Genomic DNA, 138,646 nt, shown 5'->3' with positions numbered 1-138,646 from the left:
GCTGGGGTACTGGAGGTTAGGACTCCAAAATACAAATGGGGAGGTGGGGGGACACAATTCAACCCACAGCATGGCTCTTCTCTTGCAACAGTTGTTCTCATACTTGGGGGAGGATCAGAATCACCATCAAAGAACAGAGAGGCTCAAGTTTGTTGACACAGGATGGGGACCAGGTGATTGTGATAGTACCAAGTGTGCCAACTCCTCTCCTGGAGCAATTTTAACTGGACCTCAGGTGCAGAGGGCTGAGCTGGTTACACATCTCCCACCACCCCACAGTCAACAGTCCAGGCAAGGCTCATTTCTTATCAGCTTGGCCCTCTGTTCCCTGCCTGCTCCTTCCCCTCCTCCATCAGTGCCCATTCCAATGTGCCACGTAGATATTAATTATACATTAATATATTAAGGTAGGCTTGAAAGTTATATCGTGCTGTTTCATCTATGCAAGTGTTTTAAAATTATATATGTGAATGTGTTCTGTGGATCTTGCCTTTTTCTGCGTCTATTCTTTTAGGCTTTTAAGGCCAGTCCACACGAGAGTTTCTCTGGGAGTTGCATTTCTAGGTCATCAGATTTACACATAACTTAGTTTCGCTGCTTTGCCGGATGGCTTTCCCCAATGGCTGTGCCCATGTTTACTCCCATCAGTTCCCTTGTCTCCACAGACCTGTCTTTGGATGGGTGCCAAGTTACCAGTGAACATCTTTGAAAATGCTTGCTAGCCATTTAACTTCCATAATATTTGCCTATTTTTCTTTGGGTGGCTTGTCTTTTAAAAATTGATTTGAGGGAATTTATTGGATGTGAATCCCTTGTCAATTTCAGATATTGCAAATATGTCCAGCTGGACACCCATATCTTAATTGTCTCTGCAGTGCCCTTTGTTGAACAGAAAAAAAAAATTTTCTTTCCCTTATATGGTTTGTGTTTTGGAGCTCCAGTTCAAAAAGTCTTCCCCTATACAAAAATCTTGAAGATACTCTCCTGCATAATCTTCTGTTAGTTTTGTAATTTTATTTTCCACATTTAGGTCTGGGCCTATTGGGAGTTCACCTCTCTATATGGTGAGTCAGGGGTCTGTAGTAGTTTCCCATTGCTGCTGTAACAAATTACTACAAATCTAGTGACTTAAAAACCACACAAACATGGTGGAGTAGGAGGATGCGGAGTTCACATCTTCTCACAAGTAGGGCACCTACCAGGCACTGGTGGGGGACCTCGGACACATAAAGGGATGGGCAGAACACTCACGTGACCAGGTAGGATGTGGGGGGGGGAGGAGAAGTGGAGGCCAGATGGGACCAGTGCCCCTGAGGGGTGGCTGGGGGAAGGGAAGTGTTCCCACGCTGGGAGAGGCCCATTCACCATGAGGGGATCAGTGGGGATGGGGATAGACCTTCGGGGGATTGAAGGATCAGAGGGGAATGCAGCCAGTGTTTCCCCTGCCCGCTCCGTCCCCAGGGTCAGCCTGCTGGGGTCCCAGGCCTAACCCTCCGCCCTCCAAGGCCCCCTCCAGCCGTGCTGAACCTAAGCCCCTCCCCTCCCCCTCCCCCACATATTCCAACCGCTGGTCCTGAGCCTAGGCCCTGCCCCTGCCTAAGCCCCGCCCCCTACAGCCAAGGCCTTTTCTGGACCTTTTCTTTTCTTTTTTTTTTGCTGTTGTGGTTCTGTTTTGCCTTGTTGTTGTTGTTTCATTTATATTTTTATTTTTTCTAATATATTTTTTACTTTTCTAATATTATTTTATTTTTTTATTCTTTGTTATTGTCCTGCTCTTCTTCTTTTATTTTTTTTTTGCCATGCCACACAGCTTGCGGAATCTTGGTTCCCAGGCTGGGTATCAGGCCTGAGCTCCTGCGGTGGGAGCACTGAGTCCAAACTGCTGGACTAACAGAGAACCTCAGACCCCAGGGAATACTAATTGGAGTGAGGTCTCCCAGGGGTCCTCATCTCAGCACCAAGACCTGGTTCTACCCACTGCCTGCAAACTCCTGGATACCTCAGGCCAAACAACCAGTAAGACAGGAACACAGCCCCACCCATCAAAAAAAAAAATGAGACGACAAAAAATATGTTACAGACGAAGGAGCAAGGTAAAAACTTACAAGACCAAATAAATGAAGAGGAAATAAGCAACCTACCTGAAACAGAACTCAGAGTAATGATAGTAAAGATGATCCAAAATGTCAGAAACAGATGGAGGTATGGATTGAGAAAATACAAGAAATGTTTAACAAGGACCTAGAAGAACTAAAGAATAAACAAACAGTGATGAGCAACACAATAACTGAAATGAAAAATACACTAGAAGGGGGCTTCCCTGGTGGCACAGTGGATGAGAGTCCGCCTGCCAATGCAGGGGACACAGGTTCATGCCCGGTCCAGGAGGATCCCACATGCTGCGGAGCGGCTGGGCCCATGAGCCATGGCTGCTGGGCATGTGCGTCTGGAGCCTGTGCTCTGCAGCTGGAGAAGCCGCAGCGGTGAGAGGCCCGTGTACTGCAAAAAACAAACAAACAAACAAACACTAGAAGGAATCAATAGCAGAATAACTGAAGCAGAAGAACGAATAAGTGAGCTGGAAGATAGAATGGTAGAAATAACTGCCTAGGAGCAGAATGAAGAAAAGAGAATGAAAAGAATTGAGGACAGTCTCAGAGATCTCCGGGACAACATTAAACACACCAACATTCAAATTATAGGGGTCCCAGAAGAAGAAGAGAAAGAGAAAGGGTCTGAGAAAATATTTGAAGAGATTATAGTCGAAAACTTCCCTAACATGGGAAAGGAAATAGCCACCCAAGTCCAGGAAGCACAGAGTCCCATACAGGATAAACCCAAGGAGAAACACACCAAGACACATATTAATCAAAATAACAAAAAGTAAATACAAAGAAAAGATATTAAAAACAGCAAGGGAAAAGCAACAAAAAACATACAAGGGAATCCCCATAAGGTTATCAGCTGAGTTTTCACCAGAAACTCTGCAGGCCAGAAGGGAGTGGCAGGACATATTTAAAGTGATGAAAGGGTAAAACCCACAACCAAGATTACTCTACCCAGCAAGGGTCTCATTCAGATTTGATGGGGAAATCAAAAGCTTTACAGACAAGCAAAAGCTAAGAGAATTCAGCACCACCAAAACAGCTCTACAACAAATGCTAAAGGAACTTCTCTAAGTGGGAAACACAAGAGAAGAAAAAGACCCACACAAACAAACCCAAAACAATTAAGAAAATGGTAATAGGAACATACATATCAATAATTACCTTGAATGTAAATGGATTAAATGCTCCAACCAAAAGACACAGACTGGCTGAATGGATACAAAAACAAGACTCATATATATGCTGTCTACAAGAGACCCACTTCAGACCTAAGGACACATACAGACTGAAAATGAGGGGATGGAAAAATATATTCCATGCAAATGGAAATCAAAAGAAAGATGAAGGGGACTTCCCAGGTGGCACAGTGGTTAAGAATTCACCTGCCAATGCAGGGGGCACGGGTTTGATCCCTGGTCCGGGAAGATCCCACATGCCACAGAGCAACTAAGCCTGTGTGCCACAGCTACTGAGCCCGCATGTCACAACTACTAAGCCCATGCACCACAACTACTGAGCCTGCACTCTAGAGTCCATGAGACACAACTACTGAGCACATGTGCCACAACTACTGAAGCCCACATGTCTAGAGCCCATGCTCCACAACAAGAGAAGCCACCACAATGAGAAGCAATTGCACTGCAACAAAGAGTAGCCCCTGCTCACTGCAACTAGAGAAAGCCTGTGTGCAGCAACGAAGACCCAACACAGCCAAAAATAAATAAATATAATAAAATAAATAAATTAAAAAAATAGAAAACTGGAGTAGCAAAACTCATAGCAGATAAAACAGACTTTAAAATAAAGACTGTTATAAGAGATAAGGAAGGACACCACATAATGATCAAGGGATCAATCCAAGAAGAAGATATAACAATTATAAATATTTATGCACCCAACATAGGAGCACCTCAATACATAAGGCAAATGCTAACAGCCATAAAAGGGGAACTCGACAGTAACACAATAATAGTGGGGGACTTTAACACCCCACTTACACCAATGGGCAGATCATCCAGACAGAATAGAAATAAGGAAACACGAGCTTTAAATGACACAATAGACCAGATAGATTTAAATGATATTTATAGGCCATTCCACAAGAAGGAGGCAGAATACACTTTCTTCTCAAGTACACATGGGACATTCTCCAGGATAGATCACATCTTGGTTCAGAAATCAAGCCTCAGAAAATTGAAATCATGTCTAGCATCTTTTCTGACCACAATGCTATGAGATTGGAAATCAATCACAGGAAAAAAACTGTAAAAAACAAACTCATGGAGGCTAAGCATTGCACTGCTAAATAACCAAGAGATCACTGAAGAAATCAAAGAGGAAATTAAAAAATACATAGAAACAAATGACAATGAAAACACGATGACCCAAAACCTATGGGACACAGCAAAAGCAGTTCTAAGAGAGAAGTTTATAGCAATACAATCCTACCTCAAGAAACAAGAAAAATTTCAAATGAACAATCTAACCTTACACCTAAAGCAACTAAAGAAAGAAGAACAAAAAACCCCAAAGTTAGTAGAAGGAAAGAAATCATAAAGATCAGAGCAGAAATAAATTAAATAGAAATGAAGAAAACAATAGCGAAAATCAATAAAACTAAAAGCTGGTTCTTTGAGAAGATAAACAAAATTGATAAAGCTTTAGCCAGACTCATGAAGAAGAAAAGGGAGAGGACTCACACCAATAAAATTAGAAATGAAAAAGGAGAAATTACAACTGACACTGCAGAAATACAAAGGATCATAAGAGACTACTACAAACAGCTATATGACAATAAAATGGACAACCTGGAAGAAATGGACAAATCCTTGGAAAGGTACAACTTTCCAAGACTGAACCAGGAAAAATTAGAAAATATAAACAGACCAATCACAAGTAATGAAATTGAAACTGTAGTTAAAAATCTTCCAACAAACAAAAGTCCAGAACCAGATGGCTTCACAGGTGAATTCTGTCAAATATTTAGAGAAGAGCTAACACGGATCCTTCTTGAACTCTTCCAAAAAATTACAGAGAGAGGAACACTCCCAAACTCATTCTATGAGGTCACCATCACCCTGATACCAAAACCAGACAAAGATACTACAAAAAAAGAAAATTACATACCAATATCATTGATAAACGTAGACTCAAAAATCTCAACAAAATACTAGCAAACAGAATCCAGTAACACATTAAAAGGATCATACACCACGATCAAGTGGGATTTATTCCCGGGATGCAAGGATTCTTCAGTATACACAAATCAATCAATGTGATACAGCATATTAACAAATTAAAGAATAAAAACCATGCGATCATCTCAATAGATGCAGAAAAAGCTTCTGACAAAATTCAACACTCTCTACAAAGTGGGCACAGATGGAACCTACCCCAACATAATAAAGGCCATTTATGACTAACCCACAGCAAACATCATTCCCAATGGTGAAAAACTGGAAGCATTTCCTCTAAGATCAGGAACAAGACAAGGATGTCCAATCTCACCGCTATTATTCAACACAGTTTTGGAAGTCCTAGCCACAGCAATAGAAGAAGAAGATAAAGAAAAGGAATACAAATTGGAAAAGAAGAAGTAAAACTGTCACTGTTTGCAGATGACATGATATTATACATAGAAAATCCTAAAGATGCCACCAGAAAACTACTAGAGCTAATCAATAAATTTGGTAAAGTTTCAGGATACAAAATTAATGCACAGAAATCTCTTGTATTCCCATACACTAACAACAAAAGATTACAAAGAGAAATTAAGGAAACAATCCCATTTACCATCACAGCAAAAAGAATAGAATACCTAGGAATGAACCTGCCTAAGGAGGCAAAAGATCTGTACCCAGAAAATTATAAAACACTGATGAAAGAAATCAAAGATGACACAAACAGATGGAGAGATATACCATGTTCTTGGATGGGAAGAATCAATATTGTGAAAATGACTATACTACCCAAAGCAATTTACAGATTCAATGCAATCCCTATCAAATTACCAATGGCATTTTTCACAGAATTAGAATAAAAGATTTTACAATTTGTTTGGAAACACATAAGACCATGAATAGCCAAAGCAATCTTGAGAAAGAAAAACAGAGCTGAAGGAATCAGGCTCCCCAACTTCAGACTATACTACAAAGCTACAGTAATCAAGACAGTATGGTATTGGCACAAAAACAGAAATATAGATCAATAGTACAGGATATAAAGCCCAGAGATAGATCCATGCACCTATGGTCACCTAATCTATGTAAGGAGGCAAGAACATACAATGGAGAAAAGACAGTCTCTTCAGTAAGTGGTGCTAGGAAAACTGGACAGCTACATGTAAAAGAATGAAATTAGAACACCACCTAACACCATACACAAAAATAAACTCAAAATGGGTTAAAGACCTAAATGTAAGACCTGACACTATAAAACTTTTAGAGGAAAAACTCTCTTTGACATAAATCACAGCTAGATCTTTTTTGACCCACCTCCTAGAGTAATGAGAATAAAAACAAAAATAAACAAATGGGACATAATTAAACTTAAAAGCTTTTGCACAGCAAAGGAAGCCATAAACTAGACAAAAAGACAATCCTCAGAATGGGAGAAAATATTTGCAAACAAAGCAACGGACAAAGGATTAATCTCCAAAATATACAAACAGCTCATGCAGCTCAATATCAAAAACACAAACAACCCAATCCAAAAATGGGCAGAAGACCTAAATAGACATTTCTCCAAAGAAAACATACAGATGGTCAAGAGGCACATGAGAAGATGCTCACCATCACTAATTATTAGAGAAATGCAAATCAAAACTACAATGAGGTATCACTTCACATTGCTCAGAATGGCCATCATCAAAAAATCTACAAACAATAAATGCTGGAGAGGATGTGGAGAAAAGGGAACCCTCTTACACTGTTGGTAGGAATGTAAATTGATACAGCCACTATGGAGAACAATATGGAGGTTCCTTAAAAAACTAAAAATAAAACTACCATGTGACCCAGCAATCCCACTACTGGGGATATACCCTGAGAAAACCATAATTCAAAAAGACATATGTACCCCAATGTTCATTGCAACACTATTTACAATAGCCAGGACATGGAAACAACCGAAGTGTCTACTGACAGATGAATGGACAAAGAAGGTGTGGTACAGATATACGATGGAATATTACTCAGCCATAAAATGAATGAAACTGAGTCATTTGTAGGGATGTGGATGAACCTAGAGTCTGTCATATAGAGTGAAGTAAGCCAGAAAGAGAAAAACAAATATCGTATATTAACACATGTATGTGGAATCTAGAAAAATGGTACAGGTGAACATAGTTCCAGGGCAGGAATAGAGACATAGATGTAGAGAATGGACGTGTGGACACAGCAGGGGAAGGGGAGGGTGGGATGATTTGGGAGATTAGGTTTGACATAAATACACTACCATGTGTAAAATAGATAGCTAGTGGGAACCTGCTGTACAGCACAGGGAGCTCAGCTCTGTGCTCTGTGATGACCTAGATGGGGTGGGATGGGGGGGAGGGAGGTCCAAGAGGGGGGAGATATATGTATACATATAGCTGATTCACTTCGTTGTACAGCAGAAACTAACACAACATTGTAAAGCAATTATACTCCAATTTAAAAAATGCAAATTTATTATTTTACAGTTCTGGAGGTCAGAAGTCCAAAATGAGTTTTGTGGGGCTAAAGCCTAGGTGTTAGCAGGCCTGTTCTCTTCTGGAGGTTCTAGGGAGAATCTATTTCCTTGCATTTTCCAATTTCTAATGGCCACCTGCATTCTTTGGCCTGTGGCTCCTTCCTTGATTAAAAAAAAAAAAAATGATGTGATGCTTCTCTCCCTCTGACCACAGATAAGGTTTTCCACTTTGAAGGATTTATGTGATTAGATTGGACCTACCTGGATAATTCAAGATAATCTCCCCCTTTTGCAACCTCTACTTAATCACCTCTACAAAATCCCATTTGCCATGTAAAGTAACATACTCACAGGTTCTGCAGATTAGGATGTGGACATCTTTGGGGTACCGTTGTTCAGCTGAGCATAGAAACCAACTTGAGGGCTTCCCTGGTGGCGCAGTGGTTGAGAGTCCGCCTGCTGATGCAGGAGACGCGGGTTCGTGCCCCGGTCTGGGAAGATCCCGCATGCCGCGGAGCGGCTGGGCCCGTGGGCCATGGCCGCTGGGCCTGCGCGTCCGGAGCCTGTGCTCCGCGACGGGAGAGGCCACAACAGTGAGAGGCCCACGTACCGCAAAAAAAAAAAAAAAAGAAACCAACTTGATTTTTGCTCCGTATGGTGAGACCGTGTTCCCAGCAGCATCTACCAACAGGTCATTTTCCCCTATCAATTTGTGGTGGTACCTCTTCCATATGCCAGGTAGCTGCATTCACACAGATCTGATTCTGAGCTCTCACTTCTGTTCCATAGTCTCATTTATCTGTGCCAGCACAAGTATCAGTGTGGTTTTGGTGTTTTTGTTTTTGTTTTGTTTTATTACTTTGGTTTTATAAAATATTTTTTAAACTAGTAGAGTGAGTCCTCCTTTTCAACATTTTCTTAACTATGTAAGGACTTTATTCTGCCATATAAATTTAGGATTGCGTTTAATAGATTAGTTTGGGGAGAACTGTCATCTTTGCAGTGCTAAGTCATCATATCCATGATGACAGTATATTCCACCTTTTATTCGGGACTTTTTAAAAGTCTCTCAAGGGGGTTTAAACTTTTTCTCTGTAAGGGGGTAAGTGTTCTGATCATCAACATCCTATGTGTGTGTGTTGGGTTTTCCCCACATCAACAACCAATTCTTTGACACCAACTGTGTGTCTTACTATTCAACTCAATTTTGACACTGTCTACCTGAAGACAGCGTCAGATTCCGCAGGTAAAGGGGTCAGTCCTACAAGACTGCCCTGCACTTCAGATGCCAATCCCAAGTCCAGGCTGCTATCTATATTTGTGATCAACAGGCTATAAATCAGAGGTTCCCATGACCTCCTCCTTAGGTTCAATTAATTTGCTAGAGTGGCTCACGGAACCCAGAAAACTTATTTACTCAATAGATTACCAGTTTATTACAAAGAATATTAAACCATATGAATCAATAGCCAAATGAAGAGATATGTAGGGCATGTTCCCAAACCAAGGAGCTCCTGTCCCCATGCAGTTTGATGCTGGCACAGCAGCACGTGGAAGAGTTCTGGTTCACCAACCTGGAAGCTCCCCAAACCATGTCCTTTGGGATTTTTATGGAGGCTCCATTACACAGGCATAATTGATTAAATCACTGGCCATGGACAGGTGATTCAACCTCCAGCCCCTTTCCCCTCCCTGGAGGTCAGGGGGGTCCACTGAAAGTTCCAACCCTTTAACCACCTGGTTGGTTCTCCAGGCAACCAGTCCCAAATCTTAGGTGGGGTCCAAAAGTCGTCTCATTAACCTAACAAGACACCTTTAAGGCTCTCATCACTTAGGAAATTCCAAGGATTTTAGGAGCTCTGTGCCAGGAACTGTGGATGAAGATCCAATTTCTTATTCTAAATCACAACATCACAAGAAGTCACATTGATTCCACTGATGGGAACAAGCATTCCCCAATGCTCGTGTTTCCACCAGGTATTTCTCCTGGATCTTACCTCCTTCCTACACTTGGAATGGTGAGTGACAGTTATTTGTCTAAATCTCTTGAATGGTTGTGCCAACCATTAAAAGGCTTTAAACATTGGGATTTACGACTCTTTTGCTTCTCCCTTCTGCCCTGGGCAGTGTGAGGGAACGGTCAGTCGTGAGTAAGTGCCTCTGATGTTTAGGGTCAGGAGGATAGGAGAACCCAGAGAAGGCGTGGGCAGGGAGGTAGGAAGAAAGCCAGGAGAGCCGGGAGACCAACACGCCAGGAGGAAAGAGTTTCAAGGAGGGTGGATCTCCTCTGCCAGACGCAGAGTAAGAGGAGCACAGATGAGGCGAAGATCGTTGGTGACCTTGACCAGGGCCGCTTCCCGGGGAGTGTTGAGAACAAAAGCCCAATTATAGTCAGTTCAAGAGAAAAAGGAAAACAAGACAGGAATGATAGGGCGTGTGAAGTCAGGCAGGGGACTGGTTTTCTTTCGTTTTAAGACTGGAAATATGCTAAAGGAGGATCCAGGGTAGAGAAGACAGGTGATGCTGCAGGAGAGAGGCAAATGCAGAAAGCCACGTCCTTGACTAATTGGCAGGGGGTGAAACCCATCAGTGCCAGGCTGAGCCAGATTGAAGCCTGAGGCCAAGGGAAAAAATCAGTAGTACTGATCCTGTCTTGACTTAAAATTCTGATATTTTGTTCATTATGTATTTTTGTATTAATTATAATTATTAAAATGTCATTTATGTTGATTAATGGAATTTTTGTTGTTCCTTTAGATTCTGCACCTGAGACCCTGTGGAGGAGAATCTTTGAGAGAGATATTCTAGTATAAGAGGGAGGTTGCAGGAAGGGCGTGTATAAGAATAAAGGGGCACAGGGCCTCTGATGATTGGCAAGGGTGGCCCACAGGCTGACAGGCACCCCCAAAGCCCAGAAACAAGGAGAGGTTGTTTGTACCCACCGCTTGGCAATGGACCATGTCCCAGTACATAGTCCGCTTCAGCAGGGATAGAGCTCCCCCTGGTGGGCCTGGCTGGGAAAGACAGCTCAGAACGGACGGGGCGGAGAGTCTAGGGCTTGCTTGGGCTGAAAGCTGCAGAGGATGGGAAGCCCGCTGACTTGGAGGGAAGTGGTCCCAGAAGAAGGAGGAGGAGCAGCCGAGGGAGGAGCAAGTTTTGAGGAAGGAGTGATCAACAGTTTGAGTTGCCAGAGAGGCGTCCATTAATTTCGGCCTGATTATTTACATAGGTGCCGCAAGAAGTGTACGTGTGTCAACCTCTTCAAGCATAGGGTATTACGCAAACTAAGATGAGAAATTTACCTTTTATTTGGAAATTTTCTAAAGGAATCTTCGTTTGGACCTTTAAAATCTCTATTATTTGCTCTTTTCTCCTGAGTCTAGGATCAAGACCAAAAAAGTCCCTTTAAGGGGGCTTCCCTGGTGGCTCAGTGGTTGGGAGTCCGCCTGCCGATGCAGGGGACACGGGTTCGTGCCCCGGTCCAGGAGGATCCCACATGCCACTGAGCGGCTGGACCCGTGAGCCATGGCCGCTGAGCCTGTGAGTCCGGAGCCAGTGCTCCGCAACGGGAGAGGCCACAACAGTGAGAGGCCCGCGTGCCGCAAAAAAAAAAAAAAAAAAAAAAAAAAAAAAAGTCCCTTCACACACGTCACGTGCAGTGCCTGTAAGTGGAAGTGAAGTTCTGTCTCAGAGAATTCCCAACACTTTATAAGGTTCTTACTATCAAGGAGTGGTCCTCCTTACCACTGAGAGGCGGGGACCTTAAAAAAAGATTTAAAAAATGTCAGCGAAGTCAAGGAATGTAAAAGGTAAAAGGAACCCACTATCAACCTGGGTTGCAAGGCAGATTTTGCTGTCACTGGGCATCTGATCCTGGGGTCTTTTGTGCTGGGCAACGAGGGCTGGCTGATCAGTGACCAGATGGATTTTGAGTGACTCAGAGCAACTTCAGTTGCTATAAGACTGACTGAATCCCAGACTCCCACCAACAAGAAAATCACAACTGAGCTGGCAGCTTTACATACAGAAGGTGAGCAGGAATTTAGAGACTGCAACCAGACTTGCCTGGACAGCTGGAGGTATGATTCCACTGGAGCAAGAGATAAGTTTCAGTCATGCTTCTCAGCGAAAGTGGACACTTTCAGCCTAATGGGTTTAGGATACAAAGAGACCTAAAGTAGACATCCAGCCCACGTTGTCGGCTCCACTGGATGGCAGGAACACAAATGCCAGGGCCCCAGGCTGGGTCTGGCTCTATAATTTTACTTTTAAGTGACTATTATCCAATAATTTCATCTTAAATTATTTTGCAGCATAACTACATCCAGAATGTAATGGTTCTTTTTAATGATACTTGTCTGGGATGTAAATATGCTAAGTATCCTGTGAGACTCGCATGTTGGTTTCCTCTGGAAAACTGAGGGAACCCAGCAGAAAGTAAAAGCCTGGGGAGATGTGAGTATAGCTGAACCCCAGATGTTTCCCCCAGCCCACACACAGGTCACACACAGGTCACTTGGCAGAGGGTGGAGCCCTTAAGGGCTCCAGGTATTTGGGCACAACCTTTGCCCAAATCATTGACTGACAAACAACTAAGCTAATCAGACATGGGGAGATTCCCAAAGTCAGACTAAAAAATAAGAAGAGAAAAACCAAGTGGAGATGTCAGTGACCTCACACCATGGAGAAACGAAATCCACAGCTTAAGGCGAGTCTAGTTACTAAACAGCAGCATCAGCAACAACCCTCAGCACCAAATACTCCAAGATTCGCTGGAGAAGCAGGAAAGTGTGACCCATACTCGGGAGAAGAGTAGTCAACAGGAACTGGTCTAAGCAGGCCCAGAGGTTGCATGTAGCAGACGGATACTTCAAAGTAGCTATTAAGAATATTTGCAAAGAATTAAAGGGAAATATGATGACCATGACCCCCTAAATCTTAGTAGATTAAAAGAGAGAGAGAGAGAAACAAACGGAAATTCTGTGGTTGAAAAGTAAAATAACTGGAATGAAAAATTCATCGGAAGGGCTCAAGTGCAAATTTGGGACAGCAGAAGAAAGACTCAGGTAACTCGAAGATAGATGAATAAAAATCCAATCCAAGGAATAGAGAGAAAAAGAAGTGAAGAAGAATGAAAAGAGCCTCAGAGACTGTGGGACAATGTCAAGCACAGCAATGTACATATAATGCAGAACCCGGAAGATGGAGAGAGAGAGAACGAGGCAGGAAAAAAATATTCTTCAAAAATGAACACGAGGGAGGGAGGAAGATGGCGGAAGAGTAAGACGCGGAGATCACCTTCCTCCCCACAGATACATCAGAAATTCATCTACACGTGGAACAACTCCAACAGAACACCTACTGAACGCTGACAGAAGACCTCAGACCCCCCAAAAGGCAAGAAACTCCCCACATACCTGGGTAGGTCAAAAGAAAAAAAGAATAAACAGAGACAATAGGATATGGACGGGACCTGCACCAGTGGGAGGGAGCCGTGAAGGAGGGAAGGTTTCTACACACTACAAGCCCCTTCGAGGGCGGAGACTGCAGGTGGCGGAGGGGGAAAGCTTCGGAGTAGCGGAGGAGAGCACAGCAACAGGGGTGTGGAGGGCAAAGCAGAGAGATTTTGGCACAGAGGATCGGTGCCCTCAGGCACACACCAGCCCGAGAGACTTGTCTGCTCGGCCGCCAGGGCGGGCGGGGCTGGGAGCTGAGGCTCGGGTATCGGCTTTCAGTCGGAGCGCAGGGAGAGGACTGGGGCTGGCGGCAGGAAGAGAGCCTGAAGGGGTTAGTGCTAGCCCGGAGGGAGTCCGGGGAAAGGGTCTGGAGCTACCGGAGAGGCAAGAGACTTTTTTCCCTTTTGTTGCCTGGTGCGCGAGGAGAGGGCATTCCCCTCCCTCCCCTCTGCCTGAGTGAGCCAGAGCCCCCGAATCAGCGGCTCCTTTAAACCCGTCCTGTCTGAGCGAAGAACGGACGCCCTCCGGCGACCTACGCGCAGAGGCGGGGCCAGGTCCAAGGCTGAGACCCGGGAGCTGTGAGAGCAGAGACAGGGAAATCTCTCTGTGCAGCCTCCGAGGCAGCGGATTAAAGCTCCACGGTCCATTTGATGTGCCCTGCGTCTGTGGAGTGCATGAATGGACAGCGAATCATCCCAAATTGAGGAAGTGGACCTTGAGGACAAGATTTAAGACTTCCCCCCCCCTTTTTTTTTCCTCTTTTTACAACGAATTATCTCAAATTAAGGAGGTGGACTTAGCAAGATTTCAGACTTTTCGCCCTTTTCCTCTTTTTACAACGAATTATCCCAAATCGAGGAGGTGGACTTGGAGAGCAAGATTTTTGATTTTTCCCCCTGCTCTCTTTTTGTGAATGTGTATGTGTAATCTTCTGTGTAAGATTCTCTCTGTATAGCTTTGCTTCCACCATATGTCCCAGGGTTCTTTCGGTCCGTGTTTTTTTTCAATAATTGCTTTTTAATTTTAATAACTACTATATTTCATACTTTATTCTATTTTACTTTACCTGCTCTTTCTTTTTTTCTCCCTTCCCTTCCTCCCTCCCTCCCTCCGCTCCTCCTTTCCTTCTTTCTTTTTCTTTCCTCCATCCCTCCCTCCCTCCCACCCTTCTTCTTTCCACTTTCTTTTTCTTTCCTTCCTCCCTCCCTCCCTCCCTCCTGTCTTTCTTTCTTTCTTTCCTTCCTCCCTCCCTCCCTCTCTTCTTCCATTCACTCTTCCTTTTGCTTTCATTCCTCCCTCCCTCCCTCCTTTCTTTCCTTTCTTTCCATCCTTCCTCCCTCCCTCCTTTCTTTCTTTCTTACTTCCTTCCTTCCTTACTTCCCTTCTTCCTTTCTTTCAATCTCTCTTTCTTTCTTCTACTAATTATTTCTTTCTACTTTTTCTCACTGTTATTCTGAGCCGGGTGGATGAAAGGCTCTTGGTGCTGCAGCCAGGAGTTAGTGCTGTGCCTCTGAAGTGGGAGAGCCAACTTCAGGACACGGGTCCACAAGAGACCTCCCAGCTCCACATAATATCAAGCAGCGAAAATCTCCCAGGGATCTCCATCTCAACACCAGCACCCAGCTTCAGTCAACGACCAGCAAGCTACAGGGCTGGTCACCCTATGCCAAGCAACTAGCAAGGCAGGAACACAACCCCACCCATTAGCAGAGAGGATACCTAAAAACATAATAAGGCCACAGGCACCCCAAAACACACCACCAGACGTGGACCTGTCCACCAGAAAGACAAGATCGAGCTTCAACCACCAGAACACAGGCATTAGTCCCCCCCACCAGGAAGCCTACACAACCTACTGAAACAACCTTAGCCACGGGGGACAGACACCAAAAACAACGGGAACTACGAATCTGCAGCCTGCAAAAAGGAGACCCCAAACACAGTAACATAAGCAAAATGAGAAAGCAGAAAAACACACAGCAGGTGAAGGAGCAAGATAAAAACCTACCAGACCTAACAAATGAAGAGGTAATAGGCAGTCTACCTGAAAAAGAATTCAGAATAATGATAGTAAAGCTGATCCAAGATTCTATTTCCCAGATCCAAAATCTTGGAAATAGAATAGACAATATGCAAGAAACAGTTAACAAGGACCTAGAAGAACTAAAGATGAATCAAGCATCGATTAAAAACACAATAAATGAAATGAAAAATACTCTAGATGGGATCAATAGCAGAATAACTGAGGCAGAAGAACGGATAAGTGAGGTGGAAGATAAAATAGTGGAAATAACTGATGCAGAGAAAAATAAAGAAAAAAGAATGAAAAGAACAGAGGACAGTCTCAGAGACCTCTGGGACAACATTAAACGCACCAACATTCGAATTATAGGGGTTCCAGAAGAAGAAGAGAAAAAGAAAGGGACTGAGAAAATATTTGAAGAGATTATAGTTGAAAACTTCCCTAATATGGGAAAGGAAATAGTTAATCAAGTCCAGGAGGCACAGAGAGTCCCATACAGAATAAATCCAAGAAGAAATACGCCAAGACACATATTAATCAAACTGTCAAAAATTAAACACAAAGAAATCATATTAAAAGCAGCAAGGGAAAAACAACAAATAACACACAAGGGAATCCCCATCAGGTTAACAGCTGATCTCTCAGCAGAAACTCTACAAGCCAGAAGGGAGTGGCAGGACATAATTAAAGTGATGAAGGAGAGAAACCTGCAACCAAGATTACTCTACCCAGCAAGGATCTCATTCAGATTTGATGGAGAAATTAAAACCTTTACAGACAAGCAAAAGCTGAGAGAGTTCAGCACCACCAAACCAGCTTTACAACAAATGCTAAAGGAACTTCTCTAGGCAAGAAACACAACAGAAGGACTATACCTACAATAACGAACCCAAAGCCATTAAGGAAATGGGAATAGGAACATACATATCAATAATTACCTTAAATGTAAATGGACTAAATGCTCCCACCAAAAGACACAGAGTGGCTGAATGGATACAAAAACAAGACCCATATATATGCTGTCTACAAGAGACCCACTTCAGACCTAGAGACACATACAGATTGAAAGTAAGGGGATGGAAAAAGATATTCCATGCAAATGGAAATCAAAAGAAAGCTGGAGTAGCAATTCTTATATCAGACAAAATAGACTTTAAAATAAAGACTATTAGAAGAGACAAAGAAGGACACTACATAACAATAAAGGGATCGATCCAAGAAGAAGATATAACAATTGTAAATATTTATGCACCCAACATAGGAGCACCTCAATACATAAGGCAAATACTAACAGCCATAAAAGGGGAAATCGACAGTAACACAATCATAGTAGGGGACTTTAACACCCCACTTTCACCAATGGACAGATCATCCAAAATGAAAATAAATAAGGAAACACAAGCTTTAAATGATACATTAAACAAGATGGACTTAGTTGATATTTATAGGACATTCCATCCAAAAACAACACAATACACATTTTTCTCAAGTGCTCATGGAACATTCTCCAGGATAGATCATATCTTGGGTCACAAATCAAGCCTTGGTAAATTTAAGAAAATTGAAATTGTATCAAGTATCTTTTCCGACCACAATGCTATGAGACTAGACATCAATTACAGGAAAAGATCTGTAAAAAATACAAACACATGGAGGCTAAACAATACACTACTCAATAACGAAGTGATCACTGAAGAAATCAAAGAGGAAATTAAAAAATACCTAGAAACAAATGACAATGGAGACACGACGACCCAAAACCTATGGGACGCAGCAAAAGCAGTTCTAAGGGGGAAGTTTATAGCAATACAATCCCACCTTAAGAAACAGGAAACATCTCGAGTAAACAACCTGACCCTGCACCTAAAGCAATTAGAGAAAGAAGAACAAAAAACCCCCAAAGTTAGCAGAAGGAAAGAAATCATAAAGATCAGATCAGAAATAAATGAAAAAGAAATGAAGGAAACGATAGCAAAGATCAACCAAACTAAAAGCTGGTTCTTTGAGAAGATAAACAAAATTGACAAACCATTAGCCAGACTCATCAAGAAAAGAAGGGAGAAGACTCAAATCAGTAGAATTAGAAATGAAAAAGGAGAAGTAACAACTGACACTGCAGAAATACAAAAGATCATGAGAGATTACTATAAGCAACTCTATGCCAATAAAATGGACAACCTGGAAGAAATGGACAAATTCTTAGAAATGCACAACCTACCAAGACTGACTCAGGAAGAAATAGAAAATATGAATAGACCAATCACAAGCACTGAAATTGAAACTGTGATTAAAAATCTTCCATCAAACAAAAGCCCAGGACCAGATGGCTTCACAGGCGAATTCTATCAAACATTTAGAGAAGAGCTAACACCCATCCTTCTCAAACTCTTCCAAACAATATCAGAGGAAGGAACACTCCCAAACTCATTCTACGAGGCCACCATCACCTTGATACCAAAACCAGGCAAGGATGTCACAAAGAAAGAAAACTACAGGCCAATATCACTGATGAACATAGATGCAAAAATCCTCAACAAAATACTAGCAAACAGAATCCAACAGCACATTAAAAGGATCATACACCATGATCAAGTGGGGTTTATTCCAGGAATGCAAGGATTCTTCAATATACGCAAATCAATCAATGTGATACACCATATTAACAAGTTGAAGGAGAAAAACCATATGATCATCTCAATAGATGCAGAGAAAGCTTTCGACAAAATTCAACACCCATTTATGATAAAAACCCTGCAGAAAGTAGGCATAGAGGGAACTTTCCTCAACATAATAAAGGCCATATATGACAAACCCACAGCCAACATTGTCCTCAATGGTGAAAAACTGAAACCATTTCCACTAAGATCAGGAACAAGACAAGGCTGCCCACTCTCACCACTCTTATTCAACATAGTTTTGGAAGTTTTAGCCACAGCAATCAGAGAAGAAAAGGAAATAAAAGGAATCCAAATTGGAAAAGAAGAAGTAAAGCTGTCACTGTTTGCAGATGACATGATACTATACATAGAGAATCCTAAAGATGCTACCGAAAAACTACTAGAGCTAATCAATGAATTTGGTAAAGTAGCAGGATACAAAATTAATGCACAGAAATCTCTGGCATTCCTGTACACTAATGATGAAAAATCTGAAAATGAAATCAAGAAAACACTCCCATTTACCATTGCAACAAAAAGAATAAAATATCTAGGAATAAACCTACCTAAGGAGACAAAAGACCTGTATGCAGAAAATTATAAGACACTGATGAAAGAAATTAAAGATGATATAAATAGATGGAGAGATATACCATGCTCCTGGATTGGAAGAATCAATATTGTGAAAATGACTCTACTACCCAAAGCAATCTACAGATTCAATGCAATCCCTATCAAACTACCACTGGCATTTTTCACAGAAGTAGAACAAAAAATTTCAAAATTTGTTTGGAAAAACAAAAGACCCCGAATAGCCAAAGCAATCTTGAGAACGAAAAACGGAGCTGGAGGAATCAGGCTGCCTGACTTCAGACTATACTACAAAGCTACAGTAATTAAGACAGTGTGGTACTGGCATAAAAACAGAAAGATAGATCAATGGATCAGGATAGAAAGCCCAGAGATAAACCCACGCACATATGGCCAACTTATCTTTGATAAAGGAGGCAGGAATGTACAGTGGAGAAAGGACAGCCTCTTCAATAAGTGGTGCTGGGAAAACTGGACAGGGACATGTAAAAGTATGAGATTAGATCATTCCCTAACACCATACACAAAAATAAGCTCAAAATGGATTAAAGACCTAAATGTAAGGCCAGAAACTATCAAACTCTTAGAGGAAAACATAGGTAGAACACTCTATGACATAAATCACAGCAAGATCCTTTTGCACCCACCTCCTAGAGAAGTGGAAATAAAAACAAAGATAAACAAATGGGACCTAATGAAACTTCAAAGCTTTTGCACAGCAAAGGAAACCATAAACAAGACCAAAAGACAACCCTCAGAATGGGAGAAAATATTTGCAAATGAAGCAACTGACAAAGGATTAATCTCCAAAATTTATAAACAGCTCATGCAGCTCAATAGCAAAAAAACAAACAACCCAATCCAAAAATGGGCAGAAGACTTAAATAGGCATTTCTCCAAAGAAGATATACAGACTGCCAACAAACACATGAAAGAATGCTCAACATCATTAATCATTAGAGAAATGCAAATCAAAACTACAATGAGATATCATCTCACACCAGTCAGAATGGCCATCATCAAGAAATCTAGAAACAATAAATGCTGGAGAGGGTGTGGAGAAAAGGGAACACTCTTGCACTGCTGGTGGGAATGTGAATTGGTACAGCCACTATGGAGAACAGTATGGAGGTTCCTTAAAAAACTAAAAATAGAACTACCATATGACCCAGCAATCCCACTACTAGGCATATACCCTGAGAAAACCATAATTCAAAAAGAGACATGTACCAAAATGTTCATTGCAGCTCTATTCACAATAGCCCGGAGCTGGAAACAACCTAAGTGTCCATCATCGGATGAATGGATAAAGAAGATGTGGCACATATATACAATGGAATATTACTCAGCCATAAAAAGAAACGAAACTGAGCTATTTGTAATGAGGTGGATAGACCTAGAGTCTGTCATACAGAGTGAAGTAAGTCAGAAAGAGAAAGACAAATACCGTATGCTAACACATATATATGGAATTTAAAAAAAAAAAAATGTCATGAAGAACCTAGGGGTAAAACGGGAATAAAGACACAGACCTACTTGAGAATGGACTTGAGGATATGGGGAAGGGGAAGGGTAAGCTGTGACAAAGGGAAAGAGAGACATGGACATATATACACTACCAAACGTAAGGTAGATAGATAGTGGGAAGCAGCCGCAGAGCACAGGGAGATCAGCTCGGTGCTTTGTGACCGCCTGGAGGGGTGGGATGGGGAGGGTGGGAGGGAGGGAGATGCATGAGGGAGGGGATGTGGGAACAGATGTATATGTATGACTGATTCACTTTGTTATAAAGCAGAAACTAAAAAAAAAAAAAAAAAATGAACACGAGGGCTTCCCTGGGGGTGCAGTGGTTGAGAGTCCGCCTGCCGATGCAGGGGATCCGGGTTCGTGCCCCGGTCCGGGAGGATCCCACATGCTGCGGAGCGGCTGGGCCCGTGAGCCATGGCCGCTGAGCCTGCGCGTCCGGAGCCTGTGCTCCACAACGGGAGAGGCCACAACAGTGAGAGGCCCGCGTACCGCAAAAAAAAAAAAAAAAAGAGCACGAATCCTCCTACACTGTCGGTGGGAATGTAAATTGGTACAGCCACTATGGAGAACAGTATGGAGGTTCCTTAAAAACTAAAAATAGAACTACCATATGACCCAGCAATCCCACTCCTGGGCATATATCCAGAGAAAACCATAATTCGAAAAGATACATGCACCCCAATGTTCATTGCAACACTATTAACAATAGCCAGGACATGGAAGCAACCTAAATGCCCATCGACAGAGGAATGGATGAAGAGGATGTGGCACATATATACAATGGAATACTACTCAGCCATAAAAAACTACAATATAATGCCATTTGTAGCAAAGCGGATGGACCTAGAGATTGTTGTACTGAGTGAAGCAAGTCAGACAGAGAAAGACAAATATGATGTGATATCGCTTATATGTGGAATCTTAAAAAGGGGTACAAATGAACTTATCTACAAAACAGAAATAGAGTTACAGATGTAGAAAACAAACTTATGGTTACCAGGGGGTTTGGGGGGAGGGGCAAAATGGGAGATTGGGATTGACATATACATGCTACTATATATAAAATAGATAACTGATAAGGACCGACTGTAGAGCACAGGGAACTCTACTCAGTACTCTGTAATGGTCTATATGGGAATAGAATCTAAAAAAGAGTGGATATATGTATACGTAAAACTGATTCACTTTGCTGTACAGCAGAAACTAACACAACATTGTAAAGCAACTATACTCCCCCCAGAAAATGAACACGACTTCTTCAGCCACTTCTGGCACTGCTTGTGGGCCCATTTGGTGGGGCTCTGGTATCTCTTTTGTAAAAGCAGAAGCTAAGGAGACGTCATTACTACTGGCTATGATGGTCCAGCTCGAGAACAGTGTTGATGTTAATGTGAAGGTAGTTGAAGACTGAGGCATATACCACTTAGTAGACTAATGAAAGCCTTTTTTTTTTTTTTCCGTACGCGGGCCTCTCACTGTTGTGGCCTCTCCCGTTGTGGAGCACAGGCTCCGGACACGCAGGCTCAGCGGCCATGGCTCACGGGCCTAGCCGCTCCACGGCATGTGGGATCTTCCCGGACCGGGGCACGAACCCGTGTCCCCTGCATCGGCAGGCGGACTCTCAACCACTGCGCCACCAGGGAATCCCTGAAAGCCTATTTTGAATGACAAGGTGGGTCAGTGAGGCAGATCAGATTCTGATCTGATGGGCAGCCAACCAATGAAACAGACACTCCTGCATAGTTGAAACTGGAGGGCAAAGATACAATTGACGGCTTCCTAGAGCAGACGGGAAGTACCCATTAAAAAGAGAACCTGCCACTTTGGTCCAGAATTCTGTTTCCACAAGCCAGCAACGTGTTCTCAGTTGGAAAACTGTCATTTCGCCCCACGACATCCTGAATAATTTTTTCTATTCTTTCATTTTTCCCTCCCCATTCCTTCATTGTATATGAAATGACTGGGACATGTGCACAAGCCTCTTGCTTTTTTTTTTTTTTTAGCTAAATGGTCAATGATGTATTTTCATCAACATCAAATGGAGGTGAAGTCAGGAAAAATACCGTTTCTGTGAAAATACCTCCTTTCTTTGTTAGGAACAGGCTCATTAACGCCCATCTTCTTATTCCAAAAAGTTATTAGCTCTTGCTGTTTAACAAAAAACAGTAACAACAACAAAATAAATCCTTCATATCTTGTTTGGCGAATTTCAATGTTTTTCATTTGTCATTATAAAATCTAGGGCAATTTTGAAACTTTTTTTTTTTTTAGTATGTAGCTGTTACTTGTATGGTAATATGTCTTTAAGTAGTGATACGTTACTTTTAAGGAAAGGTAGTTTTCTCTTTGAGTCAAGCACATTGTTTAAATAAATTTCTTATTTTAAAAAAAATTTAAATTAAAGCCAAAATATAAGACATTCCCAGATAAATACAAACAGAGATTGTTGCTAGCCGAACTATTTTACAGAACGAAGTCCTTCACATTGAAAAGGAAGGACCCCAAATGGTAGGTTTAAGTCGCAGGAAGGAAGAATATGGGAAATGGTAAACTTGTGGGTAAATACAAAACACTGATCTGTATCTTTCCTTCCCTTAATGTCTTTTAAAAATGAAATTGTTTAAACAATTATTATAAGGCTGTATTGTTGGGTTTTTAACATATGTAGATATAATAGATTTGACAAAAATAGAATAAAGAAGGGGAGGAAATAGAGCTATGTGGCTATATTTTATTGGATTTAAGTCAATATTAACCTGAAATAGTTTCTCATAAGTTAAAGATGCGTATTATAGTCCCTAGAGCAATCACTAAGAAATGAGTTTTAAAACATAGAAACAGTGGAATTAATGTAATACAAATATTTTTAACACAAGATAAGGCAATAAAGAAGGAACAGAGTTTCTTTGTATTTACGGGACAGTTCTGTATCTTGATTATGGTGGTGGTCGCATGGTGGTCATACATGTGATAAAATTGCATAGAACTATACAAAACACACACACACACTTGAGTGCATGTAAAAACTGGTGAAATCTGAATAAGGTCTGTAGTTGAGTTCACAGTATTGTGCCAATGTCAATTCCCTTATTTTTATATTGTACTACTGTATAACATGATTATGTTGGTAATTACTTGACTATATACATTGTCAAAACTCATTGAGCTCTACATTTATTATTTTTAAAATAAATTTATTTATTTTGTTTATTATTTTTGGCTGCATTGGGTCTTCATTGCAGCACACGGGCTTTCTCTAGTTGCGGCGAGCAGGGGCTGCTCTTCGTTGCGGTGCGTGGGCTTCTCATTGCAGTGGCTTCTCTTGTTGTGGAGCACGGGCTGTAGGCATGCGGGCTTCAGTAGTTGTGGCATGTGGGCTCAGTAGTTGTGGCTTGTGGGCTCTAGAGCGCAGGCTCAGTAGTTGTGGCACATGGGCTTAGTTGCTCTGCAGCATGTGGGATCTTCCCGGATTAGGGCTCGAACCCGTGTTCCCTGCATTGGCGGGCGGATTCTTAACCACTGCACCACCAGGGAAGCCCAGCAGGTGGATTCTTAACCACTGCGCCACCAGGGAAGCCCAGCTCTACATTTAAATTGGTGATTTTCATTGCATGTAAATTATACCTCAGAAAGCTAATTTCAAAATATAAAACAATTTCAAAAATAAACAAAATAAAATATAAAACAATAAATACTACAGTCATCTAAAGAGGAATGAAGGGAGGGAAGGAGGGAGGAAGGAAACCATAACTTGGAGGTAACAGATATCGTGCAAGATGAAGAAAACTCACACACACACACACACACCACCACCACCACCACCAACAACAACAATAACAACACTATCGTTTATATCCTCAGAGAGGTAAGAAGATACTGGTACAAATAGGGTACAAAAAAAAAGGAACTCATAAATTAACATTGGGACAGCAGATTTGAAAAAACACAAGGATTGAAAGTTCAAGTTGAGAAATCTCCCAGAAAGCAGTACAAAAAGAGAAAGAAATGAAAAATAAGAGAAAAGATAAAATCAGAGGACCATCCAGGAGAGGCAAGCTCTGAATGATGGAAGTTCCAGACAGGGAAACAGAGAAAACGGAGGGGGAGAGAATCAACAAAATACTTTAGGAGCATTTCCCAGTCCTGAAAGGCACATCGACAAGTAGACAAAAAGTATGTGCATAGTATAAATACAATATGTCAAATATGTACAAATATATATATATATACATATATATATAGAATTGTGTAAAACATACTCATGTGGACAGAGACCAAAGGAAATACACATAGGAAAAAAGTTATTTTGTTACAATGATGATGAGTGTTTCAAACTTTATTTTAAATTATGCTTATTTGTATAAATTAAGATTAAATACCTTTGCTTGCCCCCCACCCCCAAGTACCTGCACAACAAAGTCCAAACTTGCCTAATAAATATTCTATAATGGCTCCCCGTTACCTTAAGGCCTTACAGGATTCTCAACAGGAAATTTTGAAGTTTGTTCTGCCTGCCCGTTCCCATCTCCTGCCACTTCCCTCCACCTGCCTGCACTCCAGCGGTATCAGAACACCCAGCAGGAGGGGCATCTTGAGGAACCCCCAGCATCTGGCAGGAACTCCTCCTCCTCCCCGGGTCTCCATGGTAACACTTACCACTTGGTTGTAGCTGAGTTATCCCTTGCCTTGGAAGCCTGTTCTCAGGGAGGAGAAACTGCCTCCCTGGGGCCTGCCACACTGTAGGCACTTTAAGCAGTTGTTCAATGTTTGGGGAGGCGGGGTAGGGCAGGCATTGTGATGCCACCCCTTTCATGTGGCCTTTCTGATTCCCACACCACCACAACACCACCATTCCAGGAGAAATCAGACTTTCCCTCTGTGTTGCTGTAGCACTTTATGTGACCTTGGGTGATTTATTCTCTCTATAACTCAGTTTCCTCATCTATAAAATGGGGCAAGAATGGTACCTATCTTACGACATTACTGTGAGGATTAAATCAGGTTATGTTTACAGCACCCCATGCCAAGCTCATGGTAAATGCCCAGGAAAAGGAAGCCACTGTGATGATTACTTTGACATCTTAATATGACATTTGTCTGTTTCCTATGGCAACGTGTACAGATCTCACCTCTCCTATGTGATTATAAACTGCCCGTGGGTGGGGAACCTATCTTGTTGATCTTTGTCTATTGTACAGCACATGGCATGCTGTCTGACTGCAGTAGGCATCCAGAAAATCATCCTTGGATACGCATAGACAAACATACACGGAGCCTTACACATGCGCAGATGTGTGCACACACTTAGAGACACACATGTGCCAATACATTTTTCTGTGCTCATCTTGGCTGACCGTCGGGTCTGCAGCATTCAACTGCGCTGACCACCTCCTCCTTCTGGAAGTACAGCATTCTCCACCCCTGGCTCCTGGGACCTACTCTTGCTTGGATTTCAATCTATCTCTCTGGAAGTACCTCTCAGCCTCCATCACGCCTCAGCTCTTCCCCAACTTGCTCTTAAATGTCTATGTTTCACATAGTGCCATCTCGGCCCTGCTCTTCTCACCTTGGACACTGTTGGGTGACTTCATCAAAACCAAAGATACACTGCAAAACTCTAGAAAAGTCATAAGCCTGGTTATCAGCAGCCAAGCTCTCCGTCCTGACCTCCAGACCTGCAGAACCTGAAGGACTTCCTACCCTCCTTCCGGCACCTCCCTCCACAGGGACAGACACAAGACCCACGGCTTCTTTCACCTGTAGCAGCTGCTCACACGTGAGGCTCCCATCCTCCACTCTCCTCTCTGCCCCTAGTGGCGCTGTGCCAGCTCAGACCCCTCCACTTTTCACCTGGACCCATGGTCAGGCCCCCCCCCCTCTATTCTCTTGGCCGCTGCCAGAGTGAGCTCTCACCGGTTCTGTTTCCTCCAGAAATCCCATCACTGTGGATAAAGGGATGCATACATGGGTAGCTGTGTGACGAATCAACTACAGCAAGATGTTAACTGTAGAATCTAAGGGGTAGGTACAGGAGTGTTCGTTCCAATCCTCTCAACTCCTTTGTGCTTCAAATTTTTCAGAAGATGTTGGGGGAAATACCCTTCAATGGTTTCTTTTGGCTTTTTGGATAAAACTCAGACCCCTTCATGTAGAACATAAGGCCCTCTGTGATCTGGCCGTTGCCTCTCCCTCTGTAACCTCATCTGCTACCACTCACATGTCCCTTTCCCACAAACCATCCTGAATTACTTGGATCCCCCCAGCAGAGTCGTGGTATTTCATTCCTCTGAGCCCTCGGACTTGCTGTTCCCGGTTCCTAGAATGCCTTTCCCTGCGTTCTTCTCAGGTGATTCCTAACCCCCATGCACTCTTCTGACTCATCTCAAGCGACACCTCCTCCAGGAAGCCTTTGCTGACTCCTCAGTTCGAGGCCCCTTATCTGGTTCCCACAGCCCCTCCCATATCTCAGCAGAGATTTATAGTACGAAGGGCCTCACCTAAGACTGGATTGGCAGATATGCAGCAGCACTGGAGCCCTGGCCTGAGGACGGGGCTCTAGTTACCCTACGTCTCCGAATCACCTGTGATCTCTAATTTCTTCCCTCAGAGGACGCATCCTCAGGCATCTGCCCTGCCTTTGCGACAAACACACTTAGCAGGCTGAGCGAATCCTCAGGCTCAAACTGACAAGCCAACCTCGGCAACTCCAGCCGCCAAAGCTGTCCTGGCCCCCGGAGCCCTGGAGCCTGCTGGCGGGGGCTGTGCCCTGCTGGTGGAGGAGGCCCCCGAGGAAGAGCTCCAGGCAGGGTAGGGAGGAAGGCGGGGCCTGCGGCTGTACAAGTCGGTGTCCCGGGCCTGGGACGGAAGTTGCAGAAGTACAATTAGTTTCAGTTTTGTTTCTCTTTCAGGAGCCCAGCAACAGCAGCGCCAGGGCCTCGGGGGGCCCCCACTCCGGGTCCTGGAGCCCCGGCTAGGTAAGGAGAGGGGCTTGGAGGGCAGTTGAAGGGACAGCTGAACTGGAGGGGGAGGGGGTGGGGGAAGGGGGAGAGCGGGAGGAAGGGGAAGGGAGTGGGGAGAGGGACCCAGAAGGCGGGAGGAGAGGGGAGGAGAGGGGAGGCTTCCCCCGCGGGGCCAGAGATCTGAGACTTCCTGGGGAAGACACCCTCCCACTCTCTGAGCTCTCCTCCCAGCCCCTGCTTTCTGGAAGCTTGGGGGAAATCCCCCAAGTTTCTTTATCAAGTATTTCACAGCCATTGTGCAGGGAGCTGGGGGCACTCACAGCTGATCCTCATGTGACTCCTACCCTCCAGAGGCTTCTAGGAAAGCAGGAGGCCTCTTGCAGCAGGAAAGGCTGAAAGAAAAGGGCTGGAGGAGATGGGGCAAAGGCTACGCGGTGACCCTGAGTTTGAGGAACTGGAAGGAAAAGAGCGAGGCAGCGCCTTCCTCTCGGGCATCCTTCTGCCTGTTCATTTCAGGACAGTCGAGGCAGGAAGAGGGGCCCTCACAACCCGTGATGCCGCTGCCAGGGCCTAGGAGGCAGGTGTACGAGGCTGTGGGAATTGGGGTCCCGGGAATTGGGGCCCCAGGAATTGGGGCCCCTCATACTCCTCCACCCTCCAGGAGTCAAGGCACGACTGCCCACCCACACCCTCAGCTGGTCCTCTCTGCCCTCCCCTCACCTGGCAACCCACCCCCAGCAGGACCCCCAGGATCTATTCACACCAGACTCTCACCCCATGTGCCACAAGGCCTGTCAGTCGGGGGCACCCATCATTACACCAGCAGGTCTCTAAGGCTGTGCTTCTTGGTGTTGTCATATCTCGCAGGGCCTGACATGCAAAAGCGGCCTTTACTTTTTCACATTTGCTGAATGTCTGCAGGGAGGAGGGAGGCGGCTCTTTATCTCAAGAGACCAGAAGAAAATTCCTGGCCATTCAGGTGAGACTCCAGACCTGGTGGGGCTTGAGGATGGGGTAGAGTCGAGAGGGCAGGTGGGGGCCACCGCGGAGGTGCCCTCTGTCCTCTGACCCCGACCCCTCGCTTGCAGAATGGTTTCCCAGGGCTCCTCGCCCTCCCTGCTGGAGGCCCTGAGCAGCGACTTCCTAGCCTGTAAAATCTGCCTGGAGCAGCTTCGGGTGCCCAAAACGTTGCCCTGCCTGCATACCTACTGCCAGGACTGCCTGGCCCAGTTGGCCGAGGGCAGCCACCTCCGATGCCCTGAGTGCCGCGAGTCCGTGCCTGTGCCGCCCACGGGCGTGGCTGCCTTCAAGACCAACTTCTTTGTCAACGGGCTCCTAGATTTGGTGAAGGCCCGAGCCGGTGGAGACCTGCGCGCAGGGAAGCCGGCCTGTGCACTGTGCCCGCTGATGGGGGGCGCCAGCGCTGGGGGGCCAGCCACAGCCCGGTGCCTGGACTGCGCCGACGACTTGTGCCAGGCCTGTGCCGATGGGCACCGCTGCACTCGGCAGACCCACAGCCACCGAGTGGTGGACCTGGTGGGCTACAGGGCAGGGTGGTACGACGAGGAGGCCCGGGAGCGCCAGGCGGCCCAGTGTCCCCAGCACCCGGGGGAGTCCCTGCGCTTCCTTTGCCAGCCCTGCTCCCAGCTGCTGTGCCGGGAGTGTCGCCTGGACCCCCACCTGGACCACCCCTGCCTGCCCCTGGCCGAGGCTGTGCGTGCCCGGAGGCCAGGCCTCGAGGGGCTACTGGCGGGCATGGACAACAACCTGGCCAAGCTGGAAGCCACCCGGCTGGCGGAAGAGGAAGCCTTGGCCTGTCTGCGGGAGCAGGCAGCCAAGGTGGGCACGCAGGTGGAAGAGGCAGCCGAGGGGGTCCTCCGGGCCCTCCTGGCCCAGAAGCAGGAGGTGCTGGGGCAGCTACGGGCCCACGTGGAGGCTGCCGAAGAGGCTGCTCGGGAGAGGCTGGGGGAGCTGGCGAGCCGTGCACAGGTGGCCAGGGAGGCGGCCGCCTTTGCCCGTCGCGTGCTCAGCCTGGGTCGGGAGGCCGAGATACTCTCGCTGGAGGGGGCGATTGCCCAAAGGCTTCAGCAGCTGCAGCGTTGTCCCTGGATGCCTGGGTCAGCCCCCTGTCTGCTGCCCCAGCTGGAGCTCCATCCTGGACTCCTGGACAAGAACCGCCAGCTGCTAAGACTCTCCTTTGAGGAGCAGCAGCCCCAGAAGGACAGCGGGAAAGACGGAGTGAGAAGCCAGGGAGGCGATGAAACCCAGCCCCAGAGCAGGGATGGAGCCCAGACCCCAAAGCAGGACAGCGTGCAGACACCCCAAGAAGATGGAGCCCAGACCCTAAAGGCGGAGAGAGCCGAGACTCCCCAAGAAGATGGAGCCCAGACCCCGAAAGAGGGCAGAGCCCAGACACCCCAGGAAGATGGAGGAGCCCAGTCCCCAAGGGGTGGCAGATCCAACAAGAAGAGGAAATTCAAAGGCAGGCTCAAGTCCATTTCTCGGGAGCCCAGCCCAGCACCTGGGCCAAACCTGGAAGGCTCTGGCCTCCTCCCCAGGCCCATCTTTTTCTGCAGCTTCCCCACGCGGATGCCGGGGGACAAGCGGTCTCCCCGGATCACTGGGCTCTGTCCCTTTGGCTCCCGGGAGATCCTGGTGGCAGATGAGCAGAACAGGGCCCTGAAGCGCTTCTCCCTCAATGGCGACTACAAGGGCGCGGTGCCCGTCCCTGAGGGCTGCTCCCCATGCAGCGTGGCCACCCTGCAGGACGCCGTCGCCTTCTCGGCTGGTGCTCGGCTCTATCTCATCCGCCCCAACGGCGAGGTGCAGTGGCGCCGGGCACTGAGCCTCTGCCAGGCCAGCCACGCCGTGGCCGCCATGCCGAGCGGGGACCGGGTGGCTGTCAGCGTGTCAGGCCATGTGGAGGTGTACAACATGGAAGGCAGCCTGGCCACCCGGTTTATCCCTGGGGGCAAGGCCAGCCGGGGCCTGCGGGCACTGGTGTTCCTGACCACAAGCCCCCAGGGCAGTTTCGTGGGGTCAGACTGGCAGCAGAATAGCTTGGTGGTCTGTGACGGGCTGGGCCAGGTGATTGGGGAGTACCGGGGGCCAGGCCTGCACGGCTGCCAGCCGGGCTCCGTGTCCGTAGATAAGAAGGGCTACATCTTTCTGACCCTTCGAGAGGTCAACAAGGTGGTGATCCTCGATCCGAAGGGGTCGCTGCTCGGTGACTTCCTGACGGCCTATCACGGCCTGGAAAAGCCCCGGGTGACCACCATGGTGGATGGCAGGTACCTGGTTGTGTCCCTCAGTAATGGGACCATCCATGTCTTTCGGGTCCGCCCTCCTGACAGTTAAAGGGCTGGGGCTGGGGAGACACTTCGGGGTGGGGGGACTGGGGGGGTAGAGAGAAGGGAAGCAGGGTGGCCTGAGGGATGTGGTGGCCGAGGGCATTTTCCCAGAGAGCAGGGGTTGGCAACTTTTCAAGGTGAAGTGCGAAACCGCTCTTCAGGTGCGCAGGAATAGGGACCAAGGGGGGGTGGCATGGCCCTAACCCTCAGAAGCAGAGGAGGAGGGGTTGGACGGGTGCTGGGCGTTAATGCTTCTTGCTTTTGCTGGGGGTGACTGCCGCTGCCGCCACCGTAGAGTCTAGGTTTCCAAGATGTGTAAGCTAGTCCTGATTTGAGTTCTTCTTTAAAACCATTCCTGATGGGGTAGCCCAGGGAGAGTCTTGGGGAAGTGGGTAGAAATAGTCCTTTAAGCCCAGGGCTTGAAGGGTGTGTCAGGTATGTACTTTTTGGAAGAGCTGAGAACCCTCTCCCCTCCGACTTGAACGGGACGCACCAAGTCAGAAGAGGTCTGGGATTTTGAACCTGGCCATAAATGGCATCTTCCACCAGCCTCGGCTGGGAAGTTGAGGCTCCTCTGATAATGGCGTCCCCCAGTGAAGTGCGGGGTGGACCTCATGGGGGACCAATTATAGGCACGAGCCGAGGCCAACAGGCATTTACCTTGAAGTCCGTGAAGAGAATGTGCTACTAGAAAATGGAACCCGGCAGGATTGGAGTCTAAAACACAGGGTTCTGAGTGTGAGACAAGGGGAGACCCTGGGTCTTACCCCCCGACTTCCACCACCCCTCACCTCCAAGCCAACCTGAGGCCAGAAGACCTATGTAGGATATAAAACCTTTTCTTTTTTGAGGTCTTTATACTTCCTGGAGTTTATTTTTAGCCCCCTCTTAGTTTTCTGGCACAATTCCCTTTGAGAAATTTTGGCTGAACTAAGGGGTTGAAGGCATTTGTCCATATTGCCATTATGGGTGAGGAAAAAACCTAAGCCTAGAGGCCAGGTGTGGGACTCAGGGGCCAAACGGGTTGGAAGACCTGGAAAGTCGGTAGTGGGGCTGGGATGGGTGGAGGGGTGAAAATCTCATGGAGGGATCCCATCAGAGGTGAGCCATGACCACCGGCCTTTTGCATAGGCTGTGGCAGCGGTGGAACTGAGGTGGGCATGCTTAGCCAGGGGCTGTTGAGAGGTGACCAAAGGGAATAATATGTAAGGATCATGGGCAACGAGTGTTCATGGGAACCAGAGAGATTTTGGACAAGTCCAGATGGAAAGTGCAGGACATTAGGTGTAGGGAAAAGAAAATCTTTTTCCAGGGAGGGAAGTCATTGATTGTTTAATGAAGTGAAAGGGGAAATCATCAATGTCAGGTGGACAAATTCAATTATATAAAATTTTGAAATGTATGCACGGGAAAGAAGAACGAAGATTAAAGGAAAATCAATGCGATGAGGAAATTATGGAGCATTGATCTGAGGAGTCTCCAGTATATGCAGTGACTAAACAGATCTACTTGGTCAAAGAACCAAATAAGCCCTATACCCAAGAGGAACGCACACAGGCCAGGACACATAAAATGAAAAATAAAATCGACCACTTGCATTCGTCAAAAATACATTTTAAAAAATATGTCGTGGGGAAATAGACCCCTGGCACTATAAATGATGCTTCCTGGTGAACAGTTTGGCAGTTCTTGACAAGAGTCAAAGAAGTGATTATAAGACGAAGTTATCTCACTTTGGGGAGTACATTCTGGGAAAAGGATTCAAAAGGAAAAAAAGTATCTGCACGCAGATATTTGTGGCCACCCTATATATTACAGTCTTTGACAGGAAACAGCTCAGCTTAGCTAGCCAATTCTGGCTAGACCAGAATCTAGCCAAGTAGATTGTGGTCTCTACCGGGACAATGAGCTGCTGCCTTCATGTATGACAATTATGAGAACTATTTAGAAGAATATGATGTTATATGATGCAATCGTAAGCCAAAAAAAAAAAAGATTTTGGCTTTCTGTTCACGTAATGATAGCAACAAGGTAAAAAAAAAAAAAGCATGTCTGAATAGTTACCGAGTGGAAATAGGTTCAAAATGTGTAAATAGTCAGTGATTGGGGAGATTGGGTTCTTTTTATTTCATGCTGTTATTCATATATGCACATTTCTACTTCAGTTATTACTGTCCGTTAAATAACATATATGCTTGACTACTTCAGAAAAATACTCTCAAGAATAACTACTGGATTTGTGAATGAATGTGTCAGAACAAGTGAGACTGTTCTGTCAGGGGTAGGGGTGGGGGGCTAGGCAGGAGTCAGGAGGAGAATCCCAGCCAGTCAGGACCCAGCAGGGAGGAAGGGTCGTCAGAGCAGGGTCCTGTCTGGTGACTGACCAAGGAATCTGCCCTGGGAAGTTTGCAGAGGTCAGGTGGTCCCTGTGGGTGGTCCCCGTGGGTGATCGGTCATTGTGGAGTGTCCAGAGGCAGGGGAAGGTCTTATTGAGTTCACCAACTAATTCAGACCAACTGGAAACCAAGTGGCGGTTCTGCGGAACGAGCTGGTTTAAGATGAGCTGCACGCGTGGGGTGCCGTGTCTGTCTTCGTTGCAGCTCTCTACAGAGTCAGCACAGTGACGGCTCCTAGTAGGTGCTCTGTAAACGCCTGTGGAGTGAATTGATGTCTAGAAAACGTCAGGTTGTCCAAAACTTTGGCTTGTGGGAGATCTCCAGTAGGGGGCACTGTGGACACAGCCTATCATAAGCCTCCAGGAGACTGGCTCAGCTCTAAGTCACAAAAGAGGTGAAATTTGGGTGTCCTTCTTATATGTCCTGGGCGGGGGTGGGGGGGTGGGGTCCTGGCCTCTAGGGGATAAATACCTTCAGGTTGGAATCACAGGTTTGCAGAGCCGCATGGGAACCACGTGCAGAGGGCCTGGCTGGTGGAATGGCTGCAGCCAAGTGGCTCACCCCTGAGACAGGAATAGAGAACTTCCGGAGGGAAATATCACCTGGATTCAGGAAGAGAATCCCACAGATGCTCTGAAGATGAAGGAGGCACAGGGCTTTCCAGGACACTGTAAGAAGCCTGGGGAGTCGGGCACTGGACGATTGACAGACATACTGAATTTTCCTTGTGAAGGGGTAGGGGTGGGAAGGCACAGAACATGGCAAACTGTGAAACGGATGAGAAGTACAGCACTGAGCATAATTTGGAGGTAAAATCCCCAGCGCCCCAACTGTCACCCGGGAACCCTAACAAAGCCCGGCACCGAAAGCACTGCTCAGTGCGGAGAGAGAGTTCTTGGCTCAACTACAGATGTTAAGTAATAGGAACATTGTGAAAGATCCAACATCTGCACCCTGCGTTGGACTCTGACAATGATCGATCATTCCTTGTGGTGTTTGGAACTTTCCAGATCGTGTAGGAAAGGAGAATGACGTTCGGGTAGAGAGAAAGGGAGTAGAGAACCTTGTTCATATTCTTTGTGCTTAAAAAAGGAAGGTGAGGGCTTCCCTGGTGGCGCAGTGGTTGAGAATCCGCCTGCCAATGCAGGGGACACGGGTTCGAGCCCTGGTCTGGGAAGATCGCACATGCCGCGGAGCAACTGGGCCTGTGAGCCACAATTACTGAGCCTGCGCGGCTGGAGCCTGTGCTCCACAACGAGAGGCCGCGATAGTGAGAGGCCCGCGCACCGCGATGAAGAGTGGCCCCCGCTTGCCACAACTAGAGAAAGCCCTTGCACAGAAACGAATACCCAACACAGCCATAAATAAATAAATAAATAAATTTAAATGATAAATCATATCTTTAAAAAAAGAAAAAAAAGGAAGGTGAATGAGGCAGCGGAGACCTGGGTTGAGTGCTGGCTCTTCCAACTAAATAGCTGTGTGATGTTGGTCTAGCTCCCTAAACTCTCTGAACCTCAGTTTCTACGTCAGTAAAATAGCGATAATAATATCCACCATGCCCTCCTCACAGGGTGGTGGTGAGGACTGGCTGAGAGGCATAGAGAAGGATTTTGTACCCCATAAAGCTCAAATCTGCAGTCTTGGTTAGAAAAATTTTTAACTGACTTTTGTACTGACTTATTTTTCGTCAGAGTAAGCTTGAATGGGGATATTGTGTGCATGCATTGTGAGGGGAAAACTCGAGGACGTCTGGGTAGAGTTGTGACCTGCTTCTCCTTTGGAGGAGACTGTTCTGTTTCCTTTCCAGCAGTTATTTGGAGAAGCCATTTGCTAAGACACAGCAGTGACCATAGGAGCAGAAGGGACCAATGGCCAGCTTGCTAAGACTCAGTGCTACTCCTAAAAGCCAGCTGAGAATCAGGCTGTACTAATGAAGGCCTGATAGCCATAGACATTTAGAAGAAATTCAAAATGGCAAGAGTAGCCCAATTTTTTGGAAATTTAGAGAAAATATAATTTGGGAGAGAATAACTCTTCTTTCACTGTAGTCTTATTATTACTGTATCTATAAAGCCACATCATAGAATAATCTACAGAGAGAATATTCCAGAGGGGCAGACATTCAAGAGAGAAGTCAGAAGTCTTCCGAGGAAATTGATGAGGTTGGTGACCTGAGCTGGGCAAGATGTGATAAGTGGGTGCCAAGATCAAGGTATTTGGCCATTTCTCCTGGGCAGGTCAGCTGAGAACTAGAGTTATCCCATAAGTTAAGTGGGAGATTGGATGGGGATGCAGAGTTCTGTTTGGGGGAGAAAGTAGTCTTGGACTGGCTGGGGCAGGGAGCTGCCAGAGAGAGTGCTCAAGAAGATGTTCCCATTAGGAGAAAGATCAAGTTCAGATGCAGGCTTAGGAAAACAGGAAACTTGACAGAAGGTAACAAAACCAGCCTACCCAACTGATTCATGAATGTAGTTTAATTAAATGAGTCTGAATGGGAACAAAAGTAGGTCTAGGAACCACAGAGTGATTGGAGGTGTGGAGAAGGCTCAACAGGGTCTGGCCGACCTCACCCTCACCTGAAGCCTGGGTGAGGAATCTTTGGGACGGGGTGGAGAGGGGACCTTATGTAAAGAGGCAATTAGGAAGTAGTTTGGGGAGGTTTTGGGAGGCTACCTGACTTGTCTTCAGAGAAAGTTTGAACTGGTTGCATTAGCAGCTAAGAGACATGGGATTGAAAATGGTGGAACTGGGGCCTCTGTACCCATGGGTGTCAGCCCAGCAAGTATTTCTTTGTTGCCACCAGGCTGAAGAATCTGTGTTGTAAACTCCTTTATTCCTTTATACTTTGTATCTTTTTTCTGTTTCTTAATAAATTCTTTTGAAAAATGTGAACCTTCTCTCAGATGGTTCATGGGTATGGGAAATGATCAACACCCAGGTAGTGGACTTCCCTGGCGGTCCAGTGGTTAAGACTCTGCACTTCCACTTCAGGGGGCGCAGGTTCGATATCTGGTCGGGGAACTAAAGATCCCACATGCCTCGCGGCACGGCCAAAAAAATAAAAATTAAAAAACTAAAAAAAAAAAACCAAAAACCCTGGTAGTGAAGGGAATCAGATATCATGGCCATTCCCTGATGTAGCTCCAAAGATGCTACACAGAATCCTTGGGGACATTTCCTAAGCAGGGTGATCAGCACCATCATCTGTGGTCCCCGCCCTCGTCCCGGGCCACTCCCACCTGTAGGATAGAGGGGCCCCCTGGGCAGAAATTGCATCTTCCAGGCTCACATTGGGTGGGAGGGAGCCCTCAGGTGATCTGGCCCAGCAGGACCCCATGGAAGTGCATATGAAGGATGTGGGCCAGGGGCCCGGGTCAGGATGGCTGTGCCCATCACTGGTCTCTGCTTGTTTTCTGGTTTGTGGGCTCCATCTAACGTGCTGCATTTGTGATCCCACAGTGGCCCCTGCAGGGCTGGGAGGTACCCAGGCTCTAGGAATATCTACCTACTGGCCAAACCCACCCCCTCTGACCTACTCTCCAAAGCCCCTCCAGGAGCTCCTGATCCTCTCTTCTGAGTCCTGAGCAGGATGAGAAAAGATCTCAGGTCTTTATTTCTAATTCACTCAGCCTCCGGCCTCCCCATCAAATACAGGAGTCAAGCAACAGTTATTGAGTGCCACCTACCTGTGCTTCACATCCATCGACTTCCGGGATGGAAATAGGCACCATCAACGTTATTTTACAGACACAGAAACCTAGGCCTGCAAGCTTTGCTCATTTTAAGTAGATTTCGTTTCTGACTCCAAAAGCTGCCTTTCCAACCAGCTCTGAATCCTGAGCCTCATTCATCGATGAGAGAACTGAACAAAATGAGATCTGAGGTTCTTCCCCGAGCTAACAGGCCAGGACCTATCCCTAAACAGGTCCAGAATCTAGACGCAGGAAGGGAAGCTCGGAGATGCCCCACGCACCTCCACCACCATCTTCTCAGTGCCAGAGCGGCCCCGCTTCCCCACGGAGCAGGAATGACAAGCCACAAGAGAATGCTCTAAGTGGCTCGGTGGGGAAGCAGAGGGTGGGGATGAGGACCCACCACTGCTGCGGTGACAGCCTGAATAAGAATTCCGCAATTCATCATCTAATGACTCAGCCTGGCTTTGGACCAGAGCCTCTGTGAACCCTGGGGAAGGTGACTCAGCAGCTGAGGGGGCCGGGCGCGGGAGAGCCTGCGGGTCCATGTGAGCGGTGGCTGTGGGGAGAACGGCCTGTTCTAGCTCCAGACCCCAAGGCGAAGCGTCAGCCCCTGTGGTCAGGCACATGCGTCCTCTGTTCCCAGCCATGCGGCCCAGCCTCCTCCCTCAAACCTGGGTCTCTCTCTCCTCTGCATTGGAGAAGTCGCAGCCCTGGAGGCGGCAGGCCCACTGCCTCTGCTCACAGCCATGGGGTCTGCAGCAAGTTGCCAGGCCACAGAGTCTGCAGGCCTCTCTCCTCTTCGCTGCCCTGCTGGGGTCAGGCCACCTTCGAATAAGGGCAGCAGAGGCCACACTGTAGGGGTGGGGAAGCAGGGCTATGTCACAGGCTGGGCACACAGCTGGACAGATGTTCACTGTATCCCTCCTCATCACTGAGGTCAGGGGAAGGGGGCTCTGGGGTCTTGGTTTTGCTCCAGGGTCAACTCAGAAAATGTCTTTTCCCCATCAGAAAGGGCAGCGTCTGTTTCCTCTGCCCTGAACACTAAGTTAGGGACAGTCTCACCAGAAGAAAAGAGCCAGAGCAAGGAGAGATGGAACAGCCTCCGAATCCAGCGAGGGGCCAGGGCACCGAGGCCAGAGGTCAACGTGCAGGGCGGGTGTGCACAGACCCGCTTCTCCCCTCCAGCGCCTCCTTCCCTCCCATCTCTGACGGCCCTGACTACTTTCTCACCTCGATTATTCATACGCAGCTCTTTCCTCACCTGCAAAACCCTTCAGGACAAGAACCTCTGATTCACACTGAATTTTCCATAACCAGGTGTTCTATAAATACCGGTGAGTGAAAAGAACGAATGAGTGAATTGGGGCTAAAATCTAGTCCCTGTCACTTATGTCAGATAGAACACCGAGAGGAGCTGGAAACATTGCTGGTGCAGGCCCGGAGGCAAAAAGGGTTCATCCCTTTTCCTTAGAAGGGAACATGAGTAAAAGTGAAGTTATCTGGAAAAAGAGATAGTAATCTCACTCCGCTGTACTTCTCCTATGTTCCATAGCACTTTAACCTTCTAACATACTATTCCATTGAATTATTTGTCCTACTTGTTGTTATAATTTGTCTTTTCCTCCAAATTCTACCCCAGGTAGAATGCAAGCCCCAGGATGGGGCATTTTTGCCTGTTTTGTGCACTAATACCTCCTATGCCTGCAGAATAGTGCCTGGGATACGGTAGATTTGCAGTGAATGAATGGTATCTATGGAACATTTACTTGGAGGCAGGTCCCTCTCCACCCGCTATGCATTTACGTGTATTAAAGTCCAGGAGGTGCATAGTATTATCACCTCTGGTTTAATTATGGGGACAGTGAGGTTAGAAGGTTATGTGACATGAACAGGCTCACCACAAGCTGGGCAGAGGCCACCGCCAGCCGCGGCCGGCCTGGAGCTAACTCTCCAGAGCTCCCTGGCGAGGAGATGCGCACGAAGCCTTCCCAGCAGCCCCACCCCAGTCCAGCTTTCCTGGGTGAGGCTTGCTTTCTTTTTTTAAAGATGTTTTTTGTTTGTTTTTGGTGTGGACCATTTTGAAAGTCTGTATTGAATTTGTTACAATATTGCTTCTGTTTTATGTTTTGGTTTTTTGGCCACAAGGCCTGTGGGATCTTAGCTACCAGACCAGGGATGGAACCCACACCCGCTGCATTGGAAGGCGAAGTCTTAACCACTGCACGACCAGGGAAGTCCCCAAGGCCTTTTTTCTTTCTCTTCCTTCCCACCAACTTCCCACACGACCCCACTCTACCCGCCAAATGTTAGCTCTGCCCCAAAGTACAGCTTCTTGTCAGTTGGAAAGACTTCTCCTGGCAGGAGAACCACGGAGACATGGGGGCAGGGCGCGGGCCGGGGAGCCTGGGCCTGGCTCTCCCTGCCTGGGCCCTGCTCCCCACCACCTCCCTCCCCCCACCACCTCCCTCCCCCCACCACCTCCCTCCCCCCACCCCACAGACTGCGTGGGAGGCTCCCAGGCCCAAGCTGAGGGCAGGAAGAACTCCCCACATCACTCTTCTTTGCGTTTCTTGCTGCTGGGAGCTGAGCTAGAACCTAAGGAGGTCCCTGCCCACCTCAAGGCGCGAGGCTCCAGACGCTGTCTCCTCTCCACACCAGCCCTGCAGGGCCCAGGCGGGGAGAGCCACGCCCCCTTACCTTCTGCCTTGCTCCCCAGTTCCCTTCTTGGCTCCCGTGCCTCCGTGGTTCTCTCGCCAGGAAAAGTCTTTCCAGCCAAAGAGAATCTACACTTTGGGGCAGAGATGTCTCTTGGGGGTGGAATGGGGTCGTGTGGGAAGTTGGCGGGAAGGGAGCTATAAAGAAAAACATCACCCAGGAAAGATGAACTGGGCTGTGGCTCTCGGAAAGGCCTTGTGCGCATCACCTCGCCAGGGAGTGCTGGAGAGTTAGCTCCAGGCTGGCCGCGGCTGGCATTGGCCTCTGCCTAACCACTTGCTCCTGTGTGATCCCTGGAGAAAAGAATAGAGACCCAAGAACACCAGGAAGCAGGGAGAAGGCTGCAGAGACTTGAAGACACACACATCCAAGATCAGGGAGACACGACACCATATATCTCCATCCGAGGCCTCGGGGAGGCAGCAGGAGAGGAAGAGAAGGATGCTGGGGTGTCTGAGCATCATCTGGAAGTGGTCCATCAGGGGAGGCGGAAGCTGAATTGGGGTTTGTCTTCGAGAATCTGTGTCCAGATGTCGAGAAGCAGTGTTACACCCTACGTATGGGTTTGTGGGTTGTGGCCAGGGCCAGGCATCTTTGCTGGTGTTTAGATGAGGTGTATCTCTATGCTCTACAAAGCACACAGGGGTGGGGGACTTGCTGTCAGGGTGTTCCCAGGCAGGGCACCATGCCAACTTTTGCCTCATTAAAGAATCAAGACTGGAATTTCCCTGAAGCTCATTTCCTACCACTTACTACTTAGAGGAGGACCAGAGCTGCCACATCTGTCCTCCGAGGGCAGATGCTGGGTGTGGGCGGGGAGCAGAGCCCTCCAGGAGTGCCTCCATGCCCCGTCCGCCTCTCCAGCCAGAGGCCCGTCTCCTAACACAGAAGCACATGTGCCTTCCCTCTTGGATTCTTCCTCCCTCTCCTTCAAGAAAGGGAGTCACAGGGAAGAGATCCACATTTAGTCCCAGCTCCACCACTCCCTAAGCAGGTGACCTGTGCAGAGGTTCCTTCACCTCTCTGAGCCTCTGTTCCTCATCTGTAAAAAAGATGCAGTAAAACAGCACAGGGGTTCCCAGATGAATAAACAAGATGAAGAACACAAACACACTCAGTGCCTGGCACATGGAGATGTTCGGTCCATGGCCACCCATTCACTCCTCCCCTCACCCAGCCCTTGGGACCACAGGCCTTCTCTCCATCCTTTTAGAGGCAAAACACCCCAGGCACCCATCACTCACTCCACCATGCAGCAGGCATTTATTGGACCTTGCCTCTAAATAACCAATGCAAACAGCAAGTGCAAAAATGTCCAGGTGGAACTTCCCTGGTGGTGCAGTGGTTAAGAATTCGCCTGCCAACGCAGGGGACACAGATTCGATCCCTGGCCTGGGAAGATCCCACATGCCTCGGAGCAACTAAGCCTGGACGCCACAACTACTGAGGCTGCACTCTAGAGCCTACGAGCCACGACTACTGAGCCCGCACACCACAACTGCTGAAGCCCGCCCACCTAGAGCCCATGCTCTGCAACAAGAGAAGCCACCGCAATGAGAAGCCCACGCTGGTGCAACTAGAGAAGGCCTGCACGCAACAATGAAGACACAACACAGCCAAAACCAAAATAAATTAATTTCCAAAAAAAGTGTCCAGGGAAGACACGGCTGGGGCGGAAGGTGGCCGGTCTCCCAGACAAGGCAGCTTTATCATGGTGCTTCATCACAGCCCAGCACCTCCTTCTCAGCTACATGTGCACACCTTGGACAAAATCTCAGGTCCAATGAACATGAACCGGATGCACAGAGAATAGCTTACAGACCCCAAATGCTGGCTTGTTAATTTACAAACAGAGTCACATCCCCAGGCACCTGGACACATCTCTCCTGGGGGCCTCGGAATGTGGCTTTAGTGTGGAATCAGAACAAAGTCGGGACATTGGATGATCTTAATGGCAGGGTGGTTGTCTGAGGCATCCTCTGCACCTCCAGATACACCCATCTTGGTCCTAGCCACTGACATTTGTGGGACGGGACACCAAATGTCCGGCACAGCCTGGAGGCCCAGCACCAAGTTGGGTCTCCTTGGATCCCCCTTTATGATGAAGAGGAACTTTCCCCTCGTCTTGGCATTTTCCCTCAGGCAGAAGACAATGCAGTTACTTCACTCAAATGCAATCACAATCTTATCTGCTCCTCTATGTCTCCTTAATTGGATTTGGGATATTCACAGACAGACAGTCTCCTAGGTAATTTCTACAGAGCGCTAATATCCTCTCCTAAACTGAGTTTCTTCCTAACTGAATTCTCAGAAGGCGATGTTAACTTCAAGGTACTTGGCTGTCAGGCCCAGGTCCCGCCCACATGGGGCAGTATTAAGGGACACAGGAAGAAAGTTTACCCCCAAACATTTCCTACCTCTAAATGATGTACAAATCCAGTAGGGAAAACAAAACAAACACATGTAATGCAGTCGACGAATAATCCAGTGCTGAATGTGTGATTGTGTGGGTCTGATCATAAACGGGATCAAGTTCAAAGGACAGACAGCTTAGGATGGCCTGGAGGAGGCCGGGAAGGCTTTGGGGAAGAGGCAGAAGCTAAGGCATCTTGGGAGGCTCTGTGGACAGCTGACTTACATAAGAAAAGCAGGGGAGGTGGAACATTCCAAAGGCAAAAAATGGGTGGGAAAAATGGAAATCAGATGGTCTAGATGGAAGGGGGACAGATGTGACCAATTCACATCCTGCCCCTGTGATGAATGGCTTCCCGGTTCCCTCTTTCACCCCCACTGCTCCTGTTCCTCTTCCCCGTCCATGAGCTGGGCTTGCGGAAAAAGTCAGGGAGGCCCATCTCCCCCACCCTCCCCAACATACACAAACACACGCGTGTCCAGATGCAGCAGAACTAACGGTCTGCTGGACAGGAAAGCCCTGTCAGAGTGCAGGGAACCTCCACCCCAGGCCAGGAGGGACAGCCCTGGGCTTTCCACCTGCTGCACTGATCACAGCCTGATTCAGCCTGAAAACCAGCCCCAGGTGTTAGACACAACATGACCTCTTCCCCTTTCCTACCAGCCCCTTGGGATTCTCAGACGCGGTAACAGGGAGTTCCCGAGTCAGGGGCTTTCCATCTGGGCTCTGCTGCTAGCTCCCACCTCCACCCCCATTTCCCTGAGTAAGCTACCAGCACAGGCAGACAAGGGCAAGATGGAGTTTGCCATGCCATTTCCAGAAAGAGGGAGGACTGGACGAGAAACCCCCACAGAGCCCCATTCTGGTGGTTTAGGTTCAGGACCAGACCCTTGAGACATCCAGAGCAGAATGGTTTCCATTAGTGCTAGTCTAAAGCAGGAGCTCAGAATGAGAAGGGGTGACCCCCAATTTCCTGGTGTCCCCTCTGAAGGAGCTAGACCCTGGAAACAAGACAACGGCCCCTCTGCTTCCCCAGACAGCCTGGTTCTTAGACAGAACTGGCCAGTGTGGAGCTGAGGACTCAGGAGGGCGAGGTCTCTGCCTGCAAGGCCCACAGCTCCTGCCAACCCTGGCATGACTGAGGCTGTCTGCGTCTGGGACCAGCCTCACAGAATGGTGAGCTGGCAGGCTGGGCTTCACCCTGGGAAAGAGGGAGTGGGCCCCAGGGAGCCAGTTGTTGGTCTAGGCTGTGAATAACAGAGGCCTCATCGGCACCCCAGAACCACGGGGCAGAAGCACCCAGCACAGGGACTGACTAAGAGAGCAGGTCCGGGCCGGTGGACGATGACAGGGGAGTCGGGAGGCTCTGTCAGGCTACACACACACACAGACAAACACACAGACACAGACACAGACACACACACACACACACACACACACGAGCAAATCTCCCGGCCTGCTCTTTGGGGTCCTTCATTTCCAGGCCCTTCTACCCATACAACTCTCTGCTTCTCCAGGCTGACTCATCCTCCCTGCATGTCCCTTTGCCCTATCCCAAAGGTTGGGGCCCTGGACTTCTCCCCACCTGCCCCAGGCCATGGCTGTATGCCTGATTTTATGTGTCACTCAAGAGGCACTTGGCCCAACCTTCCTTGGAACTGCTTATCTTTAGAAATGCCTGTCTTTCTCAGGAACAGAGCCCTGAGTCCCTCCAGGGCTGGAGCCATATCTCCAGCCCCAGCACTTTTATATGCCCAGCAGGCAGAAAACACAATGAAAGCAGCTCTGCAGGAATGCCAGCAGATGACAATTATGATAGTGACCTTCATTCTTCACAGGCCATGCCCCACGGGGAGCCTTCCTGAGCAGTTCACAGCGTGGCTCTTTCAAGGCATTCGAGGCATGTTCTGGCTCCTCCAGCCCTGAACCAGCTTCTCATCTCCTCTCTCCCTCTCCACTCATCTCAGAGTTGAGCCTGAAGTACAAGGTCAGCAGAAAACCAGCTCACAGACATGAACAGGGCAGGAAAAGTGCTCACGGAGCAACTGGGTCAAAGTTCAGCACACCCATCCTCCTCCCCAGCTCACCGCCAGAGGCTGCAGCTCCCTGTCTCCAGGTGACCCAGCCTCCAGGCCTAGGGGAACACTGACCAGCTGTCAGGTAGACTCCTTCAAGTGTGATAAGGGGGCTCTGCCTCCAACAGCCTCCCCAGGGCAGCAAGTGCCTGACATTTCACATCACTGGCTCATGGGGTCTAAGGTCATAGTCTCAATCCTAGAAGCACCCGAAGAGCTAGTAGAAACAAAACAAACCCCAGTATCCCAGGATTCCAGTTCAAGATTCCAATCATCAGGGGTGAGTCTGGGTCTCAGCACTTTTCAAAAGCTCTTGGCGGGGGTGGGGGATGAATTTGGAGATTGGGATTGAAACATACACACTACTATATATACAATAAATAACTAATAAGAATCTGCCGTACAGCACAGGGGACTCTACTCAATTCTCTGTAATGACCTATATGGGAAAAGAAGCTTAAAAAAAAAAGAGTGGATATATGTATATGTATAACTGATTCACTTTGCTGTACACCTGAAATTAACACAACATTGTAAATCAACTATACTTCAATCAAAATTTAAAAAAAAATTAAAACAAAACAAATGCTCCTGGGTGAGCCTCAGGTGCAGTGGGGGGCTGAGAACCACTGGATCAAGGCACAGAATGTCATAATTCCAAAGTGAGTGTGACTCGGGAGGGTTTAAAAGAGTGAATCCTTAAGACCTGAGTTGGAATCAGTTCCTTGCTGGGCAGCAGATCTGGGGGGCTGCGGGGAGGGGAGAGGGGATGAGACCAGGGTCAGAAGAGTTCTGAAGGAAAGAGTCAAGGGTGGTGGGAAGGGGGCAGTGGGACATGCAGTGAGGGAGGGGCATGGACCCGTCCTGGGTAGGGAGGTTAAGGGGGACAGCTGTGCAGGGGACAGCTATGGGGACAGCTATGTGAACAGGTGAGGCACTGAAAAACAGAATGGAGTTAAGAGCTGAGGGCTCTGGAGCCAGCTCCTCTCATTAGCTGAGTGAGCTTGAGCAAGAAATCTGACTCCTTTCTGTGTCGGTTTCCTCATCTGTAGAATGGGGACATCGCCACTCCCCAACTCTGAGCCACAGGAGAACGAACTAAGGTGATGAGTACCAAAGAGGGCCTGGCAGATGGCAACCACTCAGCATACCTTAACCATCATTACTGCTGTAGTTTGGGGAAGAGAGCAACTCCTAAAACCCTAAAGAAAAGGCATGCAGACCCCAACGCCTTAGAAAAGAATGGATTTGCAGATCAAAAGCTGCCTCAACACACTAACAGGGGCAGTCACAAATCCAGGCTGCCTGGCACGAGTTTTCAGAGGCTCAGAATCCATCCTTCCTCCAGGCTTACCAGCATGGGAGTCTGGGAGGCTAGGGGCCCTGCAGCCCTGAATGGGGATTGCTTCTCCCTGTCCCTTTCGGATGTAGGCTTCTCCTCTAGCTCTGGGATTTGCCACATTCTTGCTCTTCTAAAGGTCCTGAAAGAGGACGGAACTTTCCCCTCTGGTATTGCACACAGTGGGGGACCCCGGGCAGGCCTCCACCCTGTTCCGGCCATGACCTCATTCATCTCTAATGAAGTTTCTGCAGGTTCCAGCTTCTGCAAATCCTGCCCTAGAACCTAGAATTGTCTTACTTTATTTCCAGCAGCCAACTGGCCATTCGGGGGCTGTGATGGTCCCAGCATAGATGGGCTTCTTTACCAGATGCTCCTTTGGTTCTCCCGGGATCCGCCTGACCTTGGCAGGGGACCCTGTTTTCCCCCCTAGGAGTTCATCTGCCTAAGAAGGCCAGCAAAGGGGGCAGGGATCATTTCTCCCAGTCACTACAAAGCGGGACTCAGACGTCCAGCCTTCCACTCCAGCGCCCATACCTGGAAGCCAGTTCATGCTGGGGCATCCCCAGGGTTGTTTACCTGATTGGAGCAGGAAGGCCCAGTCCCTTTCCTTTCCCCCTTGTTCCCTGGAAGGTGACTCTGTCCCTTGTGCATTGTTTTCTTTCCGGTGGAATTTCTGCTCTTGAAGACTCAGCGTTCTGCGTTCCTCCCACCGCAGCCGTTCCTCACATCCTGGTTTCCTCCTGTCCAGACAGTGCTGGCCATTGGCCAGGACCTCGGCCATTCGTGGAGAGGACAAGGGCTGAGGACAGCAAAGGGTGGAGGCGGGAAGTGGGAAGCTGATCATTCCTCCTTCATTGGAGCCTCAGGCCTCTTCTGCAGGGCCTGCAGTGGTCCTCCATGGGCAGTGTGTCAACAGTGGGTGGCATGTCCACTATGGGTGGCGTGTCCACCATGGGCGGTGTGTCCACCGTGGGTGGCGTGTCCACTGTGGGTGGCATGTCCACCGTGGGTGGTGTGTCCACCATGGGCTGTGTGTCCACCGTGGGCGGTGTGTCCACTATGGGTGGTGTGTCCACCATGGGCAGTGTGTCCACTGTGGTTGGCGTGTCCACTGTGGGTGGCATGTCCACAGTGGGTGGTGTGTCCACTGTGGGTGGCATGTCCACCGTGGGCAGCATGTCCACCATGGGCGGTGTGTCCACCATGGGCGGTGTGTCCACAGTGGGTGATGTGTCCACCATGAGCAGGCAACCCCTCCCCCCTGCAGTGGGTAGTGAGGCCCAGAGAGCAAGCCTGGGGTGGACACATGGGGAGGTTCTACATGGATGGGGACAGACCTTGGACTTCCCGCTCCCAAATTAGTTCCTCCCTGGATTGGGTACAAGGCCCGCCTGGCACTCAGGCAGGCAGGGAGCCCAGACGGTCAGGCCAAGATTGAGGCTAATCTCCAGTGTGGTCTCAGGACAGGGGTTAGGGATGGGCGTGGTGGGGTGGCAGGCAGTACTGCCCAACTTGTGCCAACTCGCCTGCCCATGGCACTTCCTGTGGGGTTGTGGAAGGTGGGGAGATGGGGTGGCTCATGCTTCCCCTCTCCTGACCTGGACCCTAGCCCACAGGCCAGTTCCAGGAAAGAGCCCAGGTCTGATTCCTGGGTGTTAAATGCAGCCCAGGTCAACCTGCTCTTCCAGCCATGAAGCAGAAGGGGCCCCAGACCTTTGTCAGGTCTGGGCTACCTCACGCCTGCCACCTCAGCTCCCCTCACGCCAGCAGCCCAGCCCTTCCTCCACCCCTGTCTCCCCAGGCAGAGCTGCGATGTGAATGACAGTTATGCATTTGCCTGAATCAGCCTTTAATCACACAGCCCTGTTAGTTCCTGACACTGATGGGAGTGGGGGGCACAGCAAGGCACCACCAGGCAAGGGACTCAGGACAAAGCCATGTTATAATTCTGGGTCCTGGGAATAGGAGGGACAGCAGGCATTGCCAGCTCTGAGCATCTGCTTTAGATTGAATTTCTTAACTTGGTAATGATGTCTTTTTCAAGCATCTGCGGGAAGCCTGGTCCAGTGCCAGACATGGGCCTTCCTTGCCCCAGTGCCCCGGCCCCACCTGCTGAATTTCTGGGGTTCCTTACCTGAGGACCTGATTAGCTAATCCCTTCTATCACAGGAGACTTGGTCTCTACCCTCTACACTCAGGAAACCAATGGGCTCAAGAGAGGACACACACACACACACACACACACACACACACACACACATTTTTTAAAGTCAGCTGAAGGCTACTGATTGCTTTCTTCCTATGGATAGATAGATACACTTGGTCATTTCATTCAAGCCATCTTTTGAAACCCTAACAAGATAGTTATGGAAGTGGCATCATTCTCCCCATTTTGCAGAGAGAAAAGTAAGGCTGTGGGGATTAAAAAAGTTACCCAGAGTCTCCTGCTAATCCTCAGGCCACATCTGCCTCCTTCTACAGAAGACATCTTGTTCATGCCCATGGTGTCTGTCTATAGAGACTGAAGCATTAGGAAGGGAAAACGATTTGCTCATGACCATGTGGATAACTGGAGCCAGAATGTCTGGTCACAGTGATGACCACCGGAGAATCCTGACATGTTGAGAGCAAACACATGTGGCTCAGTAAGCAGGTCTGATTGAATACAGTCTTCCCTCGGTATCTGCAGATTGGTTCCAGGACCCCCGCAGGTACCAAAATCCACAAATACTCTAGACCCTTATATAAAATGGTATAGTATACTCTGTCCTCCGTATTCGCAGGTTCTGTATCCACAAGTCCTGCATCAGGGGATTCAACCGACTGAGGATATGATAGGTTGGTTGCATCCACGGGTTCGAACCCGCAGATACGGAGGGCTGACAAGAAGGGAAAGGGAACATTCTGGTGGTGGGTCTCCTTGGGATGCCTTTCCTAATCAGGGTGGGGTCTCTGAGGTCAGGAAGAGGCAGCCATGGGAATCCAGGAGAGAAAAAGCAGGTCTCCGAGGATGACATAAGGGACAGGAGCAGTTGCAAGGAAGAGCTGGGTGCTCTGGAGAAGGGAGTGGGCCCAGGAAGCCAGGAATCAGGAGGTGGGTGTGGCCGGAGTCGGGAAAGTGTTTCTATGTGGCCTCCAGCCTGCAGGGGGTAGAGGGTGCTGCTTAGGACAGCGACTGCGGTGCCGTCTCTGAAGGCATCTCTGAATGTCACATCAAACTCATCCCAGAAGAGATTCAGAGAAGCTCCTTTATGAACAACTGAGCTGGAGGATGAGGGGAAGGCAGCCGTCCTGTGACTCCCCTGATCAAGCTGAGGTCCTCCTGTTCCCTTTCCTTCACACACTGCACACCTCTCCCAGGCCCTTTCAGCCGCCACACGACGTGGAGGGGCATAGGAAGAGTTCTGGGCCCCCCAAGGATCCAAGCAAGCCAGCAAGATAGGCACCAACTGCCTTCCTGCTCACCAAGCCAGCTGAGGCAGCCCGGGGTGACTCAGATAAACAGACATGCAGAGAAGGCCTGCTTCCATATGGCGAGGAAGTTAAAGAGAAGGAATAGTCAGTGACTCGGGACGTCCCTGGCTCCCCACTGGCAAATTCCATCTGTGCTGCATCACCAGGCTGCTTCGTTCCTGGGACCTCTGCCACCCACAAGTTCCCCACTGACCCAGGGTCACCACCACCATCAGAAGGGTCCCCTTCCCTTCTTGTCAGCCCTCCGTATCTGCGAGTTCGAACCCGTGGATGTTTATCTGGGCGTCTGCCCAGCTCAGTAAACTGGTTGCATCCAGAGCCAGGATGTAGACTAGAGCAGGAGCCTCTACTTCAAGAACCTGGGAAGAGGCTGCAGTAAGAGCAGACCTAGAACACGAAAGCCCATGAAGAGAGCAAGACGGAGATGGGCTGCCTCAGGCAGAAAGGATTGCTGCCCAGAGATGGAGACAGGTGGAGAGAGGATGGGAGCGTTGTCTCCCCTCCCTGTCCTGGGATCTGTGACCTGTCCCCCCGCTCCCCCGCCCCATCCATGCTGCCCTCTGCTTCTCCCTTGCAACCCAGCATCAGTATCTCTTCCTCCGGGAAGACTTCCCTCCAGATTTGGGCCTACACCCTGATCGCCCGAGTCTTACAACTTTGTATACAGAGTTTGACAGATGGTTTCAATCTAATCGTTGCATGATGTTAATCTTCTGTCCCAGGACATGTGTCTGTGCCTTCGGAGAAGGGAGAAGCTTATGCTTCTCTGAATCACACCATCGGGCGTTGATTGTCAATAACCATTTGGCCATTTGGGGGAAGATTCACACAACAGCCAGGGTAAAATGAAAGAAGATGTGTCCAGAGAAAGTGATAAAGGGAGATGCAGGAACGCTGGGAATGAGGAACAAGTTCTGGTAAACAGGAAAGTAGTGAATCAGAGTTAGACAATCTATGTACGTGGAGAGAGAAGTGGAAGCAGGGTTAGGATCTGACTGGGGTAGACCCGGTGGGAGTGGGAGGCTCCCAGGCCTGCGCTACTTCATTCTGGCTGCCACCGGCAGGCTCTGAGGTCACACCAACCCCAGAAATCACACATGCCATCTGCCCCATACTTCCCCCTGTGGCCACACTGGGCCCCTTTCTCTCCCTCTGCCTCCTTCTCCCAAGAGAACAGGCTCTTTCTTGCCTGGGGGCTGTGAGGGGTCTCTGGTGCTCACTGAACACTGACATTATGAGAGGCCACCCCCAAGGGAATACTGGCCCCCAACGCCCCTCCGAGAAATAAGGATAAATAAGACATGGCGATGGACACAGTAAAGTGAAGGATAAGCACAGAAATGACTGTAAGAGAAGGGGATGTTTGTAAAAGAGGTTCAACTGTTAGAGGGTGTTATAGGGGAATCAACAAGACGTAGGGGATGTGGGTGGCAGAGAAGGGGACAAAAGGGCCAAGACCAGAGAGTAGGTCAAACTCTAGTCCACTTTCACCTGCTGATAAAACAAGCCTCTGTCCTTCCTGGTATGCTGGAGGGTTCAAGACACGTGTCAAATGTCAGTGGCGTCCACATGTGACCCCACAGCTCAGAGAGGAAAATCTTCCCAGGATCTAAAGTCTGCGAAGTCGGCCAGCGGGAGCATGTCAGGATCAGAGTGAAATCAAGAGGATCTGGCTTGAAATGGACAGAGGGGCTGGCAACCATTCTCTTGGGTGACCAGCCAGTCCGCTTCCCAAGGCATTTCATCCACTCTGCTAATCACCGAGAGACATCAAAATATATAACAAGGCGCTTGCCTTATGTCAAAATTAACAGCTCAAGTTGTCTGGGTTCCTGTCCTGGTTCTGCCCCAACCGAGAATGGCTGCCACTTAGTGAGAGCCTGGAATATGCCGGACGCTTACAATATTTCATTTAATCCTCACAAAAACCCTGAAGGGTGGGAATGAGTGTCCATCTACATACCTACCTCACATACAAAAACTGAGACCCACAAAGTTTGGTTTTGCCCAAAGACACATAAGTAGCTAAGTGTCAGAGCCCTGACCAGGCCGGCTCAATGGGCGCTGTTCTCCCATTTAGGGTATGTCGCTGTGTGTTTTCAAGCACATCCCATGGCCTTTCTGGGCCTCAGGTCTCTTACCTGAAAATTCAAAGGACTGGACCAGATGGTTCTTAGAGCCCTCCTGCTCTGAAACTCTATGACATGATTGGAGAAAAAAGCATCCCACGTTGGGGGATGCAGGTTTTACTGTTACGGGAATTTAAGGCGAGATGGCTGGAGGTGGCGGCTGGAGAAGGCGTAAAGGAGAGGGGCTTATGGTGGCAGATTAGGGGGGAGTCAGCCTCGGCGGCAGGGTGAGGAGGGACCTTGGACAGGCCGAGGTGGCCCATGTCTGTCGGGCTGTCCCAGGGCTGTGATCTTCAATGAGAAGAAGCTGGCACAGAGCCCAGGCCTCGGCTCACTCCTACAAGATGGGGCCGAGAGCCCAGCCCAAACACAGGCTATTTTGGGCGTTGTATTCTTTGGAAAGCCACCAGGCCAGAAATAGCGCTGTGAGTTAGTAGGACCCCGGCCTTCTGCCACCTCCAGCTCTCCCAGTGAAATTACCAAGAATCAGGAGGCCGGCTCTTAGCATTCCAGGGAGCCTGTGTAACTGATAGGAGGCAGCCTCTCCTCCCCACAGGAAGGCCTGGAGCAGAGCATTTGACTGTAAAAGGGAATCTGCACAAGGAGAGGAGAGGGAAAGAGGGATTGAGTCACGGAGAGCAGAAAAGAGAGAGGGGGAAACGGGGAGAGAGCTCACATGGCTGGGACTAGAGGAGACGGGCGGGAGGGGATGGAGATTCCCAGTGGATGGAGGGATGAGTAGAAGAGATAAGAAGAGGAGTCTCGGAGGGAGAAAAGGAAAGAGAAAAAGAGGGTGGGTACCTGGGGCTTGGAGAGCGAAGGGGAAGCAAAGAGGAAGAGCAGAGAGCAAGAGGGCAACTGGAGGGCAGGAGGTAAAGCGTTGGAGGGAAGACCAGCATAGCTGAGGCCCCAGTGGAACCAGGGCTACTGGGGTGGGTGGGATGGGGACAGGGATGGGGGACAGTCACGGAAAGTGTGAGTCTGATCTCGTCACGAAACACCTGCTCAGGGCAGATGAAAACATCTTTCCTAGTTGGCTAGAACCGGAACTTCCCCCAGAAATCCACAGCCCTGTAACTCACCCTCTTATCTCAGACCCTGCGGGAGTCAGAGATCCAGTTATTTCAACAGTAGGGACTTTTGACCCCTTAAAAAAAGAGCCAACACTTGAAAGAGGTGACGGGGTCAAGGCTGTTAGCTTGGTGTTCAGGGAAAGTGACAGCTCCTTGAGTCAGGCTGGATTCTGAGAAGGACGTTGCAGGGAGGTCTGCTTTGGGGCAGCGGGCGATCGGACTGCACCCTGGTGTGGAGAAGATCTCCTGAGGGCAGACCAGGGGGAGGCAAGGCTGTTTCACGGAGAGGAGAGGCAGGGACCATGATCAAGTCTGGGTTTAGATCATCTGGCGGCCCTAAGTGATCAGAAAATCAAAGGGAGGGTCAGAAAACCCAGCATGGTACAGTTACACTAGGCTTTGCCTCAGTTTCTAATCCACACCCACCAGATAACTACAAGTCTCCTCCAGTTTGGGAAAAGACCCCTTAGTAAGTCAGCCCTTTCTGTTTCCAAGGTAAAGCGTACCCCTTCTCTCCCCAACAGGACATAGAGCTGCTCCCAGGTGCTCCTGTGCCCAGGAACAGAGGGCTTTTTCTGGAATGGCATCAGGATCATTCAGGTCCAGGGGTGGGGACAGAAGTGGTCGCTGCCCTGGCAGGACCCAGGTGGTCCCAGAAAACAACAGGGCTTTTATAGCTGAGGCTGGGTGAGGAGAGAGACAACAGCTTCTGGAATAGCCCACGGAGGAAGGGATGAGGCTCATCTGAAGTGGCTGGAGAGGCCGGACAGCAGGGCACCTGGAGGGCAGGTCCAGCCACCTCCTGACCCACTGCTCTTCCAACTTGGGGCTTGGCACTCCCAACACAGACTCCCAGGTCCCTGTCCCCCTGTGGCCCCCAAGGGTGAAGGGTAAGGCATTGGGGCCTTTCTGGGGTTAGGAGATGGCTTGGAGGCTTCCCCTTCTCTCCGTGCCACCCCACATCCCCACCTGGTTCCCAGGGGCAACAGGGAAAACAAAGGTGGAGGCAGAGTGAAAATGGGAAAGTCCTCCAGCTGCAGTTGCCCTTGGTATCTGTTTACTTAAAAAATCCAAAACAAACATCCTGACACATCCACCCACTTAAACTTCCTGTGATTCTGCTACCGGCTGTCTCCATGGATACTCCCAGTTGAACCCCACCACCTACACAAAACATGACAGTGTGTGGACTCCCCCACCCAAGTCAAGGGCACCATCCCCCCCAGGACCCCTCTGGCACTACCCTGTCCACAACATCAGGCTACACAGCCAAGGGTGCCACCAGACCCCTAAATGCACCAGCCCAGTCCTACAAACTAGCCTCTAGCCAAAGTCCACCATCTATAGAATTCTTTGGTCACTTTGCCACCCCTAATGCCAGTGCCCTAGAACCACACCCCGTAAACCCGCCATGAATTGACGGCCTTACTTCCACCCCTACTGCCGCCACTCCAGCCCTCCAAATGTCTGCATCTGGAGGAAAAGGATAAGATGTAATCCTCCCCAGTCACAGCAGGCAGCTCAGAAAAATGAAACCTACACACTGGGCTCCTAATTTCCAGCCAAGGCTTTACCCCTTTACCCCGGTTTCCCACCACCCCGCCCAGCACACCTCAAACCCCAGCCAGACAGGACTGTTGACACAAAGAGAGCCCTGGGGACACCACCAGAGTCTGGACACGTGGGGGAGTCAGCCACACATCACCCGACGGACGGGCTGGCAGGCGCTTGGCAGGGAAGACGGAAAGAGAGGAGGGAGTTCTCCACCAGGCTCATGTCCTAGATAGTCAAAACCCAGACAATCACATGGCACGCTCCGTGCCCTCTGGCTGCTGGGATGTGGTCAGGAAGAGGGAGGGGTGTTCTTCCCAGTTTGGCCAGTGCATGGAGCTGGTGGACAAAAGTTTGCAGGATCTTTAGCTCCTCTGATAACTTTGCAGTGATCTGTTTCTCCAAAGGAAAAGGAGGAAGTGTAAGTCGTTTCCCTACACTGAGCACTGGGGAAAGTGAGCACTGGGGAAACTAAGCACTGGGTGCCAGGGGTCAAGCTGGCATAACATCCCGAGGCAGAGGGCAGCAAAATCAAGGGAGGCCCTGGGGTCAAGGCAACCAGGGTTTGCTCAATTGTTCCAAGCCCTCTCTCTCACATGTACACACACAGGGCAGCACGCACACACACACAGATGCCTCAGCAAGTCCCACAGAGGGAGGTGCTGAGGGGGCCCGGCCACTGTTCAGACAGACTTCCAGAGCCAGAAAGTGGGCGGGGCTGGGCCATGAGTTAATCTACTTCCGGCTCACATCTGGTATAAAGGGAAGCAGCAGCCTCCAGAAGAGCACAGCTGCATCTGGCTGAAGCACCAAGAGCACTGTCCAAAGAGCCACACCCCCTCCCCAGCAGAGGAATAGCCACCACCATCAACACCCGAAGCCCCAGCAGCAGCAGGAACAAACTTCCAGTTACAAGGCACCTTGAGAATTTCAGGTAAGAGAAAAGCAAACTCTCTCCATCTCCGGACCTCGGGCTAAGGCAGGGAGCACCCCTCTGCAGAATCTCCTCCGTCCATCATCTCCAGTGTTCCTCTTTCTTTCCCCGGAGACCTGCAGCCCTGAGTTGACCCCGTCATATCAGTGATCACAGGAGAGCGGGGAAGATGGGCAGGACCCTCCAACAATACCCCCACCCAGAAGCAAGGGTCGCACCTCTCTTGGACCCTCTCCATTGAGACATTCCCCTTTCCCAGCGCAGGAAAGGGGATTTTGATGCCTGCTAACTTGAATGAAGCAATGATTGTGAAAGCATCACAAGAGAATTAAAAAGCATCGTGTAAATCGCAGATGTTATTATAATTTCGCCTTTCAGCCTCCTGGAAGGGAAAGGAGATCTCTTGGAGGGTGGTGCCAGCGGGTTCCAAGATTCCCACAGGTGAAAACGCACTTAAGACTCCCTGGGGCTGAGACAGAGGGGAAAAGACTCAGGATCTGAACTCATCATGGTTTCTGTCTTGCCCTCCTGTTCACGTATCATCTGCCAGTGGCAAACATGGGGGACTTGGCCATGGCTGGGGTCCCATCACCCCTCCCCACTCACCATCCTTCCAGAACTATTCCCTCATCTGATCCTTTTCCACTGGCTCTAGGATGCAGATGTCTCCTGTCTTTGCCTGCCTCGCGCTGGGCCTGGCCCTCATCTTTGGTGAAGGGTCTGCCTCCTACCATTACCAGTCTCCAGCGGCCCACCTCGCTGCAGATTTTGGAGTGAAAGTGTTTCAGCAGGTGGTGCAGGCCTCCAAGGACCTCAACGTGGTTTTCTCACCCTATGGGGTAGCCTCAGTCATGGCCATGTTACAGCTGACCACAGGAGGAGAAACCCAGCGGCAGATCCAAGAGGCAATGCAATTCAAGATTGATGGTGAGAGATGGGGCAGAGTGGGAGGCGGGCATTCACGTGGTCTTCCCAGGACAGGGGTGTAACTGACCAGAAGCAGAGGAAGGGCTGACCCCAGCTTAGCTGAGCCAACTCCTGTCCTCCCATGCCACAGGGATGGACCACTGCGTCTTCTTCTCACCACACCCTGTGTCACTTGGCTCTTGGGCAGTCACAAGGTGTACAGGCCAGTGGATCTGGTATAAAACAGCCCTGCCTCACCACTCATATACTGTGTGACCTTAACCCCTCCGAACCTTAGTGTCCTCATCTGCAAAATGAGGACAATAAAAGTATCTACCACGTGAGGCTGTTGTAAGGGTCAACTAGAATGATGCATGTGAAATGCCTGATAGCTATTGTTATTATTAAAAGAAAAAAATAGAGTTTATAACTTAAAAACAGAGAAAAATATTCCAAGCTAAAGAAAGGGTTAGGACCTAAGATTTTTGAGGAAAGATTAAGGTTTGGAATGAAATCTCCATCCAGAGACCTCAGGGGGAGCAGAAGAGTCCCGTGCATGTGGGCAGGGTCAGGGGAGGTTAGCCCCACTGGGAGCTCTGGGTTTGAGATGAGCTTAATGTGTCCTTTCCTCCCTGCTTTGTCCCAGAGAAGGGCATGGCCCCTGCCCTCCATCAACTGTACAAGGAGCTCATGGGGCCATGGAATAAGGATGAGATCAGCACAGCTGATGCCATCTTTGTGCAGCGGGATCTGAAGCTGGTCCAGGGTTTCATGCCCCACTTCTTCAGGCTGTTCCGGACCACAGTCAAGCAGGTGGACTTCTCAGAGATAGAAAGAGCCAGGTTCATCGTCAACGACTGGGTGAAAAGACACACAAAAGGTGAGCAGGCAGGGAAAGGAGGCCAGTCCCAAGGGCCTGCAGAGAAAGGGGATTCAAACCCCAAGTGTCCTAACCTCTCCCTTCCAGCATCTTCTGCTCTGTAGACAGAAGGTCAAGTGCTTTAAGAATCAAAGCATCATGTTTTTCCATCATTAGGCTTTCCCCGTGAACCAACTCTGAAGTCATCCCTAAGAAGTATTGCAAGGTGTTCTAAGAACAGTAATAACCATGACAAGGGGCACACACAACCCGTCAAGACTGCAGCTTAGGGAGCAAAGTAAGGGGAGACTTATGTTTCCAGGTCTGATCCTGGACAGGATCCCAAGACCACAAAAGTGTGGTGAGCTGGAAGGCTTTCTGAGACTCTTAGGAAGATGAAAGGGGTTGAAAGCAGCTAGATAGGTTCACTAAACCTTACCCAGTCTGTCTTCTGATGGAATCCCTTCTGACACACATCCATTTGAGGACTGGGCACTAAAGAGGACCATCTAAAAGGATTTAAAAATATCTAGCCTCCTGATCACTTCGATTTCCCACAGGCATGATCAGTGACTTACTTGGCGAAGGGGCTGTGGACCAGCTGACACGCCTGGTGCTGGTAAACGCCCTCTACTTCAACGGCCAGTGGAAGATGCCTTTTCTAGAGTCGAGCACCCACCACCGCCTCTTCCACAAGTCCGATGGCAGCACTGTCTCTGTGCCCATGATGGCTCAGACCAACAAGTTCAACTACAGTAAGTGCAAGACCCTCCCTTCCCCAAGTCCCACAGTGAGTGCACCTCATCCCTGGGGGGCATCCCCTCTAAGGGAGAAGAAACCCTAGAATACACCCCAGCTGTGACAAAGACTCCCCAGGTGGGAGACACTGGGATTATCAGAGCAGCAGAAAGTAGCTTTTACCTTGTGCAAGATGAAGCTGAAATCCAGAAATTCCCTCAGGCCCATATTTGACCACTTTGACCCCATCTCTCATCTTCATGTGGTTCTAGTGTGATAACCTGGGGTTCACAAATCCTTCTAGGGAAGAGTGATGTAAAAGTTGAGGTTAAGGAGATGGGGATTGGAATGAATTAATAGCTGGGTCCTGGGGAGAAGGCTGTGAAGGTAAAGAAGGCCAACAAGAGACAGAGAACCCAGAAGACACTGTGATTTAGCAGAAGAGAAGGGAAATGGGAATAAAGACATTGAACAGGGGAGTGGTGGGGTGGGGGAGCCTCAAAAGCTAGGATGGAGAGCTGGCTTCCAGAAAGAGTGGCGGGGACAGGAGGACTAGTTGAAAAGCCAGTGCTGGGTTAGAATCAACAAGAGCTCGAGCCATTGCCAATGCGCCATCTTGGTGTCTTCACAGCTGAGTTCACCACTCCCGATGGCCATTACTACGACATCCTGGAATTGCCCTACCATGGGAACACTCTCAGCATGTTCATTGCTGCCCCCTATGAAAAAGAGGTGCCTCTCTCTGCCCTCACCAGCATTCTGGATGCCCAGCTCATCAGCCAGTGGAGAGGGAATATGACCAGACTGACCCGCCTCCTGGTTCTGCCCAAGTAAGCCACCTTTTGCTCTTGCCACACTTGCCAATGCTCTAGTCCCCTCTGCCTACCCCCTCCCCTCTCCGCTGGCTCTCTGAAAGTGCCACCCCCATGTGGAGTTTCCCAAACGTGACATTTGCAGGGTAGGGACAGGGACATGTGTGGGTGGCTGATGGGAAACACTCCGGCCTGGGTTTGATTAAGATTCCTCTCATCATCCCTCTTCTGCTGGAGGGCAGCAGGGGAGTTTTCTAGGCCATGCCCCACATTTACCACCCTCTGAATACCCAGCAAAAGCTGGCTAAAGGAAGAGCCAGAGAGATAAATGATGCAGGGTTGGGGTGGAGGGTAATACATTGATCTACACTCTTTTAGGAAGGCCCCTCACTCCTACCCCCATCTCTTCAAGTTAGCATCCAAACAATGGAGACAAAAGGAATCACTTCCGCAGATGAAACAGGCAGAACTACAGCTTCTAGCTGGCTTCCAACAAAGCAGAGTTTTAAAAATCCTTCTGCAGAAGCAAAGAGGGTGCCGGAGGCTGAGACTGGATAATTCCAGAATTTTGGGGAAGCTTCCCACCATGCTTACCCCAAATTTCCAGATACCATAATGCCAGGCTTAGGGAAAGAGGATAATTTAATTGGTTAGCACGCACTCTCTCTCTCTTAAAAAAAAAAAAAAAATAGAGGTAATTAGTTGTGCCCTGATGGGAAGCAGAGCGAGAGCCCCAAAGCCTCGCTGCTGGAGTCCTCCTCAGGCTCAGCTCTCGAACACAATCTACAGACCGGGTTTTTGTTCAAATATCCTTGCAGAAGAATTTGCCCTTCCCCCGCCCTCCCCAGTCAGACTGAATATAATTGTGCTGAAACTACTGCCTTATTTGAGGAAAGTAATTAGTCATAGGTTCAAGGGGGTGGGGAGATTGCAGGAAAATGTTCATTAGTACTAGAATCCCCCAGCAAGGAGGAGACCTTGCAAACGGATTTGAAAAAACAAGCTTCCCATTTCTACTTTCTTTTTTTTTTTAAAATAAATTTATTTATTTATTTATTTATTTTGGCTGCATTGGGTCTTCGTTGCTGCGTGCGAGCTTTCTCTAGTCGCGGCGAGCACGGGCTACTCTTCGTTGCGGTGCACGGGCTTCTCATTGTGGTGGCTTCTCTTGCTGCGGAGCACGGGCTCTAGGCGCGCGGGCTCAGTAGTTGTGGCTCGCTGGCTCTAGAGCGCAGGTTCAGTAGTTGTGGCACATGGGCTTAGTTGCTCTGTGGCATGTGGGATCTTCCCAGACCAGGGCTCGAACCCGTGTCCCCTGCATTGGCAGGCGGATTCTTAACCACTGCGCCACCAGGGAAGCCCCCACTTCTACTTTCACATCAGTCCCCATCCTGTTGGTCTGTGGGGATGGGGATACCTGGTAGGGTTAGAGGTGGCCTGAGCTTGAGCTGTGTCCTGCTCCTGTCTGCAGGTTCTCCCTGGAGAGTGAAGTTGACCTCAGGAGGCCCCTGGAGAACTTGGGAATGACCGACATGTTTAGGCCAACCCGGGCGGACTTCTCAAGACTTTCAGGTAAGAGGTTTTCCTTTCACTTTCTTCCCCTGGTGGACAGTGGGGTCGCTAAGAGGACTAAGGAGCTTCTGAGAACCAAAGCTGATGTGTTTTGGTATCCACCACTGTTTCAGATCAAGAGCTTCTGTACGTGTCGCAGGCGCTGCAGAAAGTGAAGATTGAGGTGAATGAGAGCGGCACGGTGGCGTCCTCCTCCACAGGTGAGTCAGGCTCAGGTGAGGCCTGGCAAGTCTCAGCCCCAGGCTTCCAGGAGGGGCCGCAGTCTGGCACCCAGACCCTGGGTGAACCGGGAAGACCCCACTGCCCATGTCAACCAGGTCTCTCCTGGTAGAGCTTCGCTTCCTGTGTGGAGAGCATCACCCCGATCCCACTAGAATACAGGCCTGATTTCCCCAGCACCCCGTTCCCTCCCCACTGGCTCTGAGGTCCTCTGACTGTGAGGTCCTGGCTTGCTCTCAGAGTGGTCAGTCAACTTAAAGGCACTTGCTTCCAATATGCCCTAAAAGGGTTTAGAGAAATGTGCCTGCGAGTGACTACCTGAGAGATCTCTACCCGATTCCTGGAGGAAACCAGGCCTCAGAGGACATCCCAACACTTTTAGGGTTCACATCCAGGAAACAACTGAGCCTCCTAAAACCGCCCCATCCCAGTGCCGCTGTCACTGGATCACCTGTGACCAGTCCAGGCTCCCGTGCCCACGTCCCTCTGCTCTAAGACATGGTCCCTTCTCTTCCAGCCCTTACAGTCTCAGCCCGAATGGCCCCCGAGGAGATCATCATGGACAGACCCTTCCTCTTCGTGGTGCGACACAACCCCACAGGTGAGCCGGGGGCCCGGGAGACCTCCCACCCACCCTGCTCTCCTGGACTCGGGCACTAGTCCGGGCAGGTGTAGACGTCCCCACTCCCCCCAAGAGGACTCCAGGCAAGGAATCATAGCTCTGTTCCCCTTCCCCTCCTCGGAGGCAGTGCTCTCTCCGGACGGGGTGCTCAGTCTGTCCCCCAGTCCCAGCTTAGTCACTAGAGCAGCTGTGCCTCCAGACACTCACTCATCTCCCCGTATCTCAGTTCATCCGTAAACACCCAGCTGGGTGAGCTGTGCTGTTCCCCTTCCCCCCACTTCTCATCTCCCATGATTCTTCCGTCCTCAGGAACTGTCCTTTTCATGGGCCAAGTGATGGAACCCTGACCATGGGAAACACAGCCCTCATCTGGGACGGAACTGGAGATGTCCAAGAAGAAGAAAGTCCGGAGCAAAGAACTGTTATTTTAATTCATTTTTCTGGAGAAAGAGAAGATATTTATCTTTTTTTTTTTTTTTTTTTTTTATAAATGGTAAATCTTTTGAATCTGCCTCTTAGACCTCCAGCTCTCCCAGGAAGGGGAAAGAGGACCTTTGAGTTAATCTCCCCAGTGGAGACCCTGGGAGAGATCTCGGAAGCACAACGCCCCGAAGGTCTCCCAACAAGACTGCAGAACTCCCAGGATCATTTGCGCAGCTGCTTCTGCCCATTGCTCTGCCCGTTCAGGTTTTCGGACCCGGATCCCACTGAGGCCCTGGCAGGATGGCACCGCAAGGCTCACGGGAAGGAGCTTTTGTGTGTTTGCTAGAAATAATTTGTGTTCCAGTCACGTTGCCGTCACTCTTGCACTGTCTGCCACTGCTGAGAAAGCTGGCTGCAGGCCAAAGAAGGCCGATGGGAGAAACACTCTTTCATGTCAAGGTCCGTCCTCCCCCAGCTCAGAGGCACGAGACCCACCCAGGCCTGGCTGTTCCCTCCCCAGAAACAGTGTGCATATATTATTTTGGAGTGTAGGTGACTTGTTTACTCAGAGAAGCAGGTTTCTGCTTCCCACAAACTTTATGTTGCAGAAATGGAGGGAGAGAGATGAGATGTATGCCTCGTTCTTGGCGCCAATATCCTGATGGGGAGGGTGGGATGCCAGGGGTGTCCCTGAGCATTTATCACATCCTTGTCCTTGTGTGCTTGTGAGAGAGAAAGGACTATGGAGAAAATCTATTATTTAAACTTGTTCATAGTGTTCCTTTGTGGTCTGTGTCATTGCACCTCAGGAGTGGCCACTTGCCTGTCATTCCCCTCCTGGCAGCAGGAGTGATAGGGCCCACACTGCCACCTGGTGGCTGCCTGAACCCCATCGCTCCTCTCCTGGCCTTTCCACTCCGTGGAGCAGGACCCCTGCCAGGACTGTCCAACTTCAGCCCACTTTAGGGACCAAAAGGATGTGGTGGGTGAAGGCAGACAGAGCTGTTGTTTCAAAATTTTCCAATATACTTAGAAGCAGGAGTGCAAGGGGCTACACGACCTAGCAGGACAGAACTTTCCCCAATTACAGGGTGACTCACAGCCGCATTGGTGACTCACTTCAGTGTGTCATTTCCGGCTGCTGTGTGTGAGCTGTGGACACGTGAGAGAGAGAGAGAGAGAGAGAGAATGAGAGAGACAGCAAGAAGCTCGGGCTCAATTACCCCCGTTAGATCATCTTTCTGAAAGCCAACTAGCTGGTGGGTAAGTCATGAAGACCAATTTATTGAAGAATTGCACATAGATGTCGAATGAATGTAACCTAATAGAACCCTAATCATCCCACTGCACCCTTCAGTGAAAAATCTTCGTTCTTTTTGTGTTTTTTTTCTTTTTTCATGGTGCACTGGACAATGACAGCCACACACAGTACCCTCAAGGATACCCAAATGTGGGGTCCAACGTTCTTGAAAGTGTGTTGAATTCTATGCTTTTTCACTTTTGATATAGAAGCAACTAAAAAATGTTTTTTAAATAATAAATAAATAAAAAGAATATTCCAAAATCGTCCCTGGCCTTGAATTTCCATGTTTCACACGGTACAAAATCCAAACCCTGTCAGTTCACAGACCTCTAGGGTGAAAGGGATCTTTATGAAACACACAACCACAAGTTCAAGGCACACTGCCCTGTCATGGGCGAATCCACAGGGCTGGCCACCGGGGCTCTGCAAGACCCCTAGGGATACATTGTGCAGGACATGATTCTCCCTTTGGGCATCATCCTCAAAAAGGAAAGAGGGTTCCCCAAACACCTGCCACCTGCCCAGACACACCTGCTCACTGTCCCTGTCACTTCCCATCTCTGTTCATGCCATTTCCTTCCCCACCAAATGTCCCCACCCTCCCCCATGCCTACCCCACTCCCCATTTCTCAAAACCCAGACCAGATCCATTTCTCCCACCATGGATCCAGTCAACACCATCGCTCTCTGCTTGGCATGTACCCATCTTTCTTTCTCCTGGTGTGTAACAGTGCGTGCATGTATGTATGCTCTTTGAGTGTGCATGTTATCCTCCCCACCCCCATTGACATATCAGGTTCCTTGAAAACAAAGCTCTGTTGTTACATAGATTCTTTTTTTTTAACATCTTTATTGGAGTATAATTGCTTTACAGTGGTGTGTTAGTTTCTGCTGTATAACAAAGTGAATCAGCTATACCTATACATATATCCCCATATCCCTTCCCTCTTGCGTCTCCCTCCCACCCTCCCTGTTCCACCACTCTAGGTGGACACAAAGCACCGAGCTGATCTCCCTGTGCTATGCGGCTGCTTCCCACAAGCTATCTATTTTACATTTGGTAGTGTATATATGTCCATGCCACTCTCTCACTTCGTCCCAGCTTACCCTTCCCCCTCCCCATGTCCTCAAGTCCATTTTCTATGTCTGCATCTTTATTCCTGTCCTGCCCCTAGGTTACATAGATTCTTTTTTAAAAATTTTATTTATTTATTTTGGTTGTGTTGGGTCTTTGTTGCTGCACACAGGCTTTCTCTAGTTGTGGCGAGCGGGGTCTGCTCTTTGTTGCAGTGCACAGGTTTCTCATTGCAGTGGCTTCTCTTGCTGCGGAGCACAGGTTCTAGGTGCACAGGCTCAGTAGTTGTGGCTCATGGGCTCTAGAGCGCAGGCTCAGTGGTTGTGGCACATGGGCTTAGTCGCTCCGCGGCATGTGGGATCTTCCCAGACCAGGGCTCGAACCTGTGTCCCCTGCATTGGCAGGCGGATTCTTAACCACTGCGCCACCAGGGAAGCCCCTGCATAGATTCTTAATATCCTCCATAAAATGTTATCCTGAATAGTCCTTTATTGTCTTCTTCCAGTATCTTGAAGGCTTTTGCCAGAGGACATACTTCCCCCAATTATTTTCCATTCATATATTCAAAAATAATTTTTAAATGGAAAAAATACCAAGAACTAGCTGTCAAAATTGCGTGCTATCCAGCTCCAGAGCCCTGAAGATGGGATTGATAGACCCAGCCCCACCCCTGGAAACCTAGATCATGTCTTAATAGGAACTAATTATTGTCCAGAGGCTCTTGATCAAAACATTGTCTGATAGTTAAGCGGTAGTGACTTCTCCATCACTGGAAGTGTTCAAGGACAGCCAGGATGACCTCTTGGTGGGGATGAGTCAGCAGTCAGGGTAGAGGTGATTTTTTTAAATGACAAGGAACGCCTGCTCATACTAAGACATTCAAACAGTTTGAAAGGGTAAAAGTGGATCACTGATTGACATTTTGGTTGTTTCATGGCTTTTAAAAAAATGTCATTGTTTTTACCAACAATGCTGAGATGGACATCCTTGCACATTTATCCCAGTGCACATGTGCTCGAATATGCATAAGATAACTTCCTAGCAATGGGACTAAGTATCGTTTAAGAATTTTCTAATCCCGCAAGAATGTGATTATGTTGGTAACACCAACATTTTCAAATGGTACAAAACAATCAAAGGTGATCCTCTTGCCTGGTAAGAATTCTACCTTTTCTGAAGCTTAAAAAAGCCTTCACAACTTTCCTGAATAACCCCACTGCCTTGAATAAAGATAGATTTTTAGACCTTGAACTGAAAGAAGCTTCACATTATAATTTTCCCTAAAATTATGTTAGACTTCCTTGGAGCAAATTTTGATTATAATGTTTTGGAGAGTAAATCTAGAAAAGGTCTCCATTCACTGACTCCCTCCTCAGTCATTCAACACGTACTAAGGCCTTCTCACTGCCCTTCCGCCCCTGTATCCCTCTCAAGGGTCAGTCCAGGGGCATTCTTGGGGCCTCCAACACGATGCACTAGGATGTTCCAAGGAGATGTGGTAGTTACACCTCCTCCTCATGGTTTCCTCTCTTTACATTCAGGATTTCTTGTCTCCCACGAGGCTGATGTAGTAAGAGGGGCCCCAAAGTGCAATCAAGCCTGGAAGGAAGGTCTTCCTCTCCCCTTAGAAAGCCAGTGGGAACCAGGGCAAGACCCAGAGGAACGAGGCCTAGAATGAGTAGCTTCCCAAAGCTACTCTCAGCTTTAGAGAGAGATGCTCTCCTTTAACCTCGAGGACTTCTCCGTCTTTCCTTTCCTATTCTCTCTGTGCAACTGGCAAGCCTTGAAGGATTAAGATATGGTTGTAGAACTACAGGGAAAAAGGCCAGAGAGGCCACTTTGCCTCTTCCTAGCTGGCTTAGAGCCTGTACACAAAAACTAGATGTAGCCTGAGCCAGTTCACAAGATACTTCTATGCTGAGATTTATGGCCAAAACTTCAGGTGGGGCTAAAGGATTCCTCTTCCTGCAGGAATACTTCCTTCCTCTCATACAGATCCCACTTCGGGCTCATAAAGGGTAGCTGGCTCATGAAGGCGAAAGTCCAAGAATTTAGGACACCAGGATCCAGATTTATCTTTTGTCCTCCTTATACCCTGAAAATATGACCAATGTCAGGCACTGGGCTAGTTGTTGAGGAGCTACCCATCTGTGACAATTTTGCTTAGAGACCAAAAGAGCCTCCTGTTTGCACAAGATGCTTCCAAAAGCAGAACACATTATAGCCTTAATTCTGCAGGATGTAATTCAAACACTGTCCATACATGCTGAGAAGGCTCAGAAGAAAAGAGTTCTTCAGAAGGTCTCTTCGCCACCAAGGGAGTTTGCCCCAGGAAGTGCCCCATTTAACAGTACCTTCTGTTCTTCTCAGATATTTTGAGGACAAAGACGGTGATGCAGCCTCACAGTGTGAAGCCCACCCAGCCCTCCTTGGCCACTCTTCCTCCCTCTATTTCTAGGGATGAAAATTCCACAAGATCTGCCTGCATCTATCATAACTGCAGATTTCTTGTTCACCTCACCCATTGGAATTATTTATCTGCCCAGGTGTGGGCAATGAGTATGGATTTTGTAAATCCCTCAAGGGTAAAAAGATTCTATCAGAATGAAACTTGTCAAGGAGACACCATTTGTTTTTCAAATCATTTTTTTCCCCAGGCGGTTCCTCAAGTAAGTTTCATTGTACTAATCATGGCATGCACTTCTGTAGAGATGAGGAAGGTAAGACACAGGAAGGTTGAATCACTTGCCCCAGCCATGCCTGTGCTCCTGGCCTCTACACTGTACCACCCTCTCTGTGGCATTTGTGAACACAGGTCTCCCTGAACACAGAGGAGGGCTCAGACGCAGTCAGGAGCAAAGGTGCTGCCCTCACGTGCCCGTCACCAGGGCATCCTGTGTGCACACCTGTGCCTTACCAGCTTGAACACCAGCATCCTGAATGTAGCCTTTTCTCCCCTGGCCACCAGAGGTCGCTTTGGCGCCAGTGGAAAGCTTCTGAAGCAGAGCAGCTATGGCTTCAACCAAAATCTTGCCAAGTCTGAACTCCAATTTAACAAGTTTTTCTTTAAACGTGTAACTGTATACTGGGGGAGGTGAAGCACTTTTAAAACAGAGTAAGTGAGGGACTTCCCTGGCGGTCCAGTGGTTATTAAGACTCTGCAGAGGGTGCGGGTTCCATCTCTGGCCAGGGAACTAAGATCCCTCATGGTGCTCAGCGCAGGCCAAAAAAACAACAGTAATGTAAGTGATTGATGTTTCTTACTCTCAAGTACAGGCATACCTCGGAGATACACTTAATTTATAAATAATTTACTGCTAAAAAATGTTAACCATCATCTGAGCCCGTAATTGTAATTTTTTGCTGGTGGAGGGTCCTGTCTTGATGTGGATGGCTTCTGACTGATCAGGGTCATGGTTGCTGAAGGCTGGGATGGCTGTGTCAATTTCTTAAAATAAGGCAACAGTGACTGACTGCATTGATTGACTCTTCCTTTCACAAGCAATTTCTCTGTAGCCTGCAATGCTGTTTGATAGCATTTTACCCAGAGTAGAACTTCTTTCAAAATCGGAGTCAATTCCCTCAAATCCTGCTGCTGCTTTATCAACTAAGTTTATGTAATACTCTCATTCCTTTCTTGTCATTTCAACAGTCTTCACAGCATCTTCACCAGGAGTAGATGCCATCTCAAGAAACCACTTTCTTTGCTCATCCAGAAGAAACAACTCCTCACCGTGAAAGTTTTATTGTGAGATTGCAGCAGTTCAGTCACATCTTCAGGCTCCACTTCCAATTCTAGTTCTCTTGCCATTTCTACCACATCTGCAGTTACCACAGTAGTCACAAAGATCATCGATCACAGGTCACCATAACAAAGATAATAATAACGAAAAAGTTTGAAATATTGCAAGAATTACCAAAATGTGACACAGAGGCATGAAGTGAACAAATGCTGTTGGAAAAATGGCACCAGTCGACTTGCTCAGTGCAGGGCTGCTGCAGTACAAACCTGCAATTTGTAAAATACTCAGTATCTGTGAAGCACCATAAAGCAAAGCGCAGTTAAATGAGGTCTGCCAGCATCTACGGAGAATACTCACCAAAAAGCTGAAATGTTATGGGAATCACTGCAAAAATGGTTGAAAGAAACATTCTAGAAATTATCACTGGAGTGTAAAGGGTCATCAGGAACGGCTGCTTTGTTCAAACTTAAAGGATGAATAAGATGGATTTGGGTCTGTGGGGAGGGAATGGCAGGGCATTCCAGAAAACAATATGAACAAAATCACAAAGGAAAAATAATAGCAAGGCAGGTTCCAGGGACATGCCTGAGAATGAAGTCCCAAGTCATCAAGTTGGTTTTCAGACTGCTGCCTCCCTCCCCTGATAACCCAGCCAGTCTCCCCTTTTTCCATACTCTCTCCTAGTCTATCAGGCAGGTCTGATCTATGTCCCTTGAATAAGCCACGCTTTTTGTGATCCTTCATGTCCCAGGCTGATAATCTGCAAACTTAGGAAAAGGTGGCGAAGCTGACCACAGTGGGAAACCAAGAAATGGGATGGTTTCAGGGGAAGGTGGAAGGAAGTTACTCATTTTGGGCAAGTGAAGTTTGAGATGACAATGAAATTTTCAAGTGGAGGATCCAGTGTACCTTTCAACAACTCTTGTGTACCTGCTGTGTGCCGGGCACTGTGCTAGGCACAGGAGAAACAGCAAAAGAAGGCAGTTTATCCTCTAGCAGGAATAATAGATATTAAATATGTACTATTATATAGAAAATTAGAATTTAGCATATTTGGGGTGAGATGTAAGATTTAAATATCTCGATTAGGTAACCATGTATACCAATCATAATTGAAGCCAATCAACAAGCACTGTGCTAGGTGCTGTAAAGAAATAAAACATGAGTAAGACACTTTCCCAAGAAGAGCTTACAACTCACATGTGCCATCAACAGACAGTGTGGCATGATTACCTAGTTTACCAGTCAGAGTCCTTTGTTACCAGGAACTGAAACCAACTCTGGCTAAATGAAGCAGAAAAGGAAACTGGGGAGCTCAGGGAATTGCCAGGAGGGCCAGAGAACTAGCAGGAGGTCTCACACTAGAGACAGAGCCCCAAATCACAAATCACCAGGTACCCCCACCCTACCTCTTACTGGTATGGGACACTGCCATTGGCGCCACTCCACCTGCACCCTAGGTTTTGTCCTCTGACCCTCTGCCAGAGTCTTACCTATCCTCATCACCCCATCCCCCCTCATTCCCTCCCTGGACCAAAGTCCAAGTGAGAGTAAAGATTGGCCGAGTCCAGCAGACATGCCCATGCTGTGGGCACAAAGAGGGCTGCCAAAGGGAATATCTGGGAAATTCGAATGCTACACTGGGAGGTTGCTCTATCTCCCCCTAGACTTGTAAGGTGGGGATTCTGAAACCCTAGGAAGGGGGTTTAGAGCCAGGGAAGTGAAAAAGAATGGCAAACATCTACCACAGAAAGTATTCAGGACCCTTAGGAATAGCATACGATAAGGTCCCAACTGCTTAGTTAAAAAAAAAAACCCCAGGGCTTCCCTGGTGGCACAGTGGTTGAGAGTCCACCTGCCGATGCAGGGGACACGGGTTCGTGCCCTGGTCCGGGAAGATCCCACATGCCACGGAGCGGCTGGGCCCGTGAGCCATGGCCGCTGAGCCTGCACGTCCGGAGCCTGTGCTCCTCAACGGGAGAGGCCACAACAGTGAGAGGCCCGCGTACCGCAAAAAACAAAAACAAAAACAAAACCCATTGATGAGTGCAAATGACATCATCAGGGAACAATGAGTACTTAAAGAATACACCAAAAATGGTGGCGGGGGCTTTCCGGGTGGCGCAGTGGTTGGGAATCCGCCCGCCGATGCAGGGGACACAGGTTCAAGCCCTGGTCCGGGCGGATCCCACATGCCACGGAGCAGTTGGGCCTGTGCGCCACAGCTGCTGAGCCTGCATTCTGGAACCCGCGAGCCACAACTACTGAGCCTGCGTGCTGCGGCTGCTGGAGCCCGTGCTTGACAACAGGAGAGGCCACCAAATGAGAAGCCCTCCCACCGCCGCGAGGGGTAGCGCCGGCTCACTGCGCTAGAGAGGGCCCGCGCGCAGCAACGAAGACCCAATGCAGTCAAAAATAAATAAATAAAAAATAAATTTTAAAAAAAGGTGGCAGGGAGCATCATCACAAGAGAGAGAAACACAGATCATAGACTCAGAAATGAAAGGCTTTGGAGGCCATGTGGATCACCCTTCCACCCACCGCAGGAACCACCGCTCCACCCAGATGAGGGAAGAGGGAAGGCTTGGGGAGGTGTCAGCATGGGGTTCGCAGGATAACAATAAAGACACCATCCACACTAATGAAGGAGAATCTCACCTCTTCTATTTTTCCATTTATACAAATGGCACCACTAATTCTCCAGACTCATCTTTGATTCTTCTTCCTTCTCTACTTAGATGAGTTCTAAATTCAGGTGATTGGCCCATTACAGGTATCTCTCCAATTTGTCCCTCTCCATTTCATTTTTGTGCCTAGATTCCCAAAACTGCCTCCTAGGTGATCTTCCAGCCTTCCATTTGTCCTTTCAAATCATCCCCCATATTACTATAAGATTAACTTTTTCAAAGTTGTTTTCACCAAGTTATTCAGCAGCTCAGACAACTATAATGACTCCCAACTGCCCACTGCATCAAATCCGAACTCATCTGCAGACAAAAGCTTATTGGACCCACTAACTCATAGATTCTCTACGTGTATCATTCACTAACCATTAAGAGATAAATGCAGTCTGTCATCTTCTAGTTAGTTTAAACCACTTGAGCCTATGATTCTATGTGAGCAAAACCCCTATTTCTCACAATTCTCTCATGGATCTTATCTTCTCTGCAGCTAGGCATGGCACGTTGAGACAAGGAATTCTAGAAAGTGTCATCTTTCCAAGGCGTGTAGGAGTTTACATCTCTAGATCTTCCACACTTCCTCGGGCTGTTGCCTAGATCTCTGCTTTACATCTTTACCTCACTGCTCATTACTTCTTCTTTTTTTTTTTTTTTTTTTTTTCGGTACGCGGGCCTCTCACTGTTGTGGCCTCTCCCGTTGCGGAGCACAGGCTCCGGACGTGCAGGCTCAGCGGCCATGGCTCACGGGTCCAGCCTCTCCGTGGCATGTGGGATCCTCCCGGACTGGGGCACGAACCCGTGTCCCCTGCATCGGCAGGCGGACTCTCAACCACTGCGCCACCAGAGAAGCCCTGCTATCTTCATTTTTTAAATGAGTAAACGGAGGGTTAAAGGACCCATCTGAGACTATACATCAAGTAGAGATCAGATTGCATCCCAGGTGATTAGGCCCACCCCCTTGCAACTAAAGCATATGACCTCCATAACAAAGAGTAAGAAGAAAAGAATGCAAAGCGGAGGCAGGGAGAGCCTTACCAACATTTGCTTCAAGTGCTACTCAAAAACAATAGCATCATTAGTTACCAACAATTACCTAGAAATATGCCATTAAGTTTTCGGCATGACAAAATTTAAGATTTTTCTCTTATCCATTTATATGCAAACTCCTTTACTACGTGGACACACACACACAAATATACACACTCACACATGCACATCCTCAGTCAAAAAGCTTGTATTACAATTTACATCCTTCTCATCTTTACACTTGTGTCTGGGTTACGACTGTCCCTTTTTAGCTTTGACCCATGCCAACTTTTTAAGATTCTCTTTATTTCTTCCTCTTTTGCCTTAATCATGCTTCTCCTCCTCTTCCTTACATCACTTTTCTATCAGCCCCTCCTTTTCTCTTTTTATTTCTTGTCTGCCTCATTACCTACACCTTTCTCTTACTTTGAGTGTTGTTGCATTTAGCAGGTTCCCAGTAGATATCTATTCTGAGCTCCATACTTCTCTCATGCCTGCCCCACCACCACCCTTTGTCTTTGCCTTCCTCGTCATTCCTCCTTCCCTACAGACAATTCCCACCTTGCTCCCTCTCAATCGCCCACGCCCCTTCCATTAAACCACCCTACTTCCTCACAAACTCCAGCGGTCATCTCATCCATCTCTCACCCCTTTACCCGCCTTTCTCCCCCAAGGTTCCAAAGCGCGAGGACCTCATTGTCCTCCTCCCCCATCCTCCAACCAGCCCACAAGACAGCCTTGTTACCATGACGACAGGGCTACTCAAAGCTGAAGTCAAGGACCTGGTTGCCATGGCTTCCGCTTCTCCACCTCCAGCCCCGCCCGCGCGCTCCGCAGCGTTGGCGCCTGCGCAGTACTCAAAGCCTTGGCTCTCTGAACCGCGGCGGACAGGGCGGGGCTTCAAGCGAGAGGGAGGGAAGGAGGCGAAAGGATAAGAAAGGGAGTGGAGCTGGCGCCTACGGTGGCCGAAGAGGGACGCGCAAAGCCGGAGGCTGCAGGATGGTAGGCTGTGCAAAGAGGGAGGGGAGGGGGAACCGAGGGGCGTGGGCTGCACCTGCAGGGGTCCTTGGGGCCGCCCTCGGTGTGAGCCGCTCTTTCTCCCTCCGGTCCTCAGAGGCCCTCACTTACCTGGGCGGATGGGCTAGCCGGCCTCGGAAGGAAAACCAGCTGGAAATGGCTTTAGGGAGAAGGCGCGGAGAGGGGGCGCATTTGTGGGGAGAGAGGGAGGTGACTAGGGGGCGGTGGGACCGTCCGGGGCCAGGGGGAGCGCGCGGGTCGCGATCCAAGGGGTCCCAACCACTGCCGCAGCGAAGTCGCCCGAGGAATGGGGGCTCCGGGGCCTGTTGGCGGAGGGAGACAGCGGGGGTCGCAAGTCACCGAGACCCTCTGTCCACGTGCAGCCCAGAGCAGCGGCGGCCGGCGGGAGGGGCGGTGTGTGCGAGGGGATAGTTTCCGGGTCCGAGGAGTGGACGTCCTGCCTCACCTAGAGGCGGGGGTGAGGTGGGGAAGCCATGTGGGCTCGAGGTTTTGCTCTCGGGGACCCAGGCTTTGGCTTCCCGGTTCCGGTGCTCTTGGCTCTCCGGCCCCCACCCCATCCTCTTTCCGGAACTCGGGCCTTCCGTCTTCCTGCTCCCGGCCCACCCCGCATCGTAGCCGCACACGGCTCCCTTGCGCCCCTCTGTTGACCACCCGCCGCGCTAGCAGCGCTTCCCCTTCCCCGCCACCAAAAAAACCCAGTTCTCTCGAATTCTGATCCTTAGCCGTCTAAACTAGTGCTGTTCCGCACACCCAGGACTCCGGCCCTGGTAATGTACACGGAGAGAAGAGCTCCAGGGAGAGGGAGACGACTCCAGGATGTGGCCCGGACCCGCCCACCCCCCGAACTGGGAAGCTGTGGTTGCACGGGGTAGTGAGGGCTCTGCACGCCCCAGTCCACCCCCCTGCGCTTGTTCCACAAACATTCCCTAGGCGAGCCACCCTGAATGGCTGTGTCCAAACTGAGGGACTGAAAGGGAAATTGGTCACCTGGTATCTGGGGAGGTGTGGGCATTCAGCAGGAGGCACCCTAAAAGGAGGAAAAGAGGAATATGGCTGGCCAAATGCCTGGAGGGCCGAGGAGAGCAGAGGGTGGAATCCGGGGCTCCCAATACCATGTGCTAACGTGAAGGATACCCCTGGGCACAGGACTGGCACTGGAGGGCAGTGTGTTGGGGACATCAGCAAGGGTGTATGGCTAGGATGGGGTGGAGGATTGAGGTAGCTTCTTGAGAACAAAATACCTGATTTCAGCGCGGTGGTGGATAGAAGAGCAGGAAAGAAAGCAGACGTCTCTGACATCAGCTGTGGGCTGTTTGTCACCGTGATAGCATTTCACCCACCTTTGGAAGACAGGATTAGGAAACAGGAGGTCAGGAAATAATAATAATGATACCTAATGTGTTATAGTGCCTCGTACGTGCCAGGCACTGTTTCACGTATCAACTCCTTCAATCCCACTTAACAACTCGGGAAAGTAGGTACTTTCATTATTTCCATCTTGCACACCAAGAAACTGAAGCCCAGAGACATAAAGTAATTGCCCAAGGCAAATTGCTCAACTACTAGAGCCAGGATTTGAACCCAAATGACAGACTCAGAAGCTCTGACACCCCCTACAAGGAAAGGCACCTGCTGGTGGAATAGCCAGAGTTACAGCAAGGGCTGATGTTTTGAAGAAAGTAGGAGCCGTGAGTAGAGAAGAGTTAGATGGGATGAGTTTGGGGCTGTGTATTTCTGGAGGAAACCAGCTCAGAGAGGCAAATCTCTGACCCTTGGCTCTGACTCCCCCCCACCCCCAGATGCGATTTATGCTGCTGTTCAGCCGGCAGGGGAAGCTGCGGCTACAAAAATGGTACCTGGCCACCTCAGACAAGGAGCGAAAGAAGATGGTTCGTGAGCTCATGCAGGTCGTTCTGGCTCGCAAGCCCAAGATGTGCAGCTTCCTGGAGTGGAGGGACCTCAAAGTTGTCTATAAGAGGTGACTCCCCACCTCCTTTCAGACCTGCCTGGATCCTGCTTGATTGGGGTCTGGGATGGGTTCACCTGGCCAAGAAATAGGCAGTCCCTTAGGTCAGGAAGAGCTTAGAGCTAAGGACGTCTGGAGGGCAGCGATGAACTCCAGCTGCCTTTACTTTCCAAATTCACCTTGAAGAAATTCTTGTTCCCTTTTGGCTTTGCTCAAGCCTGACACCTACTTCATGCACCTACCTCTGCCCCGAAGGCCCCATCTTGTCTATTGCACACATCCCAGGCAGCCTCATTCAACAGTCATAGATCCTGCACCACTTTCCTAACACATACACGCACACACACACATATGTGCACCAACCCTTTCCAGTTCCTCCTCTGAGCAGGTGAATTCGTGGCTCAGGTTTTTGCTGAGTCAAACTGAACAGGTCAGAGGTCCAGAGGGAAAGAGCTTGCGTCTGTGAGAGGCACTTAGAGGCAGAGTGAGTTACTGTTTGCGTACCCTGGGGCCACCCCGCCTGTGTCCAGTAGGGGCACAGACTGGGAATGGGGGGAAATGAGAGGTTTGGGCACAAGATGCCTGGGTCCCAAAGCAGCCCCAGCGGCCGTCCCAGCCATCCCTCCTGTGCCCCTGTCCTCAGATATGCCAGCCTCTACTTCTGCTGTGCCATCGAGGGCCAAGATAATGAGCTGATCACGCTGGAGCTGATCCACCGGTATGTGGAGCTCCTGGACAAATACTTCGGCAGCGTAAGTCTCCCCATCCACCCATTTCCATACGCAGCAATCCCCTCTTTTTACCAAACTCTGGGATCCTTCTGATCTCTGCCCTGGAAGACTCAGGAGAGGGGAAGTTGGAGCAGTGAGAACAGTAGTTAATCTTCCTCTTTAAGCCTTAAGCCTATTAGCCATGCCCCTTAATCAGCTCGGGGGAGGAGGGTGGGGACCAGAATCTGCCACTTAGTCAATCCATCTAGAGCTCAGCTCAAACCTCTCACACAAGGACAGAGGCCATGTTCAGATTTTTATCAGTGGTTCCTGACCTTGACTTTGCTTTGGAATCTTCTGGAGAGTTTTTTAAAAATAGCGATCCCTGGGCCTCCCTGGTGGCGCAGTGGTTGGGAGTCCGCCTGCCGATGCAGGGGATACGGGTTCGTGCCCCGGTCTGGGGGGATCCCATATGCCGCGGAGCGGCTGGGCCCGTGAGCCATGGCTGCTGGGCCTGCGCGTCCGGAGCCTGTGCTCCGCGACGGGAGAGGCCACAGCAGTGAGAGGCCCGCGTACCACAAAAAAAAAAAAAAAAAAAAAATAGCGATCCCTATGTCTCACCCCCGGAGATTCTGAATTAACTGATCTGGGCTATAGTCTGGGCACTGGCAGTGAGCTCAGATATTAGGTGGGGGATAGTAATAACTCCATAATTTGTATTCCACATAATAATTTACACAGTGCTTTCAGGTTCTCCTGTTTGCTCCTCATTCCGTCCTATGAGTAGGTGTTGGTGTCTCCATTTTCAGATGAGAAAACTGAGACTCAGAGAAATTAAATGACATGTAGAGTTAGCTGGTTAGTTTCACAGTGCTGCTTGGAACTGAAGTCATTTACCTCATGATCCAGAATCTTCTTCCCTGCCCTGTCACAGTGCCTAGGGAGGGAAGCTAGCCCAGCCTCTGGTAGGAGCTGTGTCACAGATTTGGGGGGAAGGCAACAGGAGTGAAGGTCAAGAGTAGACTAGAGCAACTAATATTTCATGATCACAGAGAAAGAGGCAAGAGAAGGAGAAGGAAAAGCCGAACCAAGGACTAAGGCCTAGGGGTAGGGAGGACATAGACCTGGGGCAAGAACCCAAGGTGGGGAGGAGTGGTCACGAAGGCCATGGAACCGTGATGAGAAAAAAGTGGGGTCGAGATGCACCGTGACGCTCAGCTCTGCCTCCCCCGCCTCCTCCCAGGTTTGTGAGCTGGACATCATCTTCAACTTTGAGAAGGCCTACTTCATCTTGGATGAGTTTTTGATGGGGGGCGACGTCCAGGACACCTCCAAGAAGAGTGTGCTGAAGGCTATCGAGCAGGCGGACCTACTGCAGGAGGTTCGGGCCGGGACAGTGAGGGGGAGGAGGAAGAGGACCAAGGCCAAGGGTGCCCTCCCTGCCCTGGACACCTTGCCTGCGGGCCCCAGCTGCCCGTTCCCACCCTCCCTGTGGCGTCTGGCCCCCAAGGCGCCTGGTTGGCCAGCTGGCCCTCAAGCCCTAACTGCTCGGGGTGGGAGGTAGTGGGGGTGGCAGACGGCCGCCTGTGCCAGTTCCCCCCTCCTCCTCCCAAGACCCAGGGTATCTCATCCCAGCCAAATCGCCTTTGTCCCCCGCTTCTCTTGGCATTTAGGGTTGCTCAGAGAATTGGAGAAGGGGCACATGATAGGTCATTCTTTCTTTTTTTTAAACACACACATATTCAAAGCCTCTGCTTCTCAGGAGCAAAATTTTGCTCTGGGGATTTGGGGGTTGGGGTTGAGGGCGCCTGGTTGTTGATTCTCCCTTCTATCCGGCACCCCCGCCCTCACGCCATTACTGCCTGCCCCCTCTCTGCTGTGCCACTGCTGAGCCTTGGTGCAGGGAGATGAGTCACCGGAACCTGCAATGATGAGCAAGCCGGCCTGAGCTGGCTCTGAGGAGGGGGAGAGATGGGGGGCGGGGGGGGCTCATCCCTGCAGAAGGAGAAAGGGCAGAATCCAACTTGCCACCTCACTGGTCCAGCTCCATCACACACACACGCACACACACGCATGCACACTCATACACACGTGCCCTGGCATTCACACACCCACCCTGTTGCCAGTGCTCTGCTCAGACCCTAATGACTCATCTCTCTGCAGTCTGGTCCCCCTTTCCTCGGGGACCTGATGCCAACTTCTTACTCCCTCCCCGCACCCAACCATCTGCCACCCCCAGCCCTGGGAAAGCCAGTTGCCCAGCCCCCAGTCCCAGTTTTACTCCCTCCCCTTCGGATACTAAGGCCGAGCCTCCTGCTTGCCAAGCTCCTGGCTTTGGGTTCTCTGGGTGGTGGTGGACTCAACCTGGACCCCACTCCTTGCCATGGTTGGCTCTGGGGGGTGCACCTGGGAGGCACTCCTGGGAGACTGGAGAGCTCCCCTGAAGGGTCCCCAGCTGTTCCAGCCTTGGGCTCACGTTGGCTTCTCTCTTCCCTCCCCGTGTCTCTCTGTGCTTCCCCCCCTCTGTCTGTCCTTACGATTGCCGTCTTGCCCACCCTCCACTCCCTCACCCCGTTTGCCTCTCCTGGTGTCTCCACATCACCCTCTGTCTGTCTCTGCCTTAGGAGGATGAGTCGCCGCGCAGTGTGCTGGAGGAGATGGGTCTGGCCTAGCCTCCGCCCGGGGCCGCGTGGAGATGTGGGGAGCTGGTGGAGAGGCAGGGCATCGGTGGCCCTTTTCTTGGTGGGACCCAGCTGCCCCTCGTCTGCTGCCTCACCTTCTTTTGCAGTGAGCTGTGGGCTCAGGACCCTCAAACATTCCCTCCCTCCACCCCCTACCTCCTGTTTCCCCTTTCCCACTGAAGGTTTTAGGACCTAGGAGGCAGGAAAATGTGACCAAGTCGGGGGTGCTATTTGGCTTTCATCCCCTGCCTTTGAAGAACTAATGTCACCCCAAACTCCCCCCCCACCCTTATAACTGTAAATATATAAATATGTCAGGTTAAAGGGAAAAGGTTTTCAGGGCTCTTCTCTTCTCCCTGCCCCATAACCTACCTCCAGCCCTCCCCGCAGCCAGCCAGGGCAGCTTCTCTGCCTGGGAGGGGCACCTCCATGTCTCCAGAGGGAAGTCCTTTTCCCTCATCTGTCTCCTCCCCTTCCTTCTTGGCTGCAGTGGGGCCTCCGTTCAGTTCCAGGGGAGGAGCAACATAGTTAATTTTTTTCTAACCTTGCTACTTTGAGGGAAGGGAGGGCTGGGGGAAGGATAGGCTTTACAGGAGACTGGGCCCCGTCCCTCCTTCACTCCCGAGTTCCCGGTGAGGCAGGAGCTAAGTGGGTGGGGTGGGGAAAGTGTCTGATTTCTTTTTTCTTTTCCTCCAAAATAAAAGGAAAAGCATTTCTGGACTTTGCCTGGCTTAGGCTCTGTGAAGGAGGGCTGCTGCGATCAGTCAGGACGGAAAAGCAACACTGCCCGTTCCACTCATCCTTGGAACTAGGGCTGCCAGATTTAAGGCCAAAAAAAAAAAAAAAGGAAGACACCCAGTTCAATTTGTTATGATAATGAATAATGTTTTTAGGATAAGTGTGTCCTGTGCAAATGTATTCATTGTTTATCTGAAATGCAAATTTGACTGAGTGTCCTGTATTTTACCTGGCACCGCCCTCCCCCCAAACAGACTTGTGAGCTCAGTGTCTCTCTGACCTCAGTGACCACTGACCAAGGTGCCTCCAGCTCCCTGAGCTGCCTTCAGACAGGGAGGAGCAACTCCTGGGGACGTGGTTTCACTCCTTTGAGGCTTCTTTGTGGTCATTCACCTGGTTTAGTTTCATTTGGGGAGGAGACTCAAGAGTTCAAGGATATATCCCATCCTCTATGCTTAGAAAAGGCTTGAGAAGCAGTTAAAAGCAGGATGTTTCCGTGGCCGCCAACCCCTTCTCCCCATATATCTTGTGAGGTACATAGGACCAGGGAATTTAGGGAGCAGTTAAGGGAGGTGGGTGGGTAAGGTAGAGTAGGGGTGGTGGGAGCCACCAGCACCGCCTAGGTGGCCCTGAGATCGTGCAAAGAAGAATTTACTAGGTGGCGCAGAGCTGCAGCACCTTATCCGCTCTGCATCTCTCTGCCAGGGCCTGGGGACCTGTGACTTTAACCCCCAAGCTGGAAGTGGAATTTAGGGTTTCCTGAAGGCTGTGAGCCTATTCTACGCGCCCCCCCCCGCGCCGAATACGGTTGAAAGAGGTTCTATCACTCAACCTTCGCTTTTGAGCAGGAGGAGATGGGTGTTGTGGATGGCGCTTCCCTCACCGCCCCTTGGGTAGGACCACGCAGGCCCAAGGGGACGGGTGAATAACCGAGAACAAAGTCCTAATAAAATAGTCACTTTTATTTCTTAGCAAAACTATTTCCTCCGTGAGGGGTATTTACAACAGAGTAGGGAAAGAAGGGATAAATTCACAGCGATCCGGAGAGGGTGGAGAGGCTCTTGGGAGGCCCAAAGGGCGGGAGACAGACACTTCTTCACACAATTAACTGGAAATACTTTTTCCGGTTTCAGACCGGGACATCCCGAGAGGGACTAGGTGGGGACGGGGCCCCGCGGGGGCAGGGAACTCGCACAAACTACCCGCCCGCCTGTGCTGGCCCCGAGACATCCGTGAGGGAGTTTGGGATTTCGGGCTTCCGACGCACGAAGAGGTCTGACAGGTCCCGGCGTAGCCCGGGGGCGGGGCGGCCCGCGGGCGGAGGGGTGGGCCGGGGCGGGACTGGGCGGTGGCCGAGGGCGGGGCCGGGCGCATGCAAACACTGAGAGGGGAAAGGAGCGACACGGAGGGGGGTGGCGGCGCGCGCGGCGGCGCGCGGGGGCGGGGCCGGGGCCGGTCACGGGCGCCTGAGCAGCACGTGTTCGATGTAATTCTCCAGCTCCTCCTGCTCCTGCAGCCGGCGCTCCTCTGCCTCCGCCTGCTCCTGAGCGCGCCGCGCCTGGGCCTCCCTGTCGGGATAGTGGCTCGAAGGCGGCAGGGCGTGGTGGTAGTGGCGGCGGCGCGAGGCAGCGGGTGGCTGCAGTGTTCGCGGCCGGATGTAGTTGGGAAAAGGGTGGTAGGGCCCCGGCGGAAACACCTCGTCCTCCTCCCGATCCCAGGGCGGGAGCACCTCGTTCCAGTCGGGCAGCTCGTCCCGAGCCGGGGCGGGGGACAGGGGCTGGGGCTGCGGGGAGCGGGCGTGAGTGGGGACGGGGGCGGCCCGGGGGGGCGGCACAGGCTCGGGAGGGGCGTTCTTCTTCCGCTTCCGCTTCTCTTCCACCTCCTCGATGATGCTGACCACGTCGTCCGCTGGCAGGTGGAGTTTGGTGGACAGCTCAATGAGACTATCGATTGTCTGCGGGTCCATCTCTTCGTCGTCGTCCTCCTCCTCCCCGCCCTCCTCTGCCCCCTCGGCCTCCTTTCGTCGGTGGCCGGGCGTCTCCTCCTGGGAGCGCTTGTCTTCGGCTCCGGCTTCCCCGTCCTCCTCCTCGGCGAACAGTAGCGCGTTCTGTCGCGCCCTCTCCGCCTCCTCCGCCTCCGCCTCCGCCTCCGCCGCCTCCTCATCCTCTTCCCCCGCCCTCTCCTCCCCGCCGCGTCTCTCCTGCTCCGCCGCCTCCTGCCCCCTCTCGGTCTCTCGCTCCTCCTCCTGCTGCAGCCCCCGACCCCCAAGGCCGCGCTGCCGAGCCCCGCCCTGCAGCAAATACTGGAGCAGCAGGTCGGAGGCGAGGTCGGCCAGCCGCTCTTCCTGGGCCGCGGCCTGCCGTGTGGCCTCCGCCTGCCGCCGCCCGGCTTCCACCTGCGCCAGCCCTTGCTGTAGAAGGCGCTCTCCCGCCTCAGAGCCACCCAGGAGTGAGGTCTCCGGCCGGTGCGCCTTGGTAAAGGGAGCGCCCAGGCCTTGGTACGCCTTGGACAAGGGTGCCAGTGCCTCACCTAGGTGTGTTTTGGGGGAGGACACTCCTTCCCCGAACTGGTGGGCTTCGGGAAGGGGACCGCTCTCGGGCATACGCGCCTGGAATTGCGGGGGAGCAGGCGGCGGCAGGGCCGCGCGCTCCGGGACGCGCGCCTGGAACTCTCCCCAGGAAGCCCGCCACACGCGCTCCGGCCCGGGGCTCTCCAGGTTGACTCGGGTCAGCGTGTGCGTGCGGGTTTCCGTCTCTGCTGCCGCCGTCTCTTGCTGGCGCTTGGCACTGCTCGGACTGAAATCTCGCAGTTCCTGAAGCAGGGAAGCCAGCGCCTCGAGCTCCTCGGAGGGGTCGGCCGCCTCGGGACCATTCTCCTGAGTCTGAGGGCGAGGCGGGGCCGCGGGCGCCTGGGTCTCTGGCGCTGGGAGACTGTGGGTCTGGCTGCGCACGGTCTCGGTCAGCAGAGCTTCTGCTGCTTCTTCCTCTGGCCGCTGCTGGGAGCCGCCAGGCGCTGGGGGCGAGGCCGGGCGGTCGAGTGCCTGCAGCAGCACCGCGGCCAGCGCCCGGGGATCCACGCCCTGGAAAAGCTCTCCCTCGTCCTGCGGCTCTGAATTCCTAGCGGCTCGGACCTCTGGGGCGCTAACATCCTTCGGCCCGAGCACTGCATCCCCAGCTACCGGCTCTTTATGCTCAGAGCTGGGGGGAGGTGGCTGAGCCTCAGGGTGCCCCGGGGGCGCTGCTCCCAACCCCTTGGTCAGTAGAAGGAAGCAGAGGAGGACAGGAGCCGGCAACCTGAGCGATTTCATGACCGAAGGGCTGCCGGAGACTGTGAAAAAATAGAAGTGACCAAAGAAAGAGAGGGTTTCTGTAAGAATTTTCCGCTCTCTGATTTTATATTCCCTTCCCCCACCTTTAATCAGGAAAGCCGGGGCTTCCCTTATCCCCCTAACCTTACCCTGAAAAGGGACGTTTAGGAGCAAAGGAGGAAGATGTTGTGCCGATCTCTGGAGTCGTGTAAATGGGAAAACGCCTGCAACCCTTGCTCCCCCGGTGCCTCCTCGCCCCCTTCCCTGAGCCAGCTCACTGGCAGCGCCCACGTACTAAGCAGCAAGGATACGGGAAAAAAAAAAACCTCTGCTCCCTCCCCACAGGACTTCCCGGATGGTGCGTGGGCGACTTCAGCGGCAAAAGAAGAGCGGCGACTCCCCCATTTACCAGGGACCCTTCCCGGGGGCTCCCCGCTGTGTTTTCAACACTCCCAACTAGGGGAGAGAGAACCCTCCCTCACGCCCACGGCTGCTGAGGGTTTGAGGGACGGACAGCAGAGTATTTACCAGCTGGTGCCACGACGCGGGAGGTGGAGAGGAGGGTCGGGGCGGGGTGGGGACAGGGGAAGATCGGGACTCGTCCGCCTCGGCTCCGAGCGGTGGCTAGGATACGAGCGATGGTCGAGGTCTGGCGTCCAGTGGGCTGGGCTCAGCTGGGTCCGCGCGGCTCCGGGAGACTCGCTCGCTCAGGCTTCAGCACGCTGGACAGCGCCCGCGCCGCTACCGCCTTATAAAGAGGAGCGCGCGGGGTCACGTGGGGATCGCCCCGCCCCATTGACGTCAATGTTCATTCATGGGGAAGCGGGCGGGCGCCTAGAGGCGGGAGGCCGCCCAGCGATTGGAGGATGTGTGCCTCTCCCGGCCCGCGCCTGCGCGCTGCAGGCCTCGGTTGGAGGGGTGTGCGCTATCCTGGCACCAGGGAAATGAATGAATGAAGGAAGGAATGAATGAAATGCTGAGGCGGGCGGGGCAGGGGGGCTATGAATGAATGAAGGAGGGACGAGGAGAAAAGGATGAATGAATGAATGGCAGAATGAATGGAAGGGTGGATTCAGAGACGCTGCAAGGCGGGAGGGTGGGTTACAGAGCAACTTGGAGCGGCGGGAGCCCGACGAGCGGAATAGGGTGGGGGCTCTCCCAGCGTCTGACTGGGCCCCATAGGAGATCCACACTGGGAAGGGGGAAGATAAGGATTCCAAAACTGAGGAGGGGGCCAGACTCCCCATTCCCCGACTGCACGGTGCGTGGGGAACACGCCCAAGGACGGCGTGAACCTGAGAGAGGAGGGATGGTTCTGCGCGCCTGCGGGCGCTGTCCGCGGATCTGCGGTGCGGGATGCGGGCCCTGGGCCAGGGCACATGGGTGGATCTTGAGGCTTGGGTGATCCTGTCGGAAAGGATCCGAGTTGGAAGAGATAGGGAAAAGACTGAGGATGTGTGTGCCTCTGTGTCGTGTCTGTTCATGGTCTGTGCGTGTCTCGAGAAAAAAATGTGTGTCTGTCCTTCTGTCCAGCTGACTCTGTTGGCCCCTTTTCAGACCACCTCTCCCCACCACCCTCCTGCTTCTTGCCCTCTCGCTGCTACCCCCCAAAGGACGTTTGGAGGACGAGAGCAGACCAGGTGGGGAGGGGGGTGCGCAGGTGGGGGGTGACTCAACTCCATCTCTCTCCATTGCTTAAAGGGAAGATTTAAACGCCATGGGGGGGGGTGGAGGGTGGGAGTGCAACGTCAGAGATCGCCCCTCTCTGCCACCAGACCCCTCGTCCGCATCTCCTGCCAGAGGGGTTGGGATTGGGGGCTTGGACAGTTAGAGGTTCCGGGGGGATGGGGGGCGATGACGCACAGATTGCGCAAAGAGAATCCATCAGCGAGCCGGGTCCAGTGAAGGGAGACCAGCCGTGGGCGGGGGTGGGGGAGGACGGAAATGAGGAGGGGGGCAGGGGAGAGGGGAGGGAGGCAAGGGGAGCAGCCACTGCAGAAATGAACGGGAGGGAGGGAGGCTGGAGGGGGGCTGCGGTGCAGGCAGAGAGCTGTGCGGGGGCGTGGGCAGGGAAAGGGGGGAGTGGAATGACACATGCCAGACACACAAGGACTGCAGACACGGGTGCCTGTGGGCACACACAGGGCACCCGCGCCCTAAGACTCAGGAAACCGGGATCAGAGCTTAATGTCAGGAGCTCAGAGACTCTTTCAGAGCCAGTCCTCAACCCCTTCCTCATCTCTTCCTAGCACTGACCCTCATCCTCTCCTCTCTCTCTCTCTCTCAAACTCTCTCTCTCACACACACACACACACACACATACACACAAACACACACACACAAACACACGCTCACGTGCTTTCCCTCTATAGCCAGCAGTGGCTTCTCGGTTCCATCAGTGGCTCCACTTTCCCAGAAGAAACCCCATCAGCTCTGCGGGGAAAGAGGTGGGGAGAAGTAGAGAGAGAGGAAAGAGAGGAGAGATGGGGGCAGGAGAGGGAGGAAGGCAGGCAGGCATCTGGAACAGGTAAAGCATCAGGCTAAAGAAAAAAAAAAAAGAGAGAACCAAGGTGACAGTGAAGATGCCAAAGAAGGAGAGGAGGGGGCAACAGACCTGAGACTGTGCCTCATCTCCCTCCCCAAACTATCTAGGACATCCCTCTGCCCCTATGGGTTCCCCTCATTCCTCTTCCTCCTCATCCCACTCCCCTATATCTTCCCTGCCTGGTTACCGAGAGCAGTGGAATGGGGGGGGTCACGTTACCTTCCTGAGGAGGATGAATCAGAGAGAGATGGCTCAGACATCTGGTGGGGGGAGGGGAAGCCATCCAAGAGAGAAGGAAAGAGGGAGGGAGGGAGGCGAGGTGGGGGGGCAGCCTGAGAGGCTGATGGGGCTAAGAGACCAAGTATGAGATGAGGGAGATGGGCATCTAGAGAGATTGTTTGTGTTCCTGTGGGCTTGTATATGTGCACATGCATGTACATACGTGAGCATTGCGTTTGTGTGTGTCCAGAGATTAATGAAACATGGGGGAAAGAAAAATAAAAGGAAAATGGGGGGACCAATTGTGTATTTAATCAGCTAGAGAGTGGATGGGCATGGTAGTGTTCCAATTTAAATATGTAATTTTCTCTTCCAATCTGTGGAGCTGTGTTTTTGCCTGTTTCCAGGTGTCTCTGTAAGTGTGAGTGTGTGTGGGTCCTGATCCCTCTGAGTGCCTGTATACCTGTGCGGTTGGGAGTTTGAGTGCATCCAGTCTGGGTATCTGCTGGTGTCTGAAAATTGTGCCTGGCTTGGTGTGTCAATAATATGTGTGTACCCGTGTGTCTTTGTGCATTTATCTGGATCCTTCCATGTCAGTTGATATATGTTACAGGTTATGTGGACTGCTATGCGCTTTTGATCTTTCATGCCCCTCCCCACTTACCTTCACTTCTAGATTTCTGTGCAGAAAAGCCTCAGTATCCTAACCACTCATCTGCAGCCCCCAAGTTCAAGTCTTGCCCCGCGTTTTTTAGAGTGTTCCCTCATTCCTGCATTCTTCCCCAATGTTTCCTCCTCCACTCCGCCCAGAAGTCCAGGGGAGCGTCTCAGAAATCGACATCCCAAGAGTCTCAGCCATTATGACATGGGGGAGGGGGCAGTGAGATGGAAGCCAGGGCAATAGGTTTGGTGATTCCACAGTCTGGATTGTGTCTGCATGGACTCTGAATCTCTGGGTCTGTTTCTGCCTCTCTCTATCCCAGTTCCCTGCCTGGGTCAGCTCGTTCACACGCAACCCACCTCTCAAAAATGTGCTGTGTTCTTCACACCTGGCTGCCTCTAGGGGCATCTGGAAAAGAGCTGGACTGGGGACAGGTTCCTGGGGTTTGGGAGAGGAGGGAGATGGCAGGAAAGAAAAAGGAATGAGAGCTGGGAAAGGCAAAGCTGAGATGGGGACCAGGAGGGGATGCCTGGTGTTTGCTCTGAGATGTTTGTATAAATCCGTCTCTTTATCTTTGTTTCTGAATCTCTCATACTCTCCAGGAGGGTAGTAAGAGAAGATGGGGTCCAACCAGGTAGTGATCCAAGCTGAAGATTTGGAAAACCAAGGGGTGGGGGCAGAGCACTGGGTCTTTTCCCTGAGAAGGTTTGGGAAAGAAAAAGAGGGCAGGGGCTTGGGGGTCCCCGCAGCTCACCTCCCCTCTCTTCCTCCCTTCCCCCCAACCGGTGACTCACCTCTGCAGCCTTTCAATGCGTCAGCTATGGGGGGAACAGGCAGGGAGGGGCACTTTATGAGAAAGGCAGGGGTCTCCACCTTGAATTGAAAGAAGGTGCTGAAGAACCCCGTGGAAATGGCCCCATGAGAACACATCATTGCCTATCCCCTGCCCACCCCAGTTCAGGAGAGTGGGGAGTCCTGGGAAGGGGACTGGGAGAGGGCTACGGGCCACTGGTGGGTCTGGGAATGATGAGTAATAAAGGGGTGCTCACCCTGATTTTTAGTCCCAGGGTCCCATTCCTTCATACCCCCACCCTCTCCTGGGTGGGGGAGGGGAGACCCAGCAAGATGGGGGAGGGCTAAACCGCAGAGATGAGTCACCAAGAAAGGAAAAGAGAAAGAGGGAAAGAGACAGAGATGAGGAGAGACACAGAGACAGCCACTGGAAAGACTGAGAAAGGAACACACACACACACACACACACACACACACACCCCATGAAGGTGGTATCCACAAGCTAACAGGAGAAAGGAAATTTTGTATTTCCATAATCCTGGACCAGCCTCCTCCAGCATCCACCTGTTACACAAACACACACACAACACTATCATTCAGAGTTATACTGATATCCTGAGACACATCCACTTACACAAACACAATGTCACACCTAGTCCAGCAGAGTCACCTGTCCAGGCACATGCTGAAGATGTGACAAGTGTAATGGAGGTTCAGGTTGAGAGCCCTCGATTCCTTTTACACAGGATGGTGAGAGGGCATAAAAGCGCTAAAGGAATGTAACTTCAAAAATCCAAGACTCACAGGCTATGCCTTGCACATGCGACGATACACAGAGTCCCCTGCTTCCCCGTCCACACGTACATAGTAACCTATCAAGCGCCTCCTCGTCAAGAAGCCACTTGGAGTACCTGATTCTGGGGTACTCCAGGCCCGTAGCCCCGAATATATCCCACCCAGACACCCCCTGATTCGTACACACATGTACAGAAACACAGACACACAAAGACGCCCATGGACACACTCACACGGACGGAAACCACCTTGCGCTGCCTTGCCCGCGTCCGCACACGTCCTGGCGCCCCCGCGTGGTACTTTTCGGGATCGCAGTCTCCGCCGCTTCGGAGCTCGGCTCCCGCGGGGCGGCGCCCAGGCTCCCTCCACCTCTTCCCCCTCCTTGCGGTGCCCACCCAGGAATGGGGAGAAAGCAAGGGCGCTGGCCGCGAGAGAGCCGAGAGCTGGGAGTTAGACGCCTGGATCGTGGGAATGAGGCAGGCTGGTTCTGGATGCCAAGGGGGAACTTGCGAGAGAGCAAGAATTTGGAGCAGCAGCAGACTCCCAGGTCCGGGGGAAAGCGAGGCCGGGGGCTAGTCCAAGCGCCGCGCCGCTGCCCGCCTCGGTTCTGAGCAATCAATTCTTTCTGCCGCTTGGCTGGTGTGGGGGGTAGGGGCGCGCAACGGCCAGCAGCCCTCCCCAGCTCCCCTCCAGGAAGTCATTAGCCCCAGTGCCACAGGGCTTAGAGATCCTCTCTGATACAGGCTGCTGGGGAAGGGGGAGAGGACAATGCAGCTCATCCCTCCCCACCGAGAAGAAGTGAAACAGACACAGAAGGTGGGCCAAAGGCCCGTTTATTGCAATACAGCCATGGTTGAAGTGACAGGGAGGAGGGCAGCTTGGTCAGGTGCAGGAGGCAGCCGAGCAAGGCACAGCAGCACAGCCGGAATGGGGGGAAAGAGGGGAGCAGCGGCTGTCTTCTTTGTCCACCTTCTCCCACCTCTTGGCGCCCTCCTCCGTCCATGTCTTTGATTCCATCCCCAGCGAAACCTGTGCTTGCTGTCCATTGTCCAACAAGAAGTTCCAGATACAGTGGGGTTTGAGGTATGCTCTGGGCTGGGGACACCTGGTTCCTAGTCTCTGCCAGGCTCCCAGCTATTGTGAGCCACTTGGAAGGCACTTGAGTCTTTCTGAGCCTCTCTGTCCTCCCTCTGCGGGAGATGTGAGGATCCCGTGTAGGAGACATCGCGGTGCAAATGCAGCTGTTACTACTTGCATTTAAATAGAAGACTGTCAAAGTCCACAAAAAGCATAAAGGAGCAAGAGGATGGGAGGGGTTCCAGAAATATCTGGAGGAGGGGGTTCCAGTCACGCTAGAAGGCAGCCCGGGTGGAAGCAGGAGACAGCCTCGCACCAGGCTGAGGGACCTGCCCTCCACTACACCAGGCTCTCCACCCAGAACACTCTGGTTCACGGGCCTGCTTCGGGCCCCTGGTTGGGGGCATAGGGAAGGGAGCCTGCAAAATAGCACCACTGTGCAAAGCTGGAGGAAAACCCAGTCAGAGGAGGCAGCCTCAGAAAAGTGTATCACCAGAGCGTAAGCAGGGGCCAAATGGGGGTGGGGCATTATAAATCTATTTCCTTTACAGGTCCTTCTCCATATTACACACAGGGCGGGTGATGAAGAGATCATGGGGAAGGGGAATGGAGGGGCAGACAAATGGACAACGGAAAACTAAGAGATGTCCAGGCACAGGAGACTGAGAGGACGGTGAGGAGAGGAGCAGAGGGCAAGCTCTGGGGGCCTGAGAAAGATCGGGAGGAAGAAAAGTAATACGTATTGGGCAACTGTGCTCCTGGCCGGGTATTGGGCGTTGCACACACTTCTGCCAGCTTCCATCCACGACAGGGCAGAAGGGAGAAGTCACAAAGCGCAGAGTACACTCCCAGGCTGGGGCACGGACAGGGAAAGGCTCTGAAGCTGTGACGGGACCCATTCTTTGGCAGGGAAAGGGAATGGGTGGACAACAGAAGCGCGAGTGGCTCCCCCAAACCCGGCGGTTCAGATCTGGGTGTGGACAACTGCGTTTGGGGGAGCTAGAGTCAAGATGGCAGACAGAGATGTAAGGGGAAAAGGGAAGGGAAGGATGGACAGCTGGTAAGTGTAGGCAGCAGAGCCGATGACCGAGGGCGGGGGGAGGGGGCGGAGCTTGAAAACAGCAGGGGCGGGGCTTTGGGGGGATCCGAGGAAGGAGGTGGGTCTAAAGAGCATCTTCTCTCCCCTCCGACTGGAGAGGCCTTAGATGTCGGCCTCCAGCAGGTATTGTTCGGTATAACCCTTGACCAGCTCGAGCCCCAAGCCAGCCTGGCAGAAATCAGCCAGCCTGGCAGAAATCAGCCAGCTGTAACCACAGCTGGGGCGCCAGGAAGAGCTGACACATGACGTTGAGGTCGACGAGACGCGGGGCCTGGCGCTGCAGATGCCACAGAAGCTGGCTCTGAACCTGCGCGCCGTCGCTGCCGAAGGTGTAGATGTTGAGGTAGCGCCACGTGCCGTTGCCGCCAGGTGGGATGGGGAAGGGGCGCGTGCACAGCGTGAGCACGCGCGGGCGCGCGCGGCTGTCCACGCGCCACTCCAGGCCCTTGGCCGCCAGCAGGCTCAAGTTACTCTCGCTCGGCCGGTAGGGCTGCCAGTCCTGGATGATGGTCCCGCCCGGAAGCACGTCGCGCTGCACAGAGGGCGACAGCAGGAGAGGCGTGCCACGTCGCCGCCAGCCTCCGACACGGCCTCCGTGGGCAGCGGCGAGAAGGTGCCGGAGGCCCGCAGAGCCGCCAGCCGCGCGCCCAGCCCCTCCAGCAGGGCCGACACGTTGAACTGGACCGAAAGGATGCCCTGCGGGGGGCACGAGTGAGCGCGGGGCGGGCGGCGGGAGGGCTGCGAGCCCGGCGCCTCTTGGCATCGTCACTCCCACATTCACACCCACGGGCTCCCACCTGGGCCCCTCGAGGGCCGACCGTGCGGGGCCGGGTGGAGTGGGGTATGTGAGAGCATGCAGGAACCAGGGGCAAGGCCTCCGAAAACCTGGGTCCCCAAGGAGAGTGGAGATCAATGTGGAGTAGTCAGGGTCGTGGGGATGTGGACCCCAAGAGTGAAAGCGAGGGAAGCTGATCAGTCAGTAGGATGGGGGAGACGGAGGGGAAGGACAAAGGCTCAGATTAGGATGTTTGGGGCCCTGAAGAGAGGCGGGATCGATGTAGGGGAGGCAGGGACACTAAGTCCGGACGCCTGGGCTCCAGCCTCGTGGAGTAAGGATGGAGGATTTAAAGACTGGAAGTTGGGAGCTGTTTGACTTTCCTTGGGCAAAAGGGCCTGGGTAAGGACTGGGAGTCCCAGGGCAGGGCTCATGGGCGCCCCCACTCGGCAGAGCCGGCAGCGAAGGAAAGCCGGTGACTGGCTGCATGTAGGGTGACAACGCCCGGAGGCCCCTCGGGGACAGGGCCGCCCATCCGAGCTCCCTTGTCCTTCTCACCTGCTTGGTGATTAGGTGGTATTTCTTCAGTTCCCGGGACCCCTGCTGGTCGTCCCGGGTGAGTCGTGCCACCTTGATCCCCGGGTGCCTTCGCTTGACCAGCTGCGAGCAGAAGCGCTGCAGCATCCCAGCCACGCCCTTGCCGCACGCCCAGGGCGCCGCGCGCAGCCCCTCCACCAGAGCCGTCTCCCCGGCGTCGATCACGTGCACCGACCCCAGGGCGATCTGCGGACCGAGGCCGTTAGGGGGCCCCCGCCCCGCCTTCGCCCCTGCCAGGGCTCTCCGTTCAAAGGGCTCGCCTCTTCCCACACGCTGAGCACTCCGTCGTCACCACCCCGGGCGCTGGGCCAGACCCAGGGCCTGCCCAGGGAGCTCTCCTCAGCACTTGGGTCTTGGATTCAAGAGCCTGCGGAAAGATCATTCGCGGGCGTCTCTTCCACCTCTTGAGATGCTCCAGACCCCTGAGCCTCAGGTCCTTGCCCATTCGCCACGTCCCCTTTCTTTGGCTCCACTCCCAGGAGCCTACTACTCCCAGCTTCCTCTTAGCTCCGTCCCGGAGCCCATCTCTTAGCTGCTCCTGCATTCAGGCCCTCTTGGTGCTAGAGTTCAGTCTACCCAGGGGTCCAGACCCCATTCTAGCTGCTCCCAACCCCAGACTACCCGCTCTTGTCTGCTCCCCTCTTTCTGTGCTCCTTCCCCCAGAAACTCGTCAAAGGAATCCTAAATTACAGAAGCTGTCAGGTTCCTCCGCTATTCCCGAGTTCTACACATCTGCCACGCACCCTTACTGGCTGGGCCCCTGGATCCACACGCCCTTCTCTCTCTCTTCTTTTCTTCTTTTTGGGAAATTTCTTCCTGTAATCCTTGCTTCGTCTCCCACTCAGGGTACCCCTGCTCTTCCCATTCCTCAGAGTTTCCTTTTTGGGTCAATGGCCTGTGGATCTGGTACCCCTTTGGCATCCAGCTCTTCTTTTTCCCCTGCCCAGAGACAGGATGAAAGAGACAGGCCCGTCCCCAAGTCCGGATGACTCCTCATTTCCAGATCTCTCTCCCCCAGACCAACCAAATCAACCAATCAAATCCCCTCTTCTCTCTTTCAGCCAATTAGAATTCTCCACTCACATAACCTACATAAGCCTCAGTAACCAACATCCCAGGGGACACACATACCAGCTACTTTGAGGAGGGTGATTTTGGGATGATTAGACTTTTTTTTTTTTTTTTTTTACAAGAACATGACCTAGGTTTAGGAGATGGGACCAGCAGGGGCACCAAGGGGTGGGTTAGGGATAATTTTAGCTTCCATATCACAAACATGGCTTATGTAAGCATAGAGTGGGTCCGATACAAACAAGCTTCAAAACAAGGGCTCCATCTCCCTCTTTCTTTTCAGTCTAATTCTTAAGGCTTAAGGCTCCCCAGGTAAGCTGGGGTGAGGTAAGACAGCTCAGGCCAGTATCATCAGAGGGCAGGGAGAAGCACAGGCTCAGAGGATCTTAGAGCCCCTGCTATGGCCACTAGGGACCATCAGGTTCAACCCATTCCTTTCACAGAAAGGAAATCAATCAAGGCCCTAGATGGTTAAGATCTTGCCTAAGGTGAGTCAGCTTGGACAAAGTCGGGCTAAAAGTTAAATTTTCCTGGATCTCAGGCCAGTGGGGAGATCTCCGACCCCAGCCTGAAGAGCAAGGATAGGAATGACTGGGTCCTTGGCAGGAGTCAAAGTTTCCAAGTGCTAAGGGTTAAGCTGACTCAGAAGCAGAGATGAGATTGCGGGAGGAACCCCCACTGCCCTCTCCCCACCGTCAATAATTTCTATGCCAAAAATGAGCTCAGTCAGATTACTTGAACCAGGTTCTGGGGATGATGAGTCCCAGAGAGGAGCAGGTTAGCTTGTGGCTCCCATCTGGATCTCCAGACAACCTCATCAGCTGTTCACGGGTCCCTGGAACATACAAGCTGGTACTTCAGGGATATTCCAGCAATTCCCCACTGCCCCCATAAGGGGGCAGAATGTGAGCAACTTGTAGACCGGAACACATCCTACTAGGTGCAAACATTAGGCTCCATTTTCCCTCTTACTTTCAAGATGGGGAGACTATTGCCAAAGAGTGTGTCTGCATTTCAGATAAAGATGTGTGTAAGGGGAGGGGATTCCCAGGGTCACAGGAAAGAACGGGGAACTTGCTAATTCACCCTGCATCTTTTCTTCCCCGGCATTCTACTCCTATTCGCTTTGGGGGAGATGTAAACGTTCTAAGGTCCTTCAACCCTGGAGGAGTTGGGAGCTGGGAACAAAGCAGGTCAGGGGTAACAGGCCAAGCGAAAGCAGCCAGCTGGCCCCACAGCCCTTGCTCCACACTCTGATCCCTTCCCACCCTCCAACGTGGCTCCTTGAGTTCTAACTCCCATTAGGTGTCTAGGCAGAGACAGAGGCAGCCCTGTGCCCCTGGGCACTATGGGAAATGTAGTCCAAGCACCCCCTGGACCAGGCTCCAGGAAAGGGGGCAGCATTTCCTTATCATCCTTGTATTTCTCTCAATCTCATAAATACGAATGATCCACTCTGGCGAGAGGATGATTCGAGTCATCGCTGGTAATGCCGGGAGCCCATCCCCTACCCCATCTCTCTCCCACCAAACACACCTGAAATATTGATGGCCCTGAGGTCGCAGCTTCTCTGAGCTGGAACACGGAGCAGAGGAAGCTGAGAGAGGAGAGGCGGAGTCAAAGAGACCGCAGCTACACAAAGCGCCCAAAGAAGAGAGCGAAAAGGACTGGAGCCGAGGCAGAAAGGAGACCAAGGCAACCTGGAGATGATGGGGGGTGGGGGAGAGGCACGGATACCAAGTCACAGACATGACACCTCGTGACACAGGGCACAGCAGATGCCATCAAGTCCTAGCACGCGCCCCCTCCCCAAGGAGACCAGAAATAGAAAGCAGCTTGACACACCCCCTTCTCCCCGCGGTGTGTGGTGGGGAAAGGGGTCACGGGGAGGAGAAAATCAGCAGAGGCTGGAAGAGAACAGAGACTTGAGAGCAGAGGCAGGGGAGACAAGATGAAGTGAGGCAGGGGCAGGGGATGAGGAAGATGGACCAACGAACTGGGGAGAGAGGGTGCCTCAGAGGGCCACGATCATGGAGAAGGGGCGGCTGTATTGGATGGTGGTCCCCGGTCTTTTGGGGAAGCAGGCGGGAGAGAGATCCGAAGAAAGCTGTCTACTAGGCAGGGGTCCCCCTGGGCACCAGTCCTGGGACAGGTGGGAGCCAAATGATGATGGGAGGCGGAGGGAAAGCGCCTCTGAACACCTGGGCGAAGTCGGGTCTCAAGTTATCTGGGACGCGGGGCTGGGATGGGTTGGGCGGTAGGGGGCGCAGAGACTCTCTTCCCCTGAGGGGCGTGGTTTCTGCTGCCCCCATTCCGCGGGGGAGGAGCATGCCAGCCCCCCGCCCCCAGGCCCGGCTGCCCCCTACCTCTCTCAAGCCAGGGCCAGGGACTGGCTGCTGAGAAGCCGATCGGGGCCGGTCGCGCAGACAGCGAACGGTACCTAGAGCGGGGTCACCTCGGAGCTCCGAGGGTCAAATTCCGATGACGCGCGGGGACCCGGCCACCGCCGTCCGGTCCCGACTCGGAGTTCCGATGCGAAGGTCGGGTCTGCTCAGTCCTGCACGCGGGCTCGGGCGCCCAGAGCTTCGGGATTCGGGCGGTACGCGCGGCCGCTGCTCTGCTCGGGCTCGGCCGAGGGGAGGAAACCCCAGTGATGCAGAGGAAACATGGCGCGGATCTGGAGCGGATTAGGTTGCGACCGGGGGCTGGCGGGCGCTGGGGGCAGGCGGTGGGGTGGCGGGGCGCCTGGGAAAGCGGAGTTGCCCCTGGGCGGTGAGGTGGGCACTGCTGGGTGGCCTCTAGCCTTGCAGACGAGAATCCGCCCCTTGTCCCGGTGTGGGGCGGGACTGAGGGTGGGGAGGCGTCTTGAGCGTCGGTGGAGGGGCCTGACTGCTGGCTTAGTTATGGCCCCATGCCCGCAGCATCTCTATGTTGGGTCCGGGAATACCCCCCACGCCCAGTCCCCCTTCTCCGGGGGCCACGCCCCTACCCCCCGCAACGTCAGCCCCATTCTCTGACCTCCGGCTGCTAGACAAGTAACAGCGGCTGGAAAGGGGACGCGGAGCCCAACACCCTGGGGACCTGGTCGGAGAAACTGGTAGAGGAAATTGGAAACCCATGAAGATCAGGAAGGGTAGAGACACCAAGTGGCAGAAGCCAAGAGCTGAAAGGAGCAGAGCAAGGCCAAGACGGGTCAGACGGGCCACCACTCCCCGGGGGTCGCCGAGCAGCCTCACGCCCCCCTCCCCGCCCTCCGCACTGGCAGGCTCAGCTCCACTCAGCCGTGGACATCTCAGCCGCGGGCATCTCACCCGCCGTCAGGCAGCAAGGCCCCCGCGGGGCAGCACGCAGAGAGAGACTTCAATGTACACCTGGGGACACCCGAGTACAAGAACACATACCTCTGTGCACACGGCTGGGCACCCGTGCTAACCCGGTGGGTGGACGAAGGGTGGGAGGGAGAGCGCAGTGCAGACCCAGAACCGGAGTGGCTGCAGCTCTGCTGTTGACTCTGAACAAGCTGGTGACCCAGGCTCTTAACTCCTGGGGGCTCCCCACCCCGTAAAGTGAGATAAAAACACCTGCAGTTCTACCTGCAAGGAACCAGGAAAGGGATGGATGTGAACGTCCTTTAAAACCTGTAAAGTGCTGCGGAGGATGGGACACCACCCCCTTGTCTCCACTCTCGTTCCTGCCCAGCTCCCATACCCCCCGCTTCCCACCGAAGTTGACCTCTCACCTACCTCACCCCAGTTTTATACTTTCCAAGGTAATCGCTCCATAACCTGGTAATCCCACTGGCTGTGCTAATGTGAAAAGATGGAGGATCGTGTTCCTGGACTTCCGCACACAAAGCCACCCCAAGAGTTAAAGGGATCAGAGTCATCTCTTGTTCAAGGCCAATAGGTCAATAAGTAAGTCACTCAACCTTTTTTTAAAAATAAGACTTCCCACCATTTCTGATTTTTTGAAACTGCTAACACACTGCGCATCTCACAAAGCTGCAGTCAAGGTGGAATACATTCCAGTGTGGGAAAGGACCTCCAAAAGTTAAAGGTGTTGGAGGAAAAAGTCACTAGTGGCCGAAAGGAGATGTGATCACACTCTAATTCCTTCTCTTTCAACAGAAGACTCCCCTCTGCCACCAGAAACGCTTGGATTGGTCCAACATTCACCCACCTCTAGTTTCCTCAACCAATCAGAATCGAAAGTTTCCCAAAGTTCCAGTTCTTTCATGTCCAAGCTATAGGCGGTGTTGCATTCTTCCCTCAAAGGCTCAAATACGGTTGTCTTACAGAAATTTTATCGAATATTGATGTTCGATCTAAATCTAATCATTTATTAGGGGTTACAAAACGGTGATATTCTTAATCCGTCATTCTGGGGTTTTTTCCCCCCTAGCTGGAATATGCCTATAAAAGGAAACTTGTTCTCTTCTACTATGATTACCCTTAGAGATAGTTTGTTGAAGGAAAGACCGGATAAATGCTTACATTTTCCCCTTTGTTTGTTAACTGTTCAAATAATGTGGTGGTTCCTCAGCATCCTTCAGTGGTGATCCATTATTACTTTCAGACCGTTATGAACTCATTGATTTTAAACAGGCTTAATATGGTGCAATCCAATGCTGTTATTGCCCTTATTAATGTTGAAGCTAGCCAACTTTTTTGATAAATTGATGTTTTAAAGCGACACAGAGGATCGTGCTAGATCTTCAGGAAGCACTACGTGGATGCAGCGGAGAGGATGCCCTGGACCAGCCTGGCACGTTGGCTGGTCAAGGGAAGTGAGACCCCAAGTGCGTCTTAGAAATTCCCCTCTGGGGACTTTCCTGGCGGTCCAGTGGTTAAAACTCCGCGTTTCCCATGCCGGGGCGGGGGAGCTGGTTCGATCCCTGGTCTGGGAATTAAGATCCCACATGCCACGGGGTGAGGCAAGAAAAAAAAATTCCCCTCCAGATGACAAAGAAGGGCAGGGTCCCTCCTGTGCAAGGGGAAGCCTGAGCAAAGCCCAGAGCTGAGAAGCAGCCTGCTTTGCAAGAACAAGCAATTCTGGATTGCACCCACCCTGCAGGCAGGGGCTGGCCAGCTAGGGGAGGGCTTTAAACAGGAGAGTGACAGATTGGCCTTGTGAGTAGAGGTTGCCCTCTGGTGGACACATGGACAATGGCAGGGAAGGAAGAAGGCCTGCCAGGAGGCAATGAGCTGTGCTCCTAAGGCATATATTCATATATTTGTAAGTTAGACTCTTCCAGATAGGAGGAGAAACCACACAGTGTTGGCGGTTATTATCCAGATACACGGCAGGAGAAATGGGACAGGGAACCTTGACGGCTCTGTACTGTGGAGTCCAGAGCTCTTGAAAATACAATAGATCCTTTAGGCAGTTTAGTGATCCATCTTCTCTCTGTGCACGTGGCACCGGCACTTCCCCAAAGAGAAGAACCCATAGCAAATGTTTGTCACCACCCAACCTGGAACATTCTTTGCCTAATTTGCACAAAGACCACGTCTCGGTGGATGCAGCCCCCAGGCAAAAGCAGACAGCACTTTTGTGTGTCTGGTAACCCTGTGTGTCTACAGGGTAGGGCTCTGTTTGTGAGGTGCCTCAAATGCTGTGCTGAGGAGTTCACACCTTCTGACAATGAGGACCCGGTCCCAGTGAACAGGAGGAATGACATGATGAAAACAGTGTTTTAGGGAGAGCATCTTGCCAGTGTGAGAAGGTGTTAGATGGGAGATGAGAGGCAAGACCCCTACTCTCTGAGGAGTGGTCCCAGAGGACGTCCACGGGAGGGATGGGGGCCTGGAGTAAGAGAAGAAGCTAAGAAGCACTTAGAAGACAGGAGGCCAGGAAGTGTGACTGGGGTTCTGGAAGGTGGGGAGAGAGGAAGGAGGTGAAGGTGATTCTGGCATCCCTAGCATGTTACCGGGGAATGATAATGTCTGGTGGCAGTGGGCAGTGCAGAATATTAAGCTCCTTGGATACACAGATGCTGTGTTTTGTCTACAGATGGGTCGCTTTTCAGGGCTGCAGGGACTAGCAGTAGGGAAGGACCCACTGGGGCTGGAGCTCTGAAGAATGACCAGAAATAGGTCTGTAGAAGAGCCCACATTAGGGTCTGCATGGGTGGCAGGTGAGTGGGGATAGCCCTGGGCGCAGGGCTGAAGTCTGACCCAGTGGGATTCTCACTGTCAGGGGCTGGAGCTTCCGAAACAGCTGTAAAGATTCTCTAACCGACCCTAACCTCCTCCAGCCTGCTGGGTGGACTCCTCTACCCATTCAAAAGGCTTGTCTCCAGCCCAGCCCATCTAAGTGCTGACCCCTCTCTTCTTTCTCTGAAAAGGCTTCCAGATGTTTCCTCCTGGCTCCATCCTGGGTGAGTGGGCACCCACCCAGCAGAGAAATCCAAGGGTAGAGATGGGTGGGAAGACGATGGCTGACAGTTCTCCTCAATCCACACACAAGGACGCCAGTGCAGCTGTCCCATGAGCCTGAGTACATCTCGTTCACTTCCCAGGACAACCCCATGTATGTTCAGTGGATGAAAAATCAAGCCGTGCCCTTGTGATCTTTGCACTTCTCTGTGTTGTATTTCAATAAAAATTAGAAACCCTGCAACTCTGAAGTAGGTAGCCCCATGTTATAAGGAGGAAACTGAGGTTTAAAAAGCTTAAGTGACTTGGATAAGGCTACAGTCAGTTGCTGGTGGAGCTGAGAATCCGATGGTGGGCATCCGATTCTACGAAGTAGTGGTGTGAGAGAACTACCTTTTATTGGCACAGTAGCATGGCAGTAGGTGGGGGTCTCAGGGCACTGGGATCAGAGGCTGGTGGGGCTGGTGAGTGTGGGGGGAGGGGTAAGGCCGGGGCTAGATGAAGGTGGGGTGAGTGGAAGCTGGGACACCACAGCTTTCCTTGTGCTCATCAAACAGTTGCTCCAGAGCCTTCATGTAGAGCATGTGAGAGTGGTCCACCTGTTCCTCGGTGGGCCGGAGACACTGGGGCACCGGGATGGGGCAGCCCACTGAGGGGAGAGGGGAGACACAGGTGAGGTGCTGCTCATGAAGCTGATGGCAGCCTTCTTCCCTGGAGACGGGCACTCACCCACAGTGGTCATGGGCCTGGAGAAGGGCCCCAGGCCCCAGGAGTTGGCTGAGAAGAGACCACAGCCCCAGAAGATGCAAGGAGAAAAGCCCAGGAGCTTCTTGAAGCCCAGCATCTTCTAGCACAGATACTGCCACGAGTCTGGGGCAAAAGCCTTAACTCTGAAGATATCATTCTCCCCAGAGGAGTACACGGGCACCAGAGAAGTGCTGGGAAGGGGCGGCAAGAGAGGAGATGGGTGGTCAGATCAGTGTCTCAAGGAGTGCCCCAAATTCCTCCCTCACATGATTCCACTTCCCAAGGCCATTTGAAGCAAATGACAGTGGCTACAAAAGAGATCTGAAAGAGGGATTTACATTTCTTGAGGAAAGACTATGTACTGGGCCTTCCTATATACATCTTCTCATACAGTCTACAACTGCAACATGGTGGCCAGGTAGGTATTAACCCTATTTCACAAGTAAGGAAGAGTGCAAGCATTTGCCTTTGAGAGAGTGTCATAAAAGAATGTGAACCAAGGGCGTCTGAGCCCCGGGGTCCTGTGACTTGCACTGTGATCCTGTCTCTCTCCACCTGGGAGGAAGCCTGAGAAACTGGCACCGGTGCTTGGCACAGAGGAAACACTCAAGGGGCAAGAGCGCCCTCTAGGTGTGGTCACAGTGTAAGCTCTGGGAACACACAGGCCCACCTACAGGTGTGCGGGTGTATAAGGACAGAGAGTGTAGACCCCCAGACGCACTGTGACTTCTGAGAATTCAAGGCAGCACCCCTGGGTACCCACTCACCCGTGCCTCCGTGCCAGGCGGACAAAGCCTTTCCGATTCTGGACAGTGAGGCAGTGCTCCCCTGGGATGGCATACAGGGACTCGTGGGCCCCCTAACCAGGACGACCACAGCCTGCCCGACCTGAGGCTGCGACAGAATAAAATCCAGGCTCTGGCCATTCCTTGAACATCCTCCTGCAGGCACGAGGAGGTGTGGGAACAGTCACTACCCCGTCCTTGACTCCCTAGTGCCTTACCCCACCCCTTAGCCTAGGAAGGGTGGGCCCCCCATCCCTTTCCTTCCAAGCTCCCCTACCCCTGTGCCCATGTCAGTGTGCCCTACAGCACCTCTCCCAGCAAGGATGCAGGACACTTGCTCCAAAGCCATTCACCGACGCCCACTGTGAGCCTGGCCAATGTTCAAGCCAGGTCCCTGGGCTGAATGGTGGATGGGGGCCACTGTGGGGGGGTGGGTGGGGGGTGGCTGCCTCCTCCCCTTAGCTCAAGACTCACCAAAGGATAGAAGGTAGTCTCGGTAGACTGGGAAATGGAAGAGGCCATTCAGCATGGCCGTCAAGGGCCAAAGCCTGGGGAACTGCTGGGAGAAGCTGGAGCTCTCAGTGGAGAAGTTACAGAGGATTCCCATGGCCATGATCCCATGTGGGTGAGCGACCAGCAGGTAGTTCCGGTCAGGGGGCAGCTCTACTGTTTTCACCAGTTTTGGGGGCAGTGGGCAGGATGAGGGGAAGAAAGCATAGACAGCAGGATACCAGCTGAACAGAATTCCCTCCACACCAACAGACTTAACTTAGGGTTAGAGTTCAAGGTCCTACGATGGGGTCAAGGGTACAAGGGGCCCCCTCTGGTACACCATCCCACCCCTCCCCCATTGCCTGAACTTAGGCAGCTGGGGGGCTCAGACTCCAGCATAGGGAGGGGTGAGTAGGTGGGGTACATAGGGGAAAGGGAGGAACCAGAGCATCTCCTTGGAGGGTGACCTGTTGCCTTAATGGGGAAATAATCCCTTAGGTGCTTCCAGTGGTCCAGTTCCTCATCCACTCAGAATGCCTTCCTCCTTGGGCAGACAGATAAGGGTGGGAGAATTCCTGGAGGCACCATTTATCACCTCTCACTACTTGGGTCCTTGTTTAGTGCTCACCTGGGGGGCGGGGTGTGTGTCCCGGTCCAGGAAGAACCATACCAAGTAGAGAACAGAGAAATACCAGAGCGACATGAAGAGGAGGAAGAGAAGAAGGGAACAGAAGGGGCCTGGGGGAAACATGAGAAAGAAAAATGAACTAGCTTTTGAAACTCGGGGGGCTCCTCCCCTACACCCTCACCAATGAGATCACTGGCCATCTCCCAGCTGGACCTCTGGCTCCTTCCCCCTCCCTTGGTCCTCGGACATCCTGGCAGGTGGGGCTCCAGCCTTTCTCCCCCCACCCTCCCCCTTGCCTCCTTCCCCAGTGGACCCCGGGCACCACTCACCCGTGAAGAGGAAAGTGAGCACGTAGCAGTAGGCGCTCAGTATAGTAGGCGCTCAGGACTTCTAGCCGCTGCTTCTTCAGGGTTTTCATACTGCGGGAGGGCGGCGGGGCTGTGGAGACTCCCATTCTCTCCCCTTCTGCCAGCAGGGCTCCAGGACCCGGAGGACAAACGATGAAGATTTCGGTACGAGCCGGGTAAGCCTTTCTCGTCCGAGTGCCCACGCCCCTGGGGCCTCCCAGGGTTGCTTGTAGAGGGCTGTGCGGATGGGGAGACCTTGGGATCCGGAGCGCCACAGGTCTTCACACACTGATCTTTGAACTCCAGACGGTAGGTCTGGGCTGGCCGCTGGGCGGGGCTGGGAGCCGGGGTAGGGGCCGTGCGATGGAGGTCCACCCCCGCGTGTATTAGGAATCGTTGTGGGGAGCGGTCGCAGAAGAAACCGGAGAGCCCACCGACTGGGTCCCAGCCGAGACTCTTTGATCTCGAGTGCGGCCAGCAGATCCTGGACGCGCGCCCCGGATGTGTTTGCGGGTCTCCGGGAGTGTCTGGTCCCCTCCGAGGCCCGGCCAGGCGCGCGGACTTGCCCCGCTAAGTACAAACACACACACACCGCAGGTCTGTACCCACCTTTAATTTCAGTCCCCACCCGCAGTCACCGAGGGCACCGGTGGGGGCCGGCGGCGCGTCTAGGTGGGGGGAGGTGCCTGTCGGCGGGGACGCCAGAGCGCGCCACGTGCTCTTTCAACAGCTGCTTGAGCCGCTCCAAGTAGACCTCGTGCTGCGCGTCCACCTGCGCCGGCCTGGGCCGCGGGGTTCGCTGCGCCGGGATCGGGGCCCCCACTGAGGGCGGAACAGGAGGCCAGAGGGGTGGTCGCTAGCAGCCGCCCGCAGGTCACCTTCGCGCTCGCCGCGATTAACTGGGACAGAGTTCAGGGCTGGCGCGGTTGCCAAAGGCAGCCTGGGGGCATGGCCGGAATCCAGGATTTCAGGCCCCAACCCGGGGGACCTTCACCTCCCGGCGCAGGGAGGGTGCAGGGGCCCTCAGCCCGGGAGGAGCAGGCGGGCGGGCCGGATAGCGGAGCGGTTAGAGGCCGGGGCTCGCCGACGGTGTGGATGGGCGTGCGGAAGGGCACGAGGAGGCCCCGGGGGCCGTGGAACAGCGGCAGGGCCACTCTCAGCAGTGGCTGCAGCGCTTCCTCTGTCCTTCGCACCCATGAGCCCGGCGGGTTCGGAAACTGCTGGATGAGCTAGTTCTCCCCGAAAGAGAAGACTGGCACCAGGGAGGCCCTGGGGTAGCAACTGACTCCGGACCCTGCCCGGCGCGCGCTGCGCTCCCTCCCGGGCAGCGCTGCCCTCTTCCAGCGCCAACATGACAAATCTCTTCTTTTTTTTTTTTTTTTTTTCGATACGCGGGCCTCTCACTGTTGTGGCCTCTCCAGTTGCGGAGCACAGGCTCCGGACGCGCAGGCCCAGCGGCCACGGCCCACGGGCCCAGCCGCGCCGCGGCATGCGGGATCCTCCCAGACCGGGGCACGAACCCGTGTCCCCTGCATCTGGCAGGCGGACTCTCAAGCACTGCGCCACCAGGGAAGCCCAACAAATCTCTTCTGATTCCGGATTCGCAAGCTCAGCGCTCCGGGCTTTGTCTCCCACGCCTCCAGGGGCCCTCCCACGGCCAGGAGGCCCCCGGGCAGGGACAAGAGATAGGAGGTGCTGTCCGAGGACACTGATCCTGCGAGAGAGGGCGGAGGCCGGGGGACCTGACGCCTGATTCTTCCAGAAAAGAGGGCGCAGGGCTCTGGGAAAGTAAGTTGAGGTGGGACCAAGTGCCGGCATGCGGGAGGAGGGCAGGTAGGAGGTGACAGCAGGGACTGGGGCTCCTGAGACCCAGCGCTCTCCTCACCAGCACACATGATGTAGTCCCGGAAGTCAGGGAGGTGGAACCAACAGGGGACTGTGAGCAGGTGGGGCTGGAGGTGAGGGAAGAGGTGAGAGAAGCCAGTGGTCTCTGTGCAGAAGTTGCTGCAGGCCCCGCTGACCAGGACCCCGTGAGGGTGGAAGCCAAAGAGGTAGTTCCAGGAGGGATCCGGATCTGCGGTTTTAACCAGCTGGGGGACAGAGGGTGCACACCCCACTGGGGAGCTGACATTGGACTTTGGGGGTGAAGGTTCCGAGAGTCCATTCTGAAGCCCTGCTCCCAGCCAGCGCACCGTTCCCGAGTGCCTTGCCGAGATGGGGAGGTGGTCACGGATATGTCTCCGGATGGCCCGGTTGCGGACCCAGGCAGAGCAGCGGCCCCCTGCCCCAGGTGTGTTTCTATCTCCATGGAGCCAGACCAGGTCGAGGACCGCTAGGATCCAGACCCGGCCCAGGAATACAAGGAGCAAGGCAGCCAGGCACACCTGGGCAGGAGGTGGTGGTGGTGCGTGGGGTGTTGTGGGGACTCAGGATCCAGAGGTTCGAGTCCCAGGTCCCCCGTTTGCCCCCTTCCCTGTTCCATGGTTTCAGGCCCATCTGACCAATCTACATCTTTCTCCCTCATTGAAGGACCCCACCCCACAGACCCCTGCCCTGCCTCCCTCCCTCCCGTACTAGAATGGGGAAGCAGAGTGCCAGGCGCAGAGTTCCTCAGGTCTTCAGGGACTCAGTGAGCCCCCAAAAGGGGAAGACCCATTGCAGGATGGCAAACACTTGGAGGCCCCGGAAGAGGTGGCTGGAGGAGGATGCAGAGGGGAGTCACCCAGGGGCCACCATGGCTGTGAAGTGTACCTTCTTTTTTTTTTTTGCGGTACGCGGGCCTCTCACTGTTGTGGCCTCTCCCGTTGCCGGACGCGCAGGCTCAGCGGCCATGGCTCATGGGCCCAGTCGCTCCGCGGCATGTGGGATCCTCCTGGACCGGGGCACGAACCCGTGTCCCCTGCATCGGCAGGCGGACTCTCAACCACTGCGCCACCAGGGAAGCCCGAAGTGTACCTTCTTTGACCCAACCCACTGGTCCTGACCCCTGGCCTGGATTCTGCCCTCGCTTCCGCCCCCGCTGCTGACCTGCACATTGGAGCATTGTGAACCCCGGCATGGAAGGGTTAACCACTATTTCGGCTCACAGGGCTGTGACCAGTAGGACCAAAAGGAAAGACCAGGGCTGTGGCTTGGAGCCTCGGGGTGAGGAAGGTGTCTGACTTTGTGGAGGTCAGGACTGGCTCCCTGTGAGGAGCAGGGCTGGGGGAGGTCTGGGCCGGCAGGGGTTGCCATGTGTGTGTACCCTGAAGAGCAGAGCTCACCATTTGTCACCCGGGCCTGGCCCCCGAACGGAAGGTGACCTGCAGGAGGATATATTCCCTAAGGAGTAGCTTAGGCCTCTGTGGGGAGACCTCCAGAGGGAAGGGCTTTATGGGAAAGGTGCCGGATTGGGGAACCCCTCCAAGAGAGAGCCCACTGATCTGTGGGCACACCCTCCAGTGGGCTGGGGCCAGTCCTCACTGTGACCGTGGCCCTGTTTAATATTGACCAGAGGCCTGCAGAGCCAGCACTTTTTCCAGGTCAGGGAACGTCACTTGTTTCTGGTTTTTTTTGGCTGCACCTTGCCTTGTGGGATCTTAGTTCCCTCACCAGGGGTGGAACCCATGGTCCCTGCAGTGCAAGCCAGGAGTCCTAACCACTGGACCACTAGAAGTCCCGGTTAAAAAAAAAAAGTCCCCGGTCTTGTCTTTTTCAAGGCTGCTTCCCATCGCCCCTCTTCCAGGAAGCTTTCCTGGGCTGACCCTCAGGATTCCCCTCTCCTGATTCCACCTAACAGCTTAGATGGAAGAAGCCACAGTAAGGTTCCAGCCTGTCTTCCCTCAAAGAACACACGCCCCCAGGGGGACTTACTTCCCCAGCAATGTCCCTGGAGCCCAGCTTAGGGCTGTGCCACCCCACACGTCATGCACTGGAGAAGATGCCATCAGGTGAGGAGAGAATCAGGGAGGAGAGCTTGGGGGCTTTGCGGGGGTGGGGATGGGTGGTTCTCACCTCAGCCCAAGAAGGGAAGTCCTTCTTTCGGTCTGGCCCTCCTCACGTCCTCCCCCAGCTCTGGCAATGACAGGGAGTTAGACATGGGAGGCAGGGAAGCTTCCAGGCTCCCACTCTGCTCTCAAATCATGTTTCCGCCTTTTCTTCTTCTCTGTTCTTTTCCTCTGGAAAACCCTGGGTCTCCCCTCTACACTGGGTGGCGGGAGGGATACAGGGTCCACAGGTGGATGAAAGAATAAATGGACTCAAGAATTACAAATCCTCTTTTATTGAGAGGGAGACTGAAAAACAATAATTTATCACGTGGTGAACACCCAGAAGCCCTCTCCCCGGGAACTCTTGGGGGCTGAGGGGTGGAGCAAGGGGGCTCCCTGAGCTTCCTGAGGGCCATGTGGTAGGGAACGAGGCGACACATTCAGTCCCAGGCACACGGAACATACACCCAGGAGGCGAGGAGCCGGACAGACCCCCTCCGAGGAGGGGGGCACAAGAAGGCACAATGGCAGGGAAGCTTGGGCAGAGTGGTGGAGTGTCAGGGGTCGACAAAGGACACCATGATGTAGCGAGTGCCCCGAGTGGTGGGCAGCCCCTCGTGGTAGTGGGTGAGGCGGCCAGGGTGCAGGAGCCCCCAGCCCTTCCTGGGGGACGACACCACGCAGTCGTAGCGCAGGAAGCGGCAGCCACCTCCCTGGAAAGACGAGAAGGGCCAGGAGTGCAGAGTGAGCGGAAGTGGGGACTGGGCGGCGGGCTGACAGAGCGGGGAGAGCCCGACCGGGGGAATCAGGGAGGGAGGACACAGGAGGTTTGGGCATCAGCAGATGGGAGACCCAGGAGAAAGGGTGAGGCTGCCAGCCCGGAAGGGGTCCAGAAGAGGATACCCACGAAGTCACTGAGAAATATAAAGAAGGCAGACAAGAGGGAGGGAGGTGACTGAGGGGTGTGTGTAGGGATTGTGAGGGGGCGGGACACAGGGTCCTGAGTGTGGGGAGGGGCCCTGGGGGCGCCCTGAAGTGGAGGGCAGTAGGGACTCACCTCATAATCCAGGCCCTTGTGGTTGAGGGCGACATTGAGGGTGAAGGTGGATGAGTCGTGATGTGGCCGCAGAGAGGGCTGCTCATCTGGCCGGTAGCGGACCACAAAGTTCATCACCGCCCGGGTCTGTGGGGCCACGGGAGGAGAGGCTGGAGGGGTGGCCACCAGGTCCGGGGAAGGGGAGGGGTTCTCACTGGTAACTGCGGGCTGCCTCCCCCAGGGCTGCCCTCCTGTAGGATCTCACTTTATGGGGCCCCAAACACCACGGGGGCCAAAAAGGCATCGTGTGGAGACGTCCAACCCGGACGGGGTGTGGGAAGGTGGAGGTGCAGGGGTGGCGAGTGCAGCGGCCCACCTTGGTGTGGTAGCCGGGGAACAGGCTCTCAGTCATGGGCCCCACGTACGTCCTCAGCAGCTGCAGCCACTGGTCCTCATAGCCCACCTGCTTCATGTGGATGTCCACGGTGGGCACGTTCTCGTAGCCTCCAGCCAGCCTTGAGTCCTGTGGGCAGTGGGCACTGAGCCGATAGGGCAGTGCCAGCCTCCCCCTCCTCTTGCTCCCAGGCCTTAAAGCCTATATTCCCTCTGTCTGGAAGTCTCGACCACTTCTTAGCTTGACTCACTCCTCCTGTCCTCTAAGTGTCAGCTAAGATGTCACCTCTTCTGTGAAGCCCCTCGGTCCCCCCACGTCTGGGTCAAGGGTCCCTCCTGAGGCTCCTGCAGCACCTGGGCTGCCCATCACAGCCTTTAGAAGCTGGGTTGCTGCTGCTGCTGACAGCAGGTGAGACCCAGGAGGGCAGAGCTCGACCTGCACCACCCAGGTCAGGGGCTGGCATCTAGGACCCACCCCGTAAGTATTTCTTGAACGAATGGATGAATGAATGAATACAGTTGTGCCTCCTGTGGGCCCCTCCCCCTTGGGGACCCCTCTTTGCTCCCACTCTTTGGATTCCATTTTCCCTCAATCAGGGAAGTTTCACCTCCCTCCTCCTGGGGTCCCCCCTCCCCCCTGCCCCAGCCCCTCACCTCATGCCGGCCTCCTGACCACTGGCCGTAGTGCTCCATTTCCTCCACCAGCTCATCACACATTTGCTCAGACAGCAGAGGGAACCAGTACACGTCGGGGCAGGGCTGAGGATGGGCGGGGCAGGGCAAGAACAGCAGGGCTGGGTCATGCTCGGGGAGCGGACAGGCAGCCAAAGGAAGGGAGAGAAAGCAGGGAGTGGAAAGGAAAGCCAGGAGATGAGAGAATCTGCAGGAATGGGGATCTGAGTGTGGCGATGGGTCAGGAGGCGCTGGGCCAGAGAAGCTGGGAGCAGTGCTGAAAACATGGCGCAAATGGCACTGGGGTCCTGGAGCCCCAGGTTCTGGGACAGTGGTTTTCAAACTCGTCTTAAAAAGTATCATTTCAGGGCTTCCCTGGTGGCGCAGTGGTTGAGAGTCCACCTGCCGAGGCAGGGGACATGGGTTCGTGCCCCTGTCCGGGAAGATCCCACATGCCGCGGAGTGGCTGGGCCCGTGAGCCATGGCCGCTGAGCCTGCGTGTCCAGAGCCTGTGCTCCACAACGGGAGAGGCCACAACAGCGAGAGGCCCGCGTACGGCAAAACAAGCAAAAAAAAAAAAAAAAAAAAAAAAAAAAGTATCATTTCAGGGCTTCCCTGGTGGCACAGTGGTTGAGAATCTGCCTGCTAATGCAGGGGACACGGTTCGAACCCTGGTCTGGGAGGATCCCACGTGCCGCGGAGCAGCTAGGCCCGTGAGCCACAACTACTGAGCCTGCGCGTGTCCGGAGCCTGTGCTCCGCAACAAGAGAGGCCGCGATAGTGAGAGGCCCGCGCACCGCGATGAAGAGTGGCCCCGCTTGCCACAACTAGAGAAAGCCCTCACACAGAAACAAAGACCCAACACAGCAAAACTTAATTAATTAATTAATAAACTCCTACCCTCAACATCTTCTTTAAAAAAAAAAAAAAAGTATCATTTCACCCATACACCAATATACCCAACAGACAAGAGAGGACCACCCTGATTAATGCCAGGATGGGGGCTGCAGGCCTATCTGCTCAGCCTTTGCCCTCATCTTGTCTGAGCAGAAAACCCTAGGGCACCACTAATCCAGGCAGTGGACCCAGGGGGTGATGGCCATGCGATGGGTCGGGGTCCTGAGTGGGGCTCACCTGTTCCACGAATCCCTCCCCTTCCAGGGCCCGGCTGTAGTTCTCGTGAATATACTGCTCCTTCCAGTCCTGGGGGATGGGGGGAGGTGCACCTTGACCCGGGCCCTCTTCATTTCATCTACTCCCACCCAGGAAGCCCCCTCCCCAGGCAATAGGAGGAGAGCCTGCACAGCGCACATGCACGTGCGGTGGGTCTGGGGCATCCTCCTTTAGTGAAGGAGGGGAAACTACCTTCTGAGCGAGGGGCCGCCTACTCACCAGGGGGTTGTCGAAGATCTGCCAGAGGTCAGGGTGCAGGTGGTCTGTGTCATACCGGGAAGTGGCCAGGAGGCGCCCAAATTCATGCTGATTGCTGAGGTGGAGAAAGATGCCCTGGCATGGGGGGAGGGTGTGAGAAGGGTGACAGGGAACAAGGGCCTTGCCCCGCCTCGAGCCTCAGGCCCACTCACCTTATCCCGCAGGCTCTTGCAGAAGGCCATGTCTGGGTCAGTGTCACTGCCCGAGAACACCTCCCTCTGGGGCAGCTCTGTCCTCAGGGTCTCCCCGCGGATCACATAGGCCTGGGATATGTAGGGCACATTCCACACGCCCCTGGAGGCACCCACACCGGGGTCAGCTAGGTGGGCGAGCCCCACAATCCTGCCCTGTTCCTCCCAGGGGCCCCTTCCCTCGAGGGCTGTGAGCTGCTAGGTCCCACTGGCTTCCCCCGTCAAGCCCTGTTGGTCGCAACCCTCTCATGCCCCGCTGCACGGTCAGTCCCTGCCCACAGCCCCCAGCGCGTCTTATGGGTGGCCACTGGACCCCCGAGACTGGGGCTCTGGGGCAGGAGGCAGGGCTCTCCGAGGGCCCAGGTAGGGGCAGGGGCGGGGCTTCAGGACTCACACTCGCTTCCGCTGCACCAGCTCCACGTAATCCTCGGAGCGTGCGTAGTACTCATCGGGGCTCAGGGCTCCCCAGAAATTGGACCACAGCTTCCCGTGGCGGGACAGCATGGGCGCTATCACCTTCCTGTGGACGAGCAGAGGTGAGGGCCGGGTGGAGCTGTGCCCCACGCCCAGGGGAGGAGGTGGGGGTTCCCTGGGGACTATTTGGGGGCCCTCTGGCCGAACCAGGTGAGTGACCTGTTCTCTTCGATGAGGATGCGCAGGGTCTGCGGGTTGCTGATGACCGCGTCTGCGTCCAGGCTGAAGTAGAATTCACACTTGGGGTCCTGCCGGCAAGTGTCCCTGGAGGTGACAGACCAACAGACAGGTGAGCTGAAACGGGAGCAGGTGGCGGGGAGAGGGGACTGTAGAGTGGGTGGAACTCCCCCTACGCGCTGAGGAGAAGAGGAGGAAAGTGGGTAGAAGCACCAGCAAGAGGACAGGAGGGAGAACAAGACTGGGGGGGAAGGGGAGGGCGGGAAAGGGGGAGGCCGAGGCCTCTGTGCCTCCTCCCCCAGGACCCCCAGATTCTTCCATCTGTGCGGGGCAAGGGAGGGACAGCACACGTAGTGGCTGGGATTGCGCCACTGTGGAGGCCGAGGAGAGGCTGGACGGGGAAGGAGAGGGAAAGGGGCGTGCAGTGGGTGGCAGCTCCTCCCCCACTGCTTTCACCCCTCCCCCGCAACACCCACCCAAGGCTCACTCACATGGCCATGTCCCTGGCCTCGCCTGGTGTCAGGCCCTCCTCGGGCCCCACCAGCTTCACAGCTGAGAAGTGGTCCTGCAGCTGGGGCCAGGAGTCAGCAATGTGGGGCTCGTGGTACACCTCCTGGAGATGGCGGGGGGAGAAGGGGGAGATGGGGAGACTGAGAGGGCAGAAAAGATGGTGCCTGAGGGACAGGAGCGGGGAAGGAGGTGAGCGGAAAGGGTGCAGGAAGGAGTCTGGGATAGGGAGTGGGAGTTCTGATGAGGGCAGGGGTGGGGTCCCTTGGGAGGGAGAGGCTGTCAGTCGGGGTGTCTCACGTTGTTGTGCAGGAAGAGGGTGACCCTGTCGGGCGGATAGTCCAGGAGCAGCAGCCGCTGGAGGAAGCGGGGCAGGAACGGGCTAGGTTGTTCCACAAACACTGCCAGGAGCACCCGGGGGGGAGTCTGGAAGATACAACGTGATGGGGCTCAGAGGAAAGCCCGCCAGTCTGTCCTCCACAACCCTGGCAGGTTTGCGGGTCTCCAGGGGCTTTGCCCTTGGAATGACCTCCCTGCACCCCCTGCTTCCAAGCGCTCTCCCACCCACGCTGGCACCCCCTCCTCACCTGCCCCCCCGGGAGTGGCCTCCGGTCCTGGTCGCAGAACCCACAGCCTCCCTCAGGAGTCCAGCCATTGGGGACGTAGTTTCCCAGGTAATTCAGCTGGAGCTGTTGGGAGAGACGGTGAGAAGCTGAGGCTGAGGAGTCCAGGGCCAGAGGTGAGGGAAGTGGGGCAGACAGGCAGGGGACAGGGCAGGATGGGGAGCGGTGGCCATCCCAGCACCTGTGCTTCTGGGGCTGGGGAGGACTCACTACTTGGAAGGGCTGGAGGAACCTGGGGGCTGGGATGAGGTCTGGGGCAGGGGCTGTGCGGCCAGGACTGACTGGGGCTGGGGCTGAGGGTATAAGCAACTGGGGCACCTTAGTGGGGCCATTCCCATGGACCACAACAGGAAGTGTGTCATAGGCCACATTCCGGATACGCACGCGATTCCGACCAAACTTTAAAACCACCTCATCTGGGGAAGAAAGGCCAGGCTTCAGACTCCCTTTCCCCCAAAGCTGCCAAACAGCACGTGCTTCTAAATATGGGGGGGGGGGCTGCCCAGCTTCTCTAGAGGATGAAGGACTGTGACCCATGGGGCAGGGATGGGACACCTTCTCTCTCCGAGGGCACTGACCAGGCTGCTGCCACCCTGGGGCACCCCACCACTTACTACCTGTGCGACCTGGGCAAGTCACTGGCCCCTCAAAGAGGCAGTTTCTGTAACAGGTGGATAACCACAGACCCGCCCTTTGTAGAATTGTTGTGTTAAATGAAATTACAGAAGTAAAGCCCTGGCCCAGAGCCTTGCCACACAGTATGTCAAACAGACATTAGGTACGACAACTGCTGCTTCTGTTACTATTTAGCACAGTGCAACTAACTCTATCAGCCATTCTGACGTTTGATGAAGTTAACAACGAGGTGAGTTGAAGATCACCCCAGTTCTCCAGGAGCCCCTCCCACATTCAGGGCCCCCAGCAGCCTCCCATCACCCCTTCTGATTGCCTTTTCCTCACCTAAAGCCCCGTTGAGGTTCTGAAAGATCTGCGATTTATGATCCAGATTAAGGCTGAGTTTCTCCTGGATGGGATGAGATGGGGCAGTTAATTAAAGAGGGGGTGGGATATCATTTCCCACTCTTTTCTCTTTATGTCTTTCAAGAAGCCTCTTTACCCCTTCCCTCCCATTCAGCCTGAGAGGCCCGCCACCTCCAGAGCTTCAAGTCGGGACCCCTCCTCTGCCCCTCCCTACCCTCAGTCCTGGGTCCAGGTAGAGCCGAGTGTAGAAGAGCTGATCGTCATCATCATCTTTGTACTTCCACTGGCGGACGATTTGGTGGATAGCGGGGGCGAAGCCAATGAATCCTGGGTGGGGGGAGGGGAGGTGCTGACTCCAAGATTCCCAGGGTCCCAGGACCTGTCCCCACTCCGTCTCCAGCCCTCAGGCACCTGGAACACTCCATGCCCCACCACTTTTGGACACTCTGCCACTCACCACCAGAGTTGAGGAAGCGCTTCCCCGTGCCCACCTCAGGGTACTGCTCCGCCAGCCCCCACTCGGGCCAGCAGAAGCCCTCTGCAGAGAAGAGCAGGCGGCTGCCACTCTGGACAAACTTCTTCAGCAGCTCCGAGGGGCTGCCAGCCAGAATCACATCGTAGCTGGGGGAGGAAGGGGAGGATGAGCAGGACAGCCACTAGGAACCTCAGTATCCTCACCCCCTCTTTCTGTCCACCCCTCTTCTTTCTCCCCAGCCCCAGCCCCTTTACCTGTCCACAAACATGATGACCATATCTTCCCTGTCTGCATATTTCTCCATTTCCTTCTTTAGCCACCTGACCTTCTGTCCTCCACCAACCGTTCGGGCTACATCGCCCCCTCGCCACTCCTGTCCCAGGCCCAGGGTCTGTGGAGGAGACCCAGAATGCCAGGGAGGGGCTCAGGCGGCCAGGTGGTCCCACCGCCCTGACCAGGCTCACCGTGGGGTCCCAGGCATCCAGCCCCCAGCCCACTCCTAGGCTAGACCCCACCCCCACCCCTTCTAGAGGCCACGAGGGTGTTCCTCTCCTCACCCGCACAGTGTAGTTGAAAAACTCCGCTGACCGCAGGAAACGCCGGTATCCTTCTGTCTCGCCTGTGGCCACGGTGATCACCAGCAGCTTCTCTGTCACCAGCCAGGAATTGGCACTCAGGACCCACTCGCCCAGCTCGCTGCCCCGCGCGCTCCACTCACCGCAGGCCCCCTTCCCCTCTCTCTGACTCTGCTCCTGTTCCTCACCTCTTTTCCGCATTCCCTCTTAAACTCTTCCAACCCAGGGAAACTTGACCCCAGTGAAAGCGGGATGGGAGTAACACCCAGAAATTCGGGGTCAGTTCCCATGGGGAGGGTGGAAACAGTTCAGAGCCAGGAGTGGGCGAGGGGCCGTGTGATTCGGCCCTAGGGAGCCCGCTGGGAGTGGAAGAGGCCGGCCTCGACCCTCTCCCCGGGGTCAGCCTGGCGCCACTCGCCCCTCCCGGGGTTCTCACCTGGGTTGACAGGGTCGCTGCCCCGGGGACGATTTGAAGCCGAGGCCTCAGGAGGCGGCGACAGCAGTAGCAGCAGTAGCAGCAGGAGCCGGAGTCCCGGGCCCGAGGCCATGACGGGGAGCTGGCCGAGCGGCACACAGGCCCGCACCGGGCTCTGGCTGTGCGCCTGGACCCCAACTCCGGAGAGGGGCTCTGGGAAAAAGGATGGGGGCTGCTGTGCGGCCCGCAGCTAGGAGGAGCCGGGTTGGGGCTCCGCCCTGGGGAAAAAAAATCGTACCCGGAGGTTACAGAAAACTCGAGATGCCGGGCCTTAGACAAGGCGAGGATTGTCCCGGGAGGTGAGCAGAACTGAACGAGCGGAGGGGGCGCCCAGCCCGGAGGCGGGGGAGGGGCGGGGACTAGGGCTGGCGATCCCGAGCAAAGGACTTTTAGAGCCAGCTCGGCCCACAGCCAGCCTAACACTTGAGGAAAGTGACCCCTTGCGGGTCCGGCGGGATGCGGAGGCGTGGCTTTGCCACAGCCCTGCCTCGAGCAGCCGGGCGGAAGACCCAGAAAGAGAGGCGGTGGGGACGCGCGGAGCGGGTTTGACGGCAGGGAGGGAGAAGGCCGAGGAGTCTGCGGCCCCAAGGGATCTGGGGGTTGAGGTTTTGGCAGAGGGTCACCGGAGACCTCTGGGATTGCCCACTCAAGCCAAGTTCTTTGGTACTCCGGCCCATCATCTTCACTGCCCAGGGGAGAAGCTCCAGGGGATGCCTTTGTGATGACTGTATCTTCAGACGGACCAAAGGAAAATGACGTTTCTTGAAAGATCACTGGCAACACCTCTTTAAAATGACCCATTTCGAGGGTCCCGCAAAATACACAACTACACCGAGGTCGGAAGTAGTTTTGCCCGTATAAAATATGGCGGAAAGCTTTCTGGTCTCTAAGGGAACATTACGTAGTCACGCGGCGTATTACACTGCGCACGCGTAGGGGCACGCGCCACAGGAAGTCGTGATGCCCCTACCACAGCGCGTGATTTAGAACGCGTGCGCAGTAGGCTCATCTGGCGGCTGTGTTGTGAAAATGGTGGAGAAGAAAACTTCGGGTATGTGAGCTCCTGGCTGTTGGCCCCCTATCCTCCTCTAAAATCGAACCTGGCCTAGGATTCCCTCAACCAGTTATTAGTCTTAAATCCCTACCCAGGACCTCGGGTCCTGACGTCGGGGTAGACCCCCAAACCATCCGTTCACGTTTTATTCATGCCTGCTGCAAGCCGGGCCCTGGGGATAGAGAAAGAAAAAAGGATCCTTAGCATCCAAGAACTGGCTTTCCGGGAGCTGGGCAGACGCGCAGACTTACCACTGCATTTCAGAGTGATATGTGCTATGGTAGAGGGATGCAGAGTGCCTGGGCTCGGAGAGGAGTGGCATCCAACCCAGCTTCTGGGAAGGAGGGGACTGGAGAGAAGGAAAACGCTTGGACTGAGTCCTGAAAGTCACAGTTTCGCTCAGTGCAGGTGCGTGGGGACTCCTTCCCTGCAGCGGGAACCGCACCTGCCAAGGTAGGAGAGCAAGAAAAAGCAAATCGCTTAGGAAGCCAAGTTCACAGTTCTGGGGCTTGCAGAGGAGAAAGGCTGGAGGGCTAGGAAAAGGTACCCTTGAAAGGCATTGTATAAACTGCCGAAGAGTTTGAACTCTGGAGAGGGCGGTGGAGAGCCATCAAGGTCTTTTTTTTAATTTTATTTATTTATTTATTTTTGGCTGTGTTGGGTGTTCGTTTCTGTGCGAGGGCTTTCTCTAGTTGCGGCAAGCGGGGGCCACTCTTCATCGCGGTGCGCGGGCCTCTCACTGTCGCGGCCTCTCTTGTTGTGGAGCACAAGCTCCAGACGCGCAGGCTCAGTAGTTGTGGCTCACGGGCCTAGTTGCTCCGCGGCATGTGGGATCTTCCCGGACCAGGGCTCGAACACGTGCCTCCTGCATTGGCAGGCGGATTCTCAACCACTGCGCCACCAGGGAAGCCCCCATCAAGGTCTTTTAAGGCAGGGAAGTGACCCAGACACATTTATCTCTTAGAAAGGGAGTTTAGCTTCAATGCGGAGGATGGATTGGAGCGACTAGAGCTGCCCCGTCCAGTAGAAATTTCTGGGATGATGGAAATGTTCTTAATCAGCACTATTCAGTATGGCAGCCGGTAGCCACATGTGGCTATTGAGCACTTGAAATGTGGCAAGATTGAGAAACTGAATTTAAAATTTTATGTATCTTAATTAATTACATCTTAATTAATCTACATCTAAATTTCAGTAGCCTCATGTGACTAGTGGCTGCTCTATTGTGTAGTGCAGGTTCAGAGATTGGAAGGCCAGTTAGGAAGCTGTTGAGGAATCCAGATAAAAAGAGATGAGGGTCAGAACACTCCGCCAGATTGACTTGTAATAAATCCAGTCATATCATCTTTAAACCCTCACTGGATCTCCATCACCCTCACCATAAAATCCCCAAATCCAAATTCCTTTATTTTATTATTTAAAAAAATTTTAAATTTATTTGGTTGCGCTGGGTCTTAGTTGCAGCAGGTGGGCCCCTTAGTTGTGGCATGTGAACTCTTAGTTGCAGCATGCGTGTGGGATCTAGTTCCCTGACCAGGGATCGAACCCGGGCTCCCTGCATTGGGAGCTCGGAGTCTTATCCAGTGGACCACCAGGGAAGTCCCAAAGCCAAATTCCTTTAGATACTTAAAGGTAAGATTCTTAATGATCTGCCTAACTTCATATCCCCATCCCCCACCCCACACACATACTTTATATACCAGCCATACAGAACTTTAAAAAATTTATTGAAGGCACTGCAGTCTTTCATCCAGGCCTTCTCTCATGCTGGTACCAAGGCCTAAGACACCCCACCCCCATCCCAATCAGGCTAACTTCTATTCATCAGTCAGGCCTCAACCTAGACTTACTTTCCTCTGGAAAATCTTCCTGACTACCCCAAACCCCGGTTATGTGTTTCTGTCATGTGCTTTGTAGTACTGTGTACTTCCCTGTCCTAGCATGTACTATCCTGTACTGTGCTTGTTTATTTGATCATTTATATTCCCCACCTGACTGTAAGCTCTGGTTGTATTCCCAGAACCGCCTGGTACTTGGAAGGGAGGCAGTATAGTACAGCGATCAAGAGGATCTTTTTTGATGCTGGGCAGTTCTGGGTTTGAATTCTGACCCAGGTGCTTATTAGCTGTGTAAACTTTGGACAGATTTCTTAACCTCTGAACTCCAGTAAACTGAGGATGATAATGATACCTGTCTCATAAGGTTGATGTAAAGATTAAAGGATTCCATTTATGCAAAGAGCTTAGTACAGGCAGATCTCAGAGATATGCAGGTTTGGTTCTAAACCACTGCAATAAAGCGAATATCGCAATAAAGTGAGTCACACAAATTTTTTTATTTTCCAGTGCATATAAAAATTATGTTTAGGGACTTCCCTGGCTATCTGGTGGTTAAGACTCCACGCTTCCACTGCAGGGGGCACGGGTTCAATCCCTGGTTGGGGACCTAAGATTCCACATGCTGCTCAGCGCGGCCAAAAAGAAATCTTTTTTATTTTTACGTTATAGTCAGTTAAGTGTGCAATAGCATTATGTCTTTTAAAAATGTACATGCCTTAATTTAAAAATACTTTATTGCTAAGAAATGCTAGCCATTGTGTGAGTCTTCAGCGCGTTGTAACCTTTTTTGCTAGTGGAGGGTTTTGCCTTGATATGGATGGCTGCTGACTGATCAGGGTGATGGTTACTGAAGGCTGGGGTGGCCGTGGCAGTTGCTTAAAGTAAGACAGCAGTGACGTTTGCCACATTGATTGACCCTTCCTTTCGTGAAGGATTTCTCTGTAGCCTGCAATGCTGTTTGATAGCGTTTTACCCAGAGTAGAACTTCTTTCAAAATTGGAGTCAATCCTCTCAAGCCTGTCACTGCTTTATCAACTAAGTTATATAATATTCTATTTTCTAAAAGTCTTTGTTTTTTCCTTTCCTTTCCTTTCCCTTTCTTTCTCCTCCCTCCCTCCCTTCCTCCCTTCCTTCCTTCTGTCCCCACACAGCTTGCAGAATCTTAGTTCCTCAACCAGGGATTGAACCCTGGCCCACTGCAGTGGGAGCTCATAGTCCTAACCACTGGACGGCCAGGGAGTTCCCTGTTATGTGATACTGTGAATCATTTGTTGTTGTTTCAACAATCTTCACACATCTTCACCACGAGTAGATTTTATCTCAAGAAACCACTTTCTTGGCTCATCCAGAAGAAGTAACTCCTCATCCATGAGTTTTATCATGAGATTTCAGCAATTCAGTCACATCTTCAGGCTCCCCTTCTAATTATAGTTCTCTTACTGTTTCCACCACATCTGCAGTTACTTCCTCCACTGAAGTCTTAAATCCCTCAAAGTCATCCATAAGGGTCGGAATCAACTTCTTCCAAACTCCTGTTAATGTTGACATTTTGATCTCTTCCCATGAATCACAAATGTTCTTCATGGCATCTAGAATGGTGAATCCTTTCCAGAAGGTTTTCAGTTGACTCTGCCCAGCTCCATCAGAGGAATCATTATCTATGGCAGCTATAGCCTTATGAAATATATTTCTTAGATAATAAGACTTGAAAGTCAAAATTACTCCTTAATCCATGGGCTGCAGAATGGATGTGTGTTAGCAGGTGTGAAAACAACATTGATCTTGTGGTCCATCTCCCTCAGAGCTCTTGGGTGAGCAGGTGCATTGTCAGTGAGCAGTAATGTTTTGAAAAGTGTCTTTTTTTTCTGAGAAGTAGGTATTAACAATGGGCTTCAAATATTCGGTAAACTATGTTGTAAACAAATGTGCTGTCATCCAGGCTTTGTTGTTCCATTTTTAGAGCACAGGCAGAATAGATCTAGCTTAATTCTTAAGGGCCCTAGGATGTTCAGAAGGGTAAATAAGCATTGGCTTCAACTTAAAGTTACTAGCTAGCTGCTTTAGCCCCTAACAAGAGAGTCGTCCTATCCTTTGAAGCTTTGAAGCCAGGCATTGACTTCTCCTCTCTAGCTATGGAAGTCCTGGATGGCTGCTTCTTCTAATAGAAGGCAGTTTTGTCTACATTGGAAGTCTGTTGTTTAGTGTTGCCACCTTCATTAATTATCTTAGCTATATCTTCTGATTTTTTTTTTTTTTTTTTTGGCCATGCTGCGCAGCTTGCGGGATCTTAGTTCCCCAATCAGGGATCGAACCCGGGCCCACAGCAGTGAAAGCGCACAGTCCTAACCACTGGACCACCAGGGAATTCCCTTAGAGCTTCTGAATAACTTACTGTAGCTTCTACAGCAGCACTTTTAAAAAATATATTTATTTATTTATTTGGCTGTGCCGGGTCTTTAGTTGCGGCATGCAAACTCTTAGTTGCAGCATGTGGGATCTAGTTCCCTGACCAGGGATCGAACCCAGGCTCCCTGCATTGGGAGTGTGGAGTCTTAGCCACAGGATGCCGGGGAAGTCCCTCTACCTCAGCACTTGCTGCTTCAACTTGCACTTTTATGTTATGGAGACGGCTTCTTTCCTTTTTTTAAAAAAGTTTTTTTTTTAATTTACTTATTTATTTACTTATTTTGGGCTGCGTTGGGTCTTTGTTGCTGCACACGGGCTTTCTCTGGTTGCAGCGAGCGGGGGCTACTCTTCATCGCGGTGTGCGGGCTTCTCATTGAGGTGGCTTCTCTTGTTGTGGAGCACGGGCTCTAGGCACACGGGCTTCAGTAGTTGTAGCGTGCAGGCTCAGTAGTTGTGGCTCGCGGGCTCTAGAGCACAAGCTCAGTAGTTGCGGCGCACGGGCTTAGTTGCTCCGTGGCATGTGGGATCTTCCCAGACCAGGGATTGAACCCATGTCCCCTGCATTGGCAGGTGGATTCTTAACCACTGCACCACCAGGGAAGTCCCTGGCTTCTTTGCTTAAACCTCATGAACCAACCTCTGCTCACTTCACACTTTGTTTCTGCTGCTTCCTCACCTCTCTCAACCTTTGTAGAATTGAAGAGAGTTAGGGCCTTGCTCTTTATTAGGCTTTGCATTAAGGGAATGTTGTGGCTGGTTTGATCTTCTATCCAGACCACTAAATCTTTCTCCATATGAGCAGTAAGTCTGTTTTGCTTTCTTGTCATTCAGGTGTTGACTGAACTAGCACTTTTAATTTTCTTCAAGAACTTTTCCTTTGCATTCACAACTTAGCTAACTGTTTGGTGCAAGAGGCTGAGCTTTTGGCCTGTCTCAGCTTCTGACATGCCTTCCTCACTAAGCATGATCATTTCTAGCTTTTGATTTGAAGTGAGAGACATGTAGCTCTTCCTTTCACTTGAACACTTAGAGGCCACTGTTAAGGTTATTAATTGGCCTAATTTCAATATTGTTGTGTCTCAGGGAATCGGGAAGCCCGAGGACAGGGAGAGAGACTTGGGACAGCTGACTGCTAGAGCAGTCAGAACACACACACATTTATCAATCACGTTTGCCGTCTTGTATGGGTGCAATTTGTGAGCCCGTAAAAATTACAATAGTAACATCAAAGATCAGTGGTCACAGATCACCATAACAAAGATGATAATAATGAAAACGTGTGAAATATTGCAAGAATTACTAAAATGTGACATATAGGCACAGTCTCAGGCTATGGAGAACTCAAGCAAACACACTGGATTTGGCCCTAGATGGTCACTGGTGTCCTGAGTGTGAGTGGTTCCCATTGAATGGAAGTTGGTTTGCCGGGGGTTGGTTAGGAGTGGATGGGAGGTAAGGAAATAAAACTTACCATGGACTGTGCTCTCAAAGCAGAGTAGGTATGAAGTTGGGTAGACACGTGAGAATTTAGCAGGTTTTTCTATGGAGGAGAAAGTACCAGTTGAGTGGGAGGGGTTGAAGATGCAAGAGGCGGGGAGGACTCGAGCTAGAGGTAAAGGGTTTGGGTTTAGCAGTGGGACTTGGCGATGCATCCACTTGATGGATGAGCATCTCTCCATGGTGGCTCATTTCCTTTTAGGTGGGAAATGAGATTGCTGAGTGTAAAGGCTGAGTGCATCAAGGTCCCAGTGGAGCCTGGAAGCCCCGAGTGTACCGTGGTCTCTGTCAGCATGGTTGTGTGATTTTGTCCAGCAGTGAGAGGTCTCCAGGAGGCATTTCATTGCCTGGGTCTGGGATTAGGAGGAAAGGCTGGGGCCAAAAGGATAGAAAACAGGCATGAATGGGGACTTACCTGGTGGTCCAGTGGCTAAGAGTCCACGCTCCCAGTTCAGGGGGCCCAGGTTCGTTCCCTGGTCAGGGAACTGGATCCTGCATGCCGCAACTAAGAGTTCACGTGCTGCAACTAAGAATCCCACATACCACAACTAAAGATCCCACGTGCAACAATGAAGATCCTGCGTGCCACAACTGAGACCCAGCGCAGCCGAATAAATAAATAAGTAAATAAATAAATATTTTAAAAAAAAGAAAAGAAAACAGGCATGAGTGACTGAAATGGCAGTCTTAGGTAGCTGGGGAGGAAGCAGCCAGAGTGGGTGATATATTGGGAGAAGATACAGGGGCCAAGGGCTTGGGGACTAGGATGAGATCAGAGAACTGTGCCTCCCCAATCCCTGGACGTCTTCCACACGCGGCCCAGAGCCAAGGCCGCCCCAGCTTCTCTCTTCTCTGACCCCATAACTCTTCTGGCCCCGTCCCATCTAGTTCGCTCCCAGGATCCTGGACAGCGGCGGGTGCTGGACCGGGCGGCCCGGCAACGCCGCATCAACAGGCAGCTCGAGGCCTTGGAGAATGACAACTTCCAGGACGACCCCCACGCAGGGCTCCCCCAGCTCGGCAAGCGGCTGCCTCAGTTTGATGATGATGCAGACACTGGTGAGTCGGGTGGAGGAGGAGGCGGGGGCCAGGTGCCAGGAGACAAGGCTGCAGGAGGAGGGAAGAGCCTGCCCCGGTCAGGGTGTGTAAGGACACCGGGCTGGGGGATGGGTGATCCAGGAGCTCCTCTGGCTCCTTTGAGCCAGCTGCTCTCCCTTTCTGTGCTTCAGTTTCCTTTCCTGTATGTATCAATAGAATGAAGAAGCTGGAGCCGATGAGCTCTGAGATCCCTTGAGCTCGGACACAAAGCTCTAGATATAGGGAGGGTGGAGATGGAGGAAGGCTTGGCTTGGAGAAGTGGGGGGTGGGGGAGGGTGGTAGAGAGAGGCCGGCTTAGAACCCAGGTGGGCACCTGGGCAATGGATGGACACGGGGGATCGGAACGGTGAAGCAAAGAACCAGTGTCTTCCTTGGCACGTGCCAAGTAACTCAATGCTCTTGACCTCTAGGAAAGAAAAAGAAGAAAACTCGAGGTGATCATTTTAAACTTCGCTTCCGAAAAAACTTTCAGGCCTTGCTGGAGGAGCAGGTGAGAGGAGCTGGCTGGGGAGGACCTCACAGGGCAGGGCTGCACCTGCAGAGATCCTTGGCCCCGGCGCGTGTTCCTGGGAGGGGACAGAGGGGTCATAGGACCAGCCCCCTTGTCTCTGCAGAACCTGAGTGTGGCTGAGGGCCCCAACTACCTGACGGCCTGTGCAGGACCCCCATCCCGGCCCCAGCGCCCCTTCTGTGCTGTCTGTGGCTTCCCCTCCCCCTACACCTGTGTCAGCTGCGGCGCCCGGTACTGTACTGTGCGCTGCCTGGGCACCCACCAGGAGACCAGGTGAGAGGGGCCTCCCCCGGGTCCACACCCTCCCCCTCCTCCCCCCACAGCCTCCTGGACCCTCTGCTCATCCTGGGCTTCCTCTGCCTTGCAGGTGCCTGAAGTGGACTGTATGACCCTAGGCGTCCCCAGAGAGGAAGGCCTTCCGTGCATCACCTGGCCTTGGAGAGGGCATCACCGAAAGGAAGGGCGCTCCCCCTGGGTCAGTAGAGGAGCCCAACAAAGCTCGTGTCCTGTCCTCCAGGGAAGACCAGTCTTACTCGCAGGGATTGTGGCAGGGCAGTGGGCTGAGCCCTCAGAGTGCTGTTGTAATAAAAGGTCTCATGTGAGGAGGAGCCTGCCTGTGTGGTTCTGTGGGGTTTTGGGGGTGACGCTGAGGGGTCTCCTGTCTCTCGAACTCACTGCTCTGTCTCTTTTCCTACTCCTGCTGTCTGCCCCTCATGGTCCCTGACTGTGAAAGGTTATGTCCCATTCTCCTGCCATCCCCAGGTCTTTGCATTTCTTGGCTGCTTCTTTTTTTTTTTTTAATACATTTATTTATGTATTTATTTATGGCCGTGTTGGGTCTTCATTGCTGTGCACAGGCTTTCTCTAGTTGCAGTGAGTAAGGGTTATTCTTCGTTGCGGTGGCTTCTCTTATTGCAGAGCATGGGCTCTAGGCACGCAGGCTCAGTAGTTGTGGCTCGAGGGCTCTAGAGCGCAGGCTCAGTAGTTGTGGCACACGGGCTTAGTCGCTCTGCAGCATGTGGGATCTTCCCAGACCAGGGACTGAACTTGTGTCCCCTGCATTGGCAAGCGGATTCTTAACCACTGCGCCACCAGGGAAGTCCCTTGGCTGCTTTATGTCGCTATTTGGGTTATTGATCTAGTTCTTTTTTTTTTTTTTAATTTTGTTTCTATAGTTACTCTGGGTATCTTTTGAGTACCGCTGGCTCCCAGGACTGGTGATGGGGAAGTGGAGTGAGGGGAGGGGTGGGGCTGGGGGTATAGAAGGGCACCACAGAAGGCACCAGCCCTGTCTTTGTCCTCTGGTTCTTAACCAAATGAGAGAGACTGGGACCACATTCTTGGTGCTGCCCGTCTGAGGGAGCACTTGTCCTTAGGAAGCCCCTCTTACCAGGGGCTGTGGTGTGTGAAATTATTAGCAGCAGAGAGAACCCAGAAATTTCTGGGAAGCATCAGGAAGTTCACGGTATAGAGGCTCCTGTTCTTGGTGGCCCTGGATGCTGTAACTTCTGTGGTACTAGAGCTTCTTACACCCACACCTTCTCTAAGTGGATTGCAAGCTGTGAGCTCTTAAGTGCCTTGGAGTTGCTGTCTTAAGACCCTGTACCCTGTTGCAACATAGCAGACCAGGTGCTTAGGAAATATTTGTTGCACAAATTACTTCAGTAAGATATTAATGAGATCCAGCCAAGTTGGTGTTAGGGAACTTCTTAGGCTCTTGGGGACTTTCCTGGGGTTGGCCCAAATATTCCCAGTGTCTTCCTGAGGAGCTTCCTGCTCTTTCTCTGGAGACTTGGTTGGGCAAGTGGTGTTGGTGACATCTTCGTGTTGAGGACAGCGTTTAGAGACAATCCTCAGTGTGGTGGTTTTGAAAAATGGCTGTAAAATTTTTTACTATCCTTTCATCAAAAGGTGGTGCTTGGTCCCCTTCCCCTGGGATCTGGGCAGGCTTATGACTACTTGGACCAGTAGAAAATGGTAGAAGAGCGATCACATGACACTCAAGGCGAGGTGGTAAAAGGCAGTGCAGCTTCTGCCTTGTCCCCAGGACACTTGCTTTTGGAGCCTTCAGCTATCATGTGAGAAATCCAACCATCCTGAAGCTGCCATGCTGTGAGGAAGCCCAGGCTACACCCAGAGGCCACGCGCAGGTCCTCCCATTGACAGGTCCGGCTGAGCCAAGCCTTCAAGCCATCCCAGCCCAGGCTTCCATCACAGGAGTGAAGATGCTTCCTGATGATTCCAACCCCCAGACATCAAGTTACCCTCAGCCATCTGAGTCTTCCTAGCCGTGTCCTCAACATCGTGGAGCAGACACTGGCCGTCTCTGCTGTGTCCTGTCTAAATTCCTGACCTTCAGAATCTCTGTGTATAATAAAATGGTTTATGCCTTTGAGTCTTGGGATGGTTGGTTATACAGCAATCAGGGGACATCAGGAATTCAGTCTGCTGGCTGCTAACTCTTGGCCTAGATTAATTACCTTGCTCTCAGGAACGGAAACTTTCCTAGATCCTAACCTTTCTATTTTTCTCTCCACCAAGAAGTATACTCAAGAAAGTAAATAGAATTCCCTGGTGGTGCCATGGTTAGGACTCGGTGCTTTTACTGCCGAGGCCCTGAGTTCCATCCCTAGTTGGGGAACTAAGATCCCACAAGCCACCGGCATGGCAAAAAAAAAAAACAAAAAAACAAAAAACATTTCTGGGCTGAGAAACACCTTCTGTGCTTCACTGTGATCACCTGTGTCGGAATTCCTGTCAGATTTCCACTGAGTCAGCACAATCTCTTTGGTTTTTTCCTAAATTTACTGACTTTGTTTCCTGTTTTGTTGCTATAAAAAGAATCACAGAGGTTCTGCTTGCTATAAGATTTGTCTACCCAGTGACACACTCAGTCTTCCCCAACTGACCTTGATAGGACATAGCCAGACCCCAGGGGCTCCTGATGCTCTGATGCTGATTGGGTCCCCAAGTCATTCATTGATGTTCTCTAGGAAAGATCTCCAGACCCCCATTTGAAACCTTAACTCCTCAAGGAAAACCTTGAGCAATTTTTGCCAACTTCCTGTGTACTAGTGGAGACTTGGTCCCCACCTTGGGAAACACCTTGGTCTTTGGGAAATCTACACTATGCCAAAGCTTCTAGAGGCCAGAAGCTTCTAGATCCAGTGTCATGTGATAGGGCAGCACAGACCCCTCCTGGGCCCACAGGGGCAGAAGAGGTTAACGCTAGGATCTGGAAGGCTGAAGACCGGGGCGCTCCCACCTAAAGACCTCAATGAGCTTTAAGTTTAATTGACATGGATTAGGGACTTCCCTGGTGGTGCGGTGGTTAAGACTTTGCACTCCCAAAGCAGGGGGCCTGGGTTCAGTCCCTGGTTAGGGAACTAGATCCCACACGCATGCCACAACTAAGAGTTTGCATGCCACAACTAAGGAGCCCATGTGCCGCAACTAAGGAGCCCATGTGCTGCAACTAAGGAGCCCACGAGCTGCAACTAAGGAGCCCACTTGCCGCAACTAAGACCTGGTACAACTAACTAACTAAATAAATAAATAAAATATTAATAATAATAATAATTGACATGGATTAGTTTGGAGAACCAGGGATTCTGGGAAACAGGCCATTTGGGTCTTCAGTCTCAAACCTTGGGCCTACTTACTAATTACTTTACTACCAATTATTACTAGCTTGGACAGGTCACTTTGCCTCTTTGACTCTGTTACAGCCACCTCCCAGAAATTGTGAGGATTAAATGAGACTGTACCAAGCCCAGTGCCTGGCATCTGGTAAGTACTCAGCTGTTGATATCATTGCCCAAGACCTAAAGCAGTTTGTTGCTGAGCTTTCTCATAGCTAGTTCCTCAAAAACTGGAAGATTCCTGGAGTAGCCTTAGCACCTTGCCTATTACATGGTAACTAGCTGTCTGCATTTCTGTCTGCTCCCAGCCTGTGAGTTCTCTGAGGGCAGGGGCCCGGTCTTGCTGCTGTAGCTTCTAGCAAAGAAGAAAATAGTGTTGAAAAGGGTACATGTGTCTATGAGTCTGTTTCTGTTTTGTAGATAGTTCATTTGTGCCTTATTTTAGATTCCTCATAGTTGGTAGATGCAAACTATTACATTTAGAAAGGGTAAACAACAAGGTCCTAATGTATAGCACAGGGAACTATATTCAATATCCTGTGATAAACCATAATGGAAAAGGATATAAAGAATGTATATATGTGTATAACTGAGTCACTTTGCTATACAGCAGAGATTGACACAACATTGTAAATCAACTATACTTCAATTTTTAAAAAACTACAAAAAAAAGGTACATGTGTCGATAGCTCTTTATAGCCATGTGACCCTGGTGCAATGGACAAAGGAATCAAAATTTAACCCCATGGTCATATTAAGGCACATAGTAAATGCTCGAATATGAAACTCGGCTCCGGTTCGTTTTCCTAAAAGGGGGGAAGGGATGAGAAGAGGCAGGTCAGCATCACGTGGCCCAGGGCTCCTGGTAGATTGTTACACTAAGGGCCTGCATGAAATACACTTGCCAGTGTCTACGCTCCTGGAGAGTCCCTTCCACGTGGACTTTGGACTTGGCCAGGGGACATCCACAAATGGTACGAAAGCAGAGCATTGGTGGTGGAGGGGCAGGGATAGGCCACGGAACCCTTTATGTAGGGAGCAGTGCAAAAAGCATAAGTGTTTCTGGGTGGAGCCCAGTAGGAAGCCCTGATTCAAATGTGTGTCCAAGTGAGCAGTCCAGCTTGCTGAGAGAGCACGGTTGTATGGAGGAATAGTAAGAAATGGGGACAGAAAGGCAGGCTAGGGCCAGGCAGTGTGTCAAGGTATAACTGTCTTTTTTGTTTTGTTTTTTCTGAGGCACCGGGGAGCTGCCAGGGCAGGGCAATGAACAGGGCTCCAGTAGAGGAATGGGGACTGAGTCACAAAGATGGGATGAGAAGCTTACTTAGGGGAATTCTGTAATGAGTCCAGGCAAGAGAGGATGAGGGCCGGACCCAACACCAGGCGGTCAAGGGGGAGAACTAGGTGGATGTGGAAGAACTCTGTGGAAGGAGAATTGATAGGATTTGGCAGCCCACTGAGGGGACGTGGCGAAGAGGAAGTGAAGGGAGAAGCCAGAGATGACTGAGGATGTCAGTGAGACTCAGAGCTTGGCATGACAGGAACTGTGGCTCTGGGGGAAAGTGATGCATTTACCTAGCCTGGTGAAAACACACAGGGGGTGCATGACTTCTGAAGCTCCGGAGAGAGGACCCAGTTAGAATGCAGATGTGGGAGGTCCCTGCAACCCAGGAGAAAGTGGGTGCAGGTGAGCAGATGGATGAAAGAGAAAGGGGAGGGGGCCAAGTTCAGAACCCAAGCCACCCCCAAGTGACTGGTCGCTGTATTCAGCACGGCAGGGGATAGGTGCCAGGACAGGGCCCTGGTCCCCCCTCCTTCCACTGGATGCCAGGCTTCTTTCTCACGGCCTCAGTCTCCTGTCTCAGGTGGGTACTGACTGCTCTGTTCAGTACTCACTGGGCCTGTGCCAGGCATGCCCATGACCCCGTGCCACACCCGAGCTGGATACTGAGTCACACACACACCATCAACACGCAAGCCTCTCTGAACAGAACTCCGGTGCCTTTTCTGGAAGTTATTATTTTTTAAAATAAATTTATTTATTTATTTATTTATTTATGGCTGTGTTGGGTCTTTGTTGCTGGGCACGGGCTTTCTCTAGTTGCGGCGAGTGGGGGCTACTCTTCATTGTGGTGTGTGGGCTTCTCATTGCGGTGGCTTCTCTTGTTGTGGAACACGGCTCTAGGCACGCGGGCTTCAGTAGTTGTGGCTCGTGGGCTGTAGAGCTCAGGCTTAGTAGTGGCGGCACACAGGCTTAGCTGCTCCGCGGCATGTGGGATCTTCCCGGACCGTGGCTTGAACCCATGTCCCCTGCATTGGCAGGTGGATTCTTAACTGCACCACCAGGGAAGTCCCTCTGGAAGTTATTGAACCATCCCCAGAAAACTGTACTTGCACCAGGTCTGGTTGATTTGACACAGTTTCAAAGGGCTTTTCAGTTTCTGATATCCACTCTCAGGCCCAGGTAAAGAAACTCTGCTCTAGACCAACTGTCTCCTTGTACAGCTGTGAGAAAGGTCCAGAGTAAAAGGAGTGATCTGTTGTCAGTCTGGCCAGAGGGTAGCTATTCCGGTTCCTAGAGCTGAATATTCCTTATCTGCTCTTTGATGGCCCTTATCGGTTAGTTGTAACAGTGCCACACTCTAGAAATCACCTGCCACTCCTCTCCTCCTCTGCTGGATGGGACAGCCCAAAGGCGATGGAGAGGAGAACAGGTGACAGCCTGGGGTCCAGGAACTGAGGCGGCACCCAGGGTCCCTTGCTGGGCCAACTGCCTCATGACCCCTTCAACCCCTGAACAGTTCGCAATACAAATTTATTTATGCAAGTATTTATACAGACCACAAACACTCGGGGATGCCTCCGCCCCCTTAACTGCCCAGAACCCAGACTCAGAAGGTTAAGAGGGTTCCAGCCTCAGGGGCCAGAGGTGAGTTCTCAGGAAGCAGTTTCTTGGCCTGAGAGGATCCAGGGGGCCAGACGAAAGAGGCGTGACCAGGGCGGAGCTCCGACGGGGAAGGCGGGGCCTGAGGTCAGAGCTGGGCGCGGCTTCCGGGCACGGGGCGGAGCCTGAAGCGTGGTTTGGCCCTGAGCTTGTTACCGCGAGTAGGGGGCTGCGCCTGCAGCCCCGGGTTTACGGGCACCCCTCTCCACTGGGGGCAGTGGGAAGGGAATGGGGTCCACAGGCCAGGCCACCTACACGTAAGCGTTTTTCCCGTACTTGCCAAAGCTGCTGTCGCCTTCTTCATCCGAGGCCGAGGTGGGCAGGCGGGCAGCGAGGCTTTTGGCGGGCATTGCCGGGGCCTTGTACGGAAGCCGGATGCTGGCAGGGGAGAGAACCTGGGTCAGAGGGAGATGCGGCCCTCGCCCCGCGCCCCGCCCCTCGCGGCACGCCCTCCCTTACCTGGCGCCGTGGTCCTCGTCCCGAGAGCCGCAGCAGTTGGAGAAGAGGCAGATGCCACCCAGGATGGCGAGCAGGGAGGCGCTCCAGCCCAGGTAGAGGGCGGGGCCCAGCTCGTACCTGGGGACAAGAACGATGAGCAGGTGGTGCTAGCTCAGGGTGGGGCAGAGGCCCACCCACTACCCCCGTGGGTGGGGCTCCCACACTCACTTGGTTCCGGGGTACAAGGGGTCGAAGAAGTCCCGGGTGACGTTGAAGGCGTACCAGGAGATAGCCACAATCCCACAGACACCTGGGGGAGGGAGAGGAGAACCGCACTAGGCCCTGCGGAGGAAGGGCGGCCCAGAGAGCAGGACGTGGGCATCAAGTCCAAGAGCAAGTTTCACTGGATCCCTTTCGCTTCCCCTCTCCAGCTCATGACTCTTCTGTTTCCTACGTCAACTGCAGGCTGCTCGATCCAGCCCCCAGGACCCTACCGCAGCCCACCTCTCCTGTCTGTCTCCACTCTGCTCCTCAGCCCCTCTTCCCCCTGTTTATCCCCGATCTGCCCTGGCATTCCTACCTCTAGCGCCTGGACCACAGTTTCCTCACTGGGAATCTGCTCATCCAAGTCCTACCCATCCTCAAAAGCCCAAGCAGTCTTCCCCATCATCCTTGCCTGCTCTGACTCCCCTTTCCTTGGCCTCCTAGAGCCCTCAGCGCTGTGCCAGGTCTTCACCACTCGCATGAAGGCCTGAAGCCAGCCGGGTCCCCGGACTACAGGTCCAGCCTGGCCGCCCCCTGGGGCTTGTCTTCCAGCAAGCCACCTGGCCTTTCTGAGCCTGTTTCCACATCTGGAGAACAGGACAAGACCTGCCCTGCCAACAGGCTTTTTGTGAGGTGATGCGTGCAGAAATGTTTTGCAAATTGAAAAGGGGTGGTGAGTCACATGGTACTGTTATTGTGTACAGTGTGTGTGTGTGTGTGTGTGTGTGTGTGTGCACATGTCCTAACTCTGGGCTTCCCATCCAGGCTGTAAGCTCTGGAAGGCAGAAACTCTCACCTTTGGAGTCCCTCCCACACCTCACTCCTGCCTGGCTCCTAGTGCGGGCTCAAGAAATATTGCTGATGGACTGATTTGTAACCAAGTGATCTGGTGAGTATGGGTGAGAGTGGGGTGAGCAGGGAGAGAGGGCAGGTGTCAATGCAAAGGGGAAGGTGAGGCAACCCTGCAGTCTGGGCCACGGGCCACCCCACCCCCACCACGGCACAGCGTCCCCCCATCACTTGCCCCAATTACCAGCCAGTATGTGTAGGGCCCCTGCGGTGGCCGCCAGCTTGGCTTTCCTGGAGGGCTCCAGACCTCCAATGTTCGTGCAGCGCAGCCCCACCATGCCTAGGGAGAGGCCCAGGAAGCCCAGGAGGATGGCGGTGATCATGAGCGCCCGGCAGGCCTGGATGTACCCTAGTGAGGTGGGAGGCAGCCATGGGTCCCGGAGCCGGCCCCTTCCCCTCCATCTGCTCTCCCGGCTACGACAGTCAGCCCCTTATACAACCTGCTCAGGTCTCAGTCCCTAAAAGCCCTCAAGTCCTCTCCCTGTCCTTCAGGCCCCATCCAGCCTAAGGGGTCAGGCTGAGGGGTCACACCCCCCTCCATCCCAGGAGCTCACCTCGGTGCCAACGAGGCTCAGCGCCGCCTGACCCTCCCGCCTGCGCAGGCGCACTTCGCCTCTACCTCCGTTACAGGGCTTCTCCTCGGAGCCACTGACACTTTGGCCGGATAATGCTTTGTTCTGGGGGGCATTCTCTGCATTGTAGGATGTTTAGCAGCATCCTTGGCCTCTGTCCACTAGACGTCAGTAGCAGTCCCCCCAAACAGGACAATCAAAACGTTTAGACATCGTCAAAAAATCACCCCTGGTTGAGAACCGCCGTGCTCTGCCGGGTATTACAGACACTGCACCCAAGCACCCCCTCCCTTTCCCCACATCTACTAGGTCCCATTTACTGCCCAGCGCAGTGCCTGACATCCTGAACTGAGCCTCTTCCTGGAGTGACCGATAGGGGGCAGCAGTGGCCTATGGGTCACTGGGTAAAGGGCAGCTTCTTATCTGGAACGTGGGATACCTGGGCCTAGGACCAATCCAGGTCAGTCTAGCTCATATGCTTTCGGTGCCTGTTTCCCCTTTCTCAAACTCCCTTTCTGGCCCCCCTTCCTCCTTCTCTGTCTTTGATAGTTGCCAAGCACTCCCAAGGACCTTGCACCCTTTTACCAGGTGGGGCAGTGCCACCTGTGTTGAAGGGGAGAGGCTGGGTCCCTGCCAGGAGGATGTGAAGCGGCCCAGAGTTGGTGGGCAGGGAAGACCGACCAAGTTCTCTGGGAGCATTCTCTTATTCCCAGCCACTCCTTCCGGAGTTCCCACCCTCTCCCCATCCAGCCATCCAGCCATCCCCACCTGGGGCAGACCAGCTCCGGATCCTCAGGTAGCTCTCGTAGACAAAGAGAGATTATTGAAGGGCCCATAAGAGCATGGGCTGGGTGGCTGCGAGGTGGATAATTGATAGGAACCTTCCCAGGACCAGAACCAGCCTGGGAAGGAAGTATCAGCTGGCTCGTGATACACACGAGTCTGGATTCCAGCCCCCCTACCACCCGTGTGGCTCTGGGCAGGCCACCTTGCAGTTTTCCAGCTTCTGGAAGATGAGGTTACTAACACCTCCAACAGCGGGCTGTTATCAGCACTGAAATGGTGCATGTGAAGCATGCAGCACAATGCCTGGAACCTCAACCTGGGCAGCTGCGCTCTCTGCTCTCCCCCTCAGCACGCCCTCGCATCCCCATCTTTCATTGTCTTTCGTGCACACTCACGAGAGGTTTCAAGCAGCAGTCCAAGTTGGGGCCCCTCCTTACACCATGGTGTGGTTGAGGGGTAAGTCAGAAGGGGGTGGCCAGGGCTGCTGAGTGGCTGCCACCAATGTCCGTTCTGGCCACCCAGCATTCTGGGTGTCTGGCCCAGACTGTACTCAACTTTTACAGAGGGCTTTTTTCGGGGGGGCAGCATCCTGGATGGGATGAGAGCATGAAGCCCCTGCAGCTGCCTCAGGAGATTCTGGGAATAGTGGGGGCACGAGAGACCCACCTGGACTCCCTAATGGCTCAGAGCATCTTTGACATACACGGGGGCGATTTCATGGCATGCTGACCTCGGCTCTTTCCCCTACCCACTGGCCCCTGCAGCAGGGGGCCTGGAAAAGCATGACGGCTCCGTGAGCACCCAGTGAGGGCATGGGAGCTGCACTACATAGGGTTTCTTGTCATCCCCTCTTGGCCTGGCGAGGGGCTGACTGAAGGACTCTCCTGGGGAATAATGGGGGTGCTACTCATAGGTGAGCAGGGAGCAGGATGATGCTTCAGCCACCAGGGAGAAACTTTCTGGGCCAAAAGAGCTGTAGGCTCCAGCCCGCCAAGAACCTCAAAAAAGTACGTTGACCCGAGAACCCCAAACACATACACAAACACACCCCTGCTTACAGTGGACACTGAGATGTGCAAGAGGACTCCCTTTAAAACAGTCCTTTAGGACTCACCATAGTGGTGAAACCAATGCCCCAGTGGAAGCCTGGCGAAGCTACTGAGACTTTTAAGTATCTCAACCCCCAAGAATCCAAGATGAGGTTTCCTCTTCATCCCACGAGCCCCAGCACTCCCACCCTGAAACTAAAATGCTGAATTTGATTGAGCGAATATAGATGCTCACATCACATTAACATTTTGCACATTTTATCTCATATAATCCTCACGACCACCTGGTGAACCAGTGCTATTATGACCGTAATCTTACAGATGGGTCAAATGCAGCTCATTTTGTCACCTGCCCGGGGCACAGAGCTAGCCAAAGGCAGGTGCTGAAGCCGGCACTCTGGCCCCAGTGCCTGCACTTGTAGCCACAAAGACAGAGGGTCAAGTCAGAGCAGGGTGCCACGTGTGGTGAGGCCTCCACCGCAGTTCCAGAGGGCTGCCCCCAGCACTCCCGGCTTCAGAAACCCAGGTCTCCCAGCTGGATTGGGCCTCCCATATCTGTATGGTGCCCAAGGTCAGACCACAGGCAGCACCCACCCTTGCCGGGGTCTCTCCAACCTCCCGCCTCCCTCTGCTCCCCTCAGCTCTCCCCACCCCGTACCAGAGAGGGCCAGCATGGACGGGAACTCCCAGCAGTTGTAGACTCCAAGGGAGTCGGTGGCACAGCTATACCAGAGGTTCTCGAAGACGGTGCTGGTGGTGATGACGTTCCCGTGCACAGTGGACACTCGCCAGCTGCTGTGTGTCAGGGTCACCCCTAGCATCAGCAGCCCCAGGGCTGCGATGAAGAAGCCGAAGATCTCCGCAGCCACCGACATGGTGGGACACAGGCCCCGAGGGGAGACTGAGGCCCCAGAGGAGGGGAGGGGCTGAGCCCCAGGGGAACTTGAAGGGGCTTTGGCTAAGGAGGGCGGTTAAGGCAGGCTGGGGAGAGAGAGGGAGGCAGGCTGCAGCCTCTGCCTCTTTCTTGGCCCAGGTCTGTCTCTGGTTGGTCTCTTCCCTCTCTCCGGGTCTCTCCGCTTCCCTGCAGGTCAGTCAGAGGAGTGAGACAAGCGTGCACGGCAGCTGTTGAAGAGGCGATGGACGGAATAAACGAAACGGGCCAAAAGTCCACCCCCTCCCCGCCAGTCTCTGGGCTGCCCTGGGCTCCCCGCCCCGAGAGGGTGTGGGGAGAGGACTTACCAGGGAGGGACTAACGGATGCCGCCAAGGAAGGGCTCCCACGGGAGGCACTGGGAACCGAGGGGAAGCATCCGCCTCTGACTCAGCTTTAATCGGGGGCCAGAGAATGGAGTAAGAGGGACAAGAGACAGAGATGGAGACTGACCCCAGACAGGTCCCCTGCACCTTTCAGTGGGGAAGGACCAAGGGAGCGGAGCCACCCTCTCTGAATGTTGGTGAGAACAATTCAAGAAACTCAAAGAGCTAGGGGTTGAGGCATTGAGTCTCCAAGGAAGATGAAGGTTGAAAAAGGGAATGGGGAATCTGGGAGAAACCCATGGCTCTGGAATCCAACCAACCTGGATTCAAACCAGGTCCCATCATTTACCAAAGGGATGTGGGCATGAAGTTTGAGCCCCTTGAGCTTGTTTCCGGTTCTGTGAACTAGAACTACCACTCCTCACTTCATGAGAATTGTGACTACAGATCAAAGCTCCCTGCAAGTATGAATTGCTCAATACTTGGTGAATGCCCTGGGTCTGGACGCCCAAGGGCCAGGGTGAGGCCAAAGGAGGTTGCTTTCCCCCAAACTTCAACTTCCTGAACTTGAATTTCCCCCCTTGTTGGGATGATCTTTGACTCTCGGCAAAAAGCTTGATCTTGCTGCTAAGGGGCCTCAAGGGGAATAAATCACAAGCCCAGGATATGATCCTCTGATAAACTAAGAAGCAAAGAGTTATCAGAACTGTCACCAGCTCTATTAATTATGAGAGATTAGAAACTTCTGGGTTTGCCCCACCCCAAACTGAAGCTGAGCACCTGTCCCGGCACAGATGGTCTCAGTTCCCGCCCCAAGGCCACGGCTGGGGCAGCTCTGGTTCTCTTCTGGCAGGTGAGGCTGGGGCTCAGTCCAAGGGGCCCGTCCTACACCCAGGCGGTCACATGGGCATCACTGCGCTGAGGTGGTCCCCCATCCCCTCCTCGCCGTGTCAGGCTCCTCTGTGCTCCCCCAGGCGCCTCTGCCCCAATCCCCCCCCCAAGCTGGGCTGAGGAACGAAAAGTATGCAGTGAAGTAAGGCAGGCCCACGCTGAGCCTGGCACGGGCTGGGTGTTGGGCAAAGCAGGCTGTGTGGGGACTGGGTCCCGACCTTTCTTCTGCAACTGGGATGTCCTGGGTTCCTGACCTCTCCCAAGACCTCTGCCGACTCCATGCCAAATGCCCATTTCCTTCCCCCCACTAGTGGCCCCCCTCCCCTAAGGAGTGGGATGGGGGGGAGGAAGGGGAGGGCGCAGGAAGACAAAGGGAGGGAAGGGTGGAGGTTTTGGAGGAAACTGAGTGGGGGCCCCCCTGGTGTGGAAAACTCCACACGCTGAGAGGCAGCTGAGTGGGTCAGAGGAGATGGGAGACGTCAATTCTTGCCTGTCCCTTCAGCTCTGCCCTTTCCGCCTCTGGTCACTGCTTTTTCTCAGGATTCTACGGCCGTGCAAAGGGCACGTCCCTATGCTGCCTGCCACTGCTCAAGGACGTGGCTGGGCTGGTGGGGGAGGAAGGAAGGGTGTAGGGTCTGAGCAGCTCAGCGGACAAAGGAGAACCCCACAGCCTGGGGGGCAGAAGTAGGAGGGCACAGAGCAGGGAAGGCCCATGCACGACCCCCACCCCTGGGCCCAACAGAACCTGCCCCTTCCTCAACATAGACACAGAGGTTCCCAAGCCAAAGCCCAATTTTATTTACACTCATCCCAAAACACATGATTTGGGGCTAGGGGACAGGTCTCAGGGGAGAGGAGGTTGAAGGTCACAGAGGACAGTGACAGGTGCAGAAGAAGAAAGGGACGGTGAGGACGGGTGGGCCTCTCTTCCAGTGTCCTCCATGGGCTCCACGTGTCTGTCCCCAGGCAGAGGCAGAGATGCCGTCTCGTTCAGGATTTGGACTTGGATACAGCAAGTCCGATGAGTCCAGCCAGTCCCGCCACGCCCAGGGCCATGCCTCCAACAATGGCCATGCCCACTAGACCATCTGGGGAGAGGAAAAGGGAGACCGTCATGAGTCCAAAACCCTAGTCCCTGCAGGGACCTCGGCCACCATCTTGCTGCCCGCTGCTCCTCAACAGAGGATGTGCCTCTTTATCTGGAGTCACGGGGTGAGGGACCCCTGAGGGATGGAGAAAGAAGGGGGTTTGGGGAGGAACTGCTTGGAGGGCACCATCTGAAGAGAGACCAGAGGGCCCAGGCACGAGGGAAGGAGGAGGACTTAACAGAGTTGAGAGGGACCTGGGGATGCTGGGGGCCAGGGAGACACGAGGGTGGGGAGTGGACGGAGACGGAGGGAGAAGGGCAGACAGGACGGCCTTCACCTTTCTTCATGGCCTTGTCAATGAGCTGTTCCAGTTCCTGGGCCTGGGTGTTCTGCGGCTCTGTCTGCAGCAGGCCTCGCACATACTTTAGGGCTTTTTCGTATTCCTACACTCAGGGAGAATGACACACCCCCTCAGAATTCTATCCCTCCTCCTACCCGTCAGAAGGGCCTTCCCTCCGCGGGCCCCAGGGCTCTTCCCTCCACCTCCACCCCCTCCCTCCCTCCAGCCCGACCCAGTGGAGCAGAGTCCACAAACCACCCCAACTGTGTGGGGCTGATAAGCCGAGGGAGATAACAGCCCAAGGCTCGGGGCTGCACCCCACTGCTGATGTCACACTGCTCCCCACACCCTCAGCACCCGGATCCTCTGTCTCTCACCTTCCCTCGGCGTCCTGCTATCACCCTGCACCTCGGTACCCAACACCACCCCCTGCCTACCGCCCTCTTCAGCCTTCCAGAGGGTCTGGGCTCTGTGATGGAGGAGAGAGACGCGAGGGAGCTTGGCCACCAGGCGGGGTGGAGGGGCTCCCCGCCTTACCTTGAGCCGGTAGTTCCCCACAGCCAGGTAGAAGACATAATCCCGCTGCTCCTCTTTGCTCCCTTTGGGCAGCAGCTCTAGGGAGCGGGGGAGGGAAGAGGGTAAAAACCCCTTCTCTCCCTTCCCAGTGCCTGTGTCCCAGAGACCCCCTCCACTCCCTGAATACCTATAAGATCCTGGGAGAAAGTCACTGTCCTGAGCCTCCATTTTGGCTCCGGTCACTCCGGGTTTCCCAGCCAGAGCTCTGGGGCAGCATGAACCCCAGCTGCCCCAATGCCCCAGTGATCCACACCCCGGTATCAACACTACAGTCAACTTTGGTTCATCCAAGTGAACTGAAAGGAAATCAAGGCACCGGAGAAGCCAAAAGGCATCTCTACTCAGCTGTGGCATCTGCTGTGTATTTTAACTACAGCAGCTTGCTGACCAGAACAGTGTTCAAAATCAGTTTGCACTCTTTTCCCCTTTAAAAAAACAGCTCCAAACTCACCTTCAGTTACCCCTCCCTGAAAGACCCCACCTGACTTTCTTAGTTCAGTGACTTCCCAGAGGCTCATGTGTTCAGTTGCACTCTGCATTAGAATTTGCTAAGTGGTTTTGCAGGTGTTTACACATCTTCCCAAGTGTCTGTACTGCCTCCTCAACTAGACTGGCCATGTTTAGAGACCAATTCTACAGCTGTGCCCTGCTGCAGAGGAAACCTGAGAAATAGACAAATGGAGGCAGAGATGATTTGCACTAAGGAAGAGTCTTACTTTTGTGGATTTACAACAGGCATCCTTGGCTAGTACAGTGATTGCTTATACACCATTACTTAACCAAGAGAAAGGGGGTACAGAGAAATTTAAAGGTCAAGTATTGTGGCCTCTGAAAAATGGTGACCCATCCAAAACCAGCAGGAAATAGGATTCTGATCAAAAAAGCACCATGTGCTCACAGATTTTGGGAACCATTTTCTGTACTTCTTCCACACCCACCCCCCCAAAAGGTTTTCAACAACAGTTGCTAAATAAGCAACACGGTGGGGGTGGGGGGCAAAGAGCATGGGACTGGGACACACAAGCAGGAGCTTCTAGTCCCAATTCAGCCAAAAATCAACCAGCTGTGTGACCTGAGACAAGTCACTTTCCTTATGTCTAGACTACCAGATCACCAAAGTTCTGTGGGGACTGACATGCTATGACTCTGTCTGGCAAAACAACCATCGATGAGGTGGCAAGTAGCCAAAAGCACAGTGGGAGAAGTCAGGCTAAGTATAGCCCTTATTTTGCAGTGTGTTTACTGGTAAATAACTGTGAGGTGACTGCACTATGAGGTCCCATGTTGAAAAAGGATCCGCGAACTTGAGATGGACGGAGTGAGCCAGGCCAACGGTGGTTGAGGACGATGGCAGTTGGGAAGGGGAGAGCTGGGGAGCCAGCCTAGCACCTCACCCTCCAGCAGAGCAAGGCCTTTACGGATGTCATCGTTGTATTTGCTTCGCACCAGGCACCAGGCATATTCAAACTGCGTGCTCTTGGACACTGAGCCTGCTGCCGTCTCAGACTGAAATTTCCTTTCAAACTTCTGCCATAGGAGAGGAGAGGAGTCATTTAGAGGTGAAGGGGGCAAGCCATACTGTAGCAGGACCTGGGTGTCCCTTTCCCCGTTACTCTGCATCTTCCCCTCTGCCACATTTCCCTTTTGGGTCTTGGGGTCTGGTACCCCAGGTTCTGCCACCTCCATCGCTGGGACCCAGGCTTTCTGCTTCTTAGTGGCGGGCTGTCTTGGCTGCCCCCCTCTGCTTCCCTCCCCCTAGTGGAACCGACTGGAGATGCCACCTGCTGGCGGCTCCAGGCACCGCGCCCGGAGCAGCTGACCCCGAGAGGCTGAACAGTAAACACGCTGTCAGAACTGCTCAACAACAGCCCACGCGGTCCCTCGTCGGAGACTGCTTCTCCCATCCCCACCCTGCCGGTCTGGACCCTTTCTTATCTGAAAAACGGGAATAAAAATAGTGCCTACCTCCTACTAGAGCTACAAAGATTGAGATCCCCCCTGAAAGGTACTTAGCACCGTGCCGGATTGTGACTAATATATGAAAGTTTAAGGTGGTCACTGTGTTCCCCCTGCCACTGAAGGAGCACTCAAAATCGGGTGCCCTCACCCTGACCTCCTAGCTCCTGCATGCACTCAGCACCCGTCAAACTCCAGGCCCCCAAGCTGAGGCGTGGTGGCGCAGGAAACTACATCTCCCATTAGCCTTTGGGGCAAAGTGGAACCTCTAGGCAGGAGCAGGGCGCTGCAGGGGCTGCCGGGAGCCGTAGTTCGACTTCCCTAGGTAAAGCTGATGCTGGGAAGAGGGTTTGGCCCCTACCCGGGCTCTCCTCAGGGCCCGCCCTTCCGAATCTTCCTTTTCCCTCCCTCAAGGCCGGGCCTCACCAGTAGGTCCTCCACAGACACCAACTCGTTCAGCACGGCCTCCATGGCCGCCGGCCCCGCAATGCTCACAACTCAGACGCTACTGTGCCACCTTCTCCATGGCCCACTGACCGGGGCGGAGAGTCACTTCCAGCGTCCGGCGGAAGCGGGATCGCCCTCCGCTGCGCAGAGCCAATCGCTTCACGTAGCCGCCGTGAGCCTGCCCCCACCCCGTCCCCCGCGCCGCCGCCGCGAAGCAGCGGGGATCACTGATGCGCATGCTCCAACAAGTCCTTCTCGTTTTCCCACGGCTCGCAGGCTGCACACGGTGACAGACCTGTCTTCAAGCCCGTCTTCATCTTCCTGGGTACCCTGCGTGTGCCTCCGTGTACGGAGGCTGCCTCACTAAACTCTGAGACTATGTCTTGGTGGTTAGCCCCCAGACTGAAAACAGCGGAAAGAGAAGGTGGGGAACTGGGCATGAATCACATAATTTTAGGGACCAGTGTAACCCTCCCTCGCTCCCCCCCCCCACCAGTTCTCCCCTCCCAGATAGCTAGGACCCTAGACGCTACGTGATTTTTCAGTGCCTGCAAGAAAATCATAACTGGTACCAGGGTTTCCAGGGCCCCGGCTGACTCTTATAATGCAAGAGGAAAGAAAACTGATCTGTTAACCATACACCCAGGACTGGAATACATAATAATGGGGGATGCTATCAATGGGAATTTAAAGAAAAGCAGTTGCCACTGCTTGCAGAGAGGGTCCAGTCTTCTAAATATTATTTAATAAAGCATTCTCTGGGTGTACCCAAGGGGGAAAGGCCTGCAATGTGGGGTCATGGCCAGTAAGGAGCTTGGCAGTGTGAAGCAACAAAGCATGGAAAGGGGAAATGCTGCATGCCACTCTGGCATCTGTGCTCTGTGCAGTGATGGGACTGGGTAGGTGGTGATTTTCAAATTTCTTTTTACCTTGACCCACAGTGCTCCAGTACACATGTGAATGTAAGTTCCATGAGAGCAGAGACTGTATCTTGTTTATCCGTGCATCTCCAGCTCCGAGCACAAGGTAAATGTTCGAGAAATATTCGTTGAATAAACAGGAAATAAAGCCGACAATAGTAATGACGGCAGTGCAAGTGCAGGGGATTATCATCCAAACACCTTTCACATTTGCAAGACCCCTTGATTTTTTTTTTCTTTCCTCATAATAGCCTTGTGAGTTAAGTTGGCAAGTTATTCTTCTCTATTTGGCTTGGACAGTTGAAATGATTGTGATATGAGCTCAGTAAACTTTGAGAGAAACCTCAGTTTAGGGAACTGGCTCAGTAAACTTTGAGAGAAACCTCAGTTTAGGGAACTGGCTCCATAATAGTCAAGGAGAAAAATTCACATTCATTCAAAGATGTATTGAGCTTCTAATTTTGGCTGGGCTTTGAGGTAAGCAGAGAGGGTAAAAAGATGTACAGAATACGAAGCAGATGGGTGAAAACAGGACCGAGCACAAAGGGCAACTACTAGCAAGGCAGGGAATATAAGAAAGCCAAAAGGGCATTATTTCTATCAGGATGTTACTTCCTTCGGGTGGCCTGTTGCCCCTTATCCGTGTTGTATCTGTTGCAGCTCTTGGCACAGGCCTGGCA

General features: G+C 52.2%; 11 protein-coding genes across 17 annotated transcripts; 4 read left to right on the top strand and 7 right to left on the bottom strand.

Moving 5' to 3' along the window:
• Window positions 1-27,902: 27,902 nt before the first annotated feature.
• TRIM56 (tripartite motif containing 56) lies at window positions 27,903-30,348 on the top strand (the record flags this gene model as incomplete). Its single annotated transcript, XM_079720272.1, has 2 exons — window positions 27,903-27,970; window positions 28,080-30,348. The coding sequence occupies 2 exons, from the start codon at window positions 27,903-27,905 to the stop codon at window positions 30,346-30,348; spliced, it is 2,337 nt and encodes a 778-aa protein (XP_079576398.1).
• A 24,449-nt stretch (window positions 30,349-54,797) lies between these two features.
• SERPINE1 (serpin family E member 1) lies at window positions 54,798-60,216 on the top strand (the record flags this gene model as incomplete). Of its 4 annotated transcripts, none has more annotated exons than XM_079719713.1 (8): window positions 54,798-55,068; window positions 55,694-55,927; window positions 56,467-56,661; window positions 57,276-57,474; window positions 58,928-59,028; window positions 59,142-59,228; window positions 59,765-59,848; window positions 60,179-60,216. In XM_079719713.1, 8 exons carry the CDS (start codon window positions 54,798-54,800, stop codon window positions 60,214-60,216), a joined length of 1,209 nt encoding a protein of 402 aa, XP_079575839.1. The 4 variants fall into 4 exon arrangements, with proteins under 4 accessions (XP_079575839.1, XP_079575837.1, XP_079575838.1 ...); XM_079719711.1 differs by having other exon boundaries at window positions 59,744-59,848; XM_079719712.1 differs by having other exon boundaries at window positions 59,142-59,243.
• A 10,878-nt stretch (window positions 60,217-71,094) lies between these two features.
• Window positions 71,095-77,449, top strand: AP1S1 (adaptor related protein complex 1 subunit sigma 1). 3 transcript variants are annotated; one of them, XM_079718904.1, is made up of 6 exons: window positions 71,095-71,122; window positions 72,958-73,136; window positions 73,768-73,876; window positions 75,078-75,215; window positions 76,459-76,621; window positions 77,220-77,347. In XM_079718904.1, exons 1-5 carry the CDS (start codon window positions 71,120-71,122, stop codon window positions 76,504-76,506), a joined length of 477 nt encoding a protein of 158 aa, XP_079575030.1. In that variant the 5' UTR covers window positions 71,095-71,119; the 3' UTR covers window positions 76,507-76,621; window positions 77,220-77,347. The 3 variants fall into 3 exon arrangements, with proteins under 3 accessions (XP_079575030.1, XP_079575031.1, XP_079575029.1); XM_079718905.1 differs by having other exon boundaries at window positions 76,459-76,576; window positions 77,220-77,343; XM_079718903.1 differs by lacking the exon at window positions 76,459-76,621 and having other exon boundaries at window positions 77,220-77,449.
• Window positions 77,450-78,709: 1,260 nt separating this feature from the next.
• VGF (VGF nerve growth factor inducible) lies at window positions 78,710-80,560 on the bottom strand (the record flags this gene model as incomplete). The annotated part of the gene is made up of 1 exon (XM_079718674.1): window positions 78,710-80,560. One exon carries the CDS (start codon window positions 80,558-80,560, stop codon window positions 78,710-78,712), a length of 1,851 nt encoding a protein of 616 aa, XP_079574800.1.
• Window positions 80,561-87,850: 7,290 nt separating this feature from the next.
• On the bottom strand, window positions 87,851-89,664 carry NAT16 (N-acetyltransferase 16 (putative); the record flags this gene model as incomplete). Its single annotated transcript, XM_079719057.1, is given in 5 exon segments — window positions 87,851-87,934; window positions 87,936-88,304; window positions 88,307-88,444; window positions 89,082-89,306; window positions 89,608-89,664. Coding segments are annotated over 5 exon segments (873 nt in total).
• A 7,398-nt stretch (window positions 89,665-97,062) lies between these two features.
• Window positions 97,063-100,920, bottom strand: LOC307063071 (2-acylglycerol O-acyltransferase 3-like; the record flags this gene model as incomplete). Its single annotated transcript, XM_079719056.1, is given in 14 exon segments — window positions 97,063-97,217; window positions 97,298-97,415; window positions 97,419-97,506; window positions 98,083-98,176; window positions 98,179-98,256; window positions 98,575-98,779; window positions 99,067-99,101; window positions 99,104-99,140; window positions 99,221-99,330; window positions 99,572-99,804; window positions 100,206-100,389; window positions 100,446-100,466; window positions 100,562-100,796; window positions 100,861-100,920. Coding segments are annotated over 14 exon segments (1,653 nt in total).
• Window positions 100,921-101,117: 197 nt separating this feature from the next.
• On the bottom strand, window positions 101,118-103,645 carry LOC307063070 (2-acylglycerol O-acyltransferase 2-B-like; the record flags this gene model as incomplete). The annotated part of the gene is made up of 4 exons (XM_079719055.1): window positions 101,118-101,281; window positions 101,453-101,657; window positions 101,778-101,951; window positions 103,607-103,645. 4 exons carry the CDS (start codon window positions 103,643-103,645, stop codon window positions 101,118-101,120), a joined length of 582 nt encoding a protein of 193 aa, XP_079575181.1.
• Window positions 103,646-103,842: 197 nt separating this feature from the next.
• On the bottom strand, window positions 103,843-111,645 carry PLOD3 (procollagen-lysine,2-oxoglutarate 5-dioxygenase 3). Its single transcript, XM_079720161.1, has 19 exons — window positions 111,507-111,645; window positions 111,053-111,144; window positions 110,750-110,886; window positions 110,478-110,641; window positions 110,235-110,347; window positions 110,000-110,063; window positions 109,358-109,455; window positions 109,004-109,105; window positions 108,717-108,842; window positions 108,401-108,522; window positions 107,892-107,996; window positions 107,653-107,778; window positions 107,220-107,361; window positions 107,029-107,142; window positions 106,771-106,839; window positions 105,619-105,723; window positions 104,948-105,094; window positions 104,593-104,718; window positions 103,843-104,248 (listed from the first exon to the last, which is right to left on the bottom strand). The coding sequence occupies exons 1-19, from the start codon at window positions 111,616-111,618 to the stop codon at window positions 104,093-104,095; spliced, it is 2,220 nt and encodes a 739-aa protein (XP_079576287.1). The 5' UTR covers window positions 111,619-111,645; the 3' UTR covers window positions 103,843-104,092.
• Window positions 111,646-112,566: 921 nt separating this feature from the next.
• ZNHIT1 (zinc finger HIT-type containing 1) lies at window positions 112,567-122,388 on the top strand. Of its 2 annotated transcripts, XR_013811256.1 has the most exons (6): window positions 112,567-112,596; window positions 119,229-119,399; window positions 119,849-119,928; window positions 120,053-120,222; window positions 120,317-120,424; window positions 121,861-122,388. XR_013811256.1 is itself a non-coding variant. In XM_079719944.1 (5 exons), exons 1-5 carry the CDS (start codon window positions 112,575-112,577, stop codon window positions 120,336-120,338), a joined length of 465 nt encoding a protein of 154 aa, XP_079576070.1. In that variant the 5' UTR covers window positions 112,567-112,574; the 3' UTR covers window positions 120,339-120,535. The 2 variants fall into 2 exon arrangements, 1 of the variants encoding a protein (XP_079576070.1); XM_079719944.1 differs by lacking the exon at window positions 121,861-122,388 and having other exon boundaries at window positions 120,317-120,535.
• Window positions 122,389-126,785: 4,397 nt separating this feature from the next.
• On the bottom strand, window positions 126,786-131,367 carry CLDN15 (claudin 15; the record flags this gene model as incomplete). The annotated part of the gene is made up of 5 exons (XM_079719806.1): window positions 126,786-126,912; window positions 126,994-127,110; window positions 127,201-127,282; window positions 128,270-128,434; window positions 131,151-131,367. The coding sequence occupies 5 exons, from the start codon at window positions 131,365-131,367 to the stop codon at window positions 126,786-126,788; spliced, it is 708 nt and encodes a 235-aa protein (XP_079575932.1).
• A 2,046-nt stretch (window positions 131,368-133,413) lies between these two features.
• On the bottom strand, window positions 133,414-137,159 carry FIS1 (fission, mitochondrial 1). Its single transcript, XM_079719709.1, has 5 exons — window positions 137,026-137,159; window positions 136,038-136,170; window positions 134,605-134,681; window positions 134,065-134,170; window positions 133,414-133,727 (listed from the first exon to the last, which is right to left on the bottom strand). Exons 1-5 carry the CDS (start codon window positions 137,068-137,070, stop codon window positions 133,630-133,632), a joined length of 459 nt encoding a protein of 152 aa, XP_079575835.1. The 5' UTR covers window positions 137,071-137,159; the 3' UTR covers window positions 133,414-133,629.
• Window positions 137,160-138,646: the final 1,487 nt, after the last annotated feature.

The sequence above is a fragment of the Hyperoodon ampullatus genome, assembly GCF_949752795.1.
Source record: "Hyperoodon ampullatus genome assembly, chromosome: 14".
NCBI lineage: Eukaryota > Metazoa > Chordata > Mammalia > Artiodactyla > Ziphiidae > Hyperoodon > Hyperoodon ampullatus.
The sequence above is the reverse complement of the archived record's forward strand: the minus strand, read 5'-3'. Positions and strand labels throughout refer to the sequence as shown.

Bases quoted from the DNA above. Each gene is read 5' to 3' on its own strand.
- AP1S1 (XM_079718903.1), top strand. The intron at 73,877-75,077 runs GTAAGTCTCCCC...GCCTCCTCCCAG, and splicing joins TGGACAAATACTTCGGCAGC to GTTTGTGAGCTGGACATCAT. The intron at 75,216-77,219 runs GTTCGGGCCGGG...CCAAAATAAAAG, and splicing joins AGGCGGACCTACTGCAGGAG to GAAAAGCATTTCTGGACTTT.
- PLOD3 (XM_079720161.1), bottom strand. From the start codon at position 111,618: ATGGCCTCGGGCCCGGGACTCCGGCTCCTGCTGCTACTGCTGCTACTG. The intron at 106,840-107,028 runs GTGAGTAGGCGG...CCCATCCCCCAG, and splicing joins AGATCTTCGACAACCCCCTG to GACTGGAAGGAGCAGTATAT. The intron at 104,249-104,592 runs GTGAGTCCCTAC...TCGTCTTTCCAG, and splicing joins ACAAGGGCCTGGATTATGAG to GGAGGTGGCTGCCGCTTCCT.
- ZNHIT1 (XM_079719944.1), top strand. From the start codon at position 112,575: ATGGTGGAGAAGAAAACTTCGG. The intron at 119,929-120,052 runs GTGAGAGGAGCT...TTGTCTCTGCAG, and splicing joins AGGCCTTGCTGGAGGAGCAG to AACCTGAGTGTGGCTGAGGG. The intron at 120,223-120,316 runs GTGAGAGGGGCC...TCTGCCTTGCAG, and splicing joins GGCACCCACCAGGAGACCAG to GTGCCTGAAGTGGACTGTAT.
- FIS1 (XM_079719709.1), bottom strand. From the start codon at position 137,070: ATGGAGGCCGTGCTGAACGAGTTGGTGTCTGTGGAGGACCTACTG. The intron at 134,682-136,037 runs GTGAGGTGCTAG...CCCGCTCCCTAG, and splicing joins AGGCCTTGCTCTGCTGGAGG to AGCTGCTGCCCAAAGGGAGC. The intron at 134,171-134,604 runs GTAAGGCGGGGA...CCCTGAGTGTAG, and splicing joins TGGGGAACTACCGGCTCAAG to GAATACGAAAAAGCCCTAAA.